At 50.4% G+C, this 116,187-nt stretch overlaps 4 protein-coding genes and 1 non-coding gene across 5 annotated transcripts; 4 read left to right on the top strand and 1 right to left on the bottom strand.

Annotated features, from left to right (window-relative positions):
* The first annotated feature begins 8,630 nt into the window (after positions 1 to 8,630).
* On the top strand, positions 8,631 to 21,991 carry CHIT1 (chitinase 1). The gene is made up of 11 exons (XM_029069364.2): positions 8,631 to 8,787; positions 9,369 to 9,398; positions 14,374 to 14,575; positions 16,492 to 16,548; positions 17,371 to 17,536; positions 17,907 to 18,031; positions 18,465 to 18,588; positions 18,940 to 19,122; positions 19,798 to 19,911; positions 20,319 to 20,445; positions 21,546 to 21,991. Exons 1-11 carry the CDS (start codon positions 8,763 to 8,765, stop codon positions 21,788 to 21,790), a joined length of 1,398 nt encoding a protein of 465 aa, XP_028925197.1. The 5' UTR covers positions 8,631 to 8,762; the 3' UTR covers positions 21,791 to 21,991.
* A 6,955-nt stretch (positions 21,992 to 28,946) lies between these two features.
* LOC114813441 lies at positions 28,947 to 29,084 on the top strand. The gene has a single exon (XR_003761161.1). It is a non-coding gene; the product is annotated as a small nucleolar RNA SNORA7 (small nucleolar RNA).
* Positions 29,085 to 42,185: 13,101 nt separating this feature from the next.
* Positions 42,186 to 60,016, top strand: CHI3L1 (chitinase 3 like 1). Its single transcript, XM_029068162.2, has 10 exons — positions 42,186 to 42,253; positions 45,756 to 45,785; positions 47,248 to 47,452; positions 48,173 to 48,229; positions 50,055 to 50,205; positions 51,524 to 51,648; positions 51,829 to 51,949; positions 53,534 to 53,716; positions 58,785 to 58,901; positions 59,527 to 60,016. The coding sequence occupies exons 1-10, from the start codon at positions 42,229 to 42,231 to the stop codon at positions 59,662 to 59,664; spliced, it is 1,152 nt and encodes a 383-aa protein (XP_028923995.1). The 5' UTR covers positions 42,186 to 42,228; the 3' UTR covers positions 59,665 to 60,016.
* A 3,671-nt stretch (positions 60,017 to 63,687) lies between these two features.
* Positions 63,688 to 77,845, top strand: MYBPH (myosin binding protein H). The gene is made up of 11 exons (XM_029069652.2): positions 63,688 to 63,892; positions 64,237 to 64,371; positions 66,609 to 66,776; positions 70,983 to 71,071; positions 71,306 to 71,501; positions 71,690 to 71,829; positions 72,021 to 72,180; positions 73,746 to 73,882; positions 74,699 to 74,885; positions 75,404 to 75,435; positions 77,669 to 77,845. Exons 1-11 carry the CDS (start codon positions 63,724 to 63,726, stop codon positions 77,843 to 77,845), a joined length of 1,590 nt encoding a protein of 529 aa, XP_028925485.1. The 5' UTR covers positions 63,688 to 63,723.
* On the bottom strand, positions 76,557 to 114,971 carry ADORA1 (adenosine A1 receptor). Its single transcript, XM_029068805.2, has 2 exons — positions 114,152 to 114,971; positions 76,557 to 78,816 (listed from the first exon to the last, which is right to left on the bottom strand). Exons 1-2 carry the CDS (start codon positions 114,490 to 114,492, stop codon positions 78,177 to 78,179), a joined length of 981 nt encoding a protein of 326 aa, XP_028924638.1. The 5' UTR covers positions 114,493 to 114,971; the 3' UTR covers positions 76,557 to 78,176.
* Positions 114,972 to 116,187: the final 1,216 nt, after the last annotated feature.

The following is a 116,187-nucleotide window of genomic DNA, read 5'->3' as shown; positions in this document are numbered from 1 at the left end:
AGTGCTGGGGTAGACACAACTTAATCAGGTCAGACACAATTAAACTTGACATCCCCAAAAATGAACTCATCTTCCTGCCTAAACACTCTCCTCTCCCTAACTATCCCATCACTCCCGGCAACACTACCTTTTTCCCTGTTCCATAAATTTGCAGTCTTGGCCTCATCTTTGAGGCCTCTCTCTCTCTCTCTTTTATCTCCCACATTCCATCTGCTTCCAAGTTCTGCCACTGTGTCTTTTTGGAATATTTCATGAGAAGCAGCATGACCAGGTGGAAAGAGCACAGAGCTGGCAGTCAGGAGACCTGAGTCCTGCCTGCTGTGTGACCTTGGGCAAATCACTTCTCTTCTCTGTGCCTCAGTTTCCCCAGATACCAAATGAGATTGAATCCTTGTTCTCTCTTCCCCTTAGGCTGCGAACCCCAGGTGGGGCAGGATTGTGTGAGACTGTATTGTATCTATTCCAGTGCTTAGTACTTGATTTACTGCTGTGCCCTTGAGCAAGTCAGTTAACTTCTCTATGCCTCAGTTACCTCATCTGCAAAATGGGGATTAAGACTGTGAGTCCCATGTGGGACAAAATTCTTGTCAAACCCGATTAACTTGTTTCTACCCCAGTGCTTAGAACAGTGCCTGGCTCATAGTAAGTGCTTAACAAATACCATTAAAAAAAAAACATTTGGTCCATAATGAGCATTTAACTCCCTCTCAGGGTCGCCCCTGGAGAATTTCCAGTAATCTACCAGTCTTGACTACGGGAGAGAGAGTGAAGAAGAGTCATAACCATGCCATTCCTAGCTTGGGCAGTGGCTAGCGAGTGGAAGGGCATCTGCTCCAAGTCAAAACTCACCTATGTAGGGCAGCAGCGGCTTGGGAGACAGTCAAGGGCAAAGATTCAAGTTTACTGCGCAGAAGGAGGCAATGTAAACCAATTCCATATTTTTACCAAGAAAACTCTCTGGATCCACTGCCGGAACGATTGCAAATGGAGGTGTTGCGAGCTGGGAAAGATGTGTCCGTGGCTTTGCTGCTGGTTGAAAATGACTCAACGGCATAATACAAGAGCATTTAACAAATAGCGTTATTATTATCACCATTATTATTATTTATGTGCTCCCTCGTCTCCAACACCAGTTACCTCCTGGCTGAAACGGCTTCTTTATTTATTTTCCTCTCTCCATCTTCTCCCCTCTTCTTCTTAGTGATAGTTGGAGTAACCGCAGAATGAGTAGTAGTAATAGTACTGGAAACAGCGTGGCTTAGTGGAAAGAGCCCGGGCTTGAGAGTCAGAGGTCATGGGTTCTAATCCCACCTCCACCACTTGTCAGCTGTGTGATTCTGGTCAAGTCACTTCACTTCTCAGTTACCTCATCTGGAAAATAGGGATTAAGACTGTGAGCCCCACATGGGACACCCTGATCACCTTGTATCCCCCCAGCACTTCATACAGTGCTTGGCACATAGTAAGCACCTAACAAATACCGTCATTATTATTATTATTGAGTAATCTCTTGGTATGATGCACTGCTCTAGGCATCTGGGAGGTACAGAATTACTAAGTGACATTTTCTTTGAACACAAAGAACTGACAGTAAATCAGTGATATTTATTGAGTGCTTACTTGATGCAAAGCACTATACTAAATGTTTTTGGGCATGGAGAGATCTCCAGGCAGGGGCGCTCTCCAACGGACCGGCGTTCAGGCTCCTGGGCCAACCATGAGTTGGTCTTCCCCAAAGGTGTCTAAGTGGGTCTCGGTTGCAACTTGCAAGTGAGTGGACACAGGATCGGGAGAGAGACTCTGGGTTTCAAGCTGAGAACCGGTTTTTTACGTCTATGCAAGACAGCAGTTGTGCTTAGCAAAAAGGATACAATCTACAGAATTGCAAACAGCAAGCGCATGAATGCACAGAGGAGCCAAGGATCAGTCCCGACAACCTAATAATTATGGTATTTGTTAAGCACTTACTATATGCCAGTCACAGTTCTGAGCTCTGAGGTAGATACAAGATAATTGGATTGGACACAGTCCCTGTCCAACATCGGGCTCGCAGTCATCATCCCCATTTTACAAGTGAGGGAACTGAGGCACAGAGAAGTGAATTGATTTGCCCAAGGTCACACAGCAGATAAGTGGCGGAGCCAGGATTAGAACCCAGGACCTTATGACTCCCGGGCCCTGCTCTAACCACTATGCTATGCTACCCCTGCAGGGATTACAAAGGATACAGATTACAGGCATGCGGAGCAGGCCCAAGGCAAGCCAGGGTCAGCCATCTCAAGTTTCCAGACAGGACGTGGTGCATCTCGGATCTTGAACACTTGATGATAGTGGATCTCGGGGTCTAGAGTGACACTTGCATCTTTACACTGTGAGCCCATTATTGGGCAGGGATTGTCTCTGTTGCTGAATTGTATATTCCAAGCACTTAGTACAGTGCTATGCACATAATAAGCCCTCAATATATACAATTGAATGAATAAATGGTACTTCTGGCAGGGATGGGCAGACCCACGATAGCTCCAATGTGGCAGATGTGAAAGATAGCACCAAGAAACTCATGACTGGGGCTTATAAATACTCCCCATGGTAGTTTTTGTGCTGAGGCTTTGGCAGGCAGGTGGAGAGTTTGGGTCTCATTAGGGTCTGGTGGGTGGTAATTTCAGCTGGTTCAGGAAAAATGTTCTGCCTTAGATCCTATTTTGGCTGGGATGTTGCTCCCTGATACTGAGATGCTTGAAGCATTTAGCAGTTTCAGCAATACTGAGCCACAATGTTCTTTTCACCCACACTCTTCCGGGATGACCACTTCATTTCTTTCCTCCACAACACTAAGCACTTGGGAAAGTACATTACGGCAGCGTTGGTAGACGCGATCCCTGCCTTCAAGGAACTGACAGTCTACTCTACTCTGGAGAAGCAGCGTGGCTCAGTGGAAAGAGCCCGGGCTTTGGAGTCTGAGGTCATGGGTTCGAATCCTGGCTCTGCCACTTGTCAGCTGTGTGATTGTGGGCGAGTCGCTTCACTTCTCTGGGCCTCATTTACCTCATCTGTAAAATGGGGATGAAGACTGTGAGCCCCACGTGGGACAACCTGATTCCCCTGTGTCTACCCCAGGGCTTAGAACAGTACTCTGCACCTAGTAAGCGCTTAACAAATACCAACATTATTATCATTATTATTACTCTAATCCATTTTATGAATCAACGTGTGGAACACATTCCCAAAACACCAACTGGTGGACACCTCTCTCCTCCTCAAAATTCCCCACTAGGACTCTCCAACAACAGAGGCTGACCCCAAGTCTCCACCAGCTGGCTGCCTCCGGCACAGCTACCCTTTCCCCTATACTCCAATTCATATCTTTAAATTATTTATTACAAATTATTAACTTATTGGTTTGTTTTAATGTCTGTCTCCCCCTCTAGACTGTAAGCTCACTGTAGGCAGAGAACCTGAGAAGCAGCATGGCATAGTGGGTAGAGCACAGGCCTGGAAGTCAGAAGGACCTGGGTCCTAATCCCAGCTCCACCATGTGCCTGCTGTGTGACCTTGGGCAAGTCACTTAACTTCTCTGGGTCTCAGTTACCTCATTTATAAAATGGGGATTAAGAGCGTGAGCCCCATGTGGGACAGGGATTGTGTCCAACCTGATCAACTGGTATCTTTCCCAGAGCTTAGAAAAGTGCTTGGCACATTGTAAGTACTTAAAAAAATCCATTATTATTATTTTTATTACTATTATTAACCTCTCTACCGACTCTGAATTACACTCTCCCAAGTGCTTAGTACAGTGCTCTGCACACAGTAAGCGCTCAGTAAATACCACTGATTGATTGGTCTATCCTTCTTCCTCCTGCTATCATTATTTTCGATTCATTTTTGCTGTCGGTCTCCTCCATTAGATATTATTTTGTTCCCACTATGGGTCATTTCTTAAACATTAACACGTGTACGTATTTACCCATTCTGCCACTTTTCCTTCCTCCCCAGCCTGTAATTTACTTTAGGTCATTCTTCCTGCTAGACTGAAATATCCTTGAAGATTATATCTAGTAACTCTTTTGTACTCTAATCCCCGCTTGGCCACTTGTCTGCTGTGTGACCTTGAGCAAGTCACTTCACTTCTCTGGGCCTCAGTTACCTCATCTGTAAATTGGGGATTGAGACGGTGAGCCCCACATGGGACAGGGACTGTGTCCATTCCCTGCTCCCTCATAGCAGGGAATTCGTGTCTTGTGTCTTGTACTCCCTCAAGCATTTTGTATCAAATAATTAAGAGAAACAGCAAGGCTTAATGGAAAGAGTGTGGCTCTGAGAGTAAGGGAACCAGTTCTAATCCTGACTCTGCCATTTACCTGCTGTGTGACCTTGGGCAAGTGACTTGGCTTCTCTGGGCCTCAGTTCCCTCATCTGCAAAATAGGTATTCAATACCTGTTCTCCACCTATTTAGACTGCGAACCCCATGTAGGTGCTGATGATCTTGTATCTACTACAGTGCTTGGCACATAAGTGCCTAACAAATACCACAATTAATGGTATATATTGAGCACCTACCTTTGCAGAGAACTGTAGTGCTTGGGTGAGTAATAATAATAATGGTATTTATTAAGTGCGTACTATGTGCCAAGCAGTGTTCTAAGCGCTGAGGTAGATACAAGGTTTTCAGCTTGTCCCACGTGGGGCTCACTGTCTTAATTCCCAATTTACAGATGATGTAACTGAGGCATCGAGAAGTGAAGTGACTTGCCCAAAGTCACGCAGCTGACAAGTGGCAGGGCAGGGATTAGAACCCATGAACTCTGACTCCCAAGCCCGTGCGCTTTCCACTAAGCCACACTGCTTCTCTCCTAAAGGTGGCATTCATTAAGCACTTACTATGTGCCAGGCACTGTACTAAGCACTGGGGTGGATACAGGCAAATCGAGTTGGGCACAGTCCCTGTCCCATGTGGGGCTCAAAGTCTCAATCCCCATTTTACAGATGAGGTAACTGAGGCCCAGAGAAGTGAAGTGACTTGCCCAAGGTCACTCAGCAGACAAGTGGCCAAGCCCGGATTAGAATACAAAAGAGTAACTAAATATAATCTTCAAGGATATTTCAGTCTAGCAGGGAGAATGACCTAAAGTAAAATAATAATAATAATGGTGGTATTTGTTAAGTGCTTACTATGTGCAAAACACTGATCTAAGCGCTGGGGGGGATATAAGGTGATCAGATTGTCCCACATGGGGCTCACAGTTTTTAATCCCCATTTTACAGATGAGGTAAGTGAGGCACCGAGAAGTTAAGTGACTTGCCCAGTCACACAGCTGGCAAGCGGCGGAGCCGGGATTAGAACCCATGACCTCTGACTCCCAAGCCCGGGCTCCTTCCACTGAGCAGTACTGCTTTTCCAGGCAGGCAGGGGTGGAAGGAAAAGTGGCAGAACAGGTAAATATGTACACGTGTTAATGTTTAAGAAATGACCCTTAGTGGGAACAAAATAAAACACTGATTGATTGATTGATCATGCAAGAAGGGCTTTGAACTCCTAAGTAAACTCTTTCCAGGAAACACTTGGATGGGATCTCCTCCTTGCTTCTCCGGCCCGGAAACCCCGGATCTCTTCATTCATTCATTCGATTGTATTTATTGAGCGCTTACTGTGTGCACAGCACTGTGCTAAGCGCTTAGAAAGTACAATTCGGCAACAGAGACAATCCCTACCCAACGGACTCACAGACTAGAAAGGGGGAGACAGACAGCAAAACAAATCAAGTGGCGAGGCATCAATAACATCAATATAAATGGAATTACAGATATATACACATCATTAATTAAATAAATAGAATAATAAATATGTACATATATACACAAGTGCTGTGGGGTCGGGGGCTAGAGTAGAGGGAGGGAGTAGGGGCGATGGGGAGGGGAGGAGGAACAGAGGAAAAGGGGGTCCAGTCTGGGAAGGCCTCCTGGAGGAGGTGAGTTTTCGGTAGGGTTTTGAAGGGTGGGGGAATGAGCTAGATCTCTTCCAAGTGATATCTTGGATTATCGTGAGGTAAATCTGGGAGGGATGAAATCAGGGCAAGAAGGTTTACATAACTCTCGAGAGGTTTCCTTTTTGGGCTTGCCTTGCACTACTTTAATCTAAAGTTGAGTCTCCATGCCCACCTGCAGCAGCTTTTAAGAAGCTGAATGACCCTTCTCAAACCTCCTGCTGAGAACACAGCCTACCTTGTGGTGAGGGGAAAGGAATAGGGAAGTGACCCTTCTTTTCTAATATTGTGTTGCCATCCCAACAGCCCCTCTTCACACCCCCTTAAGATGGGGATCACATTCCAGTTCTCCCCCTCCTGCAGGCTGAGCCCCAGCCGATAGAAGGAGAATACGAAGCAAGACCGTCCCGACTCAGCCTTTCCCCCCGCCACCCCCCAGATACCGCAGGGCAGAGAGGGTGGTGGGGATGGATAGAAGGGGCTATCTTTCCTGAAATGACTGACAACATAATAATAATAACAATAATAATTGTGGTATTTGTTAAGCTCTTACTTTGTACCAGGCACAAAGGTAGAAACAAGCTAACCGGGTTGGACACGGTCCGTGTCCCACGTGGGACTCACTGTCTTAATCCCCATTTTACAGATGAGGTAACTGAGGCTCAGAGAAATGAAGTGACTTACCCAACGTCACAGAGCAGACAAGTGGCAGAGCTGGGATTAGAACCCATGCCCCGCTGATTTCCAGGCCTGTGCTCTGTCAAGTTCTCAATCAGCCAATCAATCGAAGTCCTCCTTTAGCACTGTGCGGTTCCATGAAGCCAATGCAACTTTATGGGCAGTGATGATCCACGCAACTTTTGCCCGGAGGCCATCATGGGTTACAGAGTCCCAGCATGGCAAGCTACTGATTTACCGGGATCCCGCTGAACTGAGCTCCTGGGAGAGTCCCATAGAGAGAAGTCATGATCCCTGCCTTCTGTAGACTGTGAGAGCCTTGTGGGCAAGGAACATGTTTAACAGTCTGGTACTAACCTTCTCACTCGGGTGCTAACCTTCTCACTGTGTCTCATTCTCACATCTCATCTCATCACTTCTCATTCTCACGGCTGGCCCACGTCCTACCTCTGGCCTGGAATGCCCTCCCTCCTCAAATCCGCCAAACAGTCACACTTCCCCCCTTCAGAGCCCTACTGAAGGCTCACCTCACCCAGAAGGCCTTCCCAGACTAAGCCCCCCTTCTCCTCTGCTCCTCCTCCTCTCCCCAGTGCCCCTCCTCTCTCCCTTTGCTCTATCCCCCCACCCCACAGCACTTGTGTATATACGTACTTGTGTAGATATGTACATACTGATAATTCTATTTATTCATATTAATGATGTGTATATCTATATCTATAATTCTATTTATTTATATTGATGCTACAGTAGAGAAGCAGCGTGGCTCAGTGGAAAGAGCCCGGGCTTGGGAGTCATAGCACATGGGCTCGAATCCCGGATCCAACGCTTGTCAGCTGTGTGACCTTGGGCAAGTCACTTAACTTCTCTGTGCCTCAGTTACCTCATCTGTAAAATGGGGATTAAGATTGTGAGCCTCATGTGGGACAACCTGATGACCCTGTATCTCCCCCCAGCGCTTAGAACAGTGCTCTGCACATAGTAAGCGCTTAACAAATACCAACATTATTATTTACTTGTTCTGATGCTTGTCTCCTCCCTTCTAGACTGAGAGCCTTATTGTGGGCAGGGATTGTCTCTATTTGTTGCTGAATTGGGCTTTCCCAGTGATTAGTACAGTGTTCTGCACACAGTAGTGCTCAATAAATACAATAGAATGAATGAATGAACAGGTCTGGCTTAGTGGAACGAGCGTGGGTTTGGGAGTCAGAGGTTGTGGGTTCTAATCCCGGCTCTGCCACTTGTCAGCTGTGTGACCTTGGACAAATCATTTAACTTTTCTGTGCCTCAGTTACCTCATCTGTAAAATGGGGATTAAGACTGTGAGCCCCACCTGGGACAACCTGATAACCTTGCATCTCTCCCAGCACATAGTAAGTGCTTAACAAATGCCATCATTATTATTAATATTGTAGTCTCCCAAGTACTTAGTGTTGTGCTCTGAACCCATTAAATGTTCACTAAATACCACTGATTGGTTGCTGCCAAGGATACAGACATGTGATGGAGGCTCTTGAGGGGTTGGTGGGGGTGAGCTTTGAGGAAACCAATCCTGTGACTATCAAAACCTCAGTCTGTCCAGATCCTTCAGAGTTTCCACTTCACCACCCTCCCAGAATGGGTGTCTTGTTGGTCACAGAGGACTCAAGGCATCATTCTGTCAAGAAAAACATTTCCTCCTACTCACATGTCAACCCCGCCGGACTCCATCCCCGATCCAGCATGTCACCATTTCATGGTCTCATTGCCATGAACTTGGAAGCGCTTTACTTTACAAAAGAGTAAAATCAGAATCACCCAACAAGGCTGCAAATTTGGCAATTCTGAGTTTGGAAATGCCAGCCACAATTGGCATGCGCCCAGGCTGCGGACGGCTCACATCTTGTGATCCTTTCTGAGACACGGGGATTGCCAAAGCCTCCCTCATTGTGTCAGGCTTTGCACAATTGTTCCCATTCAAACCTCCCTGGCCCCTCCAACCCCTGGCCACTGGCATGGGATTTCAACACACCTGAAAGGAGGGTGGTACAGGCACAGATATAAAAGAGGCAGGAGAGGTTGGATGGGCAGTCTTTGTCTGGAGGACTCAGAGACTCAAGGTCAAGATGAGGTCTGCAGGACTTTGGGCAGGTGAGTTGATTGCAAGGGAAAGGGAGGAAGCAGGGGTGGGAGCATGGAGGCGGAGAGAGGCTGAGAGGCCAAGAATGTGGGGGGCCTCTGGCAGGTGAGTTACAGGAGGGCACCAAGGCAGGCCCGTGGGTCACTTTCGACCCTGGGGCAATCCCAAGGCACTCCTGCTCAGAGCGGTTGGGGCTCAGACTAACCTAGAGTTCAGTGCTCCCCAGGCTCTGGTCCCAGCTTTGTTGGGCACAGGAGAGAGAATACAAGTTCAGCCGCTGGGGCTCTATGTTTTGGGATTGAATATCCAGGAATCAGTTGGATCTTGAGAATAAGTGATGGGATACATGGTGGCTGGGGGTTTCCCCACAAGACCCAGTTGTCAGGTTCAGCCCCGAGAAGTCAGAATGGGAGCTCCATGGGCCCACCTACCTCCGCTGTTCCTCTCCCCCCAACCCCAACCCTTGTGCTGGGCCCCTGGTCCCAGCAGCAGCTACTTTCCTGGAGAACCCCTGGGTAGGGCCGGTGATGATCAATTGATTGCACAGCATTATTATTATTATACTAACTCATCCCTCTCCCCACTCTCTTAGGTGTGGCCATCCTGCTGCTGGTTCAGTGCAGTAAGTACATGTTTCCCTCCCCCACTGCTTTCAGCTGACCCAGAGTCTTCCTCTCTGATAGATTTCCAAGCACTTTTTAATTTATAAATGTAAATAGTAGCAGGATGTTGGGTCCTTTCTTCTAAGGTACTTTCTTATCTCTTTCATCTCACTGGACACCTCTAGTAAAGGAGAGGCAGGTAGGAGTGAAGGACTAATGGAACCTAGAGAATTAAATGGGAAACAGCATGACTAGTGGAAAGAGAATGGGCCTGGGAGTCAGAAGACCTGGATTCTAATCCTGACTCCACTACTCACTTGTTTTGTGACCTTGGGTAAATCACTTAACTTCTCTGCCTCACTTCCCTCATCTGCAAAATGGGGGCTCAATACTTCTCTCCCCTCTTTAAGCTGTGAGACCCATGTGGGACTTGATTTTCTTGTTTCTGTCCCCGCACTTAGTACAGTACTTGGCACATGGTTAGTGCTTCTTAATACCACAGTTGTTGTTTATTACTATAAATTATTGTTATCTTTACTATCATTACTATTTTCATTCCTCTCCTCCAGTTTTCTCCATGACCCCCTCCAATCTGGCTTCTGTACCCTGCACTCTACAGAAATCACCCTCACAAAGGTCACCAGTGATTTCTTGCCAAATTCAGTGGCCTTTACTCCGTCCTAATCCTCCTCGACCTTTCAGCTGCCTCTGACACTGTCGACCACCCCCTCCTGGACACATTATCCAACCTCCGTTTCACTGACACTGTCCTCTCCTGATTTTCATCTTATCTCTCTGGCTGCTCATTCTCAGTCTCTTTCTTGGACTCCTTCTCTGCCTCCCGCCCCCTAACGTGGGGGTCCTTCAAGGTTCAGTTCTGTGTCCCCTTCTATTCTCCATCTACACACACTCCCTTGGAGTACTCATTCGCTCCCATGGCTTCAACTACAACCTCTATGCAGATGATTTCCAAATCTACATCACCAGTCCTGATCTCTCTCCCTCTTTGCAGTCTTGCATTTCCTCCTGCTTCAAGACATCTCTATTTGGATGTCTGCCCATCACCTCAAGTTTTAAGATGTCCAAACAGAACTCCTTATCTTCTGACTCAAACCCTATCCTCTTCAGACTTTCCCAGCACTGTAGAAGGCCCCATCATCCTTCCTGTCTCACGAGCCCAATAACCTTGGCGTTATTCTTGACTCCTCTCTCTTTCGACCTACATATTCAATCCATAACTAAATCCTATCAGTTCCACCTTCACAACATCACTAAAATCTGCCCTTTCTTCTCCATCCAAACAGCTACCGCATTAATTCAATCACTCACCCTATCCCGCCTGGAATACTACATCAACCTCCTTGCTGACTTCTCAGCCTCCTGTCTCTCCCCACTCCAGTCCATACTCCATTCTGCTGCCTGGATAAATTTTTCTACAAAAAAGGTTCAGGACATAGTCCATCCACCTCTGCATCATACAAAAACTCCTTAGAATTGGCTTTAAAGCACTCGATAACTTTGCCCCCTCCTACCTTCACCTCACTACTCTCCTATTACAACATAGCCCGCACACTTCGCTCCTCTAATGCTAACCTTCTAATCTATCTCGCCGCTGACCCCTTGCCCACTTCTTGCCTCTGGCCTGGAATGCCCTCCTCCTCAAATCTGACAATTACTCTATCCCGCTTCCAAGCCTTTTGGAAGACACATCTCCTCCAAGAGACCTTCCCTGATTAAGCACTCCTTTCCTCTTCTCCCACCCTCTTCTACGTCATCCTGTCTTGCCCCCTTACTTCATTCCCCCTCCCAGCCCCACAGCACTTATGTACATATCTGTAATTTATTTATATTAATATCCATCTCGCCCTCCAGCTGTAAGCTCGTTATGGGCAGGGAATGTATCTGTTTATTGTTGGACTGTGCTCTCCCAAGCGCTTAGTACAGTGCTTGGCACACAGTAAGCACTCAATAACTATGTTCGAATGAATGAATGAATGAATAATTCCTGCCTGTGTTTTCTGTCCCAGCGCTTAGTCATTTTTTTTCTGAAAAAAATGGTATCTGTTAAGTGCTTACTATGTATCAAGCACTCTTCTAAGAGCTGGGGTACATACAAGTTAATCAGGTAAGATTCATTCATTCAAGTATTTATTGAGCGCTTACTATGTGCAGAGCACTGTACTAAGCGCTTGGAATGAACAAGTTGGCAACAGATAGAGACAGTCCCTGCCGTTTGACGGGCTCACGGTCTAATCGGGGGAGACGGACAGACCAGAACAATGGCAATAGAGTCGAGGGGAAGAACATCTTGTAAAAACAATGGCAACTAAATAGAATCGAGGCGATGTACATTTCATTAACAAAATAAATAGGGTAATGAAAATATATACAGTTGAGCGGGCGAGTACAGTGCTGTGGGGATGGGAAGGGAAAGGGGGAGGAGCAGAGGGAGATGGGGGGGGAAAAGAGGGTTAAGCTGCGGAGAGGTGAAGGGGGGGCGGTAGAGGGAGAAGAGGAACTCAGTCTGGGAAGGCCTCTTGGAGGAGGTGAGTTTTAAGTAGGGTTTTGAAGAGGGGAAGAGAATCAGTTTGGCGGAGGTGAGGAGAGAGGGCGTTCCGGGACCACGGGAAGACGTGGCCCGGGGGTCGACGGCGGGATAGGCGAGACCGAGGGACGGCGAGGAGGTGGGCGGTGGAGGAGCGTGCCGGATGGGCGGTAGAACGAGAGAAGGGAGAAGAGGTAGGAATGGGCAAGGTGATGTAGAGCCTTGAAGCCTAGAGTGAGGAGTTTTTGTTTGGAGCAGAGGTTGATAGGCAACCACTGGAGTTGTTTAAGAAGGGGAGTGACATGCCCAGATCGTTTCTGCGGGAAGATGAGCCGGGCAGCGGAGTGAAGAATAGACCAGAGCGGGGCGAGAGAGGAGGAAGGGAGATCGGAGAGAAGGCTGACACAGTAGAGAAGCAGCGTGGCTCAGTGGAAAGAGCGCGGGCTTTGGAGTCAGAGGTCATGGGTTCAAATCCCGGCTCGGCCATTTGTCAGCTGTGTGACTTTGGGCAAGTCACTTAACTTCTCGGTGCCTCAGTTACCTCATCTGTAAAATGGGGATTAAGACTGTGAGCCCCAAGTGGGACAACCTGATTCCCTGTGTCTACCCCAGCGCTTAGAACAGTGCTCGGCACATAGTAAGCGCTTAACAAATACCAACATTATTATTATTATTATTATTAGTCTAGCCGGGATATAACGAGAGCCCGTAGCAGTAAGGTAGCCGTTTGGGTGGAGAGGAAAGGGCGGATCTTGGCGATATTGTAAAGGTGAAACTGGCAGGTCTCGGTAACGGATCGGATGCGTGGGGTGAACGAGAGAGACGAGTCAAGGATGACACCGAGATTGAGGGCCCAAGAGACGGGAAGGATGGTCGTGCCATCCACAGTGATAGGGAAGTCTGGGAGAGGACCGGGCTTGGGAGGGAAGATGAGGAGCTCAGTCTTGCTCATGTTGAGTTTTAGGTGGCGGGCCGACATCCAGGTGGAGACGTCCCGGAGGCAGGAGGAGATGCGACCCTGAAGGGAGGGGGAGAGGACAGGGGCGGAGATGTAGATCTGCGTGTCATCTGCGTAGAGATGGTAGTCAAAGCCGTGAGAGCGGATGAGTTCACCGAGGGAGTGAGTGTAAACGGAGAACAGAAGAGGGCCAAGAACTGACCCTTGAGGAACTCCAACAGTTATAGGATGGGAGGGGGAGGAGGCGCCAGCGAAGGAGACCGAGAATGACCGGCCAGAGAGGTAAGAGGAGAACCAGGAGAGGACGGAGTCCGTGAAGCCAAGGTGAGATAAGGTATGGAGGAGGAGGGGATGGTCGACAGTGTCAAAGGCAGCAGAGAGGTCAAGGAGGATCAGAATGAAGTAGGAGCCATTGGATTTGGCAAGAAGGAGGTCACGGGTGACCTTAGAGAGAGCAGTCTCTGTAGAGTGGAGGGGACGGAAGCCAGATCGGAGAGGGTCCAGGAGAGAATGGGAGTTAAGGAATTCTAAGCAGCGATTGTAGACGACTCGTTCTAGGATTTTGGAAAGGAAGGGTAGTAGGGAGATAGGGCGATAACTGGAGGGGGAAGTGGGGTCGAGAGTGGGTTTTTTTAGGATGGGGGAGACGTGGGCATGTTTGAAGGCAGAGGGGAAGGAGCCTTTGGAGATTGAGTGGTTAAAAATAGAAGTTAAGGAAGGGAGGAGGGCAGGGGCGATGGTTCCCTGGTCCACAGGGGGCTCACAGTCAAAGTATTGAATCTCCATTTTACAGATGAGGAAACTGAGGCACAGAGAATTTAAGTAACTTCCCAAGTTCATACAGCAGGGAAGTGGCAGAGCCTGGTTTTGAATCCAGAGGAGTCCTCTGACTCCTAGGTTCATCTCCACCCAGTAAGTGCTAATAAATAGCATCACTTCTACTGTTCCTCTGTGGGCTCCCAATCTAAGCAGGAGGGAGAACAGGGACTGAATCTTAATTTAACAGATGAAGAAATTGAAGCTCAGAGAAGTTAAGTGACTGCCCAAGATTTCTCAGCCCTCAAGTGGCCTAACTGGGATTAGAAACCAGGTTTCCTAATTCCCAGGCACGGCATTCTTCCGCTACACAACAGGTTCTGTATTAGGGTAATTGGGAGGACCAGAAGGAAGGGGATTTGATAGATACCATTAAATAATAACAATCAACACTCATGCTTGTTACCTTTCAAAGCCATTAACATTCACTGGCATATTTTAACAGTATTTGTAAACGCTAGTCTCCCTTAAAAGTCACAACCTTTGATCTCTAGCATCTTTCAACACTCAGATAAGTCTCCTCCCTGACACTCTGCTTCCTTCTCCTGCCTTCTTCTCTGTATGTCCTCTCCCACTGAGTCCACAGACTGTTTCAGGAAATTGCAGGGTGGACATGGTTCACTCTGCCCTCACCCATATCTTCCTCCCCCGACCCCCTGTTTCCCTGCCAACCCAGGTGCTGCTACCAAGCTAGTTTGCTACTTCACCAATTGGTCTCAGTACCGGCCGGGCGCGGGTCGCTTCCTCCCTGAGCATGTCGACCCAGGTCTGTGCACCCACCTCATCTACGCCTTCGCCAACATGAACAACAACCAGCTGACCACCTACGAATGGAACGATGAGACGCTCTACAAGTCCTTCAACGGGCTGAAAAGCAAGTGAGTGACCAACCACAGGGGACCCCTAGGATGGACATCACCTTGAGGGCACTGCTGGCACAGATATGGTAGCTGGGAAAGCTCCATGGCCACCAGACAGAGGAGAGAGAGTGAGAAGAGAATTCTAAGTGAGGCACACAACAGAGGTGATGGTACAGCGGCAATTAATTGCTTTTATGACACTTTACCTTTAAAGCTCATTGTCCTGGGGCATCTCCTCTGCTCAGTTAAACACAAATGCAAATTTCTGCCCCAATCTCATACCTAATGCACCTGTTTGCAATTTACTGAGCACGATTAGGGATAGTTAGCAAGGAATGGCTGCCCCTGCCTCTTCTCCTTCCCATTCTGAAGCTGGTGAACAGTGTCCATCGACTCATCAGCGTATGTGGATCCCCATTCCGATCTGCCCACCCCCACTGTTAATACATTATGGACGGTTACAGAAGCAAGAGAAGACAACTCTACCAACTCTTCAGTAGTCTCCTAAGCACTTAATACAGTGCTCTGCCCACAGCTTGGGCTCAGTAAGTACCACTGATTGATGGACTGATTGATTTTGATTCTGCCCTCTGAGAGCAGGTCTTCTAGACAAGTCATATGAGGCAGTAACACATGCTCAGCTCTCTAAACTGGTCAGGTTGAACAAAGAGGTTTCCCTAGTAGGGAGCAAGGATCAGCAGAGGGACAGGGGAAGGTCAGGGGCGTCTCTCTGGAGCAGAGTCCAAGCTCATATATCCTAGGGGAAAGATAAGGAAAGGATAAGATAAGGATAGAAGGGAAGGAAAACCACTGGATTTGGTGAAGCCTAAAGCCGGGATTCTCCTTGAAACTAGGAGCAAATCAAGTGGGGGAAATAAAATGATAATGATTATGGCATTTAAGCACATACTATCTGTCAAGAACTGTGCTAAACAGTGGGGTTTAAACAAGACATTCAGATCAGATGTAGTCCCTGTCCCACATGGGGCTCAGTCTAGAGGAGAGGGAGAACAGGCATTAAGTTGCTATTTTACAGATGAAGAAACTGAGGCCAGGAGATGTTGTGTCACTTACCCCTGTTCACACAGCTGGCAAGTGGCAGAGCCAGGGTTAGACTTCAGGTCTGTGTTTTTACCACTAGGCATTGCTGTTTCTCAGCTTCAGAATGGAAGGGACGGGCAGCAATTCCTTGCTAATGATCCCTAATCAGGTTCAGTAAATTGCAAACAGGTGCATTAAGTATGGGATTTGGGCAGAAATTTGTATTTGCACTTAACTGAGCATAGGAGATGTCCCAGGACAATGAACTTTAGAGGAAGCGTGTCACAAGAGCTATTAATTGCCTCTGAACCATCACCTCTGAACCACCACTCAAGTGTGCCTCACTTGGAATTCTCTTCTCACTCTCTCCCCAAACACTTCCCAAATCTCCCCCCTCTTCCAGGAACTCTTTCCAGACTTCCCCAAATGGTTCTCATTTCTGCCTCGATGCCAGTAATTCCTTTTCTACCTTCCCAATTATTGCCTAGGTGTCTACAAGTCTATGACATGTCTAACTTTAGTATCTTCCCCCAGGTCAATAATGGGGAAGGGAGTGGGTGGGTCTATAAAGAGTTTTGAGATCTAGGGAGCAAGATGCCAGAGGAAAATTGAGGGTGAGGCCCTGATCTCATTTCTCTGCCCCCATGGTGTCTGGCCCGAAGCTGGGTTCTCAACCTGCACTCAGGACATGGCACTGTCAGAGCAACAGACTCTACTCCTTCCCCACCGCTGCTTTCATTTCTCCAGCATATAAGGCTCATCTGACTCATGATTATGCTAATTAACCCTCTGCCCCCACAGGAGGGACATTGGGAGGGTCATCTTTTGGGGGCCTGAGTGGGGGACACATCCTTTAACCCAGCCTCACTTGACCTTCCTCTTGACTTTCCTAGGAATCCCGAATTGAAGACCCTTCTGGCCATTGGAGGATGGAACTTTGGAACTCAGAAGTAAGTCCGGGGCTGGGGCCAGGGCTGGGGTATGGTCGGGAGTGAGGAAGAAGAGGAGAGAAGACTGTCTGAGCTGTCTAGGCACTGGCTAATAATGATGTTGGTATTTGTTAAGCGCTTACTATGTGCAGAGCACTGTTCTAAGCGCTGGGGGAGATACAGGTAATCAGGTCGTCCCCCGTGAGGCTCACAGTTAATCTCCATTTTACAGATGAGGTAACTGAGGTACAGAGAAGTGAAGTGACTTGGCCACAGTCACACAGCTGACAAGTGGCAGAGCAGGGTTTCAAACCCATGACCTCTGACTCCGAAGCCCAGGCTCTTTCTACTGAGTGACTGAAGCATGGGGTCGGGGGGGGCCTGGGACCTGGGCTGTGCTTGCCTCCTTACTTGGGATCAGCCCCTCTTCCTTGAGATTCAATTTCCCCTCTGAAAGGGTTCTGGAATGTATGAGCTAGGTAGCAGAAAGAAACATAAGGGTGATATTTAGGTCAATGGAATATGACAGACTCATCCAACTGCTTTCACCCACGAGGTTCCTCTGAGAACCTCGGTTTCCACCTTTCATTCTCATGTTGGCGCAGGCAGGTTCATTCTTCTACTGATCTTCTCACCCTGAGTCTTTTCCTCTCTTTGGTCTTCCCAAGCCGAGTGTCAGATAACCATCCTTGGTCCTTGCCCCAGAGGTGGAGATTGGTGAAGCTAATGCCAAGGGGACACCCCCATCTGGCCAAGGGAAGGGGGTTTCCCCAAACCCCTAGGCAGGTTGGGAGGGAGGCCAGGTCAGTTGTTGCCCCCTGCAAATGTCCTCCGCCCCCTCAGGTTCACCACCATGGTGTCCAGCGCCGCCAACCGCCAGACCTTCATCCAGTCATCCATCTCTTTTCTGCGTCAACACGGTTTTGATGGTCTGGACCTGGATTGGGAGTACCCGGGGAACAGAGGCAGCCCTCCTGAAGACAAAGCCCGCTTCACCACCCTGGTGCAGGTACAGCTGGGTGGCCGCAGCCCTCCCTGCCACACAAAGTGCCCAGTCCGGCCCCCTAGCTCAGCCCTTTCCAGGAACCAACCCGCAGGGACTAACTGGATTTAGCGGCTTTCAGAGAGAACCAGAATCTGGGCTTCAACGTGGCCCGACCTCCTGAGCGAACTGCCTCCCTATTACCATAATAATTCATATAAAGGCCACTGTCTCTTTGGGTCCACACTAATTTCTAGTGGAGCATTCAAACCTGAGTTTCCCTTTGTGGAGGGAGAGAATGGACCCAACAGGTACTGGGGTAGAAATTACGAGCCGTGCTCTAGAGTTGTTGTCATCCCACAATGCCTGCATTGGGTCTGGGGATTGTTCCCTCTAGGAACTGCTCAGTGCCTTTGAAGAAGAAGGGAAGTCAACCGGGAGAGACAGGCTCCTTCTGTCTGCTGCAGTGGCTGCAGGAAGAAGCAACATCGACGGTGGCTATGAAATTGATAAAATCTCCAAGTGAGTCTTTCGCAGGGGAGGGTGGGTGGCTGTAAGGGTGTGGGGACCAGCATGGCAGGGTGTTCTATTAGCCCTGGGTCAGAGGAGTGGGGGAAGGAACATTCCACACATCCAATCTCCCAGAAGGTATTCCCTCCACCCCTCTACCTCCAGGAATGACTGGACTTCTCCCAGGACAGACATATGACACCTGGAAGGATTCTCCACAACAGTGTTCCACAACCCCTTTGATCACCCCATTAACATCCTCCTCTCTCTCCCATTCTTCCCCTCCTCCTCCCCATTCCTAGACTGCAAGCTCCCGGAGGGAAGGGATTATGTTCACCAACTCTATTGCAGTCTTAGTACAGTGTCTGCATCCAGTAAGAACTAAATGAATACTATCGTTTGATTCCTCCCTCCGAATCCACTCTCCCTCATCCATCTCCCACAGGTACCTGGATTTCATCTGTCTCATGTCCTATGACTTCCACGGCACCTGGGATACTTCAACCGGCCACAACAGCCCCCTGTACAAGAGGAAGGAGGAGAGTGGATCTGCTGCCGAACTCACTGTTGTACGTGGGGGGATTCCCAGCCTGCCGACCCAGATAACAAGGGAACCGGGGTGAGGCAGGAAGGGAAGTGGGTGTGGATAGAAGTGGGGCCTGGAAATTCTCAAACAACTCTCCTAAAATGGGGGGAATAAAGAAGAGCGGGGTGAGGGTTAGACCACCCCCTTTTGCAGCTAGAATAACGGAGACCCAGAGAGGGTATGAAGCCCATTCCAGTCCACCCAGGATGTCAGTGATTGGTCAGAGATTAGAACCCGGCTTCCTTGCCATCTCACTCGGGCCTCCTGCCCATCCAGCCCACAGGGCTTGGGCAGCCCTCCCTGCCCCCTGACCTCTGCCCTGTCTTTCCTGCAGGATTTTGCCGCGAGGTATTGGGTCGAGAAGGGAACTCCAGCTAGCAAGCTGATCTTGGGTATGCCCACCTATGGCCGCAGCTTCACACTCGCATCCTCCAACACGGGCGTGGGTGCCCCAATCGCTGGGGGTGGGACTGCTGGCACCTACACCAGAGAGGGCGGCATGCTGAGCTACTACGAGGTAAGTTGGGGAGGAAGGGGCTCGGGGCTTAACCCAAGGACCGAACGGTCACCTTCCATGACCCAGGGCCCCATTGATGCTGAGGGCTGCTTCAAGCAAGAGTGACTGGCACTTGCAGCCCTGACCCATTCCCCCAGAAAAAGGATTTTCCTGCCAGGTAGCTACCCAGTCAGGTAGTCTGAGGCTCATGGGCTGACTCCACCTGGAGTAGACTGAGATCTCACATCAGCCCTGAATCTGCCCTGACCTCTCCAGGGCACAGCACCAGTCAATCAGCCATCAGTGTTCAGGGCAGACAGATCCATGGACTGCTGACGGGGGCTGGGGTCTGTGTGTTTGTGTGTGTGTATGTTAGAAAAAGGAATTGTCATCAACCCTGTATCAGCTCACAGCCTAATGGGGGTGGGGAAGGCAGGCTAGACACAGAGAAACAGGGCCAGTATCAGAAGAGCTCAGGGGAGTCCTTGGAGTGAGGATGGCTGGGCGGGGCAATCTGGGAAGGCTTCCTGGGGGAGGTGGGCTTAATCAGGGCCAGACGGGTCAGTCTTCCCTTAACCGGAGCCAGTCCTGGCTCCTGATCGGCTGATGCTGGCTGTCCAGCGGAGAAGTGAGTCCTCGCCATGATCCCCCCTGGCCTCAGAAGGCAGGAGTGGCTGCACTGCTCTGCTCTTTCAGGTCTGCGCCTGGCAAGGAGCCACCATCCACATGATTGAGGACCAGAAGGTTCCTTACGCGGTCCTGAACAACCAGTGGGTGGGTTTTGACAACGTCGAGAGTCTCACAACCAAGGTGAGCGCACGGACGGGTCTCCGCTCTACGGGTGATAGTGGAGAAGACGGGAGGGTGGGCTTTACAACTCTTGGTTGGCCCAAAGTGTGAGGGGGTGCCTCTCTGCTTCTGCTCCTGGTCATTTGTTTCTGGCTCTTCCTGGGGATCGGGGCTTGGGAGGAAGCGTACTCAGGAACAACCGTTAGGAAACCTAGGGGTTCAGGAGTGGAAATGGGTCTTGGACCTAGTTGTCTGGATTCCTGTTGCGGGGCTGGATCTGACAGGGAGCAGAGGCCGTCCAAGCAACTCCCTTCCTCCCTGAAGCCCAGGATCCTGGCTGGTCTGACCCACTCCCTCCCTCCAAAAGGGAAAACTGAGGACCAGAGTGGATGAGGACCTGTTTCAGCCCACCCCTTTCCCTCTTGCAGGTCCAGTACCTGAAGCAGCTGGGCCTGGGAGGTGCCATGGTGTGGGCCCTTGACTTGGATGACTTCGTGGGCTCCTTCTGCAACCAGGGCACATACCCACTCATCCGGGCACTGAGGAAGGAACTGGGTAAATAAGGGCCCAAGGATGGCTGGCAGAATCTGGCCAGCCCAGGGAAGATCCCTGTCTCGTCTTGAGGCACCCACTGGGGAATGTCGTTCACCCCAACTCCAATGTTGTCCATTCCCAACTCCATTCAAGACCAGGGGGTGGTGTCACAGACTCCCACAATCGCAATTACGTCCTCTCCCCTCCTGACTGGCAGTGTGGCTAACCCCGGGGTAGGGGTCCAACAAAGGCAATGCAACTGGACAGCTTCTCCAGGCACAGTGCGCCGGGGGGACCACCAATCCACCAAATGGGAAGAAATGAGCCAAACCTGCCCATTACCAGCTGACAGCACCTCAAGGAGCAGTAGTGTGGCCTAGTGGAAAGAGCACAGATCTGGGACTCAGAGAACCTGGGTTCTAATAACCATTCCGCCACTTATCTGCTATGTGACGTTGAGCAAGTCACTTAACTTCTCTGTGCCCCAGTTCCCTCATCTGCAAAATGGTGTTTTAACACCTGTTCACCCTCCGACTTAGACTGTGACCCCCATGTATATTGTATCTACCCCTGCACTTACAGTGCTTGATACATAGTAAGCACTTAACAAATGCCATGATTATTATTATTATGAAAACCGAGTGCCCTGGTGGAGGTTGTGGGGTAGCCCTGGGGGTGAGGAGGACTGAGGGGCCCTCGGGGGAAGGGGAACAGAAGCAGGCAAGACATTCTGGGGGCATCAAGCCCATTGTCCCCAGGCAGGTCTCCCACACAGAGTCCCTGGGAAGGTCTGTAATGGGTTTGGATATCCTGAAGGACCCAGCCAGGGTGGACTTTACTGAGCTGCTGCTCTGGACCGCTGGGGCAATGAAGTCCCCTCGGGCTACCTTGAGGCTCACAAGGATTTGTTTGGCCACTCCTCGAATGACCCCACCGCTGGACAAAAGGGATGAGGATGAGGAGAAACACACAGAAATGAGCTCAGGGGAGACAGCCTGGGTCCCTGATGCCCCAGATGATACACAGAACAGATAGCCTCATCACCGCCCACCAAGAGTGTCCGAATCGTTCCCACTGCACCCCTGCAGGACCCGGGACTCACTTACACACTCTCCCCACAGATCTTCCGGCACCACCTCCAATGCCCACCGAGGCCCCGAAGCCCACTGCTGGTCCCACCCAGGGGCCCACAGCCGGTCCACCGAACCCTGGGGAAGGCTTCTGTGCCGACAAAGCCGACGGCAACTACCCCAACCCCAGTGACAACACCAGCTTCTACATCTGTGCCCGAGGGCAGACGTTCGAGCAGAAGTGTCCACCCGGCCTGATCTACAGCACTGCCTGCTCCTGCTGCAACTGGCCCTGAGTCAGCCCTCGGGGGCTCCCCCCATCCCAAGAGCAGAGTAGAGCCTGGAGATTCAGCCCAGCCAGCGGATGAGCTGTTTTCTCTTTCCATCTCCAGTTCTCAGCTGGAAGATTTGCTCTTGACCACCTTCCCCTCCTCTCCAACCCACCCCTAGTCCTTGGCGCTCTGACTTTGGTCACAAAATAAATATTTTCTCCCTGAGTGATGCTGTTTATTTTCCCCAGCCTGTCGGGCTTCTCTCCAGAGATGCTTTAGTGGGTCGTGGGGACCAGGATTGTAAGATCGTAGGGTTCTGATCGATAAGCTCAGTTTTCTAGCATTCCACCCTCACACCCTGCTCTGCCCTGACTACCCATCAGCCAGATATAGGAGCCCAGCAGGTCACTGTGAGCAGAGGAGAAGCTCTCTGTCTGGCTGGAGGCACTGGCCTGGGGGATGCTTGGCCCTCATCCTGTCGGCACGGGGTTGGGGCACTATCCCACTTCTTTCAGGGGACTTCGGAGATTTTCACCTCTTCTTCTCCACTGCCCGGACCAACTGAAGTCAGGGAATCGAGGGGTAGGGTAGAGTGCTCACCTCAAGCTCAACATATCCCAAACCAAACTTTCCATCTTCATCCTCTCCTTCACCTAGCTTTCCCATTATAGAAGACACCGCCACCACCACTCTTTTTCCTGTCCAAGGCCTGCTACCCTGACAATAACTTGACTCCTCATTGACTCCTCCCTGTCTTTTAACCCACACATTCAGTCCTTGGCAAATCTTGCAAGATTTTCCTCCACAAGATTTCCAAGATCCAACCCACCCCTCTACCCAAACGACCATTTCACTGGTCATATTCCAGCTTGACTAATGCAGCGGTCTACTCGCAAATCTCCCTGCCTCCAGGCTCTCCTCTCTCCAGTCCATATTTCACTCTGCTGCACAGATCATTTGCCTAAAATGTCATTTTTCACACATCTCTTCATTCCTCAAAGACTTCTAATTGTTGCCCAGTCCACTTACTACAAGCAGAAACTCCTTATCATTCTCTTCAAGGCATTTATGCATCTCTTTCCCTTCTACTTATCCACTCTCTTCTCCCATTACATCCCAGCTCTCACTCTTCATTCCTCTCAAGCTAATTTATCACTGTGTCTCATTCTCCTGCTGCTGCTGACCTTTGGCTCAAACATAATAATTACTGTGGCATTTGTCGAGAGCCTACTGTGTGCCAAGCGCTGCACTTTGTGCTGGGTTAGATACATGATAATCAGGTCCCATATGGGGCTCACAATCTGAGTAGGAGGGAACACACATATTGAATCCCTGTTTTGCAAATGAGGGACAAAGAAGCAAAATGACTTTCCCGAGGTCACACAGTGAGTGGGTAAGTGGTGGAGTGGGAATTAGAACCCAGGTCCTGTGACTCTACTAGGCCAGGCGGGTTCACACCTTCCCTTTTGTCAGGAATTCTCTCCCCCTTCACATTTGAGGAAACACTGCTGTCTCCATCTTCAGAGTGCTTCTGAAATTACACTCTTCCAGGAACTTCCCAGTTGATTTCTAATTTCCCCATTTTATATCCCCACAACTTCCACTTCAGCATTGTTGTGCCACTTATGAGCAGCATGGTGTAGTGGAAGGAGTACGGGCCTGGGAGTCAGAGGGTCATGGGTTCTAATCCCTGCTCTACCACTTGTCTGCTGTGTGGCCTTGGGCAAATCACTTCATGTCTCTGTGCCTCAGTTACCTCATCTGTAAAATGTGGATGGAGACTGTGAGCCCCACATGGGACAGGGACTGTATCCAACCCAATTTGTTTGTGTCTACCCCAGCAGTTAGTACAGTTCCTGGCACATAGTAAGCTCTTAACATATACCAGTTTTTTTAAAAAAACTTTTGTGTTCAAAACCTCTCATAGCTCTTCAGTTCATAGTTTAGATTATCACTTCCTCCTATCTGTAACTTATTTCAGTGTCTGCCATCCAGCCACAAACTGTAATTCCTTGGGGACAAGATCATGTCTTCTAATTCTACTGCATTCCCAAGTGCTTAGTAAATCCCACTCTCTGCACACAGTAGCCACTCAATAAATATTATTCATCGATTGATTCAGTCCTCCATCAGTCATATTTATTGAGTGCTTACTGATTGATTGATTGATTGAACCAAAACAGCACAGTGACATAACCAAAAGAGAGAACAACTCTTTTTTATGGAAGAATCATCACAACTATGATAATAATAACCATTATGGTAATAATAATAACACTACGATAATAACAATAATAATAATTGTTTCACACAAACTAACTATAAAGCACTGGGATTTAAGAACTGAAGTTATTCAGGTTGGACACAATCCCTATCCCACATGGGCCTCACAATCTTAGTAGGAAAGAGAGCAGATATTGAATCCTCATTTTACAGTTGAGGAAACAGAGGCAGGGGGAAGTTGTGACTTGGTGAAGGGTACCCAGCAGGCAGCTTCAGAGTTGTATTTAGAACACAGGTCCTCTTATTCTCAGGTCTATCGTCTATTCTATCCTCACCTCTAGCATCATGGCCTAGTGGATGATGATGATGATGATGATGGTATTTTTAAAGTGCTTACTAAGTGCCGAGCACTGTTCTAAGTGCTGGGGGATACAAAGTAATCAGGTTGTCCCACGTGGGGCTCACAGTCTTAATCCCCTTTTAACAGATGAGGCAACTGAGGCACAGAGAAGTTAAGTGAACTTGCCCAAAGTCACACAGCTGACAAGTGGCAGAGCTGGGTTTAGAACCCACAGATAGAGCACGGGCCTGGGAATAAGAAGGACCTGGATCCTAATCCTGCTCCACCACGTACCTCCTTGTGTGACCTTGGTCAAGTCACTTAATTTCTCTGTGCCTCTGTTACCTTATCTGTAAAATGGGGATTAAAACTGTGAGTCCTATGTAGGACAAGGACTGTGTCCAACCCAATTACCTTGTATCTATCCCATTGCTTAGTACAGTGCCTGGCACCTAGTAAGCATTTAACAAATACCTCAATTATTATTAGTACTAGTAGCAGTAGTAATTGCATTAAGTGCCTATAGTATTCATGGCACTTTACTCAGCACTGGGAGTAATAATAATAAAAGTAATAATGATGGCATTTGTTAAGCGCTTACTATGTGCCAAGCACTGTTCTAAGTGCTGGGGTAGATACAAGGTAATCAGGTTGTCCCACGTGGGGCTCACAGTCTTAATCCCCATTTTACAGATGAGGTAACTGACTTGCCCACTGGCGAAGCCAGGATTAGAACCCATGACCTCTAAACGCTTAACAAATGCCATTTAAAGAAAAATTCGTTGGGGGTCGGGGAGGAGGGGGCACGGAAGTCAAGGGAGCGTGCCGGCAGAAGGACCCCCAGTGGGAGAAATGGTGATGCCGGTGGCCTGCTCTGGACCTCAGCTGGTTTTTGCGGGGAGTCGGGGATCCAGAAGTGGCGGGGAAGGGCTGAAGGAGAAACAGACGTCTCGAGATGGGAACCAGAAGGGGAAGAGCCGACTGGGGACCAATCCAAAATCAGGGCTGCCCCGGCATGCACTGCCAACCCACATCTTCCTTGAGGGAACCGATGAGGCCCGTGGATTGGAGCTGGGGACAGCGCCGAGGAGCGCTGACCCAAGACAGCCCGTGCCCCCACCCCCCTGGACTGGTGTTGTGGGGGGCAGGGGGGTGGTTTGGAGGAGAATTAGACATCTAAGAATGAGCGGCATGGATTGGTTGCTGACACATAAAGAAAGATGTAAACATGAAAATATAGGAGACAAGGAAGACATTAATTAGAGAAGAGCTCGGTATAAGTGCTTGGGAGAGTAAAACAGATGTAGTAGACATGTTCCCTGCCCACAACAAGCTCACAGTCTATCTGGTTAGATTGTATACACCCTAGGGCTTAGTACAATGTCTGGCACATAGTATATTATTACTATTAACAAATATTATTATTATTTGCTATAATGGAGAGACACTTACCCAAGAGAAGCAGCATGGCTTAGGGGAAAGCCCATGGACTTGGGAGCCAGAGGCTCTGCCAAATGTTTGCTGTGTCACCTTGGGCAAATCACTTCACTTCTCTGTGCCTCAGATCTCCTCTTCTCCCTCCTACTTAGACTGCAACCCCCATGGGGGACAGGGACTGTGTTCAACCTAATTCACTTCTACCCATTCCGTCGCTTAGAACGGTGTTTGACACATAGTAAAAGCTTAAAAAAAACCATAAAAAGAGACATAGAGTAAATCAACAATCCAACAGGAAATGCAGGTGTCCCGGGTTCCACCCCAGCACTGTGATCGGTACTGTGATAGGCACTGTGCCCCGTCCTAGTGGAAAACGTCCAAGGAATAGCCCGGCAGGGAAGCGCCCTCCTCTGATGGTTTTCCCATTCTGCCCTTGGAGTGCTTCCTACCATTTCCAGAAGGTGGCAGCCGTGCTCGCCCTTTCTGAATTAACACGGAATTATTTATTATCATTATTTATTTCTTTATAAATGATATGGTATTTGTTATGCACTTACTTTGGGCCAATCACTGTACCAAGCGCTCGGGTAGATACAAGCAAATCGGTTTGGACACAGTCCCTGTCCCACTTGGGGCTCACAGTCTCAATCCCTATTTTATAGGTGAGGCAGGTAACTGAGGCCCAGAGAATTTAAGTGATTTGCCCGAGGTCACACAGCAGACAAGTGGCAGAGCCGAGATTAGAACCCATGATCTTCTGACTTCTAGGCCCGAGGTCTATCCACTGTGCCATACTGCTTCTCTAGGGTTTCGTCAGGGTGGGTATGTGGGGGGAGGTACGTGTCCGATTCGAAGACAAAGCTGCCAACCATGAGGTTGCATCTGTCAGGGTGAGGGCCTGGCAGGGACACACTGCACACTTTGTCTCCCTGTGGAAGCCCAGGAGGCTGTCTTTACCACCCCCTTTGGAGGATCAGTGCTTAGACACCTCCCTCTAAGACAGAAAGGAGAGAAGGGTATGTATTGTTTTATGGTATTTGTTAAGCATGTACTATGAGCCAGGCAATGTACTAAGCATTGGGGTAGATACAAGGTAATTAGGTCGGACACAGTCCTTGTCCCATATTGATCTTGGTCTTTAACCCCATTTTACAGATGTGGTATCTGAGGCACAGAGAAATTAAGTAATTTGCCTAAGGTCGCACAGCAGACAAGTGGCCAGACTTGTTAGAACGCAAGTCCTCTGGCTACCAGGTCTGTGCTCTTTCCATTAGGCCACGCTGCTTCTCATGATTCATGGCTGGCAGGATCTCATCATCACTAGTTATGGTACCATCTCTAACCCTGTCAACTCTGAAGTTCCATTCCCTGACCCCAACATGTCCTCTTGCTCACATCTCCACTCCCTACAGAATTTTCCTCTCTTCTCAGAGAGACCTGTACTTTCTAGAGCTTCTTGGCTCATAATAACAATAATAAGAATCATAACTATTGTAGTATTTGTTAAATGCTTACTGGGTGCTAAGTGCTCTACAAAGCACTGGAGTTGAACAAGCTAATCAGGTTGGACATAGTCGATTAGACTGTAAACCCACCAATGAGCAGGGACTGTCTCTATCTGTTGCCGATTTGTACATTCCAAGCGCTTAGTACAGTGCTCTGCACATAGTAAGCGCTCAATAAATACTATTGAATGAATAGTCCCTGTCCAACAAGGGGCTTACTTTATAAGTAGTAGAGAAGGAAATGGGTAGAGAATCTCTATTTTACAGATGAGGAAACTGAGGCCCAAAGAAGTTATTGTCTCATCTAAGGTCACACAGCAGGCAAAGTGGTGGAACCAGAATCAGTCAACCAATCAATAAATCATATTTATTGAGCACTTACTGTGTGCAGAATACTGTACTAAGTGCTTGGGAGAGTACAGCATAACAGAGTTGGTAGAGACGTTCCCTGCCCACAAAGAGCTTACGGTCTAGAAGCGGATAAAGACAAGAATATAAAGAAATAAATTATGGATATGTACATAAGTGCTGTGGGGCTGAGGGAAGGGTGAATAAAGGGCTCAAATTCAAGTGTAAGGACACAAAAGGGAGTAGGAGAAGAAGAAACGAGGGCTTAGTCAGGGAAGGCCTCTTGGAGGAGATGTGCTTTTAATAAGGTTCTGAAGGTGGTGAGTGATCGCCTGGCACATATGAAGAGGGAAGATGTTCCAGGCTAAAGGCAGGAAGTGGGTGAGAGGTCGGTCAGAAGACAGTTAGGACTGAGGTACAGTGGGTAGGATGGCATTAGAGGAGCAAAGTGTGCCAGCTGGGTTGTAGTAGGACGGCAGCGAGGTGAGGTAGTGGAGAGTCATGGCGATTGAGTGCTTTAAACTTGATAGTAAGGAGCTTCTGTTTGATACAGAAGCAGATGAGCAACCACTTGAAGAGTTGGGAAGCAGCGTGGCTTAGTGAAAAGATCACGGGCTTGGGAGTCAGAGGTCATGGGTAGGTATTTGTATCTAATACCAGCTCCGCCACTTGTCTCTTGTGTGACCTTGGGCAAGCCGCTTAACTTCTCTGTGCCTCAGGGATTAAAACTGTGAGCCCCACATGGGACAACCTGATTACCTTATATCCATCCCAGAGCTTAGAACAGAGCTTGGCACATAGCAAGTGCTTAACAAGTACCATCATTATTATTATTATTGGGAAACACGGACTGAAGGTTTGGGAGATAAATGACCCGAGCGGCAGAGTGAAGAATGGACTGGAGTGGGGAGAGGCAGAAGATTAGGAGGTCTGCAAGGAGGCTGATACAGCAGTCGAGGCAGGATAGGTTAAGTGCTTGAATTAACATGGTAGCAGATTGGATGGAGAGGGAAGGGCAGATTTTTAGCGATGTTGTGAAGGTTGAACAGACAGGACTTGGTGACAGATTGAATATGTGGGTTGAATGAGAGAGAGAGGAGTCGAGGATAGCACCGAAGTTATGGGCTTGTGAGACAGAGAGGATGTGGTGCTGTCTACAGTGTTGGAAAAGTCAGGGCGAGGACAGGTCCCCAAGCACGTGCTTTAGGTCTCAAGCCTTGGGTGTCCCACAAAGACTCCGAAACTATTGGGCTGGCAGCAAACTAGAAAGTGACTCCCTTTCTCAATGTGAAGTTTTCCCTTTTTTAATTTAAATAATATTTGTTATCCCCTCTCAGGGTCACACCTGGAGAGTTTCCAGTACTCTACCAATCTTAACTAAAGGAGGGAGAATCAAGCAGAGTCCTACCCATTCCATTCCTAGCTTGGGCAGTGGTTAGCGAGTGGAAGACTATCTGCTACAAGTCAAAACTCACCTGTACAGGACAGCAGTGGCACGGGGGAGAATCGAGGGCAGAGACTCAAGTTTACTGTGCAGAAGGAGGTGATGGAAAACCACTTCTGTATTTTTACCAAGACAACTGTATGGATACATTACCAGAAAGACTGCAGGTGGAGAGTGGGGCATTCTGGGAGAGATGTGTCCATGGCGTCACTATGGGTTGGAGACAACTCGAAGGCATAAGACAAGTATTTGTTAAGCTCATTGTGGGCGAGGACTAGTGTCTAATTATTGTTATATTGTACTTTCCCAAGTGCTTAGTACTGTGCTTTGCACAAGTAAGTGCTCAATAATTACAAGTGAAATGGATTGAATTAAATACCTACTGTGTGCCAATCAATCATATTTATTGAATGCTTACTGTATGCAGAGCGCTTTATTAAGCAGTTTGGGAGAGTATAACAATATTACAGGCATATTTCCTGCCCACCACAAGCTTACAGTCCAGAGGGGGAGGCAGACATTAATATAGATAAGTAAATTACAGACACGTATATAAGCGCTGTGGAACTGAGGAGGAGGTGAATAATAATAATAATAATAATAATAATAATAATAATGTTGGTATTTGTTCAGCACTTACTATGTGCAGAGCACTGTTCTAAGCGCTGGGGTAGACACAGGGGAATCAGGTTGTCCCACGTGGGGCTCACAGTCTTAATCCCCATTTTACAGACGAGGTAACTGAGGCACAGAGAAGTTAAGTGACTTGCCCACAGTCACACAGCTGACAAGTGAGAAGTTAAGTGACTTGCCCACAGTCACACAGCTGACAAGTGGCAGAGCTGGGAGCAAGTCAGGGTGATGCAAGAGGGAGTGAGAGAAAAGGAAATGAGGGCTCAGTCATGGAAGGCCTCTTTGAGAAGATGTCCCTTCAATAAGGCTTTGCAGTAGGGGAGAGTAATTTTCTGCCGGATATGAAAAGGGAGGGCATATCAGGCCAGAGGCAGGACTTGAGGAGAAGGTCAGTAGAGAGATAGATGAGGTCAAGGTACAGTGAGTAGGTGGCATTAGAGGAGTGAAGTACACAGGCTGGATGGTAGTAGGAGAGTAGTAAGGTGAGGTAAGAGGGGGTAATGCCAAGCACTGAACTAAGCACTGGGGTAGATGCAAGATAATCAGTTTAGACATAGTCCTTGTCCCCCATGGGGTTCACAGTCTTAATCTCTATTTTACAGATGTGGTAACTGAAGCTCTGAGAAGGTATAGGTGATTTGTCCAAGGTCACACAGCAGAAAAGCGGTGGATCTGGGATTAGAACCCAGGTTCTCTGACTCCCAGGCCCATGCACTTTCCACTAGACCGTGCTGCTTCTTTTGCAGGAAGGAACTGGGTGGTGTTTTCTTCTGCATTAGCCGAATGTCTTAGAACAGCAAATATTTGGATTTTCTACATCGTGTATGAAATGGAACCTGGATGAGTTGAGGCAGTTTCTTAATAGCAGGAAATGAAGCAAAGATTTTAGACACCATCTGACTCCACAAGAAAGTCATTTCCTTATTTTCTGAATTTTCCTTGCCAAGAGTATGTGTGGTGGGGGAGAAGGTGGGGGGGGGGTGTCCTAACCCAAAAGGTTGTGATTGACACATCTCTCCTGCTTTAAGAGATAATTGTTTCTGCCTCTAAGGCTAGGAACAGAGGATGATAAATGGGTTCATCCAGTTAGAGAGTGGCCTGGGCAGTCAGTCTTCAGTTTGCCATGGGTGCTTCCTGGGTGCAGAGTCCTATACTGGGGGGCCGTAAGGGGTGCAAAGGAAGACTCTCTGCCCTCAGGGAGCTGACAATCCAATGAGGAGGCAGGATAGGCCTAGAGACACAAAAGGTAAGCATGAATAATGGGAACGTGCAGAGCCAGATGAAATGAATCCAGGAAAACTTCCTGAAAAACAGTCTTTTGAAGAGTTTGGAAGAGGGGAGAGTGGCCAGTCCTGGTTGAGAAAACGGAGGCAGGAGTGATCTGGGTAAGAGGGGGGACATGAGTGAGGCAGCTCCTCCCACAATCCCCCTGAGTCAACCTCCATCCCTCTCTTCAACCCTATCCCCTCTCTTCCACTCTGCCTACCTTCCATCCTATCCCCATTGGCTGGATCCCTCTTCTCTCCCTTCCTTTTCCCTCCTCTCCTTCCCCCTCTAGCAAGGAAGAATTGCCAAGGTTAATGAGCAGTGGGAAGATGGAATAATAATGAGTGGTATTTGTTAAGCGCTTACTATGTGCTGAGCACTATACTCAGTGCTGGGGTTGATATAGGATATGGTCCCTGTCCCTTAAGGGGCTCACACTCTAAGGGGGAGAGAGAACAGGCATTTTATCTCCATTTTATAGATGAGAAAAGTGGGGAACAGAAAAGTAAAACAATGTGTCCAAGGTCTCACAGAAGATGAGTGGAGGAGCTGGGATGTGAAGCCAGGTCTCCTGGCTCCTAGTCCCTTCCTGCTAGGCCATGCTTCTCCTCAAATAAGACTTTAGACTTTTCCCCAGAGAACTTTTTAGATAGAGGGGGGATTTATATCAGCCTAAGGTTACAACTGAGATCAATCAATCAGTCAGTAGAATTGATGCACTGGGCACTCTGGGCAGAGCTCTGTACAATATGGCCTTTTGGATAAATCACTTGGCTGGAAACCAAGAGAAGAGTGCAACAGAGAAGTAAGGTTTGACTCTCTTGTCCACTCCTACATCCCCTCAGGACTACATCCAGAGCAGGTCAGTCCTCTTCCAAATGCTCATGGAAGATGGGAACACAACCTGACCTCGGGTTAGAAACTCATCCCATAAATTTGGTTTGCATACAGCCTCGCCTGCCTTGCCTGTCTCACCTCCCTCTTCCTTCTTCTCTTCCCTTTCCCTCTCCCCTCCCCCATCCTATCCTATTCTCCCCTTCCTTCCCATCCCATCCCATCCTAATAATAATAATAATAATAATGTTGGTGTTTGTTAAGCGTTTACTATGTGCAGAGCACTGTTCTAAGCCCTGGGGTAGATACAAGGTAATCAGGTTGTCCCATGTGAGGCTCACAGTTAATCTCCATTTTACAGATGAGGTAACTGAGGCACAGAGAAGTTAAGTGACTTGCCCACAGTCACACAGCTGACAAGGGGCAGAGCCGGCATTCGAACCCATGACCTCTGACTCCCAAGCCTGGGCTCTTTCCACTGAGCCATGCTGCTATCCTCTCCCCTTGCCCATCCTATTCTTCCCTCCCCTCCCATCTTATTCCCCCCTCCATCCTATCCTATTCTCTCTTCCAATCCCTTTCCTCCTATCCTCCCCTCTTCCAAGAAGTGTGGTATAGTGGATAGAGCATGAGTCTGGGAACCAAAGGTCATGGGTTCTAATCCCAGCTCCACCACTTCTGCTATGTGACCTTGGGCAAGTCACTTCACTTCTCTGGGCCTCAGTTACCTCATCTGGAAAATGGGGATTACGAGTGTGATCCCCATGTAGGACAGAAACTGTGTCCAACCTTGGATCTACCCCAGCGCTTAGAACAGTATTTGGCACAAAGTAAAAGCTTAACAAGTAGGAGCAGCATGACTTAGTGAAAAGAGCACAGGCTTAGGAGTCAGAGGATATGGGTTCTAATCCTGCCTCCACCACTTGTCTGATGTGTGCCCTTGGGTAAGCCACTTGACTTCTCTGTGCCTCAGTTACCTCATTTGTAAAATGGGGATTAAGACTGTGAGTCCCAGGTGGAACAACCTGATTACCTTGTATCTACCCCAGCCATTGTTTTTACGAGATGTTCTTCCCCTTGACGCTGTTTAGTGCCATTGTTCTTGTCTGTCCGTCTCCCCCGATTAGACTGTAAGCCCGTCAAACGGCAGGGACTGTCTCTATCTGTTGCCGACTTGTTCATCCCAAGCGCTTAGTACAGTGATCTGCACATAGTAAGCGCTCAATAAATACTATTGAATGAATACCCCAGCGCTTAGAACAGTGCTTGGCACGTAGTAAGCACTAAACAAATACCATTATTATTATTATTATAAATTAAGTTCCATAATTATCATTGTCTCCTCCTCTCCACTCCCTTCCCAGCCTCTCCTCCTCTCCACCCACCCTCAAACTGAGGGAGTCAAAGCTTTATCCCTTTTCATCTCTCCTCAGTGAAGATAGAAAACAGGTGGTCATTCCCTATCCTTTAACAATTGTTCAGGGGCTCAAAGCCCATTAATAACCTCCTCAACATTCTCTTCTCCAGACAAAATAACTCCAATTCCTCTAGGCTTTCCTCATGGGTCCTATTTTCCCATCCTTTCATCATGTAGGTTGCTCCTCTCTGGACCCTCTCCAGGCTTTCCACATCCTTTTTGAAATGTGAATAGCAATCTAAACCCAGCCAGACGAATGCTGGGGACAGCAGGGAAGTTCAGGAGAATTTCCTGAGATAACAATTTCATTTTGTGGAGTGATGATATTTTTTCCAAAAGACTTTCATATCATTTCATTTTATCTCCACATCTCTGTGAGGTAGGGAGAGACGAGCACTATTATTCAATCAATCAATTGTATTTATAGAGCCCCTTTTGGGTACAGAGCACTGTACTAAGTGCTTGGGAGAGTATAATCAAATGAGTTGACATGATCCCTGCCCTCAAGGGATCTGGGGAGACAATCATTAAAATAAATTACAGGTCAAAGGAAGCAAAAGACTATAAAGGTATGTAGATACGTGCTACAGGAGGTGTGTGGGTAACCAAGTACATAGGTGATGCAGAAATGATGAAATGGCAGTTAGCGAGAGAATATAGAGCGTGGAAATGAAAGATTAATGAGGGAAGGCCTCCTGAAGAAGATGTGATTTCAGAAAGACTTGGCAGAAGGGGAGAGCAGTGGTCTGCAGGATGTGAAGGGGGAAGGGAGTCCGGACAGAAGGGAGAGAGTGAGCAAGAGCTCAGAGAGATGGTTTATAGTGATAAAACAGGCACAGATAGGTTAAGTGTCTGGCCTGAGGTCACACAGGAGGCCACTGACGTAAGAAGAGGCAGACATTACTATCCCCATTTTATAGAAGATAAAGTTGAGGCACAAAGGGGTAAAGTGACTTGCATGAGGTCACACAGAAAACCAGTAACAGACACGACCCTAAAATCTGGGTCTCGGACTCTGTGCTGTTTCCTTCACCATATGGCCCCATGGTTCTCAACCCGACATCACCTTCCCAACGGTTGCTAGTGGAACATCATGTCCCAGGCTTCAAAGACCTGCGGAGGAGTGAAATTAGGCCATCCCTATCACAGAAATAAATTGAGCCTCAGCTCAATCTACCCTAAAGATTTAATTAATACAGGTATCAAGCCAAATCACAGACAAGGGAATTCCTCTCAGAGTTTTTACCCATATTGGTGACATTTTTGGATGTTTTTCACCCACTAACTGGCTAAGCCATCTTGGGGCAAAACTAACTTCTATTTGAAAGCTGAGACCCTCAAATCCACATGTTTCTTAACAGGAGAAACATGGTGGGCCTCATTTTCCACACCATGAATGGGAGAGAACCAGAAAGTCATTTGCTCAAGGCTGCTAAAACAGATTTTTTTTCTTTTTGGCCTGTGAGATTGCTTCCTGGGAGTTTGCATAATTGACAGCTTCTGCCCAGGGGTGCTGAGCCCCTTCCCTCTTCAGAAAAGGAAGTGGTGCAAACTCAAGTTGTGTCTGTTTTCTTCTTTCTACATTCAGATTGGGCCCAATGGGCTGAACTGAGGCCACATGCCAAGATCTCAAAATAGGACAGTGAAAGCTTTTCATAAGTTTCAAGTTAAGCGTGAGAAGCAGTGTTAAGTTTCAAGAAGCAGCATGGCCTAGTGGATAAAGCATGGGACCGGGAGTCAGTAAGATTTCGGTTCTAATCCTGGCTCTGCCACTTGTCTGCTGTGTGACCTTGGGCAAGTCATTTAGCTTTTCTGTCCCTCAGTTACCTCATAGGTAAAATGGGGATTAAGACTGTGAGCCCCATGTGGGACATGCACTGTGACCAACCTTCTTATCTTGCATCTACCCCAGTACTCGTAGTACAGGGCCTGGCATATAGTAAGTGTTATCAAATATTACTTAAAAAAAACACTGCTAACTAGGCTGCAGTGTCCTTTCTAATTAGTTATCTAATTATATAGCTACCTAATTAAACCATCCTTCCCGTCTCTCAGGCCCGCAATCTCGATGTCACCTTTGACTCGTCTCTCTCGTTCACTCCTCACTCACATCCTATCCGTTATCGAGACCTGCCAGTTTCACCTCTACAATATCGCCAAGATCCGCCCTTTCCTCTCCACCCAAACGACTACCGTACTGCTACGGGCTCTCGTTATATCCCGGCTAGACTACTGTGTCGGCCTTCTCTCTGACCTCCCTTCCTCCTCTCTCGCCCCGCTCCAGTCTATTCTTCACTCCGCTGCCCGGCTCATCTTCCCGCAGAAACGCTCTGGGCATGTCACTCCCCTTCTTAAACAACTCCAGTGGTTGCCTATCGACCTCCTCTCCAAACAAAAACTCCTCACTCTAGGCTTCAAGGCTCTACATCACCTTGCCCCTTCCTACCTCTCCTCCCTTCTCTCTTTCCACTGCCCACCCCACACACTCCACTCCTCCGCCGCCCACCTCCTCACCGTCCCTCGGTCTCGCCCATCCTGCCGTCGACCCCCGGGCCACGTCCTCCCGTGTCCTGGAATGCCCTCCCTCCTCACCTCCGCCAAACTAGTTCTTTTCCCCTCTTCAAAACCCTACTTAAAACTCACCCTCTACCACCCCCCCACCTCTCCGCAGCTTAACCCTCTTTTCTCCCCATCTCCCTCTGCTCCTCCCCCTCTCCCTTCCCATCCCCTCAGCACTGTACTCGTCTGCTCAATTGTATATATTTTCATCACCCTATTTATTTTGTTAATGAAATGTACATCACCTCGATTCTATTTAGTTGCCATTGTTTTTACGAGATGTTCTTCCCCTTGACTCTATTTATTGCCATTGTTCTCATCTGTCCGTCTCCCCCAATTAGACCGTAAGCCCGTCAAACGGCAGGGACTGTCTCTATGTGTTGCCGACTTGTTCATTCCAAGCGCTTAGTACAGTGCTCTGCACATAGTAAGCGCTCAATAAATACTATTGAATGAATGAGTAATTAGATAGTTCATGGAAGCAGCCTAGCTTAGTGGACAGAGCACAAGCCTGCAAGTCAGAAGGACCTGGGTTCTAATCCTAGCTCCACCTTGTGTCTGTTATGTGACCTTGGGCAAATCACTCCCCTTCTTTGGGCCTCAGTTACCTCACTTGTAAAATGGGGATTAAGAGTGTGAACCTCATATGGGACAGGGGTTATTTGTATCTCCCCCAGTGCTTAAAACAGTGCTCAGCACATAGGAAGCACTTAACTAGTACCATAATTATTATTAGTGGCTCAGTGGAAAAGAGCCTGGGCTTCGGAGTCAGAGGTCATGAGTTCGACTCCCGACTCTGCCACTTGTCAGCTGTGTGACTGTGGGCAAGTCACTTAACTTCTCTGTGCCTCAGTTCCCTCATCTGTAAAATGGGGATTAACTGTGAGCCTCACGTGGGACAACCTGATTACCCTGTATCTCCCCCAGCGCTTAGAACAGTGCTCGGCACATAGTAAGCGCTTAACAAATACCAACATTATTATTATTACTATTAGATAAGTAGGTTAAAATCTTATATACATTTTAGGCCCATTCCCATTTGGCCTGGATATTATTCTAGAGTTCAGGGCAGGGCAGGGTGTGAGGGGATTCTTTCGTGCCCTTGTGGTGGAAAAGAATGAGGAGCTGGGGAGCAGGGCAAAGAGGGTGAGGAGAGTTCCCCAAAGTGCGCTCAGCTCTCCCGCGATGAGGGCGTTCACTCCTTGTTTCAATTAGAACACTGTTAGAGAATTAGGTGCGTCTACCACTGAGTTTTCATTAATTCTAGGCTTTGCAAGAACACATTCCCTGTTAGAAAACTGGGATTTCCCTTTTCATTCTTTGTGGGCAGGGAATGTGTCTTGTTTTATGCTGTCGAGCATTCTCTGACACATAGCGATGCCATGGATGCATCTCTCCCAGAATGCCCACCTCCATCTGCAATCGTTCTGGTAGTGTAGCCATCAAGTTTTCTTGGTAAAAATATGGAAGTGGTTTACCATCGTCTCCTTCTGCACAGTAAAATTGAGGGACCCGTCCTCGACCCTCTCCCATGCTGCTGCTGCCCAGCATAGGGGAGTTTTGACTTGTAGCAGATTGCCTTCCACTTGCTAGCCACTGCCTAAGCTAAGAATGGAATGGATATGCCTCTACTTGACTCTCCCTCCCATAGTCAAGACTGGTAGAGTACTGGAAATTCTCCAAGTGCAACTCTGAGAAGGGCAGGGAATGTGTACCAACTCTGTTATACTGTTATAGCGTACTCTCCGAAGCACTTAGTACAGTGCTCTTCACACAAGAAGCACTCAATAAATATGATTGATTGATTTAGTTTAATGGTGAACTTAGCTAGGGGTGAAGAGGGATGACTGAAAGACCAAAATCAGGACGCTCCGGGGCTGAGCTAACTGCTGTTGCAAGGAGATACCATGCGGCAGAGGATTAGAAGGAAACTCCATAAATAAAACAGAAGACACCAGCAATAAAAAGCTAGGTCAAGTGATCCTAGTTGTTCAGAGGGGCCAGGTGGGGGAGATCCGTCCAAGTCATTTGATGGTAGGGTTTCCTTGGCTGGAGCAAGTTCAAAAAATCAGAGAGAAAGACAAGGACTGACTTTGCCAACCGTAAAATCTGGGCACGAGATAGTACTAGAATAGATGCCAGATAAGAGGGCCAGCCTCTCTGTCTATTCCTTGGGCTTGACAACCCCCCCAACCCCCTCCTACACCACATGCCCTCTACCCTCTCCCATAGCCTCCTGCCCCTCAGCACTAGTTTAGTTCCTGTACGCAAACAACCAGGCTGCTTCTCTCCACTACAAACCCTCAGAGAGAATTTGCGTGGCGAGTAGCCTGTTTTACCAAGCACCCCCCCAAGCCAATTCCCTTACCATCTCTCTTTTCCTGCCCTTAAATACAATGCATATCCCAAATCCTGGCCCTTAGCCAGTTTCTGACTTGCTGCTTCTTGGGTTCTGATCCAAAGAACCCTTTTCCTGCCCTTAAATACAAGGCATATCCCAAATGCTGGCCCTTAACCAGTTTCTGACTTGCTGCTTCTTGGGTTCTGATCCAAGGTGCCAAAGTGCAGAATATGGGACACCTGATTAGTTCTTATTTTTTACTAACATCTATTAAGCTCTTCCAGTGCATTAAACACTAGACTAAGTGCTGGGGGCAATTACAGGAAAATTAATCAGGATTCTCTCCTGGGTCTCCATAGCGTTTAGAATCTAAATATGGAAGGCTGGATACAATAACGAAATAACATAATGCAAACCATACGAAAACCGGCAAAAAATAGGTAATAAAAATAACTATAAGATGTTTCGGTTAGTAAGGGTAGGAAGGGGGCACCTCTGGGTTCCTCACCCTGCCAGGCCTGTGAGCGACACGGCCCCAAGGGCACTAGGGAAGAGCCAACATGGAGACTCACGTGACCCGTACGATGGGTTTCGCTGGCCAGGCATTGAGGTGTAACTTTGTGAAAATGCACGGAGTTCACCTGAACCCAGACTGCCTCTTCGGGGGAACCCCTGCCCCTGCCCTCTGCTCCAGAACTGCTTACAGCATCCTTGCCCAGGTCCACGGGAGTTGGACATCGCTTCCCAGCCACGGAAATCAGGGGCAAGAGCTCAGGTGGAGGGAGACCCGTTAAAAAATATAAAAGATAAAAAATAAAAGATAAAAGATGCTCAAGATAAAAAAAAGACCAGACACAGACAGGCCAGGCAGGGGACAGGCTGGTTGAAAACCAGATTGGCTGCTGGACCACACTGACCTTCCTAGAGACACCGTACACAAAATTCTGATACTGAATCAGTCCCCTCACTGGTCTCCCTACCTCCTACCTCTCCCCTCTCCAGTCCTTGCTTCACACGGCTGCCCACATCATTTTTAAAAGTGCTGCTCTGCCCATTTCTCTCCACTCCTCAGAAACCTTCAGTGGTCGCAAATTCCTCTATGCGTCATGTAGAAACACATTTCCCCTTCTCCCTCTCCCTTCTGCATCACCCTTACCCTTGGAAAAGTACTCTTTATTCACCCCACCTTCAGTCCCACCACACTTCTGTACATATCCGTCAGTCATTTGAATGTCTGTCTCCCTCTCTAGACTTTAAGCTCCTTGTGGGTGGGGAATTTGTCTGCCAATTCTGTTATACTGTACTCCCCCAAGCATTTAGTACAGTAAGTGCTCAATAAATGATTGATGAATTGAATAGTTCCAAGCACTTCAGTTAGCACTTTCTCTAATCAACTCTCTTTTCTCCCTGTTTCCCAGCACACACTTTTGGTTCTTCCAAGGTTAATCCTCTCACGATGCCTGATTCCCGGCTCTGGCCTCTTGCACACGCGCTGCCTCCTGCCGGGAATGCCCTCCCTCCCCTCTCCCTGACTACTGTCGATCTGCCAGACCAAAGCTCTCCTTCCCTTCAAAGCCCTCCTGAAAAGCCTCCTGTTCTAAAAGCCAATCCCTGATTAAAGTTCTCCTTCTCCAAGTTCTGTCAATCCAATCTCTGTCCTCAGCACATTTATTAAGCCTCTTAGTACTTAAGCATAATTTCAATATATCAACTTACATTTTATGTTACATCAACTGTTACCAATTTGCATTTATGTATTGATCCTTCCTTTAAACTGTAAGCTCACTGTGGGCAGGGAACATGTCTACCAGCTCTGTTGTATTAGCCTTTCCCAAGTGCTTAAGTACTGTGCTCTACACAAACAATAAGTGCTCAATAAACACTTCAAATTGATTAATATTTTTGTTTTCATCAGTATGTTGTGTAGTCCTTGTACCTTTCAGTCTCTTCCATTAGTTTGTAAGCTTTTTGAGGACAAGGACATTATCTTTTACAGGGTTGTACTCTCCCGATCACTTGCTCTGCATACATTAAGCATTCGATAAATACGATCGATTGATCGATTTATGATTGGTTAGGAAGGTAGTTTCTTCCTGCTTTTAGCTCCTTTGAAGGATGAGACTTGGCTCCCGAGATGTGGGAGACGGGAGAGAAAAAAGAAAACTGCCTTGGGCATCAGACAGCTCTGGGGTCAGAGGGTAAAAGAGATTTAAAAATTTCTACCAGAGGAGCTTCTCTCAAGCCTTCATCCCAGCTTTGCTTATGGGTGTCCACAGAGCCCTCACTTCATTTCAATAAATTGGATTTATTGAGCGCTCACCTTGTGCCAGTTCACTGTGAGCAGAGAATGTGCCTACAAACTCTGTTGTACTCTCCCAAGTGTTCAGTACAGTGGTCTGCATAGAATAAGTGCTCAATAAATATGATTGATTGTGCAGAACATAGTACTAAGCACTGGGAAGAGTATAATACATCAGAGTTGGTAGACACATTCCCTGACCACAGTGAGCTTACAGTCAAGAAGTTTTATTTGGGGTTTTCTTTTGTTTTTTATGGTATTTGTTAAGCACTGACTGTGTGCCAGACACTGTACTAAGCACTGGGGTAGAGACAAATAAATCTCCTAGGGATTACCCACAAAGAGATGCTTAGCAAGTCCTGGCAATCCAGTGTTCTGGTTGCCTCACTTTCTCTCCTTTGAGTATCCATCAGGAACCATCTGTCTTGTATAATATAAGGTAATATCTGCCCGGAAGCAGGGGGCTGGACCAGTTGACCTCTCCATTTTGTGACGCTAGGATCAACTTCAGTTCTGTTGAATGGAAAGTCTAGTGAAGAAATGGATTCCATCTTCATTTTGCAATAGAAAGGTCAACAGTAGGTAGCAGCATTCTCTTTGCCTAACCATCTCCCTCTTTTCTTCTAAAACCTTTCTCCAGGAGGCTGGCCCAGAATAATCCCCATTTTTCTGATTTCCCCTGTAAAATGTTGGGCATTTTCTAGTGCTTGCATTCTTATGTGTCAATTCCCAATTCATTACTGTGTTTCTACGTTAGAATGATTCTGAGACTCTTTCCACTTCATCAAGGACAGTGCCTTCTCCCTTCTCTGTGGACATGTATTCAGTACAGGGACATGTTCACAGCAGGCACTCAGAACAGACAGGAGACTGACATCTGCTTTCAACACTGAGGCTAATGGGTTTTCCCAAGATGCCGACAGGGTGCCTTACAACTTGATTTTGTGGCTTAAATGGCCAAAAGAAGAGGAAATAAAAGACCAAGAAGGAATAAGCAAGCACTACTTAGGGACTTTCCCCCTCCTTCCCTGCCTGCCTTTCTGGATGGGAATCAAGCCCTCCCACTCCAGGCACTTCTCTAGAAGCTGCTTCACATTTGGACGGGGCTGTATCAACATCTTCGGGGGTGGGGAAGTGGTCAGGGAAGAGGCAGCCCAAAAGAAGCAGATAGAGTGGGTAACGGATCCCGAGGGAGAAAATGCTGTTTGTTAAAAGGCCGTGAGTCTCCAATTTGTGTTGCACAACAGCCTCCTGTTTATTGACATTCATTCCTGCAGGCTCTAGGGCCTCTGGGAGAGGAGAAGCATTTCCCTAGGCAGAGAATTCCGGCACAGTAGCTTCCCCGCCTCCCCCCTCTCCCTCTTCCCTCTCCTCACCCTACCTTCTGCCAGGTTAGGACAGCAGAGATAAGGCAGCAGAAATGGAGAGTTACAAAATAACCTCTGAGGGACTTTCTGAGGGCCATACGCCCCCCCCCCCGAACCCGACCCCTCACAGCCCTAGGCATCATCTGAGATGAAGGTAAGCAGTCACTGGCTTCCAAAAACAATCTATTCTTCCAAACAGCCTCGTTTTTGACAGATTGCAAAAGTCAAGAGGATTTCCCAACTAGTTCTTTTCAGACAAGGGTCTCCTTCTCCTTCAGACAACCAGACTTTAGTTCCCTTTATTCTTGGCTTCTTAATTCCTGTAAGCTCAGTTGGGGAGGGGGGTGGGGGGTTGAGGGGCCAGGGCAGATATAAAAGGGGAAGCCTGCCCCAAAAGGCAGACCCAGCCAGCCTCCTCGGAACAGAGATTTCCCCCAGGCTGTGGCGGCATGAATCTCAGAGCCATGAGGACAGGTACAAGGGATGCAGGCTGGAGGGCTTGGAGATGGGGGTTTGGGTTTCTCCATTGTGGGGGGACCTGGAGTATCTAGGGGAATGACTAGAGGGGTACCCAGACAGGGGCATGGAGACATCAATCTTAACTATCAGAGAAGCACTGGCACTGACCTGGGTGTCAGAAGACCACGGTTCTAATCCCAGCTCTGCCACTTACCAACTGAACGACTGCGGGCAAATCTCTTAACTTCTCTGGGCCTCAGTTTCCTCATCTGTCAACTGAGATTCAATACCTATTCTTCCTCCTACTTAGATTGGGAGGGACAAGAGGGACAGGCACTGAGTCTGACCTGATGATCTTGTATCTGCCCCAGTGCTTAGCACTGGGCTCGCCACCTAATAGGTGTTTAACAGACACCACAGTTATTATGGCACTTATTGACCACTTGCTCTGAGCAAAACATAGACCATAGCTCCCCTCCCTGTGCTAGACTGGAGGGAAAATTTGTATCACATGAGGAGGATTAAGGCTAATTTTTGTCAGACTCATACCTGAATCCCTTCTGTGGGAGAAGATGAGCTGGGAACATACTGGGTAGCCCTAGGAGGGAATCCAGGAGTCCTGACCTCAAGCTTATGCTCCCCTCAGCTATCCAAAGAGAGTGATGAGGCGTTTTATAACTCTATTTAATTATATTCTCCCAAGTGCTTAATACAGTGCTCTGCACAAGTAAGTGCTCAATAAATACAATTGATTGATTGACTTTCAAGTTGAAAAAGGACCTCATCTCTGAAGGAAGTTCAGCTGTTTGCCACTTCCACTGAGGTCATCTGTGCTGATCTGGGCAGCGTGGTCTGGTAGAAAGAGCACCAGCCTGAGAGTCAGGAGACCTGGATTCTTATCCCAGCTCCTCCATTTGCCTGCTGTGTGACCTTGGACAAGTCACTTAACTTCTCCAGGCCTGGGTTTTCTCACCTATTGAAATGGGGGTATCTGTTCTCTGAGCTCCAAGTGGGGATGGAGACTTGGTCTGATCTGCTTATACTGAAACTTTCCCAGTGCTTGGCACATAACAAATACTACCATTATTATTAAAATTATTACTTTACTACCCTTAACAAATACTACAATTATTATTAAAAGGTAGGAGGAGGGATTTTAGATAGGAGATAGCAGGAATTATTTTCTGCCTGCCAGGGTGTTAGACACAGGACAGATGTGACCAAGAGAAGTTGTGGAGTCTGATTTTCTGGAGTTCTTAAAATTGGGAGAGATTCTCATCTGTCTGGGAAAGCTGAATGTGGGCTTGCCTAGGGGACAGGAGAATGGACAAGATGGCCTCTTCAGGTCCTTTTTATCCCATTTAGTTCAGGAAAATGCTTTGCAAACATTAATAGGAACAGACAGGGCAAATACTTGCAAATGAATAAGCATTCTCCACTCGCTAAAGACTAAGGATGGAAGGGCCTTACACTGGTGGTGGGAAGAGGTGCCCAGCCGGGGCTACCATCTGGGCCTGGACTGACGAGGGTCCCCGGGGCTGAGCCCCATGGGCCAATGCCCAGGCCTCCCTTTGGAATAAGGATACAGGGCCCGGCTTGGACATATTCTGTCTTGGCAAAATTCTGACTCCACGGGAGCATTGGAGAATTAGCAGTGGAGCATTAGAGAAGCAGCGTGGCTTAGTGGAAAGAGCATGGGCTTGGGAGTCAGAGGTTGTGGGTTCTAATCCCAGCTCCGCCACTCGTCTGCTGTGTGACCTTGGCCAAGTCACTTCACTTCTCTGGGCCTCAGTTACCTCATCTGTAAAAATGGGGATTAAAAAAATGTGAGCCCCACGTGGGACAATCTGATTACCCTGTATCTACCCCAGCACTTAGAACAGTGCTCTGCATATAGTAAGCGCTTAACAAATACCATAATTATTATTGGAAATCCAGGAGCTAGTCTGAATCTGCCCTGAACCTGGCCTCCCTGGCCCGTGGAGCTCAATCAATCAATCAATCATGTGCGAAGCACTGTACGAAGCACTTGGGAGAGAATACTACAATAGAGTCAGTGGACAGGATCCCTGCTCTGAAGGAGCTTACAATCTAATGGGAGAGACAAACACTAAAACAAATTACAGCTAGGGGAAACAGCAGAGTTTAAGGATATTTTGTGAGCAGGCAATAAGTATACCAACTCTGATGTATTATACTCTTCCAAGAGCATAGTAGAGTGCTCTGTGCACAGTGAGCACTCAATAAATACCATTGATTGATTGAGTGGGGCCAAGTTGGGCTGAATATCACAGTGCTTAAGGGACTTGTAAGAATGTGGGGCCTGGGGCTTGAAGGATGCATAGGCTTGCTCAGCCTGTGAGGGGTTCTAATGAAAGGGAAGGGAGGCAGGCGAGAGAAGGGAAGGGGTAAGAGCCCCTTCCCCCTCCCCTCTAATAATTAATAATAATTGTGATATTTGTAAAGTGCTTATTACGTGTCAGGAACTGGACTAAGCTCTGGGATGGTTACAAGCAAATCAGGTTGGACACAGTCCCTGTCCCACATGGAGCTCCCAGTCTTAATCCCTATCTACAGATGAAGGAACAGAGGCACAGCAAAGTTAAGTGACTTGACCAAGGTCACCCAACAGACAAATAGCTGAGCTGGGATTAGAACCCAGCTCCTTTTGACTCCCAGGCCTGTGCTCTGTCCACTAGGCCATGCTGTTTTTCTAAGGGCCAGGGCCAGGGTCCCTCTCTCTGGACCCGAGAACCCACAACTCCCTTGCGCCCATCAATCCTGTGGGATGGGATTTCTTTTTCTTTTGGAGGATAACATCAGTCCTTGGAGTGCCAGATTTCTCCCTGAGACCCCCAAGAACCTACTGCAGGCTGGCTCTACTTGCCATCTGGCCCTGCTAGCTATGTCTGGGGTCACTCTAATCTGGAGTCATCGTGTATTCCAACCAACAGGCCTTTCCTGGACAAAGGGATAAACCCTTGATGAAGGCATAACCTCATATGCTCAGCATATCAGGCAAGGATCTCCAATTTGCCAAAGAGGGGCTAAACAGCTACCTGGGATCTCTTGATTAACTAACTGTTTGGTAGGCCTAGGCTAGAGACAAGTACGGTGACATGGGAGAGGAACCTGAACCCCATTAGTCTAAAGGGAGAGGAGGGGGGAATGGGAGCTGGAGCTTCAAAATTCTTCATATGGTGGCTTGATGGGTGGGAGTTGGGACACCTGGATTTGAGTCCTTATGTCTGACCTTGGGCAAGCCTCCTAACTGCTCTGAACTTTTACTTTTCCTTCTGTAACATGGAAATTCTGCCCCTCGCCCCTTCCAAGAGAAACTGGAAGAGGGATGAGTTCAGGGGTGGGAAATCACTTTGAGTTTCCCAAGAGAAATTAAAAAAGTGACTAACATTAGCAAAAAAAGATCCTGACTGAAAAGTGAAATAAAGTCAACAGAGAGGAGGTATGTGGGGCCAGGGAACTCCATCGCTGACACTTGGTTTGGATTTTGCTTTAGGTTTTGCCATTTTGGTGCTTCTTCAGAGCAGTAAGTAACCATCCATTATGCCTGGGTAAAAGTGGGGCAGAGGAGGGAGGGAGAGTAAGGGAAAGGGTTGGGGGTGGTATAACAAGGTATCCACTCCCCTCAGTGGTGGCTCTTAGTTTTGGTTTTTCTTTTTCTTCAAACACACTGTCCCATTGCAGGGTCAATAAAATGAGTCTACGAGCAAGAGCAGGGGGCTGGGGAACTAAGTAGTCTCTGCCTCCAGTGAGAACCAAGTGAAAGTATATGGGCTGAAGCTGCAGGAAACTGGAGAGAGGTTTAAACCGAAGGAAAAACCTCCTCTCAGCAAATTCCTGAAACAGATGACATAGGGAGGCTATCGGTTTGCTTTCCCGGGATATCTTTCAGGATTAAGGAAGATGGTCCAGAATGGCTTCACAACACTGCTAGATCTGCCCTTGCCTCTCCATCCGAACTGCTATCACGCTGATTCAAGCACTTATCCTCTCTCACTTTGACTACTGCATCTGCCTCCTCACTGACCTCCCGGCCTCCTGTCTCTCCCCACTCCAATCCATACTCTGCTGCACGAGTCATTTATTAACAAAAATGTTCGGTTCATGTCACTCCACTCCTCAAGAACCTCCAGTGGCTGCCCATCCACCTCTGCATCAAAGGGAAACTCCTTATCATTGGCATACGATCAGCTCACCCCGTCCAACCTCTTCATTAATCTCCTACTACAACCAGGCACACTCTGCTCCTCTAGCACCTGCCTACTCACTGATCCCCAGTCTTGTCTATCTCTCCACTAACCTCTTTCCCACATCCTCCCATTACCCTGGAACTCCCTTCCCCTCCATATATGCCAAATTCCCACTCTCCACTTTCAGAGCATTATTAGGTCCTTCCCCAATTAAGCTCTTTTCCCCTGCTCGCTCTCCCTTCTGCATCGTCTATACATTTCAATCTGTGACCTTTGGACACTTGATATTCACCTCACCCCCAACCCCATAGCACTTAGGTACAGATCTTTAAATAATATGTTATAAATTACTTATTTATTCATATTAATGTCTGTCTCCCCCTTTAGACTGTAAGTTCATTATGGCAGGGGATGTGCCGGCTAATTGTATTGTATTGTACTCTCCCAAGTGCTTAGAACAGCACTCTGCACAAAATAAGTGCTCAATAAATGCGATTGATTGATCGATCGATTGATAAGCCCTGCCTGAGATAGGGGAATAGACAAGATGACCTCTGGAAGCCCCTCTGGACCTATCTTGTGATCATTTGTTTCTCAAGGAGGTAGAGATTAGGAAGGAGGGAGATAAACGCTGAAGACCCCATTAGTATGACACGTGGCCCACTGCTTCCTTGAATTAAAAGAGCTAGAAGGAGGTACAGCAGCAGAAATACAGAGCCAACAAAGGACCAGATAACTGGACATGTCCCTGAGCCCGATTATACCCTCCCCACCTCTTCCTTCCCCTTCCCTCCAAAGGCTGTGCCTTCAAACTGGTTTGTTACTACACCAACTGGTCCCAGTTTCGGCCTGGGACTGGGGCCTTCCTCCCAGAAGACATCGACACCTCTCTGTGCACTCACATCATCTACAGCTTTGCTGGTATGGGAACGAATGGAGAAATCGACACCTTGGAGTGGAACGATGTCACCCTCTATGAAACCTTCAATGATCTCAAAACCAAGTAAGGACCCTGGATTTCTACAGACTCTCCTGGCCTTGTAACGTGGGGAACCCGGGAAGAGAAGGGAAGTAGAATATGACCCTGGAGCCCAGATTTGAGACAGGGGTTGGGTCTTCTCCAAGACCCTAGAGGATTTTGTGAACTTGATTGGTCAGAGGCAGGGAGCTGGGCAGGAAGACCTCCTAAGATAACTTCCAGTGCCGGGATTCAGGAATCTTGTCACTCACCGGTGTTCTCCACAGGGAACCACAGGGAAGGGTGTTAATAGAATGACATTTGGGGCTGTGTCTGAAGCCCTGAACGAGATCTAACTGGGCTCTGACTCCAAAGGTCCTGGTAGTCAGTCTATGACTCCAGACCCTGGGGATCTGGGCAGAACTGTAACTTCCTCACTTCCAGAGATTTGGGGAGTTGAGGGCTCTAGGGGTTTGGAGTTCTTTCCAGTGAGCCCAGGGTACCCAGTAAGAAGCCAACCTGGACTCAAAAAAGAGCCCTCTTCTCCTAGGTCCCTGAACTTTTGGGGAGCAGGGGGCAAGAAGAACACTGAGATTTCAGGGATTGAGTTTGGCCAGCTCGTGGCCCTGGCTTCCTATCCTTCAGCTGTGCAGAGGCCGGGCCTCTGCTCTGGAGAAACCCAACTGAGTCTTGCTGTCACTAAGTCACTGGGGCTTCTTAGAGGGGAAACTTAACTTTCTCTCCTGCTCTCCCTCCACTCTACAGGAATGCCAAGCTGAAGACACTGCTGTCCATTGGCGGGTGGGCATTTGGAACTCAAAGGTAAGGTGCCCAGCTCCAGGGAGCACTAACGGAGGAAGGTTCTGTGCACCAGGGCCCATGGGGGGCGGGGGGGCCCATGACATTAGGGGAGGAGACTCTCTTTTCTGGATGCCTGGCTAGGACTGAGGGCTCATGGATAGCTGAGTCCAGGGCCAGAGTCCTGCGCCAGAGACACAGAGGATTTTCAGAATGATCAAATGTAGTTCAGCTGGAGGCCCTTTGGCCCTGCCTTGAGGAAGGGTGATAGTTCAGTGATCTCTAGGGGACTCTTAGAGCTCTGCAATCCACTTACTGACCAATCTTTCACAGCCTATGACCTACTCCTCCCCATCAACTCTCAGTGGAGAGAGAGAGAAAGAAAGAGAGTGAGAGGGCAAGCGCAAGAGAGGGAGAGAGAGAGAGTGTGTGTGTGTGCGTTTCAATAAAATAACAGGATTTTTGTATCCAGGGCAGAGGCTCTATGAGCCGCCCCACTCTAGTGTGAGGAGAGAGGGGAACGAAAAAGGTTTTGCTGATGCGGTGTCATGGATAATAATAATAATAATAATGTTGGTATTCATTCAGTGCTTACTGTGTGCCGAATACTGTTCTAAGCACTGGGGTAGATACAGGGTAATCAGGCTGTCCCACATGAGACTCACTGTCCCACATGAGTCTCAGTCTCAATCCCCATTTTACAGATGAGGTATCTGAGGCACCGAGAAGTAAAGTGACTTGCCAAAGTCACACAGCTGAGAGGTGGCAGAGCCGGGATTAGATTCAAGGATCCCCAAGAGCTTCTGGTCACTTGTTGCCCTTGGTTCAGGAGGGTGGCCCTCTGAGAAGAAGGAGGAGGGCAATACCCTGCCCACAGTCTCTCCCTTTCACCATGTTTGGCACTGCCTCAGAGGCAGGATCCCCAGTCCAAGGAGAGGAAGGGGATCCATTGAGAAGCACTGTGGCCTAATGGAAAGAGCACACACCTGGGAATCCAAAAGACATGGGTTCTAATCCCACTCCACTACTTGTCTGTTGTAGGAGCTTGGGCAATTCATTTCACTTTCCTGTGCTTCAGTTACCTCACCTGTTAAATGGAGATTAAGACTGTGAGCACTGTATGAGATAGGGACTGTGTCCACCCTGATCATATTGTATCTACCCCAGCCTGGCACAGAGTAAGCACTTAATAAACACTTAAAAAAAAAAAAAGAGGGAGGGAGAGGAAGCTGTCCCTGCAGCCCAGGCTGAAACTGCCCTAGCTCAGCAGGAAGCAGAAGGGACAGGAAATGTAACAGAGGTGCTGTTAGCTGAAGTTGGAGGCTCTCTGCACTTCATACCTGCTGACATCTGGGGTAGTTACTCTGCTGTCCCTTCCCACGCTCTGCCACGGATCCATCCTGCTTTTCTGATCACTGGGGAGCACCCCAAGGGCAGGGGCCAATGGGGAGCAGGGCGAGGGTGGTTCAGGTCAGTGTGGGGCACAGCCCTGCCTTCCTGGTTCCAAGCCTCCCTGAGCTCCAGCCAGAAATCCTTGCATGCTCACCCAGAGAGCAGCGTGCCACCCAACTGCCTGCACCGGGACCGAGGGAAGGCGTGGCCGGGGTTGAACCTGGCCCAAGGGCCTGTGAGACAGCCAGCTGTCCTATCAGCGAGCGCTTGCTCAAACCCCCTGGTGGCAAAGGGGTGCCCGGGCTGGATCCCAGGGCTGGGCCTAGATCCTGGGACCAAATACCAGGGATGGGAGTGGATCACGGGGCTGAATCCCAGTGCTGGGACTGGATCCCAAAGCCAAGGGTGGATCCTGAGACCGGGACTGAACACGGTTGGCACCGGCTTTGGATTCTAGGTTTTCCAGCATGGCATCCAGTCCCAGTAACCGCAGCACGTTTGTCCAGTCGGTGGCCCCGTTCCTGCGAAGGTTTGGTTTCGATGGGCTGGACCTGGCCTGGCAATACCCGGGAATTAGAGACAAGCAGCATTACGTCACTCTTCTTCAGGTACAGCCTAAGCCTGGGTGGGTAGAAAGGAGGCCAAGAGGGCCAGGGAGGTACATGGAGGGGTGGTGATGGGTGGGAAGAGCTAGGGAGAGTCGGGGGAGGCTTTTTCAATGATTAAATGTATCAGGCTTCCTCTTGAGTTGGACAGGGCTCTGTAGCTGTCCATTTCCTCTAAGGATAGGCAAGGCAGAATGAGCTAATACTGCAGCACATGGGACTGAGGTTAGATTTAAAGAAAAATTCCTGGCAGTGAGGGTTGGTAGACATTGGAGCAGGTCCAAGAAGGAGGAAGTGACATCTGCTTCTCTGAGGGCCCAATCTAGAGGGCCCTCACTGAAGCAGTGAGGGTTGCCTCACAGTGAGGCAGTGAGGGTTGGTAGATACTAGAGCAGGTCCATGAAGGAGGAAGTGACATCTGCTTCTCTGAGGGTCCAACCTAGAGGCAGGGGAACGATGAAGATGACCTCTTAGTCCCCTGAAGCTAAGTCTAGGACCCACCACGGAGGGTAGAAATAGAAATACCATAGGATTGTGTATCAGCAGGACCTGATTTGGGCTGAGACAGTGTGAGGAGAGGCAGGTGCCTCTGTACCTTGAGCTCTGGCAAGGTTCGCTCAGTTTTCTTCCCATGGCAGAGTCCCAGTAAAAGCACAAACTAGCCCGGAGTCACCCTCCTGGGTTCCTCCTCCCCAAGATCAGATGTGCCACTTTATGTGGAATCGAATGGATGTCCAAGGCCTCTTCCAGCCCCAACAGGTTTAAGGCAGGAGGCATTCAGGGCCGGGGCAGCCGGACGGTGGTGAGCATGACTGTGGCAGGGGCTGCCCATGGCCGCTACTGGAGGTGAGGAGGACATTCCTCCCTGCTTCCACCACCTTTGCCACTGTGGCTGAACTGGCTCGGGTCTGACCATTCGAGGTCCTGGCATTGGGATCAAGGCTTGTAATTATGCCAGACACTCCTATTCACTGTCCAGAGGCCTGGCTTTGACGTGGCCAAGTAGCTGTGACTGTCGCCAGTTCTAAGCCCCTGATCCCCCCGAGGCCACCGTGGAGACCTCTGATAGAATTCTGTCAGAACCTGGGCAGGTCAGCGGGGAGATCAGTGGGGAGGTTAGCAGAGAGGTCAGAGGGGAATGGCAGAAGAGTTAAGTGTGTCCCCACGCCATCCTTCCATTGCTTTCCTTGTCCCTTTCCCTATTTTCCCCTTTATCCCTCTCCCCTTTCCCTTTCCCTTGCTATTCTTCTGGACCTATGACCCTCTTTGAGGGTCCCCAAATATGGTCATCTGACTCTCCCTCCTCTTTCCCTCCCCCCAGGAAATAGCTGCCGCTTTCACCCGGGAAGCTGAAATCACGGAGAAGGAGAGACTCTTGCTGAGTGCACCTTTGCCTGCAGGACGGGTCAACCTAGACAATGGCTATGACATCCCTAAAATCTCCAAGTGAGCTTCCTGCTCTTCCTCTCCTTGCCAAATCATCCATATTCTATGTATCTCCTCTCATTTCCCAGAAGCCTTTGCCCTCAATCCCTGCACTCTGGGTTATCAGCTCGCCATTGTCTGCCCCAAATGACAATTTCATGACTCCATGCCCTCCTCTCTGCCCCTACCCTCCCACCACAGGTACCTGGATTTAATCAGCCTGATGACGTTTGACTTCCACGGCGACTGGGAAAAGGTCACGGGCCACAACAGCCCCCTCTTCCGAGGACGGGATAAAGGGACCCCCAGATCCAGCAATACTGTAAGCACCTGCTGAAGGATTTACCTGGGTAACTGGGTAATTACATAAGGGGCTGAGAAAGAGAAGAGAGGATCTTGGCACATAGTAAACACTTAACAAATACCATCATTATTATTCTTTTCATATCTCCTCAGAAAAGTCACAAGCTACTGCTTAATCCTCCAGTCCATCAGATCCCAGCTGCCTCCCCACCATGATCCCTATACCCCAAGCACTGCGGTTCTCAAGCTGGGCACTCGGACCATAGTAGAGTGGCCACTGATGGTACTCAAAAATACCAGTCACCCCTTTACTGGCTCTCCGACAATAACGGTCAGGGGACCCACCAGCTGAATACTGGGATATCAGGGCAAAACTGGGTGAACGGTCCCCTGGTCCTTTGGGGTTAGGAGGGGAGATCAGAACCAAAGTCCACCTAGCCCAAACAGAAGAGGAGGGACTAGAAAAGCCTACTCAATCTCTGTTTAGTCTGATTTCTTTATAAGCCCCTGCCTAGTTTCTTTTAGATTCTGGGCCTCGTGCCAATTTGCACAGCTGAAGGAGGAGGTTAATATTACCCATCCTGCCTTTGTAGCTGTTTTCCTGAGCTCATGTAGATGGACATCTGGGGTAGGAAGGAGGTGGGCAGCTAGCCAATCACAGAACACTCTTTCCTTCTCTCTCTCTCTCTCACATACACACTGTCTCTCGCACACTCTCTCTTTCTCTCTCCCCTTCTCCCCTCCTACTGGCACTGTCAGCACAGTCCCCTTCCATTCGAGGAGGGTGCAGGATCAGTTGACCTTTAGAGGCTCCTTTTAATAGTAGTCAAAGTGCTCAATAAATACCTTTGATTGATAGGGTACTTATTGGAAACTACTGGATACACTGGACTGGGCATTTGGCAGGATATGGCAGAAGCACAAAACCCGAACCCTGCCCATAAGGAGTCTGGGATTCCAGAGAAGCAGGTGGGGAAGACCAGCACAGGCTTCCTGGGTTGGCTAGAGGAGAAGCTGGGAGAAGAAAAGAAAACAAAAAAACCCTCTTTAGAGAGCTTCTCTAAGAAAGGGGAGGGAAAAGAATAACACGCTAGAGATGAATCAATTTGAGATGTGTGTTCTCTTGCTGCAGATATATGATCTGCAAATCTACCTTCTTCCCGAAGGACCCCTGCACAGTAATACTAATAACAATAACCATCATGGGAGTATTTAAGTGCTCACTATGTGCCAAGCATTGTACTAGGTGCTGGGATAGAGATAAGGTCATCAGGTTGGCCATGGTCCCTGTCCCATGGAATGAAAAGAACTTGCCCTCGGGACCCCGCACCCAAACATCCATCAGCCTCCCCTGGGGACATGGGTACACTAACAGCCCCACCAGCAACCTGGCATTCATTCATTCATTCCTTCAATCGTATTTGCTGAGCGCTTACTATGCGCAGAGCACTGTACTAAGCACTTGGAAGAATACGATATAACAATAAGCAGACACATTCCCAGCATCCACCCAGCTCCTCTGGGGCGGGAGATCTCTGCCCCAGCTGCCGCCCCCTCGCCCTGCCTCCCAGCCCTGAGCCAGGGTTGCTGTTCCTCCCTCCAGGAATACGCCGTGGGCTACGTGTTGAGCAAGGGAGCCCCAGCCAGTAAACTCCTCATGGGGATCCCGACGTTCGGACGGACCTTCACCCTGGCCTCTTCAGACTCTGGCGTCGGGGCCCAGGCCTCGGGACCAGGATTTCCTGGACCCTTCACCAACGACAAAGGGAAGCTGGCCTACTATGAGGTAAGTGGGGACTGGGAGGCCATCTCGTTCACTGGAAGCAGTCTTTCTCCGGTCCCTGGTCGGGCCCGGTCATGGGACAGTGGGCTCCAGGTGGAGGAAGCCAGCCAAGCCATAGTAGAAGCAGGCACCAGTGAGGGTTGGGGGAAGGGAGTGTAAGAAGGACCTGAGGGAAGGCCTCCAGGAACTTGCTGAAATAAGCGCCACCCTCTGCACCTGCCAAGTCCAGGAAGATGGAAGGTGGAGGGAGTCTCCAGGGAGGAAGTTGTTCCAGGAGAAGGAGGGTTTAGTACAGTGCTCTGCACACTGTAAGAGCTCAATAAATATCATCGACTGACTGGCTGATGGCTCTCCCCTGTTCTGCTAGTCTTAACTGGGTCGTGGGGGGAAGGGAAGGGAGAGCAGCCTGCTGCTACTGTTCCAGAGTCAATCAATCCATCAATCAGTGGTATTTATTGAATTTTAAACAGCTAGCAGTGAGGCCTGTTGGAAAGAGCTTGGGCCTTGGAGTCAGAGGATCTGGGTTCTAATCCTGGCTCCAACACATGTCTGCTGTGTGACCTGTGGCAGGTCACTCAACTTCTTTGCCTCTCAGTTCCTTCATCTGTAAAATGGTGATCATATCCTACTCCCTCCTACTTAGACTGTGAGCCCCAGATGGGACAGGAACTGTGTCCAACCTGATTAACTTGTATCTACCCCAGTGCTTAGAACAGTGCTTGGCACATAGTAAGCACTTAACAAATACCATAACAACAAGTGTGCAGAGAACTCTACTGAGAGCTTGGGAGAATACAGTACAACAGAGTTGGTAGACACAATCCCTGCCCACAGTCTAGAGGAGGAGGTAGATTAAAATCAATCAATGATTGGGGAATGGGAGAGTATGAAGATAGGCACATAAGTGCTGTGGGGTTGGGGATGGGATTGAGAATCAAGTGCTTAAACCCCTTCTGCATCACTCTTGCCTTGGATTTGTACATTTCATTCACCCCACCCTCACTCCCACAGCACTGTACAAATTACAAATTTGTATTATTTATTTATATCAGTGTCTGTTTCCCCATCTAATCTGTAAGCCCCTTGTGGGAAGGGACTGTGTCCAACAACTCTGTTATGTTGTACTCTCCCAAGCATTTAGTACAGTGTTCTGCACACAGAAGTGTTCAGTAAAATACCATCAATCGCCTGATTGATCCAATTGCATAGGTGATGCAGAAGGGAGAGGAAATAGGGGAAATGAGGGCTTAGTCAGGGAAGACCTATCGGAGATGTGACTTCCAGAGGGCTCTGAAGGTTGGAGAGTGATGGTCTGCCAGTGGAGGCTGATCCAGGAGGGAAAACATGGGCAATGGGTTGGCGCTAGGATAGATGATACCAAGGAACACAGAGTAAGTTGGCATTAGAGGAGTGAAGAGTGTGGGCTGAGTTATAGTAGGAGATCAACAAGATAAGATAAGAGGAGGAGAGATGATTGAGTGTCTTAAAACTGATGGTGAGGAGTTTGATGTAGAGATGGATGGGAAACCATTTGAGGTTTTTGAGGGGCGGGAGACGTGAACTGAACAATGATCTGGGCAGCAGAATGAAGTCGGGACTGAAGAGGGGAAAGAAAGGAGACAGGGCGGTCAAGGTGGGATATAAATCCTTGGATTAGACTGTAAACCCGTGATTAGACTGTAAGCCCGTCATTGGGCAGGGATTGTCTCTATCTGTTGCTGAATTGTACATTCCAAGGGCTTAGTACAGTGCTCTGCACATAATAAGCGCTCAATAAATACTATTGAATGAAATAAATGCTATTGAATGACCAGCATGGAAGCAGTTTGGATGGAGAGGAAAGGGTGGATTCTAGAGATGTTCTGAAGGGTAGAACCAACAGAATTTAGTGACAGATTGAGTATGTGGGTTGAATGAAAGAGATAAGTCTAGGATAATGCCAGAGTCTCCCCAGCAGCTACATTTCTATAATATTTGTCTGTTCTTTATTTAATGTCAAAATACCCATAAATTCTTTCCACCTGCTCCTTCCCTCCCCACCCCACACCCTCTCCAAGTATTCCCTGCCTTCTTGAAATGGAATCGCCCTGCCTCTCTAATCCCCCAGGGTTGGGTTTCCATGGGCTGCTGAGCAGAGAGGATCTCTAATAGGGTTAGTTAGATGTGCTCTCTGAGCCCATTGAAATGGGAACAGGAGACAGTAGTATAAGCTTCAATGGGACATGCACAAGAAACCAACCCCTCCACCACCACAAGCAAATACCATAAATATACGATGTGGAAAAACTGCCCAAGAATAAATTCAACAGAAAATGATCTAAGGGTCAAAGTGAACCACGAGGAGGCTGAGCTTGCAGCTATTTCAAAAGCCAACATAATATTGGCAAGTATAAAGTGGGCTAGGAAAAATCCTTCCACTCTACTCTGCACTGGTCAGACCCTTAGAGTACCAGGTAAAGGACCCCAAAGGATGGTGGGAGGAAAGATGGCAGATACGTAGGCAGTGGTGGGGAGGTGGAAGAAAATGATGGGGGGAAACTGCGCTGACAGTAGGAACCAGGGCTTGGGAAGCAGGAGCTAAGGCATGGACAGAGAAGCCAGGGCATAGACGGCAGGAGTCAGGACATGGGTGGTGGGAGCCAGGGCATGGGCAGTAGAAGAGGAGGCCAGAGAACAGGCAGAACAGGGCGTAAAGGAGCTGGAAGGAGGTGCAGAAGGAGGGAGGAGGCTCTTTGTGGGCAGAGAACACGTATCTGCTAATTCTGTTGTACTCTACTCTCCCAAGTGCTTAGTACCGTGCTCTGCACACGTAAGCAGTCAATAAATACCACTGATTGATGGATGGATTGATTGATTGAGAAGAACTGCAAGAAAAAGCTGGTAGAGGTTTCCTTCTGTTCCGCCTTCTTCCCCTACCAGCTGTCTCCTGGCCTCTCTACTGCTAGAAGTTGATTGGTCAGACACTGCCGATGCCTTGACAGAAGTTTCCCACAACAACACAACTCCTGACTGTTACTACAGTAAATCGTGTCTACTTTTCATCGGCATATTTTAAAAAGGAGCAGAAAACTGGATAGCTTTCCGTGGACAGTGATAGAAAGTGATTTATGGGGAGGTTGAGCCTGAAGAGGAGACTGCTGAAGGAGGATTTAAAAACTGTCTTCAGACCTTCAGGCATATATGGAAAATATGCTGACTAGTTCTTCTTCAAGCCCACAGAGGCCTGAAGAAGAGAACAATAATAATGTACCTGTTAAGCATTCACTGTGTGCTAAGCAGTGTTCTAAATGCTGGGGTAGGTACAAGATCATTAGGACGGACACAGTCCCTGTTCCTCATGGGTTCACAGTCTAAATAGGAGGGACTGAATCCCCATTTTAAAGATGAGGAAACCGAGGCCCAGATAATTGGGCTTAAGGATGAGTTTTGAATTAACAGGAGACCCTTAAAGGCTGGAGATCCTTAAAGATCAGGGAGAAAACCAATTATCCTGGAAGACTTAGGTTTCACCTGTCTGGAAGAGATGGAATAGGCCAGGAACGAAAGCAGTTGTTTGGCTGACAGCTACTTAACCTCTGAACAATAGGAGAATCTTTCCACAGCCATTGAGGGACCTGTGGGCCCATCCTGAGAGCCTGAGTAGGACCTCAGTGACCAAATGGCCTTGGAGAAACTATCATTCAATCAATCCATCAGTGGTATTTATTGAGCACTTACTAGTGCAGAGCACAACAATAAGCACTTGGAAGAGTACATTAGGGTTAGTAGACCTGATCCCTGCACTTGAGGAATTTACAGTCTAGTAGGGGAGGCAGACATTAAAACAAATTACATTTAAGGAAAGCATTCATTCATTCAATAGTATTTATTGAGCGCTTACTGTGTGCAGAGCACTGTACTAAGTGCTTGGAATGTACAAATCGGTAACAGATAGAGACAGTCCCTGCCCTTTGACGGGCTTACAGTCTAATCGGGGGAGACTGACAGACAAGAACAATAGCAATAAATAGAATCAAGAGCAGTAAATAAGGATATGGACCTAAGTCCTTTGTGTGTGGGGTCGGGGGTGTGTGAGTATCAAAGAGCTTTGAGGGTACGGGCCCAAGTGCATAGGCAACTCAGGAGGAAGGAAATATAGGGTGGGGAGAGGAGAGGGAAGGCTTCTTGAAGTAGAAATGATTTTAGGATGGTTTTGAAGGTAGGGAGAGTGGTGGTTTGTCAGATACGAAGTGGGAGGGGGTACAGCATGAGGGAATATACGGGCAAGGGATCAGCTGAAATAGAGATGGAATAGAGGCACAGGGAGTAGGTTGGCATTAGAAGAGCCAAGAGTGCAGGCTGGGTTGTAGTGTGAAAGGAGCCAGGAGAGGTAGGAGGGAGAGAGCTGAATGGGAGTGATATAAAGCCGATGGTGAGTATGTTTTGTTTGATGTGGAGATGGATGGGCAACCACTAGAGGTTTTGAGGAGTGGGGGTTTTGAGGAGTGGGGAGATGTGGAGTGAATTTTTTTTAGAAAAATAATCTGGATAGTATATTGAAGTATGGACTGGAGTAGGAAGAGATAGGAGGCAGGGAGGTCAGCAAGGAGGATGGTGCAGTAGAAGAGGCGAGCTATGAGAAGTTCATGGATCAGCGTAGTAGCAGTTTGGACGGGGAGGAAGGGACAGATTCTAGAGCTTTTGTGAAAGACTGCAAATGCAGGTTCAATGACAGAAATGAGTTGAGGATAATACCAAGTTTGCAGGGTTGGAAGACAGGGAGTAGTGTGGTGATGGGAAAGCCTGAGGGAGGAGGAGGTTAGGTGGAAAGATGAGGAGTTCTGTTTTGCAAATGTTTAGTTTGAGATGTCTGTGGGACGATCAAGCAGAGACATCCTGAAGGTAAAAGGAAATGGGAGACCACACAGGAGAGAGGTAAGAGCTGGGGAGGTTGATTTGGGAATCATCCGAGTAGAGATGGGAGTTGAAGCCATGGGAGTAAAAGAGTTCTCCAAGGAAGCAGGGGTAGTTGGAGAGGAGAAGAGGAATGGTTTGTAAGGCCTTGCCCTACTTCACCATCTTTCTATTTCAGATCTGCACCTTCCTCCAGGGGGCCACCACCTCTGTGATCCCAGGGCAAGGAGTCCCTTATGCCACCAAGGGCAACCAATGGGTGGGGTACGACGACCCAAAGAGTGTCAAAGCAAAGGTCAGTGCTCCTGGGAATGACCCAAGGGGGAGGGAGGGTGAGCAGAGAGGCTGGGGATCGTGGCGACTGGGCTAGGACGAACCAAGAAGATGGGGGCACAGTCTGAAAACTTTACAAAGTGTGGCTTAATGGAAAGAGCGTGGGCTTGGGAGTCAGAGGTCGTGGGTTCTAATCCCAGCTCCTCCACTTGTCAGCTGTGTGACTTTGGGTGAGTCACTTCACTTCTCTGAGCCTCAGTTACCTCATCTATAAAATGGAGATTAAGACTGTGAGCCCTATGTGGGACAACCTGATTACTTTGTATTTACCCCAGTTCTTAGAACAGTGCTTGGCACTCAGTAAGCACTTAACGAATACCATCATTATCATTTTTATTGGTCGCCACCCCTCCCTCCCTCCCCGCATCCATGTCAACCTCGTCTTCATTTACCCAGACTGCCCCTCTTCACTTCACCTTCCTCCCTGGCCCGCCTCTGTCTCACCTCATCTGGAAATATGATGAGACGGGCAGTGTCCTGGGACTCCCAGCCTGTAAATTGCCTCCCCTAATCTCCTTGGGTATCTCGTGGGGAGTCGGTCCATCTCGTTCTTGATTGGGGTGGGGATTGTTCTCTTTTCCTCTCAGGCCGAGTATCTGAAGGAGAAGGGCCTGGCCGGGGCCATGGTCTGGTCCCTGGATTTGGATGACTTCCGCGGGGAGTTCTGTGGCCAGAAGCCGTATCCGCTCACCAGGACCATCCGAGACACACTGCGCTCAGCCTAACCCTTCAGGGGGCTGTCCCTCCCTCTCCCACCTTCCTGCTTCTGCTCAGGGTACAAACTGGCTTCACAGCCTGCCATGGAAGTGGACCTGGTGACTTCTCTTCTGATCTAACGCTGTGCTGTGGTTCTGGCCTGCTCCGGGTGAGATCCCAATCTTCCACAATATGGCTGGGCCTCCTGTCCAGTCTTTGGAGGGGCAGAGAGGGACCTAGGATGTACAGGACTACCTCCTTCCACCCTTCCTCCCTCCATCTCCTCGGAAAGCACATTTGACCTCCCTGAATGCCCATTGCAAGCATCCTCCCTTTCCCACCTTGACTGAACAATAAAGGAACCATTGGTCGGAATTCTCATCCCGGCTTTTCATCTCTCCTTCTCTCCCATCCTTTCCAGCTTCTGGTCCAGGGTTGTCCACCCTTCTCTCCCTGTGACTGAGTCTGTCCGACCCGCAAGGTTCGTTCCTCCCTGCCCAACTCCAGGGCAGTGGGGAAGGCTTTGTTTGCCCTGAGAAAGCAACAGGCCATCTGGGAAGTTTAATTTCTAATTAATTGCATTAATTCCCAAGTTTGCCTCTGGTGGGCCCCCAGCCCCATAGCCTGTCTTTCAGGAAAGTTGACGGGATTGGCAGATTCAGACTGACATCCTGGCACCAAAGGGGTCCTAGGGCCTGGATAGGAGCGACTGCCCAGCCCATTGGCCCGATCTCCAGGGGGTGGGGCTGGTGGCCATGGAAGCCCCCCGTCTGCACACGGGCTGTGCCCCGGTTTTTAAGATCTAATAGGCCCCAACAGACCCATTCAGTGCTGAAGAAACAGAGTCACAGGCCTCTCAGAATGAGTCAGTTTCCTCCTCCCTGAGAAGAATTTTACTGATCCCCTGCAGTCCCCGTGAGTCCCTGGGCAGTCCCTGCTGGGGGCTAATAGACTGAATTTGGTCAAAATGTTTGAGCCCGAGCCTGGAGGGGTCCACTGCAGCCTGACCCTGCTATGGTGGGGGCCACAGACTCCACACCAAGTCCACCTGGAGAGCTGGATTCTTTTACCAGGTCTAACTCATCGTAACCCTTGCCAACATACACACACACACACACCACCTCCCCCCCCCCCACCCCGCTACAGCTATCCTGGCACTCAGGGGTCTAATTGGTACTCCTGGTCAACCCAAAATCTCCTAGCATTACTGGGGGCAGTGGGGGCAATGTGGATTTGGGGCAGGAAAAGCCCCCTCTGTTCCTGGGTCAACCCCAACAGGAAAACATCTGAGGAAAATGAGCGGATTGAAAGTGTCCCCATCCAGGCATCAGCCCCACCCAAATCTAAGGTGTGTAGCTGACCTAAAGCAAGGGCACCTTCTGGGGCTGGCTTGGGTTAGAGGGTCAAGGTCGAGGCCAGGCAGCCCTAGGTTTCGGGGAGATGACTGCCGCTAGGTGAGAAGCTGGGAGGACCCAGGCCGTTCTCCTGAGGAGACCAGTTCTAAAAACCCTCCTTTCTCTTGCCCAGGTCACCATCAGCTGTGTGGACATGAAAGTCTCCTTCGGTCGCTCACTTGTAGTAACCCATGAACAAGTGGGATAGAATGCGGCTGCTCACTTCGGGGACCTAGGGCAGGGGACGGGCTGGTCAAAGGTGGGGTGGGATAGCGGATGCCTGCATTAATGTCATGGGGGGTCCAGAGGAGGGGGAAAGACCCTCCCATTCCCACGCCCACGCCCAATAAATCTAAAGACTCCTGAGGTCCATCAGGGAAGAAGCTGAGAAGCGGCCTGGTGTAGCGGAAAGAGCACAGGCCTGGGAGTCAGAGGTCACTCACGGGTTCTAATCCCAGTTCTTCCTCTGTCGTGTGACCTTGGCCAAGTCATTTCACTTCTCTGTGCCTCAGTTATCTCATCCGTAAAATGGGGATCAAAACTGTGAGCCCCTTGAGGGACGCAGACTCTTTCCATCCCAATTTGCTAGTAACCACCCCAGCGCTTAGTACAATGCCTGGTTCATAGTAAGCACTTTACAAATACCATAATTATTATTATTAAGGAACTGCTTTTCCCAGACCTGGGGAGGACTGGAGAAATTGAGATTTTGGCCCCAAGCCTCACGAAGAGGACGTGATAGGACTCGGGCTCTGGTGCCAAGGATTTCTCCTGACCTTTAGGGGTCTATGATGTCCCATGGCAGAACCATGACTTTTGTTTGGTCAGGGTAGTGAATGCCACGCATACGTTGACACACTGAGTGTCTCTGAAGTCAGGGGGAAAGCAGAGGGGTGAGGTGGTGGGGAAGAAGAGGGGAGGTCACCCACAGTGGCTAAGGACATGGAAGCCCCTGGCAGTCAGCCCCTCTCCCTGGAGATGCTGTCCCTGTGCTGGGCAGTGCTGCTAAAAATAAGCACTGGGAACCAGGGGTGTGAGCACTGGGGATCACGGGCACAGGACACCATTCGCATCAGTACCCCTCCTTTCCTGGTGTTGGAGGTGACTGCTGCCCGGCTAGGGATCTGGGAACCAAGGAGTTCCAGAGGGGGTATTCAAGGGGACCTGCCCTGCTCAGGCAGGGGTACCAGCTCCCACAACCCCCTCCGTCTGCCCCAGCGTTTCCAAGGGCTGAGTCAGGTGGAAGGTCACTATCACTTATAGCTGAAGCATCAGGGTGCGAGCCCGGGCGGGGATCAGGTCTCAGGCTTAGCCGATGCCTGGGACCTGAGTCACCGACCGGGGGGACCGTCACCCCCAGTGGCACCTGCCGTTCCCAGGAGACCAGAACCTTCCTATCCGACACCTCGGCCAAGGGGTGGAAATCGCCACAGCCAATCCCTGCTGCCCGCCGCTGCTGCCAGCGCCACTGCCACTGAAACTCACTCGTCCTCTGGGATGCTGCCTCTCCCTTTGGCCTCTGCAGTGGGGCCAGGGGTTGGCATCTGTGGGGCACTGTCTTCGGGCAGGAGGACGGCAAGCCAGGCCAGGCCCCCAGCTCCACCTAGGCCAGGAACAAACTCCCAGGGCCCAGTGTGCTCACCACCTCCTTCCCTCAGAGGCTTCGGGGCCCAGGGTTCGTTCCCGTGCTCCTTTGAGCCTTCCAATCTCATCTCTATCCTCTTCTATTCCCCGCTCTCAGAGGATGAGGGAGAGTCGGGGGGTGGGGGCCTCTAAAATGGGAGCATTAATGGGGGCCATTCACTAAACATCCACACAACATCCCTGAGAGGTAGGGTAGGGCTATGGTTCCTGTATTTCACATCAGGAAACTGAGGCACCAAACAGGGACATCCAAGGTCAGGAGGGCCCCAGGGCTCTATTGGCCAGAGCTGGGGACAAGGTGAAGCATTAAGGTCCGGGGAGAGGAGTCGGACACTTAGCAGCAGATGGCAACTAACAGGCGGAGAGAGCTTTCAATCTAGCAGTGTCCCAGACAAAACCTCTTTCATGCCCCTCCTATCTTTATGACGCCCCCAAGCCCATCCCCTGCAGCTCCAGGTTGGAAGATGGGAGGGATGGAGGATGAGGCAGGTAAGGATCTGTGGGGTGTCAGGAGTCCTGAGAATGAGGGATAAAAGCACAGGAGATGGGGGATGGGTAGGTCATGTGGGTGCCCGGGTCAGAGTCAGTTGGATGGGCTGGGTTGGGAGCCGTGCCTGTTGGAGAGGCAGTGACTTCTCCCCAGCATCTGAGCAGCCAGGCACGGAGGTCGAGGAGCAGGTCAGAGGCAACCTGAGCCAAGGGAACCAGATCCGAGTCCTGAGGGCTTCCTAGGTGAATGGCTCAAGTTCACTGATTGCCCAGCTCCTCTAGGAGGCCCTCCCCTGACAAGAAGGGGAAGGTCAGAATCTGGAGGTCTCCGGGTCTGACCTGAGGAGACGTCAGAGCCTGCTGGGGGCACGCTGGGCTCCTCCTCTCGAGCTATTCCTGGCTCTGGTAGTCTCCTTCCCCCACCCGACCTGAACCCACAGCTGGGAATAGTTTGGTTGGGGGTGGGGCGACCAACGGCTATATAACTCGGGAGCCAGGAGTCCAGGCCATCCTGAGCCCCCCGGATCATTCTTTCTGGACACCAAACGTGCAGCTCTGGAGATGACAGGAGAAACGGTCAGCGAGACCCCGGACTGCTGCCCCGCGGAGCCAGCCCTGGAACTGACCAAGGAGCTGGGCTCAGAAGCACAGGTAGAAGAGGTGACTTTGGAACTCAGAGAAACTGCCCCGGGGCCCCCTGCCACCCCTGAGCCTGGGCCCCAGAGGGAAGGTGAGGAGAGAGACGGGAGAGATGGGCAGTTGGGGCAATAGAGATGGATGTGGGAGTGGGGAAGAGGACGGGATGGAAAGGATTGACGGTGATAGGGAGTGAGTGGGGTGGGGGACTGGGCATGATGGGAGAAAGATGAGGGTGATGGGAGGGACGGAGGAGGGCTGGCGGTGATGGAGTTGTCGGAGAAGATGGGGTGATGGGGGAGTGGAGATGGCTGGGTGATGTGGGGGAGAGCCAAGGGTGGTGGGGGGAGGACGGGGGGACATGGGGGAAGGTAGGGTGTGATTGGGAGGGTACGGAACTGGCATCACTCGCTCTAACCCACTGGGCTCTCCTCACAGACCTTCCCAGCACTCCCTTGCTACTGACTGTGGAAGATGTGACCGATAGCTCTGTAACTCTGTCCTGGGAGCCCCCAGAGGAGTTGGGGAGCTCAGGTCTGCAGGGCTACCTGCTGGAGCGATGTGGGGATGGAGGTGAGTTGGCCAGCCCCACCTGAGGGAAGAGGGACAGGGTCAGGAGCTGTGGGGTCCTCGTAGGGAGTGGAGAAGGAGACCCCGGCACTCTCCAAATGGAGATTTCATCCTCCGCAGGTGAGGGAGGAGACAGGCCCCATACCCTGGGAATTGAGGGTCTTGAAGGTATCTAGATCCGTGAGAGGTTTTAGTTGAGGGAGGACTGACTGGGGTCTTACTCTCCGCGGTGGAGGTAAAAGAGTGTCTGAAAATCTCCAGCTCTAGAGGTTTTTCCTGGAACAAGAGAGAATCTTGGCATCTGGAAGCTGTCCAGGAAGCAGAGGGTTAGATGATTTGACCCTCTTGAGGAGTCAGTGAAAGATGAGGACTGCTGAGCCACACCGATAGGGCAGTAGCTTCCCCACCCTGGGTAAGGGATACACCTATCCCCTCACCAGGCGATGTCAGTCTACTGTGTGACCTTGGGCAAGTCACTTAACTTCCCCGTACCTCAGTTCCCTCACCTGTAAAATGGAAATTAAGATCGTGTCTAACCTGATTACCTCGAATCTACCCCAGTGCTTAGAACAGTACCTGGCACATAGTGAGTGCTTAACAAATACTATTCTAAAAAATCCATATTAAAAACCAGTGGGCCAGTGTCTGGGCTGCTCGGAGCCACCTCTGGCTCTGACTTGCTCCTACTTGGTGCCACTAAGCAGAGGGCGGGGCGGAAGTGGAGGAGCTTCATTCCTCAAATCCCTTCCCGTTGCCACGCATATTATCCCTTTGCCCGCCAGGACGGTTGCAATGTTGGCCATTCTGCCCCCACCTGGAGGTCAAGAGGAGGAGGTTGTTCACGGAGTGTCCCACCCTCCTGTCCCTGAGTAATAATAATAATAATAATAGTAGAATAGTAGCCCAAGGGCACAGGAAATCTGAGCTAGCAACGAGCTTGGGGCACTAGGGTAAGAACAAACCTGCTATGAGAAGCTTTGGCCTCATACTCCAAAGTAGGGGGAAAAACAAAAATTGCTCCCAACAGGGTTTGTTTGTTTGGTATTCATTAAATGCTTACTGTGTGCACGGCACTGTTCTAAATGCTGGGGTCGATGCAATATAATCAGGTTTGACACCATCCATGTCCCACCCTGGGCTCACCGTCTTTATCCTCATTTTACAGATTGAGTAATTGAGGCCTAGAAAAGTTAAGTGACTTGCCCAAGGTCACATAGAAGATGAGGCAGAGATGGGATTAGAACCCAGGGCCTTCTGACTCCCAGGACTGTGTTCTAATTACTAGGCAATGCTGCTTCTCCATTTCCTGAAAATCAGTCCTGCCAAGCTAATTTTTCAGTGTAATAATTAAGTGCTTACTATGTGCCAAACCCTGGGGTAGATACAATGTAATTAGATAGGACAGAGCCCCTGTCCCACTTGGGGCTCACAGGCTAGAGAGGAGGGGAGAGCCTGATTATCTTTTATCTATTCCAATGCTTACTATAGTACTTGGAACACTGTAAGCACTTAATGATACCAATAATTATGGTATTTATTAATATTGAATCCACATTTTACAGGTGAGGAAACTGAGGCACATGAAAAGTTAAGTGACTTGCCCAAGGTCATACAGCAGACAAGCAAGCTGTAGACTGTAAACTTGCTGTGGGCAGGGAATGTGTCTCTCAATTCTGTTATCAACGCTATTATCAACTCTACTGTATTGTACTCTCCCAAGCACTTAGTACAGTGCTCTGTAACAGCAAGCGCTCAAACACAAATAATTGATTGATTGAAGTCTCTAGCCGCCTCTGGGCCTCCCATCAGGGAGCTTCCATGGCCAGAGACTGCTTCTCCTAAGCATGCAGGAGCCAATGTGGGCTGTCCTATGCCTTGCATATGAGTAGGGAGGGAGGAGAGTTGAATAAAATAGAGGGCCAGGGAGGGATACCTCCCAGGGGGGCTTAAAAAGCCAATGGGTGGAGCTGGGTTGAAAGACTCATTAATCCTTGCTGCACCTGCTGGCCATTCCCCTGATCCCCTAGCTCACTCAATCAGTGGTATTTATTGAGCGCTTACTATGTGCAGGACACTATGCTAAACACTTGGGAGAGTACATGACAACAGCAAATTACAGAACAGACAACAGGTTTAACACATAGTAAGCACAACAAATTTCATAAAAAAGAAGGGAATCGAATTCAAAGAGTCCTCATTTCTGTGATCTGAAATCTACTCAATCTCCTTTTCTCTTCCAGCAACAGAATGGGTGCCTGTGAGCCCAAAGCCCATGATGGTGACCCAACACACTCTCCGGAACCTGTCCGTGGGAGATAAATTCCTGTTCCGGGTTTCAGCCGTGGGTCCGGCTGGGGTAGGCCCCCCGGCCACCCTGGACCAGCTTGTCCACATCCGTGAGATTGTTGGTAAAGACCCCGGCTTGCCATTTCCCCCCAGCTCTGTCCTCAAACCTCTTCTCCCCACTGGCTAGCAGAGGCTGGATGGCCTCTGCTCCCTATTTTAGAGATGGAGAAACTGAGGCCCAAAAGAGATGGACCAACTGCTTTCTCCCTGGTCCCTGACCAGAGCTCAAGAGTTTTGATTCCCACTGTCTCTCCCAGTTACTAATATTTCTATTTGTGGAATGCATTAGGCTCGTTACTATTAGCTAGCCCTCTGGTAAGGTAGATCAGATTTCAGCTTCTTAATGACAGTGAGTCAGTTGTCTGAAACCTGGTGGGGGGGTGCAGGGGGTGGTAGGGAGACAGCCGCAAAAGCAGCTCCAGGGTGGAAACAGACACTTGTCAGCAGGTGGGCCCTCTTGCCCTACCCCCTCTGTTAGTCATCTCCATCCCCTCCTGGTGAAAGCACTGGTCTCGGGGAGCTCTCATTCCCCACACTGCCCTTGCCATGATTCTGTATAAGGCCAGAGGGGAGCATAATTACAATTATGGTAGAATGTGTTAAGCACTTACTAAATGCCAAGCACAGTACTAAGAGCTGGTGTAGATGTTAGATCAGGCAGAGGTCAGACTCAGTCCTTATTCCATACAGCGCTCACAATCTAAGAGGGAAGGAGGATAGGAACTGAATTCCCATTAGAAAGATAAGGAAACTAAGGCATAGAAAAGTGAAGCGACTTGCCTGAGTTCACGCAGGAGCGAAGCGGCAGAGCTGGGATTAGAATCCACATCCTCTGACTCCCAGCCCCATCCTCTCCACTAAAACCATATCATTGGCCTGGGCTGTACCAGGAGCGATTGAAGCTGGAGTCCAAGGAAAATTCCCAGCTGGATTCCCAGCTGAAAGGGGTGAGGAATAATCATCCCCCAAAAGAGGCACCAGCTCCAAAAGGAGATAGTAGGGACCATTGCCCCCAGGGTTTTCCAGTTTGTGGGGGCAGGACGAGGGTCACCGCCTCACACCCATGCCTGTTCAAGCTGGAATCCCAGCCTCACTTTCCCCATATCCTCAGCAAGGCCCAAGGACCTCCCAGGGAGACTTAAAGAGCCAGTGGGTGGAGCTGGGTTGAAAGACTCATTAATCCTTGCTGCACCTGCTGGCCATTCCCCTGATCCCCTAGCTCACTCAATCAGTGGTATTTATTGAGCGCTTACTATGTGCAGGACACTATGCTAAACACTCGGGAGAGTATATGACAACAGAATTAGAGGACACATTCGCTGCCCATAACGAGTCTACTCACCCAGCACCTCCCAGGTGCCCGCCACACCATCGCCACCCAGTCTGGCTCCCCTCGAATCATGTGGATCCTACTCTCCCGGGGAGCTTTAAGAACTATGCCGTCCTTCCCGGGAACATAGGCTCCTTGGACTTCTCGAGCCCCCCTACCCACCACTCCCTACCTCCTGGGGACCAGCATTCTCTGCTTCCCTAGGCCCCTGACCCTTCTCCAAGGAAACCTCAGACCTCGGAGAGGGGAAGACTCCCCGCTTGCCCTAGGACGTCACCCCCCTATGAGCACACCTTCAGCGGAATGTCAGAGAGCCCCTTCGGACCCCCTGGATTCGGAGCATCCCGCCGGGGGGATCCCAACCCCTGCAACCCTCCACCCCCCAAAGTCCCTGTTAACACGTTTAGACTCTAAAACTGTTATCCACCCGCTCCTTGCCCCGTGATCTGGCTACCTCACCCCTCAAATCCGCCCCGACCCTCTAAATAAGGCCAGGAAAGATCCCATTTGAGACAGGAAAACCCTTGTCCAAGGTCCTTCAAGCCTCCTTGTGGCAGAGTTGGGAAAAGATCCCAGGACTCCTGACTCCCAGCCAGGCCCAGAAGCTGCCTGCCCAACTCTCCTCGGCCCCAACCCACATCTCACCTCCTCCCTCTGGCAACCGAGGGCCCCGGGCTCCCTCCTCCCAACCCCCCAGCCCCCGCACGTCCCATTCTTGCCTCCCCTGCCCTGTGAGAGACGCAGACAAAGCCACATTCCCCAGGGTCGGGGAGGGAGCCGGGGGCAGACCCATCCAGAGGCCAACGATGGACTGGAGAAAGGAGGCTTGGAAAGCTCAGCTGCCCCCCGCGCCCTGCCCCCCCGGCCACCTGCCCTTGCCAGGCATTCCTCGCCTCCACCAGCTGCTCAGAACTCATTCCTAGACTCGCTGGTGCTACTGCACACCGTACCCTAGGGCGGATGCCCTGCAGCCTAATTCCTGCGAAGACAGAGCACCACCCCCCGTGTTTCCCCACAACCCCTCCCCCCCGCGTTGGAGCCATGTCCTCCCCCAGTCAGCTCTCAATGAGAGGGCCACCTCTGCTCCTCCGAGGGCAGGACACTGTGATTCACCATGCTAGGTTAGAAGGACCCCAAGGTGACCCCCAACCCTTACCAAGGAGGGATTTTATAGTGGCAGGAAAGGAGGGGCCTAGAACTTCAGAAATATCTCTACTGGGAAAATGGGAAAACACCGGAATGGGGGCACCAAAGGTGCAGTTGCTTCTTTGGAGATGTTTAAGCTGAAAATCTGCTGGGCTCAGTCCTGTGTGGAGGGAAGGCCAAGAAGACCTCTGCAGGGCCTTGGAGTTCACTTCAGGAGTTCTTCTTCACACGCGACCCTGGAGGGTCAGGGGTAGCTGGGACAGGGACAGCCAGGACAGGGGCAGGGGAGTTGGCTTTTCCTGTTCCACTTGGCAGGGATGCAGACCTCACTGCTGCCTCCTGCTCCCGCTCCCCCCGGGGAGAGACTATGGGAACCAGCTGGAGGAAGCTCTCTGCACTGCCCAGGGAATGTGTGGGCTCTCAGACATGTCGAGGGTTGGCCGGGGCAGAGTTGCCAGCGGAACGCGAGGGATGTCAACCGTTGCCTGGCCTTCGGTGCCCAGGGTGGGGGAAGGGAGCCAGAGGGCCTATCCTTCACCCTCCTCCACCGTCTCCTCTCCTAGACAGGTCCTGGCTGGGCAGGCTGGTTGGGAGGGATAAAAGGAGCAGTAGGAAAGTGAGAGTGACCAGCATAGAAAATTTTCAAGCATGACCCAGATCAATGTCCTCCCATGACCCCCACCTTCCTTTCAGTGTCAGAAGGTGAGCTCTTAATCTCCCAGACGAAGGAATCAAAGAACAAAATTGAAACGGAGGAACCTGTTTCTACAACAGCTTCTGCTGCCCAGCATTCCGGGCAACAAGGCCCTTAAGTTGGGGCTGTCGGTGACATTCGGGAAAACCAACCCCTGAAGAGACCCTTTACTAAGCCAGAATTCAAAATGGACCTTATTCTACCCAAGTTATGTAGGCTTCGTGGTGGAGTACAATGCCATCCCAAGGCCCTGCAACAAGGTTCTTCATGGAAATTCCAAGTACCTAAAGCGTATTCCTGGAGGGATCCCTGTCATCTCCCCAGCCCATTATCCTTCCCTCCAGGGCCATCCAAACCACGAGCTTCCAGGGCAGGAGCTGAAGTGGAGGGAGACTTATTAAGGTATCCTGGATGTCAAGGTGTCCAAGGTCCAACATATTGAACAGGTGTAGGTTAACTGCAGGCCAGATCAGCAGGCACCCATCACCCGTCACCCTTCCCCTCGAGCCCGGAAGCTGTTTCCAGACTTCCCAAGACCACCCCGACCCACCCCCAAGACACCCCAGCCCCCAAAAGCTGGCTGGTTTGGAAGGTATCCTGGCCTCAAAGGAATTTCTGAGCCGGGAGTCAGAGCCCAGCAGGAAATAGACTCTCATCCCTGGGAAATTGCAATACACCGGAGTGCCAGAAACTTTTCTAGGGATATTTAAGCAGTGCAGTTGCCCGGTCATAGTCCTGAGGGAAGGTGGGTGCCTGCAGGATGACTTTAAGATCTACTTCCTGAGTCATTATTCCTGGTTCAGGCCCCTGTGGCTGTCTAGAGTTTGACCCAAAGCCCCAGGATTTGGGGGTACAGGGCCAAAGTAGGAGCTGGGGGTGAATGTCTTCAGCTGTGGCTAACCAAGGGAAACTTCAGCTCCAAGAAGGCGCTCCTTCTCGTGTCAGCAGGAGAGACTCAGGCAGAGGCAGGGGTGGAGGGACATCAGCCGGTTTAGGCTCCCTTCTGGCTGAGCCTTTGTGTTCCCCCTTCTTCCCCACACCCCACCTCACCCACTCTTGCCATTGACAACCCTGGTTCTCTTGTCTCCTTTTGTTCAGAGACACCCAAGATCTGGGTGCCCCGCTTCCTGCGGCAAACCTACATACGGCAGGTTGGAGAAGTGGTGAACTTGCAGATTCCATTTCAGGTAAGTAAGATAGCCCCCGACTCAGGGCTCTCACATAATCGAGGGGAGGAGGAGGAGGATCTGAGATGGACAGGTGGGATCTGTGGTTTGGCAGCAGACAGTTGGCAGTGGGAGGGAGAGGATATATTTTACCAGAGAGAAAAATGCCATGACATCTTCTTCTTCTGGGGGCCTGGGATCCTCCAGGCCCAGACGGAAGATCCCGACTCAATCCCGGGCCTCTCCCTCCTCCAGGGAAAGCCCAAGCCCCAGGCCACCTGGACCCACAATGGAAGCACCCTGGACCCCAAGAGGGTGAGCGTGCGCAGTGGGGACCGTGACTCCATTCTCTTCATCCGTGCGGCCGAGCGGACGGACTCGGGCTGTTACGAGCTCTGCGTGCAGCAGGACGGGCAGGAGGCCAGGGCCGCCATTCACATCCTGGTGATCGGTACGATGGTTGAGGGGGACGGGGCAAGGGGGATGTGCTGAAGCTATGGGGGAGAGTCCCCCCACCACCACCCGCCCCGCCTAGGGAGGTGGCTTGAGGAGAGAATTAAAGCCCAGGAAGGCAATTGCCTGCAGGGGGCACTACCCACTTGCCCCCAGGGACCCTCTGAGTGCCCACTGATTTTGCAGAGAAGCCTGGGCCCCCACAGAGCATCAAGCTAGTGGACGTGTGGGGCTTCAACGCCTCTCTAGAGTGGACACCACCTCTGGACACCGGCAACACGGAGCTCACGGGATACACGGTGCAGAAGTCGGACAAGAAGTCCGGGGTGAGGCTGGAGCCGGCGGCGAACCGAGGGACGGGGACGAAGGGTGGAGGACGGAGGGCCAAAATCTCAGTCCCCGTGGGCAGGGTGGGGACTGCAGCAAGGAAATGGAAGGCAGGGAGGATCCTGGGAGTTCCGCTCCAGGAGCCCACCAGGGCAGGGCGGCCGGGTGATGGCGGCCTGCATCCCTGCAGCAATGGTTCACCGTCCTGGAGCACTACCACCAAACCAGTTGCATCGTCTCCGACCTCATCATGGGTAACAGCTACTCCTTCCGAGTCTTCTCTGAGAATCAGTGTGGCCTGAGCCCCACTGCCCCGGTAACCGCTGACCTCGCCCACATCCAGAAAGCAGGTGAGCTCCAGAGGATGGCAGAGTTGAGGGGAAAGGAAGCCCCTCCTGTGTTTCTTATTTGTTTTTTTGTTTAAGTGCTTACTATATGCTGAGTACTGTTCTAAGCTCTGGGGTAGATACAAGGTAATCAGATTGTCCCACATGAGGCTCACAGTCTTAGTCCCCATTTTGCAGACGAGGTAACTGAGGCACCGAGAAGTGAAGTGACTTGCCCAAAGTCACACAGCTGACAGGTGGCAGAGAGGGGATTAGAACCCGTGACCTCTGACTCCTAAGCCCGTGCTCTTTCCACTGAGCCACACTGCTTCTCTGTTTCTGTCTCCCTGACTCCCTGCCCAGACAGGCTTAGGCACTCACCCGCCCGGACCAGGCTCTGGAACAGATAGCCTCTAGTGGTCTCTTCCAGCTCCAGGATTCTATTTTTTTTTAATTTTTTTAAATTTTTTAATGGTATTTGTTAAGTGCTTACTCTGTGCCAGGCACTGTACAAAGTGTTAGGATAGATACAAGCTGATTAGGTGGTACACGATTCCTGTCCCACATGGGGCTCACAGTCTAAATCCCCATTTTACAGAGGAGGTAACTGAGGCCCAGAGAAGTGAAGTGATTTGCCCAAGGTCACACAGCAGATAGCAGAGACAGAATTAGAACCCAGGTCCTTCTGACTCCCAGACTCATGCTCTAGCCACTAGACCACCCTGGTCTTTCATCTATTTCTCTCACTCTTGTCTGGTTCCCTGGGATTAGCTCTGTGACTCTGGAAACCCTGTCTTCACTCAGCTCTGAGTTGGCTAACGGATGCCCAGTTTCAGTGCCCTGTAGCTGCTGGGTCTGCAGGCAAGAAGGAGATTGAGAGGGAACTAATAATAATAATAATAATAATGATAATATTTGTAAAGTGCTTACTGTATGCCAAACATTGTACTAAGTGGTGGGGAACATACAAGATAAATAGATTGGACACAGTTCCATGTCCCGCATGAGGCTCACAGTCCAAGAACAGAAAACTTGAATTCCAAGAGCCTCATCCAAAGCCCAGGCAAGAGTTATTAATAATGATGATAATTATAAGAAGAATAGTGGGATTTATTTAGCACTTACCATGTGCCAAGCGCTGTATGAAGCACTGGGATAGACACGACACCCTCTCCAACAGTGGGGCTCGCAGTATAAGCCGGAGGGAGAACAGGGATTGAATCTCCATTTTACAAATGAGGAAAATGAGGCACAGAGAAGTAAAGTGACCTGCTCAGGATCACACAGCAGGCAAATGGCAGAGCCTGGATTAGAACCCAGGTCCTCTGACTCCCAGGCTCCCGCTGTTTCCTGGGGATGTGTGTCTATCCTGGGACTGTCCATCCTATCCTCCCTCCCCTCATCCCACACCCCCAGTATAGAGTTTCCTCCTGCATTCCAGGCCTGGAAGCCTCCTAATCCCAGCAAATCTCAAGGCCAGGAGAAGGGGCTCCCCCCAGACTCTTATGACTATAATCAGCTTAGCACATCCCTGTTCTTTGGACTTTCATTTCTCTAACTTCTTTATCCCTCCCCATTCCCCACCCCAGATACGGTGGCCAAAACTGGGGGCTTTATCCAGAGAGACTTCTCCGAAGCCCCCAAATTCACCCAGCCTCTTCAGGACCGCACCACCACCACCGGCTACAGCACCCAGCTCTTCTGCTGCGTCCGTGCGTCCCCCAAGGTGAGGAGGGGTCCCGCCTGCCGCGGGAGAGTCCTGGTGGGCTGGGGAGAGGGAAGGGCAGAAAACATGAGTACAGCCTTAATCCTCCAACTGCACAGTGGCTCCCAAGGCTGAGGGCCACTAGAATCAGAGTGAAGTTCCTGATCCTCAGCTCTAAGACTCCCCCACGTCTCTTCCCTAACCTCCCCGCTGCACCTCAGCTCTGCTCTCTCCTGTATCCAACTTCTCCTTCCTCTGGTCCTGCCCCCGGGGCTTACTGCAGGGCCCTGCCCGGGGGAGCTCAAGAGTAGTAGTGATTATTAAGCATCTACTGTGTGCAGAACACTGTACTAAGAGCTGGGAAAGAGTACACAGCTGCAAATTAGACACGGATCATGTCCCTCGCGACTCCGGGCGGCAAGACTAGGGTGCCCAGCCGCTGCCCCCCTACCCCCACCTTTGGGATAATGATAATAATGATAATAAGTATGGTATTTGTTAAGTGCTTACTATGTGCCAAGCGCTGTTCTAAACACTGGGGTAGATACAAGATTATCGGGTTGGACACAGTCCCTGTCCCATATAGGGCTCACAGCCTTAATCCCCATTTTACAGATGAGGGAACTGAGGCACGAAGTTAAATGACTTACCCAAGCTCACACAGCAGATAAATGGCAGAACCGGGATTAGAACCTACATCCTCTGACTCCCAAGATCATGCTCTTGCCACTAGGCCATGCTGCTTCCTAGCTGTTCCCCCTCCCTCCTGTTCTGCCTCCCTTCCTGGCTGGAGAATCCTCCAAGGTAACCTCCTTGCCCACACTCCCTGTTTTCCAGCCTAAGATCATCTGGATGAAGAACAGGATAGACATCCAGGGTGATCCCAAATACCGGGCCCTCATAAACCACGGGGTTTGTTCCCTGGAAATCCGCAAGCCCAGCCCCTTCGATGGGGGCGTCTACACCTGCAAAGCCATCAACGCCTTGGGGGAAGCATCCGTGGACTGCAGACTAGATGTGAAAGGTAGGGTCGGAGGTGGAGCCCGCGGAGGGGGGTGGAGGAGATCGGAATCCTGGGGGAAGACCCGCCTTGCCTGGTCTTAGCAGGAATCGCTCCCAACAGAGAGACTTCTGGGCCCGGTTTGACTCGGCTGACCGGCGGGCAGGACGAACTGGGCTGAGCGTGCTCTGAGAGGAGACTTGCCTCCGTAAGGCAGAGTCAGAGGAAATGGGCTCTTGCTGCAATAGGAGGGAGTGAGGATAGACACAGGAAGAACTTCCTGTCAGGGAGGGCTTCTGGTGGTTCAGAGGGAGGGAGAGAGGAAGGCTGAGGAATCCCCTGCCCTGGGTAATGGAAGAACATCCTTTTGGGGCCTAGAAGGCTAAGAAGACCTCTTGTCCTAGGTTTTTATGATTCTAGGGTGCTCCTTCTCTTTCTGGGAGCCTAATGTGGCTGGAACTGCCCCTCCACCCATGTCTTTCCCAAATCTGGCAGACTCTGGGAACCTAATTTTGGGGCGTTTTCTTTCAGCCTCGCACTAGAGTCCCGGAAGCTCAGAGAGATGAAGAGTGAGGTAAGGAAGTCCTGCACCACTCCCACCCCTCAATCTCCTCCCCCTGAGGCTTGGACATTACTGGGAGGAACAAGGAAGTCTGAGGAAAGCAGAGACCCTCCCTCCCTGTCTGTAGGCCCAGGGGTCTGAGGAGGAGTCTGAAGGGGGGGGGGGGGGGCGCTGGGGCTAGACTGGATTTGAGAGATGAACCTAGAGCTGAGGGGCAGACTGGGTCAGGGCCCCAACTCAATGGGGTAATTACAGGTTTCCAGCTGGGATGAAGCCAGTTGGGGTATGTGACTCCTGGCCCATGCCACCAACAAAACCTGGGAGTTTCCAAGCCAAGCTGGAAAATGGCAACAGGGTTGGGCCTGGACCAAAGCCTTGAGTTCTTTGATCCCCCCCTTCACCCAGTTCCCAACACCCTCCTCCCTCTGCTCACTGAAAAATGGCTATAGTCGAGATGTGGGGGGGTAGGGGGCGGGTAGGGCTGCAACCGGGTGGAGGAGGGCAGGGGGTGTTGGGTGACTGGCTGCTTTAGGCACCCCTGGGTGATTGAGGACTAAGGAGTGAGGAAGTTGGACAATCATCTCCCCCAGATGCTGGGATGAGCAGAGTTCTCTAAGGCCAGGCCTGGCCTCCAATTCTGGACGGATGGTCAGATGAATGGACGGATGGACTCTGCCGGATGAGTGTCGAGCCGGGCCCCAGCCTCGGGACCCCAGGCGGCCACTCCCACCCCCACTCCGGCCCTAGGAGCCTCAACTTAGAGCCCTGGGTTAGGTGATCTGGATGTGAAACTGGGCCTGGGGTTCCTGGCCGGATCCAGCCCCAGAACTGGGAAGTTCCAGAGCGGCTGCATCCCAGAATGGGGGAGTGGGGGGTGGTGGGGGCTGGGGGAGTTGGGGCATGGTGCCTGAATAAACATGTGTGGGAGGTTTGGTTGTACCCTGAGGGTCTGTGTGTGTTACTGAGGGGCAGGGGTCACTGATGTTCTACTGGGGCCTGAGAGCCACCCTCCACTGCCCACCTCACCATACCCCACTGCCCGCTATGGGTTCCGATTATCTGGCTCTCTCTCCTGCCCGCGGCTGGCTTCTCACTGAGGACCCACTCAGCTGGGGCCGAGACTACACCACAGATATCTGCCGATCTTTTATTTTCAGCCTTTCCCACCTCCTGCCTCCCCAGCCCCCTGAATTTACGGTGGGGGCACGGAGAGAGGGAGGGGAAGCATCTGGGGTATAAGGCGAGGGCTGGACTCGAGCTAGCTAGGCAATGGAGAAGGAGTCTCTCCCCTGCCTGGCCACCATTCCCAGTTCTCCTATCGTGGCTCATGTCAAAGGTGCCCATGCCTAAGTGGGGCCAGTCAGGTGCCAGGAGGGGGACAGTGAGCCCCTCCACAAGGACCTGGTCTGGGGCAGTCACAGATCAGCTGTCACCTTGAGGCTTGGTATCCTCCACCTTCGCCAGGCAGCTGGGGGCTGCCAGGAAAAGTCGCTACCTGCCGGGAGAGAGAGTCATCAGTGACCGGGCACCCACCTGGATCCCGGCCAGGTCCTGCCCTCTCCTGGTCTCAGCAGTGGCTAGCCTGTCCTTACTCTCCATTGAGACCTCATGGCAGATCCTGTGCCCTGCTCTGCCCAGCCTCTTCCTGGACTCCTGGCCCTGGCACATGAAGGTCCTGCCCCCAAGCTGAAAGGACAGAGACCAGATGCTTCCCAGCAGGCCTCAGATTGGGACTGCCAAGGTCAGGGAAGGGGAGGCCTGGCCCTGTTCAGCTTTGGCTCCACTGCTGTTCTGACTCCTCCCCAGGCCTCAGAGTTCACCCAGGCTTCAACCTCAAACCAGCCTCCTAGCACAGGGCCTCCCCCACAACTTCCCCTCTCGGCTTATCTCTGGGGAGTGAGCGCTGCCAGAGTCCCCGCTAGCTCGACCCTTCTCTGGCCTGCCCCAGCTCTGGCAAGAATGTTGGGCCCTGTGGGTGGCTTTGCCCTGCTGCAGCTCCCCACCCCAGATCCTCGGTTGGACCTCTGGAAAGGGAAATCTGAAATGTTTCTGCTATGGCCTTCAGCCTTAACCAAGCCCAGGGCTGGGTCCCCAGGCATACTGGGGTATGTCCAGGGTTGGGCCCCATGTTTCCTTGGGGAGAGAGAACCATATATTCCATCAACTCTCCCTCACTTCAATGCTCAGGTCAGAACTAAGGGCTCTAGGAGCTTCCCTCTCTGAGAGCAACGTGCCCTTCCCCTAGGCCCAGGCCCTGCCCCCAGATCCTCATCCTCTTCAGACCCTCTCCCTCTTGGCAAGACACATGGGGTCCGGCAGATGTGACAGTCGAAGCAGTGTGGATGCCCTGCGGCTGCCCAGGCTGCATCATTCCTTGCAGGGGGACAAACTCCTTCTCCCCTTCATCCCTAAGATGATCTAAAGGGACCCTGAGAAATGGGTGGGAAGGGAGAGAGAGAGAGAGAGAGAGAGAGAGGATAGCCCTCTCAGTGCAGATGGGTTGAAATAATTCACCCTCCGGGATGGGCACCCCAAAGCCAGAGAGCCATATTGCTTTTACTGGGGCTCTCCCCTCAAGACCCTCTCCCCGCCCTGCCACGGCAGTGTCGGCAAAACCCCCAGGATGGAGCTAAATGGGAGAGCCCTGGGCTCGGGAAGGCCAGCATCCCAGTTTGGGGACGGTGGGGTGAGGAGAGAGGGGCAGGCTCAGGATAAGATGGTGGGGTTGGGGAGGACCGGGGCCAGGATCGGGCCTAAATGTCCAGCTTATCCTCCTGGAAGTCGTCTTCGGTGGGGAGGGGCGGCCCCCGGTGCCAGCACCGGAAGTGGTCGTTCCAAATCTGCAGGAACATGAGGCGGAATTTCTGGATGTGGAAGGCATAGACGATGGGGTTCATGGCCGAGTTGCCGTGGGTGAGAAAGATGGCGATATAGGTGATGATGCTGGGAGTTCTGCAGGACGGGCAGAAGAGGGTGATGCAGTTGAGGATGTGCAGGGGCAGCCAGCTGAGGGCGAAGAGGAAGACGACGAGGGCCAGGGACTTGGCGATCTTCAACTCCTTCCCGTAGTATTTCTGGGGGTCGCCAGAGGAGGCCGAGACCTTCTTGCTGAGCTGCTTCCGGATGAGGTAGAAGACCTCCAGGTAGATTAGCAGCATGAGCACCAGCGGAGGCAGGACCCAGACGAAGAAGTTGAAGTAGACCATGTACTCCATGCTGATCACACTCTCGAACTCGCACTTGATCATCAGGCTGCCGTTGGTTCCCTGCTTCTGCTCCACCACGCTCAGGTTGTTCCAGCCGAGCAGAGGCGTCAGCCCCACCAGGAAGGAGAGGGCCCAGCAGCCGCCGATGGCTATGGTTGCCCGCCGAGGGGTCACCATCAGCTTATACCTGGGTGGGGAGGGGAGAGAGAACAGAAACATGAAGTCCCCGCCTCCCCCACTGCCTGCTCAGGGGACAGGGCCCTCCAAATGTCTGATGCCGCTCTGTGTATTAGCCGCCTCTCATTTGCAGCTTTACCATTTAATGGAGACCCCCTCACACAAGTTTCCAGCTCCTCTTCCTCCCCACCCCGGGCAGCTTGCCTTAGTGGAGAGTACACGGGCCTGGAAGTTAGGAGAACTGGTTCTCATCCCACCGCCGCCGCCACTGGCTAGCTGTGTGTCCTTGGGCAAGTCACTTCACTTCTCTGGATCTCAGTTTCCTCACCTACAGAATTGGGATTCAATACCCGTCCTCCCTCCCTCCTGAGACTGAGTCCCATGTGGGACAGGGATTGGGTCTGATCCGATTGTATCTACAACTGGTACTTGGCACAAAGTGCTTAACAAATATCACTATCACTATTATTATTATGGCTATTATTATTATTCTTATCAATATCATGACCCCAATCCTCCCCCTTCTTTGGGAAGCAGCCAAATAGGAGCTTTGTTTCCTACTAGTGAAGGCGGGTGTTCTCACCTCAGTCGGTCGATCAATTGCGTTTATTGGGTGCTTACTGCAGACGCTTTATTTAGCACTTGGGAGAGTAATTATGTCGGCATTTGTTAAGCGCTTACTATGTGCAGAGCACTGTTCTAAGCGCTGGGGTAGACACAAGGGAATCGGGTTGTCCCACATGGGGCTCATAGTCTTAATCCCCATTTTACAAATGAGGTTACTGAGGCACAGAGAAGTTAAGTGACTTGCCCACAGTCACACAGCTGACAAGTGGTGGAGCTGGGATTCGAACCCATTCGAACCCATGTCCTCTGACTCCAAAGCCCGTGCTCCTTGCACTGAACCACGCTGCTTCTCTAAGTACACTACACCAGAGTTAATGGAGAGGGCTGTTGGTTGGTCTCAGCATTAACTCAGGCAATTGTGGGGAGCAGGGGTTCATCCCTCTACCTTTCTGGGGTCCAGGCCCCCACCCCCACCAGGGATGACTGGCAGCTGCTGCAGCCCATGGAATTCTGCCAGGTGGATGGATGGGGCATCCTCAGCGTCCACACTATGCCCGACTGGGTTTTTCCACTGCAGTTCAAGATGGATGGAACATCTCATGGAGAAAATAACCAGGCTGGGAGGTGGAGGGGGGGAGACGAGGGGAGCGTGAGAGGAAAGGCAAGGAGAGGTGAGGGGAGAGGCGGGGGGAGGAATGAGGGAGGAGGAGAGGGAAGGGCTGAGGAGCACAGCAAGGGGAAGGCGAGGAGAGGGGAAGTTGCGGGGGGAGCCGAGGGGGGAGCTTCCACTCACTGGCGGCTTGGCACCTGACCCAAGCAGCAGCAAATCCAGGCACTTTATCCTTAATGGTCCACCCTCATTCCATCTCCACCACGAGTTTCCATGAAAGTCCACCATGCTCCTCCAAAATCTTGGCTCTCTCTGCCTGCAGCCCCTCGCCACCATCTTGAGCTCTCCTTACTCCCCGTTCTGGGGCTCTCTGTTTCCATGGATCGGCTTCCTGCTCCTGGGGACAGGCCTCACTCCCACCACCCCCACATCAGAAATACCTCCCACTCAGGACCAAGCTACATGTATTGTTCCTGAGGGGGAGACTCCATCACCCCAGCTTAGACAAGCAAGAGACACAGTTTCCCCAAAGGGCAAACGTCCAGCAGGAAAGAGCCATCGCTGGCTTCCCTCTGCCCAGCTCAGGAACCTGGTGGTCCCAGCCCAACTGGGCAACTGATCTCCCCCCTTGATGCTCCCAGATAGTGAGCTCGACCCCCCAGGATCACCTATTCCCTAGTTTTGGGGAAATCATTCATTCATTCATTCACTGGTATATATTGAGCTCTTACTCTTCGCAGAGCACTGTAATGGGAGAGTACAATACAACAATAAACAGACACATTCCCTGCCCATAAGGACTTACAGTCTAGAGAGAGCAAGTTATGGTGATGTAGAAGGGAGAGGGAGGAGGGGGCTCGCCCTGGCTCGCCCTCCAGCCTGAGCCAATTCCTCACCTCTGCTCCCATAGTCCAAATGTAATCCCAGTTCCACAAGGCTTCTCCCTATGCAGATCTTGCCTCCTTCCTCCCCTTATCATCAGACCCTCTGGGATGGCTTATCCTTGTTTGCTTTGAAAGAGAGGGGCTCTGAAGGTGCTCTAGCATGTCCTCCTCCATCTCCCCTTCCTTCCAGAATTCCCAAGCAATGTGGGGATCAATTCCTGTCATTTTGAGGTGGTTTATAACAAGAGAGTGGATGAGGTCGATTTTCTACGCCCATACCTCGCTGCACTCGGGCAGGGTATGAGCTGACCAGTGAGGAATGGAGGTGGGCAGAAACCTCAGGCTGAGACTAGAGCTCAGGCCTGAAAGTCCCTGGGGCAGGGAGGGGGGACCCGGTCTATTCTGACAAGCCTTGAGGTGAGGAGGTGATAGTCTCCTGGGACAGGCCTGGGGGAGGGCTGACCCTGGCTCTCCTGTTATCAGCTCCAATCTGTTTTCCTTGCTATTTTTTCTCTGCATGGGAAAGGGTCTGGGTCACCTGGTTGGGGAGTGGGGGCTGGCTCTCACGGGAAGGATGCTGCCCTGGGGAAGGGGCAGGGGAAAGGGGCAGGGTAGTGCACCTCTCCCAGGCCTCTCCCATGGGCCCAAGGGAGCAGAGCCTGGGAGCCAGAAAGAGCCGGGTAGAACCGGGGCAGTGCAGATGCCTCCATTTTGCACAGTTCCTTCCCTTCTCAAAATGCCTGCCGCAGTCAGACTGGGTCACAGACCTCTCCGAAACCTTATCCCGGTGTCCCGGTTATTTCCCCAAAGCACCTAAGGGGAGGGGGGGCTGGTCACTTCCTGCCTCCAGTCCAGGACCCGCTTCAGCATCTCTAGCTGGTGTTCGTTTCCACAATTCTGGGAATGACCATGGTCAGGGAAGCAGTGTGGCTTAGTAGAAAGAGTGGAAGGAGCACTGGCCTAGGAGTCAGGGGATCTGGGTTCATATCCTGGCTCTGCCACTGGCCTGCTGTCTCCTGACCCCCCACTCCCAGGTTCTTTCCTATTTTCAATAGAAGGAAGAGTGCAATAGCAGTCAGAGAATTTCTGCTGCAATCTCTCCCCTGTGACAGTTTTTTGGTGAAGCAGGGAAGCACAAAGCCTAGTGCCAACATGGGCACAAGGCAGCTGGCTGGGGGTGGCCTGCATCTGGGTCCGGGCCACCAAGGGCTTTGCAGAAGGGCTGCACTCCTGCTCAGGACGATGGCTTCATAGTCCCGGCCTGACTCCGACACAGTCAGCAGCCCCACATGAAGTACTCTGGAGGTCCTGAATTCTGCACCATAAGTACCCCCAGGGGACAGTGGGGAAGTAGCATAGCCTAGAGGAAAGGGCACAGTCGTGAGACCTGGCAGTCGTGGGACCTGGGTTCTAATCCTGGTTCTGCCACTTACCTGTTCTATGACTTTGGGCAAATCATTTCACTTCTCTGCACCTCAGTTTCCTCACTTGTAAAATGGAGATGAAATACCTGTTCTACCTCCTCCTTAGACTGTGAGACCCAAGTGGGCCAGGGACTGTGTCCAATCTGCTTATAGTGTATCTACCCCGCCATTTAGTATGGAGCCTGATACAGAGAAAGTGCTTAACAAATACCACAATTATTAAATTACTATTTCCTTCCTCCTCTCAGACCGCAATCACCCCATAATAATAATGATGGAATAATCTCACCCTGGCAGTGGTGGGGCGGAAAGAAAATCTGTATTCAGCCTTCTGCACACTTGGGAATTTAAGACAAGCCTCAGGGGGCAAAGAAATTGTCATCTCACACTTCTGACCCATCCAATAAGTACAGCCAGACTGCCAGCGTGCAAAGAGCAACTCACCCATTCAATATGTTACTGTGAGCTCTCCTAGCTGGGGCAGCCTCTTTCCTCCCGTGCGACTCCATGGGAGTGATTCAGTCATACAAAGTGGTATTTACTGAGCTCTTTCTATGTGCTGAGCACTGTATTAAAAGCTCATGGGAGTCCAATACAATCCAGTTGGCGGACACAATTCCTGCCTTCGAGGAACTTTCAGTCCGGGGGACATGGCCTTCGAGGCTTAATCAATCAATGATATTTATTGAGTACTAAGCACTTGGGAGAGTTCAATATAACAAAACTGGTGGACATGTTCCCTACCTACAAGGAATTTACAAGCTAGAGGACTGTCAGGGGACTGGGGAAAAGAGACAGCGGTTTTCATAGCTAAAGATTGTTAGCCTGTTGATCTGGAGCCTGAGGATCTGAGGTCTCCCCTCCAAGTTCTGTTGGAACCACATATGTTAACACTCTTTGTTTAATTTATTCTGATTGTGGTCTGTAATTTAATCTTCTCATTCTACAGGTCTCAGATGGAGAGTCCTTATGGACAGGGACTGGATCCAAACTGAGTTTTCTCAGGTGCCCAGCAGAGAGCTCGGCTCAGAGTCAGCGTTTAACAAATCATAACTAACTCAGGGCCTCAATTTTCTTCCTGGCTCCACTGATTCGATTTCTCCCCAAGACAAGGGAAGGCTCCAGCGTGGGGTGAATGAAATCAAGGAATGGGGTGGGAGTCTATGCTGTGGCTGGCTTTGGGGTGATTCATTGAAGGACAAAGAGACCAGGCAGGAAGGAAGAAAACAAGCCAGCTGATCTCTGCCTGGGCCCAGCCATGATGCTGGAAGTTGATGGCCATGGGCAAAGGCACGACTTCCCTACTGAGGGAGGAAAGCGATTCTCCCAGGGGCTGCGGTAGCCGGGGTGGAATCCAGGGAGGGGTGTTACCTGGAGGAACCCCTCTCTGGGGGCCAGTTTTGACTACATTAGACTTATTCCCCTTGAGACATCATCCTTTGAAAGATAAACACTCTGTTCAGATCCAGGGAAGCAGCGTAGCCTAGTGGATAGAGCACAGGCCTGAGGGTCAGAAGAACCTGGGTTCTAATCCCTACTCTGCCACTTCTCTTCTGTGTGACCTTGGGCAATTCACTTAGCTTCCCTGGGCCCCAGTTACCTCATCTGTAAACTGCAGATTAAGACTGAGAATCCCATGTGGGACAGGGACGGTGTCCAGCCCGATTAGCATTTATCCACCCCAGGGCTTACTACAGTGGCTGGCACATAGTAAGCGCTCAACAAATATCATAAAAAAAATAATCCTGGTTGTAAGTGGGATGTGACAAACTGAAGCATCTAACGGGTGGGCTGAAGTGGGACCCTCTTCCATCTGCCTCTCCCCATCCCTCGTTGGCTGGTCAGCAGTCTTCCCAGGTCTCAGCTCTCTCTGGGAAGCAATGTGGTCTACTAGAAAGAGCACAGGCCTGGGTGTCAGAGGAACTGGGGGTTTTCTTATGGTATTTGCTAATAACAATGATAGTATTTGTTAAGCGCTTACCATGTGCCAAGCACTCTTCTAAGCACTGGGGTAAATACAAGGTAATCAGGTTGTCCCACGTGGGGCTCGCAGTCTTAATCCCCATTTTACAGTTGAGCTAACTGAGGCACAGAGAAGTTAAGTGACTTGCCCAAGGTCACAGCAGACAAGTGGTGGAGGCAGGATTAGAACCCATATCCTCTTTCCATTAAGCCACGCTGTTTCTCTAGTTACTATGGGCCAGGCACTGTCCTAAGTGCAAGGTTACATACAAGGTAATCAGGTTGGACACAGTCCAATGTCCCACATGGGGCTCATAGTCTTAATCCCCATTTTACAGATGAGGTAACTGAAGCACCAAGAAGCTAAATGACTTGTCCAAGGTCACACAGTAGACAAGTGGCAGAGCAGGGATTAGAAGCCAAGTCCTTCTGACTCCCAGGTCAATGCTTTATTCAGTAGGTCACGTTGTTTCTCTTGGGCCACGCTGCTTCTCTTGATTAGAACCAAGGACCTAATCGCGGCTCTGCCACTTGCCAAATGTGTAACCTTAGGAAAGTCATTTACCTTCCCTGGGCCTCAGTTTCCCCATCTGTAAAATGGGGATTCAATGCTTGTCCTCCCTTCTTCTAAGACTGTGAATCTCATGTGGGTCAGGGAGTCTGTTAGAACCTGATCATCTTATATCTACCCCTGTCCTTGGCACAGAGTTAGTATTTAACAAATACTATTATTATTATTATTACCGTGAATAAGTCTTTTCTTCAGTCTACGCTCAAGAATTCCTGGGTCAGTGGAATGGAGGAGCCAATCCAGAACGGGCCTTTTACAGCCAGAGAGCAACAGGTGGCCACTCCCCAACAAAAGTAAGCCAGTTTGCGAAGTGACTGACCTTGACTGAGGTTCATCATGGACCGGAGTGGCCTTGGGCTCCCCGGAGTCCTTTCTCTCATTCCTCAGAGCCAGCCCCACTTCCTCTTCACTAATGCTTGGAATTGTCCATTCTGTTTTACGAGGGGATTCTCTGGGCCGGAAGCAAAGGGCCTCCGGAATTCCAGCCGGGGATGTTTGGCCAGAGAAGCTTAGCCAGGTAGGTTTAAAGAGGCTAGTTCTGTTTCATGTTCTCTTTTCCTGCAGACCGAGCTGGGAGTCTGGAAGTCAGAACCCTACTCCTGGGGCAATGGAAGAGTCATTTTCTCCTCTCTGGGTCACCCCAGTTGTCCCCTGGGAGAATCTTCACCCTCCCATGCACCCTGAAGAGGCTCTGGATTCTGCGTGCTGTGTGACCTTTGACACCGCCTTCCCCTTTCTGTGCTTTGGCTCACTTCTCAGTCTGAGGAATGAGAGAGTAAAATCACCCTCCGGCCTGAGCTAGAGTCCTTCCTGCCAAGGAGTCTATGGCTCTGGAGTCAGTCGAGTCCAACCAGACAGAAGGAATAATAATAATAGTAATAATGTTGGTCTTTGTAAGCGCTCATTATGTGCAGAGCATTGTTCTAAGCACTGGATATATACAGGGTAATCAGGTTGTCCCACGTGAGGCTCACAGTCTTAATTCCCATTTTACAAATGAGGTAACTGAGGTACAGAGAAGTTAAATGACTTGCCCACAATCACACAGCTGACAGCTGGCAGAGCTGGAATTCAAACCCATTACCTCTGACTCCCAAGCCCGTGCTCTTTCCACTGAGCTACGCTGCTTCCCGATTGGCAAAGGTGGCAAAGGAAGAGCCAAAGAGCCACCTGAGGAGCAATAAATAGCTCTGAGGGGAGTCAGCTGCCATTTCTGGAGAGCAAGAAAGGGCCTTGACAGGCTTTCTAGTCAGCCTTCCTGTCAAACCAAAGGTGACTGAAGTTGTTCTCTAATTAAACCAAAGGTGACTTACGTTGTTCTCTAATTAAAAATGGTAGTATTTATTAGGCATTTACAATGTGCCAAGACCTGTACTAAATGCTGAGGCAGATACAAGATCAACAGGTCAGACCCAGTCCCTGTCCCATGAGGGGCTCACAGTTTAAGTAGGAGGGAGACAGCATGGCCTAATGGAAAGACCACAGGCCTAGGGGTGAGAACACCTGGGCTCTAGACCCGGCTAGGCCACTTACTTGCTATGTAACCTTGGGCAAGTCACTAACTTCTCTGTGCCTCAGTTCCCTGAAAAATGGGAAATCAGTACCTGTTCTCCCTTCTTAGACTGTGAGCCCCATGTGGGACCTGATTATCTTGCATCTACCCCAGCGCTTAGTATAGTGCTTGCAGTAGCGTAAGTGCTTAACGAATACTTCATTCATTCAGTCGGATTTATTGAGTGCTTACTGTGTGCAGAGCACCGTACTAAGCGCTTGGAATGTACAATTTGGCAACACATAGAGACAATCCCTGCCCAACAACAGGCTCACAGTCTATAAGGGGGAGACAGACAGCAAAACAAAACAAGTAGTCAAGCAGAGTCATGATTACCATGACTCTTACCATAATACCATGATTATTATTAGTAGTAGTAGAAGTAGTAATAACAGATATTAAATCTCCATTTTACAGACGAGGACACTGAGGCCCAGAGAAGTTAAATGATTTGCCCAGTGTCATACAGCAAGCAAGTGCTGGAGGTGGGGGGAGAACCCAGACCTCCTGCCTCCCAAGCCTGGGCTCTTTCCACTAGGCCCCACTGACTCCTGCCCAGTGACTTCAGTGCTCCGGGTAGAGTTGGATCTCCCTCTTACCTGCCTTCTCTCTTCTCCTGCCACACTCCAGCAACGTGCCCTCTCCACCCCCATCCCGATAACCCCCTAACCGGACCTTACTCAAACCCTTCCCGGCTTTGGACCGGTGCTCCCACCTAGAACTCCCTCTTCACTCTACTTCCTCTCCTTTAAAGTCCTCCTGAAAAACCATCTCCTGTGGTACAGGGATTGTGTCCGACCTGATTAACTTACATCTACCCCGGTGCTTTGAAGAGTGCTTGACACATAGTAAGGGCTAAACAAATACGATTAAAAAAAATATGAAGAGACCTTCCCCTAGTAAACCCTCTTTTCTCTGACTCCCTCTTCCATCTGCGTCATCTGTGTCCTTGGATCTGTGAACTTGGGAATTTGATATTTGCCTCACCTTCAACCCCACTGTACTTATGTACATATCTTAAATTATATATTATAGATTATTCATTCATATTAATGTGTGTCTCCCCCTCTGGACTGTAAGCTCTTTGTGAACAGAAACTGTGCCTGCCAACTCTTCTGTAGTGTACAGAATACACTATCCCAAGCACCTAGTAAAGCACTCTGCACATAGTAAGTGCTCAATAAATGCCACTGCTAATGATGGTGAGCCTTCTACCTTGCCAGTCCTCCTGTGACCTCCATGGGAGGAAATGCCCCCCTCAACCTCCCCCTCCGGGACCTCCCAGTCCTCATCACCAAGACGTTCTTCTCAACGTCTAGTCTCCACCATTCCTGTGGCAGTAGGATGCAGTGAGCCAATCCTGAATTCTGAGCTCCCCCCGACCTTTGCTTTTCAGTCCAAACCTCCTCACTTGCCCACCCTCCTGCCCAGTGACAATGTAGACTAGATGTCAGCCAGCAGAAAGTGTGAGGTCCCTTCTTCACAGTGGATTCTGCTCCTCAGTCTCCAATGCCCCTTCCTCCAGCCCCATGCTCTGCTTCAGTATTTACAATCTCTCAGCTGCCAGCCCCATCCGGGTGCCAGCTTTCTTCAACACCCCCTGCAGACGCCCAGCAGCCAGATGCTCGGCCAGCACCGCAGTCCGGGAAGGAATGCCAAGCCCCCGCCCGGACGGGGGCAGTGGGCCAAGCACATTCTCTTAATGACTCTCCCCCTTCTTTCTCATAATGACCTGTGACTGCCAAAGGGATGGGCTAGGGAGGAGGGCAGGAGCAGTGGGAAAGACCCAGCCTGCCAATGCAGCCTCAAGAAGTCAGTCAGTCAGTCATTTGTACTTATTGAGCACTTATTATGTGCAGAGCACTGTACTGAGAACTTGGGACAGTACAGTATAACAACATAATAGATACATTCTCTGACCACAGTGAGAGACCACAGTCTAGAGGGGGAGACATACAGTAATATAAATAAATTGCAGATATGTACATAAGCACTGTGGGGCCGGAATAGGAAATGAATGAAGGGAGAAAGTCAAGGCGATGCAGAAGGGAGATGAAGAAAAGGAAAAGAGAGCTTATTCAGGGAAGGCCTCTTGGAGAAGATGTCGCTTCAATAAAGCCAGGACAGGGCCTGCCCGCTGCAGCCTGCGTAGATACAGAGGCTTGGGGCTGTAGCAGAAGACTGGGGACTCTGGACCCCTGAGGTCAAACACAATGACTTTTCCAGAATCCCTTAGAAAAACACACCTGCTGTCTCTGGGGGGGCGGGCATTTCCCCACCTACAAAGCGTTGAGGGTCCTGAAAGGACTAAGAAAACTGTAGAACCTGAGGTCATCTTATCCATTCTCCTGCCTCCACAAAGAACTGTCCCCTAATCATCCCAGGCAGGTAGAACTGTCCCCCAATCATCCAATATCGGGGAGGAGAGTCCCAGGCTTCTTTCATTATGCTGTTTTAGTGTCCCACACCCCACCCAATCTGGAAGTTCTTCTCAAAGCCTATCCTCAATTCTTCCTGCTGTAGATTCTGCTCACCTCTTACATTTCAATCCTGAGTGGAGGCAGAGGACAGCCGGACATCCCCCTCTGCGGAAGCTTCCCCAGGGCTCTGGCAATGCCCCTGGGTCTTCCAGAGCAGCAAGCAGGCCAGTTCAGAGCAGCTGGCAGGGGGAACCAAGCCAGGTCCGCTGGGTATGGCCACCACAATCGATAAACTCATTTTCTGCCACTTTATCCTACCTCCGCAGGTCCATGCTAAATGACTCGTGTCTGGCCAAGGGGAAGGGTGGAAAGTGAGGAAGGTGGATGATCAAATCAAAAGCCTCTTTCCACCATTCACGAAAATTTCAAACTGACAGAGCCCCAGTTTGGAGAAAGCAAATAGAGCCAAATGCCATTAATGGAAATGTTAGAACACAGAAAGAAGAGGCAAGCAGGGCCCAAGTGGTTTTGCCAGAGAAGTCAGTCTGCCTAGTTGTATGAGCCAACCTTAATGCCAGAGGAGAGAATCAAAGCCTAGAGACAGGGAGGCATGAGCCATTTCCTTAAGGTCAGAGGGTGGAACTGTTGGCAGAACCCCAAAGTCCTGGCTCCCAACCCTAGTCCACTATAACCCCTGGACTCTCTAGCCACCTACATACACCCCAAAGTGTGTTGTGGGCACCTGCACATGTATGTTCTTGTCTGTCCGTCTCCCCCGATTAGACTGTAAGCCCGTCAAACGGCAGGGACTGTCTCTATCTGTTGCCGACTTGTTCATCCCAAGCGCTTAATACAGTGCTCTGCACATAGTAAGCGCTCAATAAATACTATTGAATGAATATGAACGTTTCTCAGCTTAAGGCAACATAGTCTTGTAGAAAGAACGTGGATCCGGGAGTGAAGAGGCCTCAGAGACCTGGGTTCTAATCCCAGCTCTGCCACTGGCCTGCTATGTGACCTTGGGGAAGTCACTTAATCTTAATGTGAACCCACTGTTGAGTAGGAATTGTCTCTATTTGTTGCCTAATTGTACCTTCCAAGGGCATAGTACAGTGCTCTGCACACAGTAAGTGCTCAATAAATACGAATGAATGAATGAAAAAGCTATCTGGACCCTGGTTCCCTCAAGCGGCGTGGCTTAGTGGAAAGAGCATGCTCTTGGGAATCAGAGGTCGTGGGTTCTAATTCTGGCTCCTCCACTTGTCAGCTGTGTGACTTTGGGCAAGTCACAACTTCTCTGTGTTTCAGTTACCTCATCTGTCAAATGGAGATTAAGACTGAGCCCCACATGGGACAACCTGATAAGCTTGTATCTCTCCCAGTGCTTAGTACAGTGCTTGGCACATAGTAAGCGCTTAACAAATACAGTCATTATTATTATTATACCTACCCTCTCTTGCTCTTAAACCGTGAACTCTGGTGTGAGCAGAGACTACTTTCCAAGTGCTTAGTATAGTGCTCTGCACACAGTAAGTGCTCAATAAATAGGATTGAATGAAAGATCTTGTAGATGCCCTACATGTGCTTGCTACTTAAAACATAGCAAGTGCTTAATAAATGTTATTTAAAAAAGAAGAAATTAAACCTGACTCTGAGCACCTCTCAGCTCTGACCACTGTTAAAGAGGAGGGGAAGAGCGCTCTTTCTCTCCCCTGGGTGTATTTATGAGGCTGACTCATTCCTTTCTCTTCTCCCCCACTGGTCTCACCTATTCCTGCCTGATTACTTCTGTCATAAACAGTGTTGGCAACACCTTCCAATTTAGTTTCATCACAGGTGTGATTAAGGCAGTCATGGCACCCACCCACCCCTCACTGGATGAAGAAGAAATTCAGAGGGAACCAAAATGAAATCAGACGAGACCCATAAACGCTGAATCTCCTTTCTGTCTCCTTTGTTCTGAGTTTCCATGAGCACTGACCTACAAATAATCATAATATTTGTGTTTTTTGCTAAGCACTGTACTAGGCAGTGGGATAGAACAAGATAATCGGGTCAGGCATAGTCCCTGTCCCGTGTAGGATTCACAGTCCAAGCAGGAGAGAGATCAGGCACTGAATCCCCATCTCACAAATGAAGAAACTGAGGCCAGAGAAGGTGACTTGCCCATAGCACACAAGTGGCAGAACCTGGATTAGAACCAGGTTCTCTGATTCCCAGGTCCGTGCTCTTTCCAGCAGGCCACAGTGCTTCTCCACAACAGGGCATAACCAAAATAGATCAAAATAACCCGTGATTCTGGCACATTCAGAGGCAACAGAATGTTTGAAGGAGGCGGACGACGGTCATCCTTAGCTCACCCATTGTTAATTTCTCTCTTGTAATGGGATATGGCCCTCTCAACCTTGACTTCTCAACCCTGACAATCCCTCTCACCTCCTAGAGTTTAAGCTCCTTGTAGGCAAGGAATGTGACTACCAACTTTACTGAGTTGTATTCTCCTAAGTACTTAGTACAGTGCATACAGTAAATGCTCAATAAATACCATTGGTCAATTGTTTGAACTTATCAAAGCCCATATAAGCCAACAGATCTTTTCTGACCATACCTCTTCCTGTGGAAACAAATCCCATCTGCTGACTACCACGGGAGTGAAGCGGAGTTTCCTTTCCTGTCCCCAGAGCGACCACCCCGTCAAGCTTCACTGGGTGCCCCTTGACCGCTTGCCGTGAGTTTGGAGGATGGAGGAAATCCAGGTTCACCTCATCATCCCCGTCTTTGGGAGCCTTCAGACAGGCCCCATCTCAACCTGTGCATTTGCAGGCTGAAAGGTTGTGTCCAGGTCCTTTTACAGCTCTGCAGAAAAGGCTGTGTTGGTTTCTGGGCAGGTGGACACTTGTATTCTCAAAGCTAGGCATAAGGGGAGCACGGGGCAGAGTGACCAGGGACAAAGAGAGTGTAAGGAGGAGTAACTAGTTGCATGAGAACTGTAAGCACCTAACAAATACCAAATAAAAAAAGAGAAGCCTCACCTAATCGATAGAGCATGGCCCTGGGAGTCAGAAGGACCTGGGCTCTAAACCCAGCTCTGCCACTTGTCTGCTGGGTGGTCTTGGACAAATCACTTCACTTCTGGGTCTTAGTTGCCTCATCTGTAAAATGGGGATTTAGAAATGAGCCCCATCTGGGACGTGGGACTGTGTCCAACCTGATAATCTTGAATCTACCCCAGCATTTAGTACAGTGCCTGGCACCTAGTAAGTGCTTAATAAATGCCACAAAAAAGGGGAAGCATAGGGAGGAACGACTAGAGTTAAGGCCTCTAAATTGCAAGTTCCTTGTGAGCAGGGAACGTGTCTACCAACTCAGTTTTACTGTACTCTCCCAAGCACTTAGTACAGTGCTCTGCACAGAGGAAGCTCTCAATAAATACAATTGATTGATTGATTGAAGAGGAGTACAGGGAAGAGTGCCTGGGGGTAAAAGGAGCAACTGGGGCAAGGGGAGCACCAGAAGGAGTTATTGGGGGCAAGAGGAACATAGGGAGGAGTGCCTGGGGAAGGGGGAGCACCAGGAGGAGTTACCGGGAGCAAGAAAAGCATAGGGAGGGGCGACTGGATTAAGGGGAGCACGGGGAGGAGTGTGGACTAATGGAAGGAGCATGGGCGTGGGAGTCAGAAGGACCTGGGTTCTAATCTGGATCCTCCACTTGTCTGCTGCGTGACCCCGGGCAAGTCACTTCACTTCTCTGTACCTCAGTTCCCTAATCTGTAAAATGGGGATTAAGACTGTGAGCCCCATGTGGGACAGGGACTGCATCCAATCTGATTATCTGGTAACTATCTTAGTGCTTAGAACAGTGCTTGGCACATAGTAAGAGCTTATCAAATACCATCATCAGCATCATCATCACCTGGGATGATGAACAAGATATTGTTGGCAAAAGAGATGAGAAGGAGGCACTAGTAAGAAGATTATCTTGAGAGGAATGAAGGGATGTCTTAGTGGAGAGGGAGAAGATGAACACAGGAGCTGCTTGCTTACTCTCGAGAGGGAAGTAATGAAACCAGACCTGCCTCCCTGGCACCCAAATATCCTGATTCCTCATTTCCAATTTACAGAATTCTTGGCTACTGGTTAAAAAGAAAAGGAATGAGAAAGAGGATTTAAGGAGAGGAGGGAAAGAAGGAACAGGATGGGGAATTAGGGGGTGAAGACTTGTGATGGAGTGAGGAGATATCAGGAAGGGAGGAGACATCTGGATGAAGCAAACTCTTTGCAGGCAGGAAACATATCTATCGATTCTGTTATATTGTACTCGCCCATGTGTTTAATAGAGTTCTCTGCAAGTGCTCAATAAATCCCACGGAGTCATTGGAAACACAGATAATTTAGAACTGCCAGATAGATAGATTCAAATGAGCAGAAACTCCTGATCCCTGGCTTTGAGGCACTCAATCAGCGTTCTCCCTCTATTTATCCGGTCTCTTCTCCCACTACACCCCAGCTCACATTCTTCGTTCCTCCCAAGCTAATCTTCTTACTGTACCTCCTTCTCATCTCTCCTGCCACCAGTGTCTTGCTCATGTCCTTCAAATCTGACAGACCACTGCTCTCCCCATCTTCAAACCCCTCCTGAAATCCCTTCTCCTCCAGGAGACCTTCCCCCATTGATTTCTAATCTGCCCACCTGACGCTTAAGTGAGTCCTAAGCACTTAAGTACTCCCAGACCCCAAAGCACTTAGGTACTTATCTTCATACTCTATAGCTTCCTCCTGTCCCTAATTTCTAATACTGTCTTTCCCATTAGATTGTAAACTCCTTGAGTGAAGGTATCCTATCTCCTAACTCTACTAACTACTCTCCCAAGTGCTTAGCACAGTGCTCTACACACAGTAGGTGTTTAGTCAATATTATTGATTGATGGAGCCCACCAACCTGTAAGATTTCCACTCCCACTCTGTCCATTGTGCTTTACACAGTTCGGAGCACTTTTTTAAAAAATGGTATTTGTTAAGGGCGTACTATGTGCCACACATTGTACTAAGCGCTGAGGCAGATACAAGATAATCATGTTGAACACAGTCCCTATCCCACATGGGGCTCACAGTCTAAGGTGGAGGGAGAACATGTATTGGATGACACGGTCCATGTTCCATATGAGGCTCACAATATTAATCCCCATTTTAGAGATGAGTTAACTGAGGCACAGAGAAGTTAAGTGACTTGCCCAAGGTCACAAAGCAGACAAGTGACAGAGCCAAGATTAGAGTCCCAGTCCTTCTGACTCCCAGGTATGTGCTCTATTCACTAGGTCATGCTGCTTCATTATTTAACCAACTCTTTACTGCCCTATAAAGAGTTCGGCCTTTGCTCAAAGTCAGATGAGGCAAGCTGCTCATAGAAACACAGTGTCAGTTTCTGAGGTGTCCAAACTGGAAAATTGGTGTGTGCCATAGAGAAGCAGATGCTCTTCATTCCCTTAGTTGCTTCTGCCAAGGGACCAAGCTTGACAAGTCTCTCTCTTCTCAAGGTCAATGTGATGAGGGGACCCTCACCGACCAGGAAACCCCTTGGGTTGCTGAACCTCAAAATCTGGATCATCAAGTAGGTAGGTAGAAGACACTCTTCTTCGCCCGGCCCCCCAGACCAGGGGAACGAGGGAAGGGACCATTCACACTTCTATTTCGGTCTTTCTTCCATCTAGTCTGGTTTCTTTCACGCTCTGGACCTGATGTCCCCAAACCACTTGGCTTGACCATCCAATGGCTAGTCCAACCCAAGCAATATTTCTTCCCAAGAAGCCAGCCTCTGGCCAGAGACATGGTGTCCACCCCCTTTTCCAGACCCTTGACACCTTTCCCTTTGCCCCGACTTCCTGGTCTGATGGGAAAACAAACATGTCAGGGCTGTTCTGCTAATATTTGGCATTTAGCCGTCATCCTGAGAGGCAGAGCTGCCCAGATTTCCACTCTCCTCTACTTGCCACAAGAGATCCCTCTCTCGGCCCTGCTGACTTCGCGCTTTGGCTAGAACGCCTTCTCCAGTCTGGGGACCTCCCAGGGCCTTTCGGTTGCTGTACACCATCCTCCGGGGGCCTCATGGCATCAGAGCTCCGGTAGCATCCTGGGGACAGTGTCCCTAGTCACCCTCTTTCCCCCCCTCCCCTCCCACAAGTGCTGCTGCAACCCAGAGCACCATGGACCCTAAAAAGCACAACAGAATTTGCATCTAGATTAGATCCTAAATTTCCGTTTCATGGACAACTTCTTGAGGGGAGGGACTTGGTCGATTTCCCTAACTTTTTCTCCCACGGAGTTAGGGCAGTGCTCGGAGCCCAGAAGGCTTTCACTAAACATTAGTGAATAAAAGGGCCAGGCCAGATATACACATACTTCACCCTCAGCGGCGTCTTCTGCGAATATATTTATCTATGCGCCGAACAAATGACTTCTGCTCCACTGAAATGATTTATTTATACAGCGTGAATGAGTTTACCACAAAAAAGCACCCAGAACCTTCTAGAGTGCAGGGAGGGAATTTATGCACTGTCAGGCTGTGGGGATTCACTAATTTATTTTCATTATTATTGTTGTTATTATTGTATTTAAGCACTTACTACCTTTCAAGCACCATTCTAAGCAATGGGCTAGATAAAAGCTAATCAGGTTGGACACAGTCCCTGTCCCACATGGGGCTCACAGTCTAAGGAGAAGGGAGAACAGGTATCAAATCCCCATTTTACAGCTGAGGAAACTGATGTATAGAGAAGTTAAGTGTCTTAGGGTCCCACTGCAGGTGACTGAAGGAGATGAGATTAGAACCCAGGTCCTCTGACCACGAGTCCTGTGCTGTATCCACTAAACCACCCTGTTCCTTATCTACTGCTATTATTTCCTGGGGGATGTATTTCCTGGGGGACTCGGAAATAGTGCAGACGCAACTCGGTAAGACTATAATGGATCCAGAGGCAAATCAACTTAGCCACCTGCTCTGGGCAAAGGACCTGGATGTTTTCCAAAAACAGCTATAAATCCATTCGAATGCATCAGCCTTCAGGTGAAAAATTTGGGTGGATCAGGCTTCAAGTGAAAAATCTGGCTAGCTTGAAAGACCCTGAGTCAGGGTGAAGGCTGCAGCAAATCATTTAGATTAACCAAAGATTGGCACTGTTTGTCATGTAGACAGGGTTACGGAGAAGGGTTTCGTGCATCAACCTTCTTCCCCTTCTTAAAGAGCTCTATCGCTCCATTGTTGTGACGGCGATTGCTGTTTCAACTGTTCTCTAAGCTCTTCGGGACTTCAGAAATAACTGTCCTAGCACATCTAGGTTGGACCGGTCCTCTAGAGTTGGATGGGTCTCATCCCCTGTCTTCAGGTACCCAAAGCATCCTGGCCGGATCACTCCTACTGGGAAAAAAATCCCTGGGGCCAGAATCTGTCATGGCCTCCCTGAGTCCACAATTGTTCCCAGTCTTCCAGGTCCAGAAGCTGGCCCTCCTCCCCTTTCCCCAACTGTCTGGATCACCCTGCTCCAGAAAGCCCTCACACAGCAATCAGTGTACGAAGGCACGCACACACACTGCTCCTCTAGGGTCTCTCTTTGCCTTTCCTCCAGCATTACTTCCTTCTGCACTTCCTTGGCTTGGGCCAGTGCTAGCAGGGGGTTTGGGGGCGGGGAGATCCAATCCTGCTGCTTTTCTGGAAGACTTGAAATTCTCCCTTTACTTCTTAGGAGGTGGAGGAGAGGAGTGATAAGGTCAGCGTGGCTTAGGAGAAGCAGCTTGGCTTAGTGGAAAGGACACAGGCTTGGGAGTCAGAGGATGTGAGTTCTAATCCCGGCTCCACCACTTGTCAGCTTGTGTGACTTTGGGCAAGTCACATAACTTCTTTGTGCCTCAGTTCCCTCATCTGTAAAATGGGAATTAAGACTGTGAGCCCCACGTGGGACAATCAGATAACCTTGTTTCTATCCCAGCACTTAGAACAGTGTTTGGCACACAGAAAGTGCTTAACAAATACCATCATTATTATTAAGTGCTCAATCAATATTATTGAATGAATGAATTATTATTATTATTATTTTTCTCATGGATAAACCTTCCTACAGCCTTATTTCTCCACTGAAAAATAACACACACACACACACACACACACACACACACACTCTCCCCTTCCCCTCCCCCTCCTGCCCATTCTATTGTTTCCTTCCCCTGCTGTCTTCCTTCGCCCTCGGAGAGCCTCACACAAACCACATTGTATGTTTCTTGCTTTTCCACAACTCCCTCTCCCAGGGACACTGTAATCTCTTGGGCCCTAATCAGGTTCAGAAAAATAGCCCCAGCAAGACCATAATTTGATATTTTTCTTCAGGGATGAGGCAGGGGTATTTATTTAATAATGGAGCCAGTCCCCTGATGTGGAGAACACTGGTAGAAGCCCCAAATTCCTTAATCTTGTGTTCTAAACCACTTGGCTCCTTAGCGTCATTCCAGGTTCCTTATCCTTCACAAAGGAGCAGGGGAGCTACTGCTCAGACAGAAGCCCCTGCTCCCCCGCATCGCCCACGTGATCTTCCTTTGGAACTCTGTCCACTTTGACAGCAGATGGTCAGTCCACCCCCATTCCCAAGAAGTCATCGATCTCATCTATCTTGCCACGGACACCTCGCCCACATCCTGCCTCCGGCCTGGAACACCCTCCCCCCTCAAATCCAACAGATAACTACTCTCCCCCACTTCAAAGCCTTATTGAAGGCACATCTCCTCCACGAGGCCTTCCCTAAGTCCTCCTTTCCTCTTTTCCCACTCCCTTCTGTGTAACCCTGACCTGCTCCCTTCATTCACCGCCCCCAACCCAGCCTCAAAGCACTTATATACATATCTGTAATATATTTAAAGTATCTGTCTCCCTCTCTAGAATGTAATCTTGATGGGGGCAGAGAATGTGTCAGCTTATATACATATCTGTAATTTATGTATTTAAAGTAATATCTGTCTCCCTCTCTAGACTGTAATCTTGTTGTGGGCAGGGAATGTGTCTGTTTATTGTTATATTGTACTCTCCCAACCGCTTAGTACAGTGCTCTGCACACAGTAAGCACTCAATAACTACGATTGAATGAATGAGTGAAAAGAGGTTCTTTGGATCCTGTCCCTCTTCACAGCACATAAATCAGTCAAATAATGGTAATTACTGAGTGCTTACAGGGTACAGAGCACTTGGTAGAATACAAATACAGCCCAGCCCGTGGTCTCAGGCCTCTGAGAAGCAGTGTGTGTAGTGGATAGAGCACGGGCCTGGGAGTCAGAAGGTTCTAATCCGGGCTTCACCATTTGCCTGCTATGTGACCTTGGTCAAGTCACTTCACTTCTCTGGACCTCATCTGTAAAATGGGGGTTGAGACTGTGAGCGCTTAACAAATACCACAGTTATTATTATTTCAGCCCCCCAACTCACCCCGCCCACTCCCACACCCTCCTGCCTCTTCTCAAGCCTTCCCTTTTCCCTGAGATCACCTTCCTGCTCCCAGTCTCACAGTCTCCTGCCTTACCCTGGTTAACATCAAAAAACCAAGTTACCTCACCCAGGAAGTCTTCTCTGATAAAGTTCTACCCACTCTCCATCTCTCTATTTCACCATAACTCTTTCCTGCCATTCCTGAATCTATATGGACATCTTGATGTGGACTACTCTAGATCTGTCCTGTTTCTCCTGTCGGGCTGGAAGCTACCTGAGGGCAGGGGCCATGTCCTAACTTGGAACCTAACAGACTAGTTAATAATAATAGTTATTATAATAATAATGGTATTTATTAAGCACTTACTCTGTTCTAAGTACTGAAGTGGATACAGGCAAATCGGGTTGGACTCAGTGTCCCTGTCCCACATGGGGCTCACAGTCTCAATCCCTACTTTACAGATGAGGCCCAGAGAAGTGAAGTGACTTGCCCAGGGTCACACAGCAGACAAGTGGTGGAGCTGGGATTAGAACCCATGACCTCCTGTCTTCCAGGCCCGTGCGCTATCCACTACGCCATGCTGCTTCTCAGGAGTTGGTAGACAGGATCCTTGCCCATAACGAGCTTCTATGTGGAAACATTTTTTTATGGTATTTGCTAAGCGCTTACTATGCATCAAGCACTGTTCTAAACACTTATGTTAGTTATTTGCCAAGCACGGTGCAAGCCTCTGGATTAAACACAATACGATCAGATTAGACACAGTCCATGTCTCACGAGGTCTCAGGCTAAAGGGGAAGAATAACAGGTAGTTAATCCCTATTACACAGATGAGAAAATTAAGTGATTTGCCCAAGGCTGCACAGGAGGCATGTGGTGGAGCCAGAATTAGAACCCAGCTTTCCTGACTCCCAGCTCTGGGCTCTTTTCACCAGACCATGAATGCTCATCCCAACTGAGTTCAAACTTGTTACTGCCCAGGAAGGTGTTGATGTTGGGTTTCACTTTAAGAAGTGGATAATAATAATATTTAATAATAATTATAGCATTTGCTAAGCACTTCCTATGTATCAAGTACTGTTCTAATTTCTGGGGTAGACACAAGTTAATCAGGTTGGACACATCCCTGTCCCACATGGGGCTCACAGTCTATGTAGGAGGGAGAAAAAGTATTAAATCCCCATTTTACACTAAGGAAATTGTGGCACAGAGAAGTTAAGTTTCTTGCCCATGGTCACACAGCAGATGAGTGGCAGAGCGGTGGATTAAACCCCATGTCCTCTGACGCCCACTCCAGTGCTCTTTCCCTGGGAGAAGCAGCATGGTGTAGCGGAAAGAGCAGGGGGTTGGGAGTCAGAGGCTGTGAGTTTAGTACAGTGCTCTGCACATAGTAAGCACTCAATAAATACTATTGAATGAATCCCAGCTCCACCACCTGTCAGTTGTGTGACTTTGGGCAAGTCACTTAACTTTTCTGTGTCTCAATTACCTCTTCTGTAAAATGGGGATTAAGACTGGGAGTCCAGGCACCTCACCCTCCACCAGGAGTGATTTGGGGATCTGGAATTCAGAGTTTCTACCAGGACCCCTCCGCCCGGCACCTCTTGGCCTCCAGGAATCTGACTTCCAGTTACTCCAGCTTCCCAGATCCGTTAAATGACTCCCAGCCAAGATTTAATTATTAATTCTGAGGCTTGGACTGCATGGACTGAAACTAGCAGAGAAAGGCAAAAGAAGATCCAGGAAGCTGGGGGTGGGGGACGGCGGCGGGGGGGTGGCGCAGTGTTCCCCAGCCTCAGGCTCTTACCCCAAAGGCTCAGGTCAAAAGTGGAAAGCGGCGGAGGTTACTGGGATAAGGAAGTTGAACTCACTCTTTCTCAGGACACCTCCAATACCCCGTACCAACCTGGAGGGAGAAGATCCCCTCCCTAGGGAGCTGAGGCCAGGGCTGCAGCCATGTGAGGTCACCAAGGGGGACTCCAACCCACAGCTCCTCCAGGTTGGGCAAGACCAAGCTAGCCAGCTGGAGCTGGATAGCATGAAGGAGAAAGAGCACAGGCTGGGAGCACTGTGGGGAGAGGAGAAGGGGCTGGGAACACTAGGAAGAGAGGCAGAGGTTAGGAGCATAAGCGCAGGGGCTGGGAGCACTGTAAAGAGAGGAGCAGAGGTTGGGAGCTCTGGAAGAGAGGAGCAAGGAACGAGAGCACTGGGGGAAAGGAGCAGATGTTGGGGGCATTGTGGGAGGGGGCTGGGAGCACTGGGAGAGGAGCCGGGAGCACCGGGGAAGAAGAGCGGGGACTTGAAGCACCGGAGAAAAGAGCAGAGGGTAGGAGCACTGGGAAAAAGAGCAAGGGCTGGGAGCACTGGAGAGAAGAGCAGGGGCTGGGATCTCTGGGAGAGAGGAGCATGGGTTAGCGACATTATGGGGAGAGGAGCAGAGGCAGGGGGAATGTTTATGCATTTTGACAATAGATGTCATGCAAGTTATCAGGAGTGAAAGTAAAAAGGCCCTTTTAGAAATTGTCCTACAGCTGGAAGGAATTTTGTCCAAGTCCTGGAAGCGGAGGAGTGATTGCAGGGCATCCTGCCAGGGACAATCCTGGGGAACTTCACCCAACCCTCTCCACAACCCGTGTCAGGCTGCACTTGGAGGAGACATCACTGGGGAGCAACAAAGGCGAGGGCCAATCTTTTGGGTCAAGGCATCTGCCCATTCACCCATTTACCCGCTCATGCCATGCCGCACACGTCGGGAGTGACCAGGTGGCTTGGCTTCCCTTCTCCAAATCTTTCCGCCCTCCCTACCCTGGGCCCCAATCTCAGTCCCCATAGTACAGCACTCTTGAGAGTGCCCAGGCTCTGTAATCACCTCCCACTTGGTCCCGGGGCACCGGCCACTGCTCCAGGCTCCATCCTCAACTCTCTGGAGGCCGCCTCTGCGTTGCTGGCCCTAACGATGTTGCGAACAGAGGGGAGCGGTCTGGCAGGAAGCTGTTACTTCTCTCAGAGGAGTCTCTAATTCCTCACAGAATATCCAACTGCCTGCCCACCCCAGATAATTGCTTTTTAGAGGAAGGCAAGTCTTCCCATCTACATGAGTCTTCCCACAAGTTGAGGAATGACTCAAGATACCCTGGCCTCAGGGGAGAGCCCTAGGGATAGGTAGGGAGAGGGAGGAGAGAACCATCTAACCTGTTCATTTGCATTGTCTTTGCACCAGTGGAGAAGCAGCATGGTCTAGGGAAAAGAGCATGGGCCTGGGAATCAGAGGATCTGGCTTCTAATCCCGCTTCACCACTTTTCTGCTGTGTGACCATGGGCAGGTCACTTCACTTCTCTGTGCTTCAGTTACCTCATCAGTAAAATGGATATTATTATTAATAATAATAATAACTGTGGTATTTGTTAAGCGCTTACTGTGTGCCAGGCACTGTACTAAGCAATGGTGAGCCCCTTGTGGGACATGGACAGTGTTCAACCTGATGAGTATCTATCTACCCCAGCAAATAGTACAGTGTCTGGCACATAGTAAAAAAACCTAGGGCAACAAGCATCTGTCCTTCTCTTAGACATTATCAGAGAAGGAGATTTCACAACTTTCCTTCATTTTGGTCTCAGATCCCTTGCTCTGCAACAAAAAAAAACAGTCCTGACCAGGCAGAAAGAGGGACAGTAGGTCATCAGATGCCTCATCATAACCTGCTTGAAGACCAGAACCGTGTAAAGACCTTTGTTTCTAGCTACTTAGTTACAGTTTAATTTAAGGCTCGATCTTTGCTCTGTCCAGCAACACAGAAGAAAGCAAATTAGGAAACCAAACTCTCTGGGGAGGCCAGACCTGAACCCAGAAGCCCCCAGGATCCCTCTTGATTGCCTTGTCTCCTTCCAGAGGTGGACAGAGGAGACTCAACTTTGTCCACTCTCATACGTTCCCCCATATGGGTAAGAGAAGCAGTAGAGCGGGGGAACCCAGAATCGAGGCCCTGGGAACTGTCAGTAGCTGGACCCCTGACTAACCTTTGGTTGTCGTAACAGTATTAAGGATCTTCCCTTGATGACCAAATTGACGCTCTCAACACCACTCTCTCTACTGAACTCAACTCATTCTCTCCTCTATCCTTCTGTTGATCTCGTACCACTAATCCACAGCCCTAGGTCACTCCACCTTTGCTCTTGTGCATGAGCCGCAGAGTGCTGCTGGCATAAATCTAGATATGAGGCTGACTTCCTCCACTTCAAGTTTATCCTTGAGTGCTTTCACTCTGCCCGACAAAACTATTTCTCCACCCTTACTGACACCCATGCCCATTGCCCTTGCCAGTTGTACCGGACATTTAATTCCGTCCTCAAATCTCCCGTCCCCCGGCTTCCCCCATTCCTTGCCCCCAATGATCTGGCCACCTACTTTATTATAAAATTGACACTTTCAGACATGATCTCCCTAAAATCTCCCCTGCCCCGTCCCAGTCCCTCCACCCTCCTGCCCCTTCTTCAACTCTCCCATCTTTCCCAGCAGGATCTCTAGAGATCTCTTGCCTTCTCTCAAAATCTACCCACTCCACCTGCACATCTGACCCCATTCCTTTATAACTTATCGAAACATTTGTCCCCTCCCTTCTTCCCTTCCTAACAGCCATCTTCAACTGCTAACAGCCATCTTTCCCACTGTTTTCAAACATGCCCATGTCTCCCTTTATACTAAACCGCCTCCCTTTGACGCTCTCTAGTTATAACCCTATCTCCCTCCTACCATTTCTCTCCAAACTCCTTGAGCGAGTTGTCTATACCCGTTGTCTCAAATTCCTCACCTCCGATTGTCTCCTTGTCTCTCTCCAATCTGGATTCCATCCCCTTCACTCCACAGAAATGGCCCTCTCAAAGATCACCAATGATCTCTTTCTTGCCAAATCTAACACCCTCTACACACCATCCTAATCTTCCTCAATCGTTCAGTTGCCTTTAACACTGTCAACCACCCCCTTCTCCTGGAAACATTATGCAACCTCCGCTTCACTGACACTGTCCTCTCCTGGTTCTCCTCTTTTTCTCTCTACCTGCTCATTTTCAGTCTCTTTTCCTAGGCTTCTCCTCTGCCTCCCACCCCCTAACTGTGGGGGTCCCTTCAAAGTTCAGTTCTGGGTTCGCTTCTATTCTCCATCTACACCCACTCTCTTGGGCAACTCATTTGCTCTCATGGCTTCAACTACCACCTCAAGTAGATGATACCCAAATCTATGTCTCCAGCCCTGATCCCTCTCCTTCTCTGCAGACTCACATTTCCTTCTGCCTTCAAGACACCTCTACTTGCATGTCCTCCCGTCACCTCGAGTTTAACATGTCCAAAACAGAACTCCTTATCTTCCCACCCAAATCCTGTCTTCCCACTCACTTCCCCAACACTGTAGATGGCATCATCATCGTTCCTGTCTCAGAAGCCCATAACCTTGGCATTATCCTTGACTTCTCTTTCTCATTCAAGCCCATATTCAATCCATCACTAGATCCTCTCAGTTCTACCTTCGTGACATCGCTAAAATCCACCCTCTCCTCTCCATACAAACTGCTACCCTGTTAATCTAATCATTTATCCTATCCCATCTTGATTACTGTATCAGCCTCCTTGCTGACCTCCCACCCTCCTCTCTCTCCCCACTTTAGTCCATACTTCACTCTGCTTCCCTGATCATTTTTCTACAGAAACATTCAGGATATGTTTCCCCACTCTCAAGAAACTCCAGTGGTTGTCCATCCACCTCTACATCAAGGAAAAACTCCTCGCCATTGGCTTTAAAATACTCAATTACCTTGCCTCCTTGAACTCACCTCACTACTCTCCTAATACAACCCAGCCTGCACACTTCACTCCTCTAATGCCAGGCTTCTCACTGTAACTTAATCTTGCCTGTCTCTCCACCAATCCCTCGCCCACATCCTGCCTCTGGCCTGGAACACCCTCCCTCCTCAAATCATACAGAAAATTACTCTCCCCGGCTTCAAAGCCTTATTGAAGGCACATCTCCTCCAAGCCTTCCCTGACCAAGTCCACCCTTTTTCTCTTCTGGCACTCCCTTCTGTATCACCGACTTGCTCCCTTTATTCATCCCCTCTCTCAGTCCCACAGCAACTACGTTATATATCTGTAATTTATTTATATTAATGTCCACCTCCCCCTCTAGACTATAAGCTCACTGTGAGCAGAGAAAGTTTCTACAAATGAGCACGCCACTCTGACCGACCAAGCTCTGGCCCTGCCTTACCTGGACCCCAGCCCACTCCTTCTGCCCCAATCTAGCTGGTCTTCTTGAGTTCCCACAGTTTCTTCTCTCCCTCTCCTCCTCTTCCTCCCGCTCAGACATTGCCAAGGTCAGGGCTCTGCCCACTATGAGCACCCAGTGCCAGATAAGTGCAGGACAGTGGGGATGGACAGAGCTGACTGGGCCGGAGAGGCCCCATCCAAGGTGGAGAAGAGGGTGGACCGCCCACCCATAGGAAGGAAAGGACGAGGCTGGCAGACCCATCCCAGAGGGCCAGAGTGGATCAGAGCAGCCCAAGTAGAGGCATGCTATTTCGTGAGGATAAAAGCTTAGTGCCAGATCAGCCGCCCTTCTCCATACCCTCTAACATGGGTCTCACAGAAGCGAAGAGAGAGCCCCAGTCTGGGAGGGGAGCTTGAGGAACAGCTCTGTGGGAAAGGAGCCGGGGGGTTGCACATTCTGAAAACAACTGGCGATATGCAAAACAAGAGGCAATAGAACGTCGATGATAGCAGAGGCAAGAGCTAGCGTGTGGGCTGTAGCAGGATCCCACTATCATCTCTATGCAGATGACACACAGATCTACATCTCTGCCCCGTCCTCTCCTCTCCCCCTCCCTTCAGGCTCGTATCTCCTCCTGCCTCCAAGACATCTCTACCTGGATGTCTGCCCGCCACCTAAAACTCAACATGTCCAAAACTGACCTTCTCATCTTCCCTCCCAAGCCCTGTCCTCTCCCTGACTTCCTTATCACCGTGGATGGTACGACCATCCTTCCCGTCTCTCAGGCCCGCAACCTCGGTGCCATCTTTGACTCGGCTCTCTCGTTCATCCCACACATCCGATCCGTCACCGAGACCAGCCGGTCTCACCTTTATAATATCGCCAAGATCCGCCCTTTCTTCTCCACCCAAACGGCTATTTTACTGTTACAGGCTCTCATAATATCCCGGCTGGATTATTGTGTCAGCCTTCTCTCTGATATCCCTTCCTCCCGTCTCGCCCCGCTCCGGTCTATTCTTTACTCCACTGCCCGGCTCATCTTCCTGCAGAAACACTCTGGGCATGTCACTCCCCTTCTTAAAAACCTCCAGTGGTTGCTTATCGACCTCCACACGAAACAAAAACTTCTCACTCTAGGCTTCAAGGCTCTCCATCATCTTCCTACCTCTCCTCCCTTCTCTCTTTCTACCGCCCACCCCGCACGCTCCGCTCCTCCGCCGCCCACCTCCTCACCGTCCCCCCTTCTCGCCTATCCCGCCGTCCGACCCCTGGGCCACGTCCTCCCGTGCTCCTGGAACGCCCTCCCTCCTCACCTCCGCCAAACTAATTCTCTTCCCTTCTTCAAAACCTTACTTAAAGCTCACCTCCTCCAAGAGGCCTTCCCAGACTGAGCTCCCCCTTTTCCCTCTGCTCCCTCTGCTGCCCCTCTACCCCCCCTTCATCTCTAGTCAGCTAAGCCCTTTTTTCCTCCCTTTCCCTCTGCTCCTCCCCCTCTTCCTTCCCCTCCCCTCAGCACTGTACTCGTCCACTCAACTGTATATATCTTCATTACCCTATTTATTTTGTTAATGAGATGTACATCACCTTGATTCTATTTATTTGCTATTGTTTTAATGAGATGTTCATCCCCTTGATCTTATTTATTGCTATTGTTTTTGTCTGTCTCCCCCGATTAGACTGTAAGCCCGTCAAAGGACAGGGACTGTCTCTATCTGTTACCGATTTGTACATTCCAAGCGCTTAGTACAGTGTTCTGCACATAGTAAGCGCTCGATAAATACTATTGAATGAATGAACGAATCCCAGCAGTACCATTCAGCCCATGTCCAGGAAGTGAGATGCAGGGACCTCTGCCATGTGCTTCAGCAATACTGTTCCCTACAAGACCAGGGGCTGAGCAGTTTGGGGCATCAGCTTGTAGAGGGCAGGGCTCAGCCCTCCTCAAGTCCAGGAGTGCTTCATACCTCACAGACACTTGGGAAGGAGACATCTTGGTGACAGGTCAGAGTCACCTGGGGCAGGAGCCTGGACAGAAGTCAAAAGCCTCAGGGGACCTCCCCCACCCAACCCAGACACAAGCCAGGGAAATTCAAATGTCCCTCAGCTGAGGTGTTCCCGCGCTCCAGGCCTGCACGGGGCCTCATCCAGTCACCTGGTCCTGGACAAGTTGAGTTCTCCCCCATCCCCTGGGAAGGATGGTTGGGATCGGGACCTTGGCTGGGCACTCCCAAACCCAGACTCCAACATTCCTGGAGAGGTCACACCGCACTCCCTTCCCATGCTATATACTCCTCTTTGACCTCCCCCAAACCCATCCACATCCCCAATAGCTGGGCAAGTAGGAGTCTCTAATCCAGATGTCATCTCCTTCCTCCAGAGCGGTAAGAGACTGCGGGGAGGGTAGTGAGGAGAGAGGGAGGGAGATTTGAATGGGGAAAACCAAACTGGCTGCGAGCACAAAGCTTTCGTGCAGTTTCAATCCCAAACTGGCCCAAAACAATCCAGAGGCCAGGCTTCGGTGGGGGTTTGAGTGGCATTCAAAGTCTCAGCACTGCTCATCTCCACCAATTTTCCACTCCCCAAGTGGGCGTCCTGGGGCCAGACAGACTCTGGGGATGGGTGTGGGTGGAGATGATAACAATAATAATAATAAAAAATGGTATTTAAGTGTTACTATATGCCAAGCACTGGGGTAGATACAAGACAATCTGTCCGACATAGAGTTCACAGTCTAAGTAGGAAATCCACTCTTCTTTCTTTTTTTTAAGTGTTATGATGATGAAGATGGTATTTGTTACGCACTTACTATGTGCCAAGCACTGTTATAAGCACTGGGGAAGATACAAGGTAATCAGTTGTCCTACATGGAGCTCACAGTCTTAATCCCCATTTTACAGATGAGGTAACTCAGGCACAGAGAAGTTAAGCGACTTGCCCAAAGTCATACAGCTGATTAATGGTAGAGATGGGATTAGAACCTACAACCTCTGATTCCCAAACCCGAGCTCTTGCCACTAAGCCATGCTGCTTATCTGTAATGCTTATTATGCATCAAGCACTGTTCTAAGTGCTGGGGTAAATAGAAATTAATCAGATTGGACACAGCCCCTGTTCTACATGGGACTCACTGACTAAGTGGGAGAGAGAACAGGTATCTAATCACCATTTTACCAAAGAGGAAACTGAGGCACAGAGAAGTTAAGTGACTTGCCTCAGGTGACAGAGCAGACTAACGGCAGAGCCGGAATTAGAACCCAGGTCCTCCGACTGCCAAGCCCATGCTCCTTCCACTAGAGCACGTCATTTAGTCAATTCCTCACTCTCCTCCCACACAAACCTTTCATTGCAGTTACTCAGAAGGGATTTAGGGATGAATTTGACTTTCATCTTCTTTTTCACTTAGGATAGGGGGACAGGGAGGCAACAGGAACCAATAAACAGGGACATGAGCCAAAGTCAGGGACAGTGCAAGAAAGAAGAATGAACCCTCACCCACAAAACTGTACACTGATTAAGAAGGGCAAAAGTGTCTGTTATGATAATTACCAACTGGATCACTGTCCCATAGCCAGGAGATTTTTTTTTTTCCCATTTCACAACAGATGACTGTAATTTAAACAAAACCTGGCTAATCCCATTACATTATCATGGGCAAGGGTCAGATTCATCTGAGAAATAAAATAGTAAGTACAGACCAGTAACTTTCCTGTTTGGCACGTTTCATTAATAAAACAGTGCAATCTATTAGAATCACTGTTCTGTTCGGCAGAACACACTCAGAGAAGGTAAACAGGGTCATGGGGCTATTAGAGGAGCTTCAGCCTAATGTGTAGATTCAAGTTCAGTAAGTCAAGACAATAATAATATATAATTTATGAACATTATTATTCATTTTTACTTCTTAGAAGAATCTGGTCTTGACACAGTGAAACAATAGGAGCATTAGTTAGATGCTTCATAGTCATAACTTATTATTGAGGAAAAGGAGACAAGCAGCATGGCTCAGTGGAAAGAGCCCAGGCTTGGGAGTCAGAGGTCATGGGTTCGAATCCCAGCTACGCCACTTGCCAGCTGTGTGACTTTGGGCAAGTCACTTCACTTCTCTGTGCCTCAGTTCCCTCATCTGTAAAATGGAGATTAAAACTTGTATCTCTCAGTGCTTAGTGCTTTGCACATAGTAAGCGCTTAACAAATACCACCATTATTATTATTTTATTATAATATATTATTTGTTAATATAATTTATTGATTGTATTAATTATTATAATTAATCATTATAATATAATTATTGTGTTATTTATTATAATATAATAGATATTATTTATTATATCCGGCTCTGAGGCCAGAGAAGGCGGAATTTCCTATGCTGGGCACTAACTGTACGTGGGACCTTTCTGACCATAGAGGTCATCACCCATTTAACAATGCTGAGCTTCTTCTACTCCACAGTTTCAGTTCCACCTGATTTACCTGCAGTGGGTTGGTTCTGGAGGTGTGGTCACATCTGTATTTGGGAGGCAGTGTTGCCTAATGGAAAGAGCAGTGGGCCTGTGAGTGGAGGACTTGGCTCAATTCCATCACTGTCCTGCTGTGTGACTTTGAACAAGTAATTTAACCCCTCTGGCCTCTGTTTCCTCATCTGTAAAACGAGACAAAATACTTGTTCTCCCTCCCTCTCAGATTGTGAACATAGTCGGGGATAGGGCCTGGGTCTTACTGCTCCCTCAGTGGGACAGTTATTGGACGACAGGGCTTAATAAACACCATAAGGAATTGGTTAACGTCGTTGTTATTCACGGCCACGTTGTCCCCACGGGAACAAAGCTCACCTGAGGATGTGGAGAAAACGGGGGTCCTGGCAGGGGTGGAGGAAGTGGCTGGGGAGCGGCTGATTTTCTCATCCTACCAGGCTCCACATTTGGTGAAGGACCCTAGCCCTGCCAGCTAGAAAATAGTAGGAATGGCAGAGATGGCAGGAGTGACAATGGCAGCGATGAGGGGCCTTGCTACTTCGACACCCTCAGGAACAGAGAGCCCCGTCAGGGGCAGGGTGGGGTTGGTTAGGGATCTGGTAGGGGGGGGTGGACAAAGAGTCAGGTCAAGGGGAGTTGGGCGAGGGGGTTGATTCAGAGGACCTAGTCAAAGGGCTGGAGGGAAGCAGTGAACCTGATCAAGGGGAGGTGGTGTGGGGGGAGGGAAGTCAGAGGTCTTGGTCAGGAGATGTGAGTGAGCTGGAGCGGGGAGAGCAGAGGACCTAGTCTAGGGGATGGGAGCAGGGGAAGAGGTCTGGTCAGGAGGAGATGGATGGGTAGGATGGAGAGAGGCAGAGGAGCTGGTCAAGGGGAGTTGGAGGGGAGAGGGCAGAGGTCCCGGTCGGGGAATCTGAGTGAGTGGATCGGGGGGTGGACGGAGGGCTTTGTCAAAGGGATGTGGTAGGGGTAAGAGGGCTGCTAAGCGAGAGGTCAGCGGATGGAGGGATGGGTGTGTGGGGCACAGAGGACCTGGATGGGCAGGCTTTTGGGGGCGGGGGAGGAGCGAGAAAAGTCCTGGCCAGGGGTGGATGAGGTTGGGAGTGGCGGGGGGGAGGGCAGAGGGCGGGCAGAGGGCAGGCAGAGGGCCTAGGGATGGTTCAGTGGTGGCAACTGTAGGAACTGCCCGGGGTCCCTGTCACAGGACCCCGGGGCAGCACCGAGGGGACTCTGAGGGGCGGGGGTCCAGGCCCCTGCCAACTCAGAGGGGTGCCATTGGCCAGCATCCCCGATAGGAGGGGCCACCACGAATTCGGGATTTCATCCCAACCCCTGAAAAGCCTCAGCCCAGCAGGAGGAAACCGTGATGGCGGCTGCCCTGCCACAGGAGCCGAAGGCAGAGGCGGTGTGAAGTAAGATGGGATGCTTCTCTTCCTCCCTAGAGGCAGCAGTGGCGGCTGCCACAGTCACTGTCTATTTCTGGGAGGCCACCCCAGGAACCGCCACAATCATCCCGGTTCCCCTGGCCATCCCTGCCCTCCTCTCCCTGTTCCCTCCTGCCTCTATCTCTGTTTCTGCTCCCTTTCTTTCTGCCTGTCCCGCCTGGCCAGTTTTTCCTTCACCTGATCCCCTGCCCCTCTCTGCGCCCCAAAATATGACCACTCGTGAGCAAGGGGGGGGGTGTCAAAATGACCCCCCACTGGCCTGCCCTACCCTAAAGCCGAAGCTTGTTGGGGGCAGGGAATGTCTCTACCAACTCTTATGCTATATGCTCACTTAATCAGCGCTGGCTTAGTACAGCACTCTGCACACAGAAAGCGCTCAATAAATACAACTGATTGATGGACAAGGGGGTCCGCTCCGGAAGCTGACTCACTGGGGTGGTCCGGGCATCAGCAAGAAGGAGTGGGGGAAAGGAACCCTGGAGGAGTAGGTGTCCCTCCCCAAGGGCCGAGCTCATCCTAGCTCACTCACTTTCTGAGGGCCCTCAGGGAAGAAAAGTCTACCCAAGGACTCTCTCCCTCTCTGCCAAGCAGCACAGGAGAGAACTAGAACTGTCAGGGCCTGAGGGGAAGCCGCCAGGTGAACTGAGGCAACATCTGGTCACCTGGGGGACGGAGCGAGGGAGGGTGGCAGGTGTAACAACGGGAGCGGGAGAGAGGGCGGTCTGTTGGGTGAGAGGCAAGAATTTAAAGGCGAAAAACCGCCACCTATTAAGTGTGCGTAGGTACAGCCATTGCCTACCTTCCTGGCCCCGCTTGCTCCAGGACTGACATTTTGCCAACAGGTGTGCTGCCAGGCTGGCAGGATTCAGTCCCATGACCTCGGTTACAGTGAGTCCCCGGATGGGCTCAGTAGCCTCGTGGCCTAAGTGGAGCCCACCCTCACTGCCGTTCCAGCAGAAACCACAGCATTAAGATTAAGGGAAAACACTACAAACACACAGAACTATTTTAACCACGGGGTTCAGAGGGCAGCGGCTGTCCGGAATGAGACAGGAGGTTTCCCACAGGTAGAGGCGGAGGGAGGAGGAGGGAGGAGAGTCGGCACGTTCCCTAAGCCCCCAGCTCTCCCACTGCCAACAGGGTGAGACTGCGGGTGGCCGGCACAGGAATGGTCTCCAGACCCTCCCAGCTGGGCAGGAATATGGCCTTGATGGGGGACCCGTTAACTCATCAGACCCAGGAAAGAGGCTGGAGCTGGGCAGAAGCCCAGAACATGAGAGTTTGTATCGGAGAAGGAGCGTGGTTTAGCGGAAAGAGTCCGGGCTTGGGAGTCAGAGGTCCTGGGTTCTAATCCCAACTCCGCCACTTGTCGGCTGTGTGACTTTGGGCCAGTCACTTCACTGTGCCTCAGTTACTTCACCTGTAAAATGGGGATCAAGACTCTGAGCCCCAAGTGGGACAACCTGATAAGGTTGTATCTATCCCAGGGCTTAGAACAGTGCTTGGCACATAGTAAGCACTTAACAAATGCCATCATCATTTTTATTATTAGAGGGAGGCAGATAAGAGTGAAAAACAAAACTCTCCCATCGCTTTCCCTGTGCTCACACCCTACCTCCCACCTGAAACTCACTTCTTCTTCAAATCCACCAGATTATAGCTCTTTCCGCCTTCCTGAAAGCCCACCTCCCCCAAAAGGCCTTCCCCAGTTCACTCCCACCACCCCTGTCACCTCTACGTACTGTGTAGGAAAGAACATGGGAGTGAGAGTCAGATGACCTGGGTCCTAAACCCAGCTCCTCCAGTTGCCTGCTGTGTGACCTTGGGCAAGTCACTTCACTTCTCTGTGCCTCAGCTTCCTCATCTGTAAAGTGGGGGTTTGTTGATATCTGTTCTCCCTCCTACTTAGACAGGAACCCCATGAGGGAGAGGCACTGTGTTGATTATCTTAGATCTACCTCAGTCGTTGGAATACAGTAGGTGTTTAACTAATACTATTATTATCATCATCATCATCACCATCTCAACTGCCAGCTTTAGCACTTTCACACCTCACAGATGTATTCATTTATTACCCTTTTGTACACTCCTTCTACTATCGGTTGTATCTTTGTTTTTCCTCCTGCCCCTGCTCTATACATAGAATCTGTCTTCCTGTCTCTTATCAAATAATGAGCTCCCTGAGGTCAAGGCCAGTGTCATCTGATCCTTTGCTTGTCCTCTCTTAAGTTCTCAATTCAGGGCTCTGCCCAGTCACAACTACCGAATGAAAAAGATCACCTTTTGTCGGGGGAGCCCCCTCTTTCTGAGTCCTCAATGCCCACATCCACCTGCTCTCTCTCTCTCTCTCTCCCAAGGGACTAGTGCCCGTGCTCCGCACCCCAATCACTTATTTCCTCTGATCTCATCCCCTTCCTTCTCCACACCCGCTTTCTTTCTCCAACTCTGTGACCTCCCCCAGTTCCTGTCCCCCTTCTCACTCTGCATTAACCCTTCTCCTCTTGACTCCTACCCATCCCACTGTCTAACCACCTCTCCTCCAGCAGAAACCCGGGCTCAGACCATTTGGAGAGCCAGGTCCATCCCTGCCAGTCCCCTGGCCCTGCCTAACCGTGGAGTCCTCCAAGCCTGGACCCGTTCCCTAACAGTGCCAGGAGCCCTGAGCTGACACAGACTGCCCAGCCGAGTTTGCTTCCCAACTATGCCAGTCTCTCGGGTAACGTCAGGAGCTGCCCAGCACCGAACCCTGGAATATGCCCAGTTGGCACTGCACGCTCACTTTCTCAACTAACAGCCAGGTGTCCTGGTACCAGGAGCACTCGGCTTGGCCAGTACTTTCCCTACTCCCCTCCCCTCCTACCCTCTGCGCCTCATTCTGGTCCCGGAGCAGCTGCTACCCGGCTCGGGGATGGCAGGGCTGATGACGGCTGAGGTTGGACTGAGGACAGGCTGGCAGGGCTAAGGGCAGGCTGAGGACAGACCGGCAGGGCAAGGATGGACTGACGATGGTACAGAATTAGGGTCGAGAATGGATCGAGGATAGGCTGAGGGCAGACCAGCTGAGGACAGACTGAGAAAGGACTGGCAGGGCAAGGATGGGCCGAGGACAGGTCGGTGGGGCTAGGGGCAGGTTGAGAATGGATTAAGGATGGGCTGACAGCGGGCCAGTGGGGCAAGGGTGGACTAAGGATGGGCCGGCAGGGCTGAGGATGAAAGAAAGAGGTGGGGATTCCTCCCCACCACCACCGCCCCACCACCACTTTCTCAGATGTGGAAGCTCAACCCTGCAGACTTTCTTTTTTTAATGATATTTGTTAAGCGCTTACTATGCGCCAAGCACTGTTCTAAGCGCTGCGGGGGGATACAGGATAACGAGATTGTCCCACGTGGGGCTCACAGTCTTAATCCCCATTTAACAGATGAGCAAAACTGAGGCACAGAGACTTGCCCAAAGTCACACAGCGGACGAGTGGCGGAGCCGGGATTAGAACTCACGCTCTCTGACGCCCAAGCCCGTGCTCTTTCCCCTGAGCCACGGTGCTTCTCCGGCACTCGCCCCCAGGCCCCCAGAAGGACCCGGCAGCAAACTAGGGCCTAGAACCTGGATATTGGAACTTTCTCCCCCAGTGGAACCCAGAGTCCCCTAAATGCCAACCAGCGCTCCTAGTCCAGGACCCTCCGAGACGACCGAGCGACGCCCCCCGCCCCACCCGGCGCCCTGACCTGAGCGGGATCTTGACCCGGAGGTAGCGGTCGACGGCGATGGCGAGGAGGGAGAGGATGGAGCTCTGCGTGAGGATGAGGACGGGGCAGGCCACCATGAGGCAGGTGTAGAAGTGGGTCTGCGGGCCGATGTTGATGAGGATGGCCAGCGGGATGACCAGTGCCCCCACGGCCACGTCGGCCACGGCCAGGGACACGATGAAGCAGAAGGTGGTGTCCCGCAGGGCCGGGTTCACCTTCACCGCCCAGATGACCAGGACGTTCCCGGGCACGGACACCAGCGCGATGAGCACCTCGATGCCGATGTAGGCGGCCTGGAAGGCCGAGATGGAGTGCGGCATGGCGGGGGCCGGGCACGGGGGGCAGCGGCTACTGTGCCGGGGCGTCAGGGGGTCCGGAGGAGACCATCGACGGGCATCGGCAGGAAGCGGACTCGGCGGGCACCGGGCGAGGGCATCAGGGGGTGCCGGGCGACCGCGTCGACGGGCTTCGGCAGGAACCGGACTCGGCGGGCATCAGTGAGCGGGCACCGGGCGAGGGCATGGGCTGGCGCGCCCCGGGGGGCCCCCGGAGCCCACCTAAAGGAGAGCGGGAAAGGGCATCGGTCCGGGCCCGGGGGAAGAACGCGGGAAGGGCAGGCGGGCAGGCGGGCCCGGCCGGCGGCCGGGGGAGCCGCCGGGATCCCGGGCCCTGCTTAGCTCCTCCCCGCTCCCTTATCGTCCCCGGAGATGCCACCGCGCTCCCCAAAATAGCCCGGCCGCCGGCGGGCCCCGCTCCTTTATCGGGGGCGGGAGGGAGCCCGGCCCCGGGCGGGAGGAGCCGGCGGGCGGCCCGCCCAGGGGCGCCCCGAGGGGCTCACCGCGCCGCCCCCTCCGTCGGGCCCCCGGGGGCCGGCCACCGGCCACCGGCCCGTGGAGACCCCATCCTCCGCGCTGGGCTCGCCCCGGGCTCCCGGCCCGCAGCCCATCACGTGGCGCGGGGCGGCCTCGGCCAAGCCTTTTTAAAGCGGCAGGACGCGACCCCCCCTTCCCGTCCTCGGGGCCGGGGGCTCCGGCCGGCCTCACCCCTCGGGCCTGCCCGGACTCCCAACCCCGCAGAGGTCCCCGGGGATGATGATAAGATTGATACCCAGCGCTTAGAACAGCACATAGTAAGCGCTTAACAAATACCGACGTTATTATTATTATTGGTTAAAGCGCTTACTATGTGCAAAGCACTCATCTAAGCGCGGGGGGCGGGGGGGGGGAATACGAGGTCATCAGGTTGTCCCACGTGGGGCTCCCGCTCTTCACCCCCATTTTACGGTTGAGGGAACCGAGGCCCAGAGAAGTGAAGTGATGATGATGATGATGATGTTGGTGTTGGTTAAGCGCCTACTAGGTGCCGAGCACTGTTCTAAGCGCTGGGGTAGACACAGGGGAATCGGGTGGTCCCACGTGGGGCTCACAGTTTTAATCCCCATTTTACAGATGAGGTAACTGAGGCACCGAGAAGTTAAGCGACGGGCCCAAAGTCGCACAGCTGACACGCGGCCGAGCCGGGATTAGAACCCACGACCTCTGACTCTCAAGCCCGGGCTCCTTCCACTGAGCCACGCCGCTTCTCGGAAGCCGCGGCCCGGCCCGGTGGATTTATTATTCTATCTATTCGATTCCTGATATGTATAGGTAATGATAATAGTGACCTCGGTAAGTCAGTTAACTTCTCTGTGTCTCAGCTACCTCATCTGTAACCAGTGCTTAGAACAGTGCTTGGCACATAGTAAGCGCTTAACAAATACCGTCATTATTATTAACTAATAATGACGGTATTTGTTAAACCCTTACTAGGTGCCAGGCGTTGTTCTAAGTGCGGCGGGGGTTGGCGGGGAGGGAGATGCAAGGTGATCAGGTCGTCCCACGTGGGCCTCACGGTCTTAATCCCCATTTTACGGATGAGGAAAACTGAGGCACAGAGAAGCGAAGTGACTTGCCCAAAGTCACACAGCTGACAAGCGGAGGAGCCGGAATTAGAACCCACGACTTCTGACTCCCAAG

The sequence above is a fragment of the Ornithorhynchus anatinus genome, chromosome 7 (assembly GCF_004115215.2).
Source record: "Ornithorhynchus anatinus isolate Pmale09 chromosome 7, mOrnAna1.pri.v4, whole genome shotgun sequence".
Lineage (NCBI taxonomy): Eukaryota > Metazoa > Chordata > Mammalia > Monotremata > Ornithorhynchidae > Ornithorhynchus > Ornithorhynchus anatinus.
Note: the sequence above shows the minus strand (reverse complement) of the source record. Positions and strands in the feature narration are given on the sequence as shown.

Excerpts from the sequence above, each read along its gene's own strand:
- CHIT1 (XM_029069364.2), top strand. The coding sequence starts at position 8,763 with ATGAGGTCTGCAGGACTTTGGGCAG. Across the intron at positions 19,912-20,318 it reads TCGAGAGTCTCACAACCAAG|GTCCAGTACCTGAAGCAGCT; the intron begins GTGAGCGCACGG and ends TCCCTCTTGCAG. Across the intron at positions 20,446-21,545 it reads GGCACTGAGGAAGGAACTGG|ATCTTCCGGCACCACCTCCA; the intron begins GTAAATAAGGGC and ends CTCTCCCCACAG.
- CHI3L1 (XM_029068162.2), top strand. The coding sequence starts at position 42,229 with ATGAATCTCAGAGCCATGAGGACAG. Across the intron at positions 45,786-47,247 it reads TTTGGTGCTTCTTCAGAGCA|GCTGTGCCTTCAAACTGGTT; the intron begins GTAAGTAACCAT and ends TTCCCTCCAAAG. Across the intron at positions 51,649-51,828 it reads GACATCCCTAAAATCTCCAA|GTACCTGGATTTAATCAGCC; the intron begins GTGAGCTTCCTG and ends CTCCCACCACAG.
- MYBPH (XM_029069652.2), top strand. The coding sequence starts at position 63,724 with ATGACAGGAGAAACGGTCAGCGAGACCCCGGACTGCTGCCCCGCGGAG. Across the intron at positions 66,777-70,982 it reads CCACATCCGTGAGATTGTTG|AGACACCCAAGATCTGGGTG; the intron begins GTAAAGACCCCG and ends CCTTTTGTTCAG. Across the intron at positions 73,883-74,698 it reads GCGTCCGTGCGTCCCCCAAG|CCTAAGATCATCTGGATGAA; the intron begins GTGAGGAGGGGT and ends CCTGTTTTCCAG.
- ADORA1 (XM_029068805.2), bottom strand. The coding sequence starts at position 114,492 with ATGCCGCACTCCATCTCGGCCTTCCAGGCCGCCTACATCGGCATCGAG. Across the intron at positions 78,817-114,151 it reads CGGGTCAAGATCCCGCTCAG|GTATAAGCTGATGGTGACCC; the intron begins GTCAGGGCGCCG and ends CTCCCCACCCAG.